We start from the raw sequence: 144179 nt of genomic DNA, 5'->3' as shown, positions 1-144179 counted from the left end.
ATCCTGGCTCCGCCACTCGTCTCCTGTGTGATCTTGGGCAAGTCCCTTCGCTTCTCTGTGCCTCAGTTCCTTCATCTGTAGAATGGGGATTAAGACTGTGAGCACCTTGTGGGACATAGACTGTGCCCAACCTGATTAATATCTGTCTCAACTCTTAGTACAGTGCCTGGCACATAGTAAGCACTTAGCAGAGGCCGTCCATTCTCCACATGATCACGTGGCCAGCAGTCTGCAGCTGCGATTAAACAGCTCCTCTGAGGTCTTTAGCTCTCAATATCTACAACCTTCCCTCGTGAAACCATTCCTCACAGGCTCTGTGGGGTTACGATCGGCGGCCTCCCAGATGCCGATGGCCCCTTGCTATACGCCCTGGTTCGAGCTCTCGTCATCTGTCGTCTAGGTTATGGGATCAGCCTCCTCACTGGGCTCCTTGACTCGCCCTCTCCTCTCCTCCTTCTGTACCGTTTCTGCTGCCCAAGTTATCTTCCGAAAAGGTGTTTGACACTTGTTACTCACACCACAAAAACTTCCAAAGGCTACCTATGTGCCCCCCACCTCCAATCCTTTACACGGGCTTTTCCTTTCTGTCTGGAACTCTTTCCCTGCCCATTCAAATCTACCAGACCACAGTCTTCCCCATCTATAAAGAGTGTGTATGTATGCGTGTGTGAGAGAGAGAGACCCCCTTCGTACTTGAGTGCTTCAGCCACCTTTGATATCTCCATATATATTCTTATGCACCCCTCTTGTTTATTCACTTATTCATTTTTCACTCTCGTTATTACTAGGTCTATACTATTCCCTCTTGCCCCACTATCTGTTATCAATTTATGCCCGCCTATCACCCCCTCTTGACTGTAGTAATGACTAGTAGTAACCATCATTATCAGTAGTAGTAATAATAGTAATGTAGTAATTTCTTTATGTGCCAACCGCTATGTTTGATGTAAAATAATCATTCATTCAATAGTATCTATTGAGTGCTAGCTATGCAGAGCACTGTACTAGGCTCTGGGGAGAGTACAATTCAACAATAAACAGACGCATTCGTTGCCCACAGTGAGCTTACAGTCTAGAGGAGCAAATTGGGTTGGACACAGTCCCTGTCCCACATCGGGTTCCCAGCCTCAATCCCCATTTTACAGTTGGGTAGCTGAGGCCCAGAGAAGTGAAGTGACTTGCCCAATGTCACACAGCAGACAAGTGGCAGTGCAGGATTAAAACTCATGTCCTTCTGACTCCCAGGCCCAGGCTGTATCCACTGGACCAAGATCAGATATGATCGCTACGCCACACAAGATTCATGGTCTTGGAAGGAGAACAAGTATTTTGTCCCTACTTTACAGATGAGAAAACTGAGACCTAGAGAGGTTAATTGACTTACCCAAGGTCACACAACAGGTCAGTGGTGGAGCTGGGACTAGAACTTGGGTGTCGACTCCCAGGCCCAGGCTTTTTCCACTAGACCACGATGCCTCCTTCAGCTCCTTGAAGTCCAGGAGCATGTCTGTTACCTTTGTTGTGCTCTTCTGAGCAGCTAGCACGGTGTTCTGAACCCAGATGTTCAGTAAATGCTATTGATTGATTGGGCAAGTCATTTAACCTCTTTGAGCCTTGGTTTCCTAATTTGTAAAATTGAGATTAAAGTTACCTCTCCCTAAAATATGATCAACGAAGGGAAAGAGCTTTGGAAAGTACAAACTCAAGATGTTTTTATCATTATTGTTATTATAATCATTATTATCATTATTACTCCTCACTGTTGTGAGTGCTTAGTAGCAAGCTGCTTTTTCACAAGCCTCTGAAAGCAAATAATTAAAAAAACAAGTAATTTAGCCACACTGAATAAATGGAAACCCAAGATCACTCACTGATCAGATATTATAGCTCCATCCTTTTCTTCATAAACACTAACGAGCTTTTGATCTCACATTATTATTTAGTACCCAAGAGACTTTCAATTTATAGGAATTTGAAGCGGTGGCTGCCATGTATGACGTGAGGCGTAAAATAACCCTCGAAAGGACCACCTGTATTGGAAGGTAATGTAATTCCAAGACCAACTCTTCTGAACATGGATTTTTAGAAATGATTTCTGAAACCCGTATTCAGTGTTCACTTGTCAATAATAGCAGTCTTTTATAGGATGGCCCGTGGTCTTCCTAGGGAGTCTTGTGGCAGTAAATTAGAGAGCAGGTCGGGGGGGTATAATTACTTCGAATCATCTCAGCGGTGTATGCTTCTAATATACAGCCTTGGAAGTCAATAGTCATGTTCTCTGCTATTAAAAAAAGGGTTAATGGGCATGTGGTTCTTTAGATGAATGGAAAGAAATGATTGCTAAACAGAAGTCTCAATCCGGCTGTGCTTCAGATATCAGCGAGGATCTAGTTACTAGTCATGCGACAGTCCCCACTCCCCCAGCCATCGCGCATGCCTTACCAATGGTTTTAAAGCACTCAGTCAGGTTACCCCCTCCTACCTTACCTCGCTGTTTTCTTACTACAGCCCAGCCCGCACACTTTGCTCCTCTAATGCCAGCCTACTCACCGCATCTTCATCTCGACGCTGACCTCTCACCCACATACCGCCTCTGGCCTGGAATGCCCTCCTTCTCCATATCCGCCAGTCACTCTCCCTCCTTTCAAAACCTTTTTAAAAGCACATCTTCCAAGAGGCCTTCCCTGACTAATCCTTCATTTCCTCTTCTCCCACTCCCTTCTGCATCCTCCTTGCACTTGGATTTTCACCCTTTATTCACCCCTCCCTCACCCCCACGGCCCTTTTTACGTATCCATAATTTATTTATATCAATGTCTGTCTCCCCCTCTAGACTGTAAACTCATTAACTGTGGTATTAACTAAGCGCTTACTCTGTGCCGAGCACCGTTCTCAGCACCGAGATAAATGCAAGGTAGTCAGGTTGGACACAGTCCCTCCTACATGAGGCATACAGACTTAATCCCCATTTTACAGATGAGGTAACTGAGGCACAGAGAAGATAAGTGATTTGCCCAAGGTCACACGGTAGACATGCGACAGAGCCGGGATTAGAACCCACATCCTCCGACTCCCCGGGCCGGGCTCTTTCCAATAGGCGGTGCTGCTCCTCGTTGTGGGCAGGGAACATGTCTACCGATGCTGTCACACTATACTCTTCCAGGCACTCAGTAATATGTTCTACACACAGTGAGCAATCAATAAATATAATAATAGTAATAATGATGATGATGATGCCATCTGTTAAGCATTTGATGGATTGGATCTAAGGCAGAGAACCAATTGATGCAGATATATCCTTCAAACATTTTACATATTTGAATTCACTCCATGCAGTCCACCTCTTCTTTAGAAAATATTGCCATGATTGTTCTCATTTTAAGAGGAACTCTTCTGTTAATTAAAGAAATGAAAGTTGGTGCTAGAGGTGAAATTCCCAATTCACTTCTGGTATGTCTTGTTGCTGCTCACTGACTTTTACATTGTCTCCTTAGGTCATCTTTGTTCTCTTTCCTCCTGTAGTGATGGGATTTGATAAGCACTGTTTTAAGCGCTACCCTGTTCTAGTTGGGTGAGGCTGAGTCCTACTAGGATATCTCTCCTCCCCTCCAACAACTCAGAGCTCTGAAAATAGGGACTTGAGAATAATAATAATGGCATTTGTTAAGCACTTACTATGTGCCAAGCACTGTTCTAAGCACTGGGGGAGATACAAGGCAATCAGGTTGTCCCACGTCGGGTTCACAGACTTAACCCCCATTTTGCGGATGAGGTAACTGAGGCACAGAGAAGCTAAGTGACTTGCCCAAAGTCACACAGCTGACAAGTGGCAGAGCCGGCATTAGAACCCACAACCTCTGACTGCCAAGCCCGGGCTCTTTCCACTAAGCCACGCTGCTTCTCCGACTTTATCTCCGAGGCCTTTAGCTCTCAGTCTGCATAGTGTTTGCATTCCTATTAATGAAAAGGGATGATTAGAACTCAAGAGCCTTCAGAGGAGAATCCGGAAACTTAAAAAAAAAATCTTACTCTAAGAAGGGGATGTGAGAGGGTGAAACGACTGAATATCAATCAAGAAGGGGCTTTGAGAGGTCTTGCAGTTCACTGTTTTTCAGAGCTTCCAGGCATTGGTCTCTTTTCTGTCCCATCCAACGCAGAGGGACCGCTTCTAGACCCAGAATGAAGAACTAAAATAACATTTACAGACACATACCAAATAGGAACAGTAAATTGCCCCTTTAAATTGGTGCAACTCAACCCTCATCTACAGCAAATCAGTACAGTGCGTTCGCCTGTAATGTGTGTTTCTGCTACGTTTTGGCTAAAAAATTGTAAAGGAATTAGGGAACGTGCTTCTGACAACACAGGGCGTCGGTCAGAAGCCACGGTGGTGTGCGTGCCTGAGGCGGTATTCGAAGCAAGAGTGCATCCACACAAATTCTTCACATTGTAGAACTAACTTACATCAATTTCTCTCAACGTACCTTAATGAAGAAAGCCCTGTGACGGTTTATCCTAAGAGGTGTGGGTTGAGAACCATCTGGTGTGCTATGATGTACCACTAAAACGAGAAGCAGCTGAGCCTAGTGGATAGCGCACAGTCCTGGAAGTCAGAGGGACCTGGAGTCTAATTACGGCTCCACCACTTAAGGAACTGTCTCTGTTACCGATTTGTACACTCCAAGCGCTTAGTACAGTGCTCTGCACATAGTAAGCGCTCAATAAATACTATTGAATGAATGAATGAATGCTGTGTGACCTTGGGCAATTAATTCACTCACCTTCTTTTTGCCTCGGTTACCTCAACTGTAAAATGGGAATTAAAACTGTGAGACCCATGTGGGACGTGGACTGGGTCCAACCTGATTAACTTGTGGCTACCCCAGTGCTTAGTACAGTGCTTGGCACCTAATAAGTGCTGAACAAGTACCATAAAAAAATAAGCACAGGTTGGAGGGGCTCCGATTTCATTCTTCCCATTTCCTTCTGGGAGGATGGCTCTCAAACCACCCCAAAAAGGCAGCAGACTATGCGGGGAACCTTCTCAATGGCTTTCAGAAATGCGTCCTATTTCTGTCGGAAAAGCCGCCTTAAAGTGATTCACAGTAATCCAGGGTCAACCTCTGCATTGTGCTGCCAGCTTTGGCGGCTTCTGCATGTTCGAATCAGTCATGGCTCTATTAGGAAAGACTGGAATAAAGATCGATGTCTAAGGTTAACATCTGGACGACCATAAGCTTAAAGGAAGTGCAAGATCAAGGCAGAAAAAACAAAAATCAAAGTTGCCTTCTTGCAAAGGAAGAAGCTTAAATAGTCTAATCTTCAAAAAAAAGTCTAACTGGCCTCACAAAAGCAAGATGAAGACTTCCTGCTCTATTTCCTTATTCGATTTTTCAAGTGAATTTTTGCCTGGTACTGAAAATATACTACAGACCTATGGTGCATTACACTCCTTAGATAAGGCTTAAAATTGGCCAAAAAGATGATTTCTCCCTTTAAAATTGCATATTCAAGGTAGAGAGAGAAAATAGCAGAAGCAACCTTTGTGATTCTTCCCTTGGTGCTCTCAGCTCTTCCTCTATCGCTTCCAAAGAGGGACTAGAAATTAACACTTCTTTTGGTGAAGAAATCTGGCAGCAGAAAGGAGTGCTTCTTTAACTTGAAAGATTTCACTTTCTCGATCTCCTTCATGCTTAGCTCCAATTGTCTCAACCCTTGGACGGGAAGATTTGAACTCTAGGGTGAGTGTTTTTCATTTGTGGAAATTGGGGATTGCCAGACAGATTCATATTCAATCGTATTTATTGAGTGTTCACTGTTTGCAAAACACCGTATTAATCGCTTGAGCGATTACAATAGAACCATAAAAAGATACATTCCCTGCCCACAACGAGCTCATAGTCCAGATGGGAGAGAGACGTTTATGTACATAAATTAGAAATATAAAAAATATATCACAGATATAATAAATTACAGATATTAAATATCTGAGTACAGACTATGCCTTTATTTGGTGGTGCTACTGTACCAAAATCAGTGGTGGAAGTGTTGAGGAAAATTAAAAAAAAGAATTCCTGAGATTCCCTGTTAAAAGGGTAGAGCCGCCTATCCTCTTCAGGGATGCTGTGTGGTAATTTTCAAGCATCTCACTGGGTCTCACTGTCATCTCTCTCATCGCTAACCTCTTCCTCACGGATGGTACTAAAAATGGATTGGGATGGATTTTTTTTTTCCTGTGATGTCAGAGTCATAACAGTAAGCTACGTCTTTGGTACTGAGCTTCCGCTGCGTGGGTGCGATCAGATAGAGGCAGCTATTGTTTCAAGGATGAATTTTGCTCAACCATCTTCTGGCCTCTGTTAATGGTAACAATAAGAGACTTGATCCTGAGGGACAGGAGTTTAAAAAGTGTGTGTGTGTATGCATGTGTATATTTTTATACACACACCCTTACACACACACACACACACACACACACACAAATAGAGCTATAAAATGGAGATTAAAACTGTGAACCACGTGGACTGCGTCCAACCTGATGATCTTGTATCTACCCCAGCATTTAGCACAGTGCCTGACTCAGTTAACAAATGCCTTAGTACAATCATTCATCCTATCCCGCCTAGATTACTGCATCAGCCTCCTTTCTAACCTCCCAACCTCCTGCCTCTCCCCACTTCAGTCCATACTTCACTCCGCTGCCCGGATTATCTTTCTACAGAAACGGTCAGGGCACGTCATCCCCCTCCTCAAAAATCTCCAGTAGTTGCCTATCCACCTCCATAGCCAACAAAAACTCTTCACTCTTGGCTTTAAAGGTCTCCACCACCTTGCCCCCTCCTACCTCACCTAACTTCTCTCCTTCTACATCCCAGCCCGCACACTCCGATTTTCTGGTGCTAACCTCCTCACTGTGCCTCGATTCGTCCTTTCCTGTCCACGTCCTTCCACTGGCCTGGAACGCTCTCCCTCCTCAAATCCACCAGTCAATCACTGTCCCCTGCTTCAAAGCCCTACTGAAGGGGCACCTCCTCCAGGAGGCCTTCCCAGACTAAGCCCCCCTTTTCCTCAGCTCCCCCCACTTCCGGGTCACCGTGACTCGCTCCCTTTGCTCTTCCCCCCGGTTCCTGCCCTACAGCACTTACGTATATATGTATATATCCACAATTCTATTTGTATTGATACCTGTTTACTTGTATTGATGTCTGTCTCCTCCCTCTAGACCGTGAGCCCATTGTGGTAGGGATTCTCTCTCTCTATTTTCTGTATTATACTTTCCAAGCACTTAGTATAATGCTCTGCACACAGTAAGTGCTCAATAAATACGATTGAATGAATGAAATACCATAAGAAAAAACAAACAGGTTGGAGGAACTCTGATTAGAGAAGCAGCGTGGCTCAGCGGAAAGAGCCCGGATTTTGGAGTCAGAGGTCATGGGTTTGAATCCTGGCTCCGCCACTTGTCAGCTGTGTGACCGTGGGCAAGTCACTTAACTTCTCTGTGCCTCAATTACCTCATCTGTAAAATGGGGATGAAGACTGTGAGTCCCACGTGGGACAACCTGATTCCCCTGTGTCTACCCCAGTGCTTAGAACAGCGCTCTGCACATAGTAAGCGCTTATCAAATGCCAACATTATTATTATTATTTAATTCATCCCATTTGCCTCTGGGAGGCAAATATATTACATATATTAATATATTATATACATTATATATATATATATATCATTCAGCGCTTAGAACATTGCTTGTCACATAGTAAGCGCTTAACAAATACCATAGCTATTTTTATTATTATATGTATTTATAAACTCAAAGTTGGCTTCAAAGTTGCAGAGAGAGATTGTTCCAATTTGCCAGGCCCTGGCAATCCGAATTGGCCTAAGTCAGTGATTATACATATATCTGTTGGATTTCCTAACCTAACCCTGAAAGTCTTTAGAAATGATTCAGAGATAATGATATAATGACAAAGGCCATGGCCTCTTGCTTATAACCTTTTGATATGAAAGACAGTCTGCTCATTTTCTTTTCCTTAATTGAGTTATCTAGGATCTCTTTGAGCATGTGCTGCCTCTGTGTGATTTTAGATCACAGGGGATAGTGGAAGTCCTTCAGGGACAGGAGGGATGCATGGAGACAGTTAATCCGTCTCAATCAATCGATCAGTGGTATTTATTGAACGCTTACTATGTGCAGAGCACTGTACTAAGTTCTTGGTAGAGTACAATACAACAGAATTACCGGACATGTTACCTTCTCATAATAAGTTTACAGTCTAGAGGGAAGTGAAGCCTAACACCCTGAGCTACAAGGGTATTTTCTGTCAACTTGTCGGAAGACTTCAGGCAATTATTTCACATCCCACCTATTGAGAGTAAACAACCAGTGTTGAGACTTTTCCAAGAAGGTGGGTCAGGTCTTCCACTGTGGGTTTCCGATCTCTAATGAAATCAAGCAGAGTAAGATAATGGGCCATGGAGACTAAAGAGAAGGCGGACTCTGGTGAATGGAGTCATTTCCACCGAGGCTTTTGGGTAGTGGAGAGACAAGAGCCAAATGTTTGGTGTTTTTTTAAAATTAAATGATCCAGGCGTCAGAGTGAAAAAAATGGAATACACAGGAAGTATAGAGGACAACGAGGAGGTTAGTGCAATAGTCAAGGCTGGAATAAAATGCTTGAATAAATAGAGTAGCAGCTTGGATAGGCATATTCTAGAAATGTTGTGAGGACCTGTCTTCTAGAGGATCTGGGAGCCAAACCTTCTTGGGACCCAACAGCAGGGAAATGTCATGCTGGATTGAGGCTGGGGCAGAAGAATCTAGAATATTTTGTGAGGAAAAAATGTAGAAGGAACCAAGAATTCTAGTAAGGCATTTAAGGCAGAAGAGATTATAATGAGAGCCTTGGGAAAGGAAGATGGTCTTAGTAGCCAGGTTAAGTGTAAAGCTCTGAGGAGGTAGGGCACTATTTCGCAGAGAACAAAATGTGGTGGCCTAACCCGGTGGCCTGGGAAGGCGTTAAAATGGGTATAGTAGAATCCTGAAATAGGAACCAACGGACTTGTTCCATGTGAAACTTTTTCTCTGATTTCAGGCTGTCCTTCGTCAAAACGAGTCATAAGTCAAATATCAAGGTGATTTCTAAACTAGCATTTAGAGAAATGAGGTCAGTGTCTCCACGCTGAAAGTTACTGAGAAAGGAAATGGATAGTTCACCTTGATGCTATCTATAACTGCCAGTTGCCTGAAGTGGGAAAGAGTAAAAATCTCACCATAATTACCGTGACTAACATTTATAAAGCTTTTCTTATGTGCAGAGTCCTGATCTAAGCACTAAAAGGAAACAAAAGAAAATAAATTAATCCACGGTCGTGGCCTTCACGGGCCATTGTAAGTAGGGGAGGGCAGATGTGAGGGAAAAGAAGAATTCCGTGCAAACATAGACAAGTTAGAGACAGTTATAGCTGTAATTTATTTGTATTGATGTCCGCCTTCCGCGGTCTAGACCGTAAACTCACTGTGGACAGTGAATGTGTCTGTTGTATTCTCCCAAAGTAAATGCTTGGCACGTAGTAAGCGGTTGACGAATACCGTCATTATTATTAAATATGATTGAATTAACAAATGAACAAAGTGCAGCAAAAGAAAATGTTTGTAATAAAAATAAGAGTACTAGTGACGGGGCTTGGAAGGGGCAGTCCACAGTCTCTCCAATTTAAGAGTCCTTGCTCATAAAGCGGTGGAGCCTTCTCAGTGTTTGAAAATTGGGGGATGCCGTTTTTTTTCCAACTCCCTCTGACTCGGCAGGAGTGGGGCTTGACTCTCTTGGTTGTTGAGGGGAAAGGAGAGTTACAGTGGCAGCATGAGAAATTTGTCTCCCAGGCAAAGCCAGATTGTTGTGCTATCCCATGCTGGGCTTCTATCCTTCCCGACTCTTCCCCATCCCACCTGATGTCACTTGGGTTAACGTGGTCTGGTGTCTCTATGGCAGAGAAACAGCCGTGGCCTAGTAGTCAGACGCACGGCCCTGGAAGTCAGGAGGACCTGGTTTCTCGAGCTGGCTCCACCACTTGTCTGCTGTGTGACCCTGGGCAAGTCACTTGACTTCTCTTTGCCTCATCTGTGAAATGGGGATTTTGACTATAAGCTCCATGTGGAACGCGGACTATGTCCATTCCACCTCCTCACCGTCCCTCGGTCTCGCCTATCCCGCCGTCGACCCCCGGGTCACGTCCTCCCGCGGTCCCGGAACGCCCTCCCTCCTCACCTCCGCCAAACTGATTCTCTTTCCCTCTTCAAAACCTTACTTAAAAATCACCTCCTCCAAGAGGCCTTCCCAGACTGAGCTCCTCTTCCCCCTCTACCCCCTCTGTCATCCCCCCTTCACCTCTCCGCAGCTAGAGCCTCATTTTCCCCTTTTCCCTCTGCTCCTCCACCTCTCCCTTCCCATCCCCACAGCACCGTACTCGTCCGCTCGACTGTATATATTTTCGTTACCCTATTTATTTTGTTAATGATTGTACATCGCCTCGATTCTATTTAGTCGCCATCGGTTTTTACGAGGTGTTCTTCCCCTCGACGCTGTTTAGTGCCATCGTTCTCGTCTGTCCGTCTCCCCCGATCAGACCGTAAGCCCGTCAAACGGCAGGGACTGTCTCTATCTGTTGCCGACTTGTTCATCCCAAGCGCTTAGTACAGTGCTCTGCACATAGTAAGCGCTCAATAAATACTATTGAATGAATGAAAGTGATTACCTTGTATCTACCCCAGCGCTTAGAACAGTGCCTGGCACATAGTGAGAGCTTAACCAATACCTTAAAAAATTACGTCCCTGATGTTCCCATCAGTAACCACTCCCGGGGGCCCCTGAGCCCACGACTCCTGTCTCTTTGGCATCTCTCTTCTTCCTCCATGACAGTCACGTGCTTCTAACTGAACCCACCCCTTGTTTCACAACCCCCCCACCCCGGCTTATGGCTCACATCTTCTGCGATTGCCAAAGCTCTGAGAATGGAGGGAATGGGGTTGGTGTGTTGGGCTGGGCGGGGGAGAGCGGCAGTGGCCTCTCTCAAGCCTCCTCCCCGTCCGTCCCTTCTGATCCCTGCAGCTTTAGTGATAATAATAATGATAATAATAATGTTGGTATCTGTTAAGCGCTTACTATGTGCAGAGCACTGTTCTAAGCTCTAGGGGAGATACAGGGTCATCAGGTTGTCCCACATGAGGCTCACAGTTAATCCCCATTTTACAGATGGGGTAACTGAGGCCCAGAGAAGTGAAGTGACTTGCCCACAGTCACACAGCTGACAAGTGGCAGAGCGGGGATTCGAACCCATGACCTCGGACTCCCAAGCCCAGGCTCTTTCCACTGAGTCCCGCTGCTTTCCCGACAGGCTGCTAGTTGTGAACTGAGAAGGGGACAGGAGACGGCAGCGAAAAAGTTTAAAAAAAACTCTACTCTGGGTAGTGCCGATATGGGCACGGAGGGGCCCTGGAATGGAGGTAGGGGGAGTATGTGGCAAAAATAAGTTGCAGAAGGTGGAATCAGCTGGGGTAGGGAGTCGATTAGACTGTAAGCCCGTCACAGGGCAGGGACCGTCTCTATCTGTTACCGATTTGTCCATTCCAAGCGCTTAGTACAGTGCTCTGCACATAGTAAGCGCTCAATAAATACTATTGAATGAATGGACAAGAGTGTGGGATGCCACAGGAACCTGGCTTTTCCCAGAAAGCACTATTGTCACCCTGCTGCATCCCCCACTGAGACAGAGGGTAGGTCCCAAAGGCCCAGTGTCCTGAGGACCCCCTGAGACGAAGATCCAGGCTTCCACCCCCTCTCCGCTCCAGTACCGTGGACCGTCCACGTCACGTCTCTCTTTCCTGAACTCTTTCGGCGAGAGGGAAAAAGCTTCTCTGTCTCCACAGACTCCATTCTTGGGCTTCCGCTCCAGGTGACAAATCCAGCTGGCACCTGTCCCTGGCTGGGGACAGCTTTACAAGTCTGACTGGGAGCACGAAGAGCATGAGGAACTGGAACATGAGACTCCCGGGGTTATTTCCAGGAAACCCCCAGCCCGAGACTCAGAAATGGTTTTCAGCAGTCCAGAAAGAGCAATTGTGTATTGGCTCTCAGCCAGGCGAGGATGAAGTTTGTAGTAACTGCCTTCAAAACCCACTCCTCTGCCTAGAACCCACTGGGATTCTGATGAAATAAGTGAAGACAGATGGAGTTCATTTACTGTTAGCCCGAGAGAGAGCAAGAAGAGGAAAAATCAAGCCGGGGTTTCCCGGTCACTAAACAAGCAGAGACAACGAACTGTTTCTGGGATGAGATCTGGCTTCCTCGCTTGATAGCCCACGGTTTGGCTCTGGCCTCCCACGGAACCACCTCAGGCTCTATCAATCAATCAGTGGTATTGATTGAGCACTTACTGTGTGCAGAATACTGTATTAAGCGATTTGGAGAATGCAATATGACCGATTCGGTGGACACATTCCCTGCACTTAATGAGCTTACAGTCTAGTGGCTCCATCCAGAATTCTCCATTTTCTCCTCATTTCTCTAATTTTTAGTTGTTCCTTAACCATCCCAGAAGGTCCTCTACCTCTGGAGAGTGTGGACATTATGGAGCCCAGTGGTAAGATCATAAGCCTGCGAATCGGGATTCCTGGATTCCGATCCTGGCTCTGCTGTGTCACTTTGGGCAAGTCCTTAGGAGTAAGATACCTATTCTTCCTCCTTTGTAGAATGGGAGAACAAGAACTTTGGGGGCAAGGACTGTATCTAATCGACTTAACAGTAATAATTGTGGTATTGAACACTTGCTATGTGCCAAGGACTGTTTTAAACACTGGGGTAGATACAAGGTAATCAGGTGGGACACAGCTCCGGTCCCACAAGGGATTCACAGCTATAATCGCCATTTTACTGATGAGGTAACTGAGGCACAGAGAAGTTAAGTGACTTGCCCGCAGTCACACAGTTGAGAAGTGGGAGAGCTGGGATTAGAACCCAAGTTCTCTGACTTCTAGGCCCGTTCTCTTTCCGCTAGGGCGATGCCGCTTCTCTACTTGTCTTGTATCTACCCCAGGACTGAGTAATAATAATTTTGGTATATGAGCTCTATTTGCAATCACTATATGAAGTGCTGAGGTAGATACCGGACCATCGGGTAGGACATAGTTCTTTTCCTGTACAGGGCTCACAGTCTAATTAAGAGGGAGAACAGGTATTGAATCTCCATTTTACAGAGGAGGAAACTGAGATGCAGAGAAATGAAGTGACTTGGCCAGGGTCACACAGTAGGCCAGTGTCAGAGACTAGAACTATGTCTATCTCACCGTCTGCCACTCACTCGCATCTTACCTCTACCTGGATCGCCCTCCCTCCTCATATCAGGCAGATAATTGCTCTCCCCGCACTTCAAAGTCTTACTGAAGGCACACCTCCTCCAAGAAGCCTTCCCTGACTAAGCCCTCCTCTCCTCTTTTCCCACTCCCTTCTGCGTCACCCTGACTTGCTCCCTCCATTCGTCCTCCCTCTCATCCCCAAAGCCCATATGCATATATCTTCAATTTATTTTGTACTAATGTACATTATTATCTGTCTCCCCCTCTAGACTGCGAGCTCATGATGGGCAGGGAATACGCCTGTCTGTTGCTGTATTGTACTCTCCCAAGCGTTTGGTAGAGTGCTTTGCACGCAGCAAGTGCTCAATAAATATGATAGAACGAATGAATGAAGCCAGGATTAGAACCCACATCCTCTGGCTCACAATCAACCAATCAATCAGTGGTATTGATTGAATGCTGACTGTGTGCAGAGCGCTTATACTAAGCTTTTGGGAGAGTACGGTATTACAGAGTCGGTAAACATGTTCCTTGACCACAACAAGCTCACAGGCCTGTGCTCTTTCTACTAGGCTAAAGTGCTCGTCTAGCAGTAAATGAAACAAATACCGCAATTGTTTATTATTATTTTTCCATTCTTCTATCTGCCTGCCTGCCAGAATGAATCTCGCCACCTGGTTATAAGGAGCTTGGAGGCATGCTTTTCATTGCCCAAGAAAATGTTGTCCCTTAGAACACACAGACATCTAACCGCAGTCACGGGGAAAAAAAAAATCCAGAATACCTGATAACACAGGAAAGCATTTGACTATTAAGGAACGTGGTCTGAAGGTTGGACTCATCCTTCAGAGGAAAAATTCTCAGAAAATAAACACTGGCAGCACTAGCCACGTCTCTGGGAAACTAACGGCGTGACAACTCCAGATTTTGTACGTGGGCCAGGCCGGGATAGCCACGTGGAAAGAGGAATAGAGAAGGGTATTGATTGAGGAGCTTAGGTGAAGCGAGGATGAAAAGGGTGTGCTGTGTCCCCGGCGGAGAGCTGAAGCGGGAATTGGCAAACTGTGTGTTTGGTCTGCTTTGGGCTTCTTGGCCCCGTCTACTTGGTAGGGGGATTAGGGGCTAGTTCAGATACTTTGAAATTGGCCTTATTAAGCAACCAGAAGCACAGCGCCGGTCTTTACCCTACTGAAAGTCTGGCCTTCACCCAAAAGGGAGAAATTAATGTCTGTGAGAGATGATGTGGCTGAAAGTGTGAGAACTTTGCCAGTGAAAATTCAGGACCACAGGAGTGGGGGGAAAAGGGGCTACGGAAAGAACAGTTGTTCCCTTTATACCTGGGATAGCTCCTTTGGAGACCTGTGGGAAAGAGGTGGGGAATAGCCCCAGCCTCTGGGAGCACTGGGGGTGGGAATGGAGTTAGACTGGAAGCTCTCTGGGGGTAAGGACTGTTTCTTTTCCTTTAATAGTACTGTGTTCTCCTCAGTACTTATCCAGTCCAGGGTGCTGCGCACAGTAGGTGCTCAATCCATACTACCGAATAAATGAGTGCAGGGGAAGATAATAATGATGGTATTAAGCGCTTACTCTGTGTCGAGCACCGTTCTAAATCTGCGTACAAGGTAATCAGGTGTCCCACATGGGGTTCACAGTCTTAATCCCCATTTTACAGATAAAGGAACTGAGCCACAGAGAAGTTAAGTGGTTTGCCCAAGGTCACACAGCAGACAAGTGGCTGAGCTGGGATTAAAACCCGTGACCTCTGACTCCCAAAGCCGGACTCTTTCCACTGAGCCACACTGCTTCCACGCTGCCTTCAGAGAGGATGCCTCCGCACGACGACCATTCATTCATTCATTCGATGGTATTTATTGAGCGCTTACTATGTGCAGAGCACTGTACTAAGCGCTTGGAATGGACAAATCGGTAAGGATGGTAAGCAACAAGGGGACCTAGAAAGGGGAAAGGAGCTCTGTTTAAAGGAGCCATCCTGTTTTATGAAGAATTCACTGAGAAGCAGAATGGCCTAGAAGAAAGAGCCCAGGCCTGGGAGTCAGAGGACTTGGGTTCTAATTGTGACTCTGCCTCTCGTTTGCTGTGTGACTTTAGGCTAGTCACTTCAGTTCTCTGTGCTTCAGTTTCCTCATCTGTAAAATGGGGTTAAGACTGTGAACTCAGTGTGGGACATGGACTGTGTCCCACCTGATTAATAATGGTGGTATTTGTTAAGCGCTTACTATGTGCAAAGCACTGTTCTAAGCGCTGGGGGGATACGGGGTGATCAGATTGTCCCACGTGGGGCTCACAGTTTTAATCCCCATTTTACAGATGAGGTAACTGAGGCCCAGAGAAGTTAAGTGAATTGCCCACAGTCGCACAGCTGACAAGTGGCAGAGCCGGGAGTCGAACCCATGACCTCTGACTCCGAAGCCCAGGCTCTTTCCACTGAGCCACGCTGATTATCTTGTATCTACCCCAGCGCGTAGTACAGAGTGTGGCACATCGTAAGTACTTAACAGATACCATTAAAATAAATCCTTTCTTGGTCCCTGATTCTGGTTTTGCAGGGCACAGAGGGTTGCTTCTACTTACTCACTGATAATTCACAGGCATAAAGAAATTCTCACCTCCTCTACCTGGGCAGAGAAACTAGGAAAGCTCATTTCATTTCTTCTCAGTCATATAGAATAAGTACTGCTTTGAAAATAAGGGCTTTGATTTGAGGCTTTTGATTTGAGAGTATCACGCATAAATCCACACACAGAAGGTTTCTCTCCTTTCCAATCTCAGGGACCGAGGAAGCTGGATTTCAGCTTTTACTCCCTTCTAATGCACGGGTTCCAAGAATTCGTAGTTTCCGATGCTGGCCTGTTTTTCGGTCATTCTTAGCAGGCTCTTGTTTTCCAAGAAGGGAGCAGGGAGTTTCTCACTGATGACTTTTGATTTCCTGGGGGCAGGAGGGTAAAAAGTCTTCGGACTATATCGTACTCACATATGAAAGGGCTTTTACTTTTGGCAGGAATCGAGGGGAGGAATTGAGTTTCTCGAATAAGGCATGTCCAAATGGTGCCCAGGTGGCATGAAAAAAAACCTTGGTTTGCCTGGGAAGTATTATACTTTTATTATGAGGGAGAGAGGGATTGCTCTTCTCTACAACTTGGCAGTCCACTCCAGTTTCTAGTTTTTATTCTGGTTTGATCATTTGTGATTTAGCACCCCCAAATTTAAAGTGGATTTCAAGGAAACCTGGAATCCAGCTTATAAATTTCCTGAAATCCCAAATCCTATCATTCTTTGGCTTCCCGTTGGATCCTCTAGTCTGTAAACTCATCTTCTAGACTGTAAGAAATGCCTATGAACTGTTATACTGTATTGTCCCAAGGGCTTTGTACAGTTCTCTGCACACAGTAAGTGCTCAATAAATACCATTGATTGATTGAGTAATCTCCCTCTCGAATATAGTGGGTGGGAAGGAGAGATTCCAAAGAGTCAGTACCTAAGGACTGGCTTCGAGGCTCCCGAAGTAGCCATTTGCGGCTTTGTTTTTTTTACGCCCCTCCTTCTCAGGAGTTTTCAGACGGTGAGAAGCCCGAGACAGTGGTCAAACCAGGTGGGCAGGCGATCCTATTGTGTTTTTTGGCTAACTCACAGGTGAGCACATTGCTCCAGAAACAACCATGGCTTCATGACTCCTCACAGCCTTTCCTGAATGACATCAAGAGCATCTTATTAGTGCCTCCATGACTTAGAAGAGGCTGCCATCTTGGCTCCTGGCTGAAACTGTCATGTTGTTAAACCACCTCTACCTGCAAGTAAAAATAAGAGGTAGAAGGAGGAGAGAGCAGCGTGGCCTAGTGGCTAGAGCACAGGCTTGGGAGTCAGAAGGACCTGGGTTTGAATCCTGACTCTGCCACGTCTTCTTGTGACCTTGGGTCAGTCACCTAACTCCCAAATGCCTCACTTACCTCATCTTTAAAATGGGGGATTAAGCCCCTGAGCCCCATGTGAGACTTGGACTATGTTCAGTCTGATGAGCCTGTATTCATTCATTCAGTCAGTCGTATTTATTGAGCCCTCCTCTGTGCAGAGCACTATACTAAGCGCTTGGGAAATACAATTCAGCAACAAATAGAGACAATCCCTGACCACAACTGGCTCACAGCACTTAGTTTGGTGGCTAGCACATAACAAGTGCTTAACAAATACCATGAAAAAGGAGAGAAGCCCACATCTGATACTAGACTGAAAAGGATCACGCAGAAAAGTGTTTTAGTCATAGAATCAAGATTCAAATAATAACTGTAGTTTCTGTTAAGCGCTTTCTGTGTGGCAAGCACTGTACTAAGCGCTGGGGTAGATACGAGATAATCAGGTCCCACATGGGGCTCCCAGCCTAAGAAGGAGAGAGAACGGGTATTGAATCCCCATTTTGCTGATAAGAGAATTTAGGCAAAGAGAACTTAAGTGACTTGCCCAAAGGTTACACAGCAGGCATGTGGCAGAGCTAAGATTAGAACCCAGGTCCTCTGACCTCCGAGTCTGTGCACTTTCCACTAGGCCAGGCTGCTTCAAAGACAGATGATAATTTAACTCTTGGTTGCCTGTGTCTTTTCAGTTATAGGTGACAAAATTGGGACTGTCTCTATCTGTTACCGATTTGTCCATTCCAAGCACTTAGTACAGTGCTCTGCACATAGTAAGCGCTCAATAAATACTATTGAATGAAAATAGAACATGGAATTTGGGGAGTTTTTTTAAGATTGATTTTTAGGAGGGATGACATTTCATCAGAGGCAGCTTAATATCTTTCTGTTCTTCCTAGGAAAGAGAAGAAAAAATATAGTCTCATGGTGACTCTGACTATTGGTCCATGGATCTGTCCAAATTGACCTCGAAGGGGCTGGACATCAAACAAACCACTTCTCACCTTTGACTCTAGGAAAGAATGACTGTCAGAACAGTCAGAAAATCAATTCTGTGGCAGAGGTACAGTGGCATAAAGTGGCCAATTCATAGCTATATTTCAGTCCCGACAGGAGAACTATATGGAAGAAATAGCCAAGATCAGTTAACTGTTGTACAGTGGGATGCTGAAAATGTCAGAAGTGATGGAGCAGAGGAATCCATTTGGGTATTAACTCCCAGCACAAAAATAGTGTTGAAGCACTGTGAGGGTTCCCAGTGCTCCACAAAAACTATCAAATGAAAAAGAGGTAATGGACACCACCTGAATCTTGACTATATCATTTCTTTGAACAGCCCTGTAATTTCTGATTACAAATAATAATGGGAAGTAAGACTGCCTTGGGAAAAAACCTCAGCGAACTCAGCAGACTCGGCGGGGACAAGGAGCGTGTTTTGAAGCCGAGTGGAAAATGAAGTTCAAAACCTGAAGGAGTGTACCGAGGAAAAAAATCAGGCACGTACATTAGTACATATCCAGAACTTAGGGGAAACCGAGCTATTGTTATTATTATTGCCCTGTTGATTGGGTTTTCATGGGAATCTGGGCTGGTAAGAGGACTTGGGAAGAGTGAGCAAAAGGCAGAGGGATGTGGATGTAGTGAGAGCAAAGCAAATTTTACAGTCTGATGAAAATTTCGCCGAGGGTTTAAATCGATCCGTAGGCCTGGATAAAATGACAAATATGAGCTCAGACAGTAATTACAAATCAGCCAGAGATTTACCCAGAAGAGGTACTTCTTGTGATTACACTGTGGGGAAGAAACTCTCTTGCTGGATGTCCCTTTGCCAACTACTGCAGTTATGAAATTTCGTATTTCACTCCACTGCGATTCATTTCGGTCACTTGCTAACTTGTGAAAATCTTACCCTTCAACAGTGAAATTTTCCCTAAATAACCCTGCCTGCCCATCTCTTACTGCAGCCCCGTTCTTACTCATCTTGGTATCCGTTTCGCGTCTCAGGAGGAAGGGCCGATTGGATTGATTTACTTGCTTTCCATTAGGGATTTCCAGTTCCCCATGTGTTTAAGGGAGCGAGAGAGCGTCTCCTGCTAACGATAGGCCCACTGAGGAGGCCCTTAACCTTGGGTCTGAGACTCCCTACAGTCACTGTCAAACTCCCCCTACCATGACCAATTTTCCAGACCAATGAGAAGAGTTTTCTTCCAGGGCAGGGCTGGCTTAGGGAGGGGTCAGAGTGACTGCCTCTCCCCATTCCTTTTTAGAAAAGGGCAATCGTGTGTCCCAAAGTCCTCTGAGGTACTCTGACCCTACCTCCAATGGCATTTGCTCTACTAGGGAATTGGGGCCTGGGTCTTCCCACCTGAAGAACTTGTCACGCTCCATTTTCATCATCATGTAATGGTATTTGCACTCAGCGCTCAGTAAATATGAATGAATTGAATGAAAAGTATTTATTGAGCGCTTACTACATGCAGAGCCCTGTATTAAGCACTTGGGAGAGTACATTACCACAGAGTTGGCAAACATGTTCCCTGCCCACAACATGTTTACAGTCTAGAGAATAATTTAATAGAAACGGCGCTTCAGCTGTGCTGTTGAGAGCTATACTTGGCCATTTATAACCAGCAACTCTAGAGGAGGCATCTATGTGGAGACTTACCATGGTCCGAAACTTCAACTGTGTGTAATTACAGGGCAGGGAAACCACGTCTGGTTTAATCCGGTCCACCAAATGGATGAATGTATTCGTTCAGTCTCTAAACTGTAGACTGTAAGCTCATTGTTGGCAGGGAATGTGTCTGTTGGTTGTTATATCGTACTCTCCTAAGTGCTTAGTACAGTACTCTGAAAACAGTAAGCCTTAAATAAATGCGATTGAATAAATGAAGGGATAGATAGGAGTTCCGATCTGGCTCTCAGTCATCCCTGGTCTGGATTCTGTCTGCCGATTCTGAAAACAGTAAGCCTTAAATAAATGCGATTGAATAAATGAATGGATGGATAGGAGTTCCGATCTGGCTCTCAGTCATCCCCGGTCTGGATTCTGTCTGCCGATTCTGTTGTACTTTGCCCAGCACTAGGACGGAGAAGGTCACCAATTACTGATTGTTTTTCTTAATGGTATTTGTTCAGAGCTTACTTTGTGCTAGACACTGTACTAAGCGCTGGAGTGGATAGAAGCTAATCAGGTTGGACCCAGTTCATGTCGGACACGGGGCTCACGGTCGTAATCCCCCTTTTGTAGTTGAGGTAACAGACACAGAGAAGTTGTGACTTTGCCAAGGTCACACAGCAGACATGCGATGGAATCAGGATTAGAACTCAGGTCCTTCTGACTCCCGGGCCCTTGCTCTATTCACTGGGCCATGCTGCTTCTCAGTGGGGTTGGTTGATCTGGAAGACCTTGTTCTTGGAAGCTCCACTATGTCCAGTCTCAGTAATTTTTGCAGGCCGCCTCCGGGCGAGAAGTTTTCCTCACATGATTTAGTTATTTGGATATACAACCCTTGTCAATTATACATTTTTGATTCTTTTTCGGCTTATTACTTAGAGGTAGAAAATCCCAGTAAAATCAGTTAAACCAGCACAGGGGGCAAAAGTGATGACTGGGACCCACCGTCCAACTTCACCCCTGCGGCAAAGAGGAGACGGTGCAAGCAAACCTTTGCCCCTTCCCCCTGGCTTAAAACTGGATGAAGCATTTGAAGAATCTGGAACCGGCCCAGACTGAAGGGAATCTTCAGCATAGCCAGAACGGCTGCATTTTCAATCTTTGAACTCTTGGGACATTTCTTAATGATGTTTTTACCCCACCGATCTAATCTTATTTACTGTTGACAGGCACTGTATTTTTGTATTTGCATCATCTCCCTACTTTAGACGGTTAGTTCCTTGAGGGTAGGGACCTCGCTCCCCACCACTTCATTGTATATCGCCCCCGTACCTAAGGCAGAACTCTAAACACTGTAAGCACTTGGTGATTGATGAAATATTTTATCATTGCAGAATCTTAGGACAGGAAGAGAGCCCAAGAGGTCACCTGATCCAAACCCGGGCCTCCAGGCAAGTCAATTGCTGAACTAGGTCAAGCAGATTGTTGAATGTTGACTTTTTTAAGTATCGTTATGGGAAGAAATTCCACAATCCCTTTCGCTCACCTAGACTGGTGTTTAATCATCCTCAGTGTTAAGAATTTCTTCCTTTCTCTCCATGCTCTCATAATTAATCCTATATCCGCTTGTTCAGTCCTCTGAGTGAAGATTGAGAGGACTTTTCCCGTGGAGAATTCCCTTCGTGACATGAATTTGCAAAGGACAACTCTAACTTCAGAGGCCGGTTAAACCTGTGGGGAATGAACCTTGCAGGAGGGATTACATTTGGGGAGTTTCAGACCACTGGTCCTGCCTCAGAACCTGTTCCTGGAGCCCCTGACTTTTTTTCAAAAATATTTTTTTAATGGTATTTGTTAAGCACTAGAGCACGAGCCTGGGAGTCAGAAGGACCTGGGTTCTAATCCCAGCTCTGCCACTTCTCCTCTGTGTGACCTTGGGCAAAATACTTAACTTCTCTGTGCCTCAGTTACCTCATCTGTAAAACGGGGATTAAGACTGTGAGCCCCAAGTGGGTCATGGACTGTGTCCAACCTGATTACCTTGTATCTACCCCAGCGTTTACAACAGTATCTGGCACATAGAGTGGCCAGTGAAGGCAAAGGCAGCCCACGCACTCGACTCTTTGTTGGCATCCCTATTCTCCTACTTACCAGTTGCAATCTGTTCCCCATCAAGAAAAGACTGACAGAGTTGAGAAAGTGCAAGCGGAACTGCATTCATTCATTCAATCGTGTTTATTGAACACTTACTGGGTGCAGAGCACTGTACTAAGCGCTTGGAATGTACAATTCGGCAATAGATAGAGACAATCCCTGCCCAACAGCGGGCTCACAGTTTAAAACTACACAAGCCACCGGCACTATAACTAATTCTTCCGGGCAGCACAGAGTCATTGTCAGTCAATCGTATTTATTAAGCACTTACTGTGTGCAGGGCACTGTTCTAAGCGCTTGGGGAGGAACTACAGCACAATACAAGGGACACATTCCTGTACAATTCGGCAACAGAGACAATCCCTGCCCAACAAGCGGGCTCACAGTCTAAAACTCCACAAGCCACTGGCACTGTAACTAATTCTTCCGGGCAGCACAGAGTCAATCAGTCAGCCAATCGTATTTATTAAGCACTTACTGTGTTCAGGGCACTGTTCTAAGCGCTTGGAGGAGAACCACAACACAATACAAGGGACACATTCCCTGTCCACACAACTTTACAATCTAGAGGAGGAGACAGGCAGTAATATAAATTACCAATATTTCCATGTACAGAGACTCAGTTGGGATTCCTTACCGCGCTCCAGGGTATGTTTTGAGCACTTACCATGTGCAGAGCACTGTATTAAGTGCCTGAGAAAATGCAGTACAGCCGAATTAGCGGACACATTTGCTGCCCATAACAAGCTTACAGTCGATCATAAGCCGAAACAAACAGTTTCTGGGAATGCAAAGAGAACGAGATAAAATTTTCGGTGTTCCAGTTCCCTTAGAGCCTGAGCGCAAAGGAAGTCAGATCTGGTAGAACCTTTCAGAAGCAAATGGCTTGGACATTTTTTGGGTAGTGATCGTTGGCTACATCCAGTGCAGATCTGGCCAGTCGGTCCCCCTTAGTCAATGTTACGTAACAACCAAGTCAGTTGGAGTAGTTGTTTGGGTACATCTAAGTGATCCGAGATCTCACAACAAAATAACTTTTTCTCTTCCAGGATAAACAATCACTAATCCTTTAACGTTTTCATTTAGGACTTATTTTGATCCTTTAATCTCCATCTTCTCTTCGGTCTCCTCCGGACTTCTCCGGTTTGTCCGTGGCCCTTTTTCAGAATGTACCGACGGAACCTGGACCCCGGAGTTCTGCCTACTGCCAAGTGTACGTGGAGGTAGGAAAATTATATTCCTGATAATACAACACAGTACATCATGTCATCCAAGTAGATATTTAGAAATTCCTCTGCAGTGTAACAGTTAGCGGTACAGATGCGCCCTTCCCGTCAAGATCACTCCATGCTGGGTGAATCCAAATTCTTTTCACCTGAAAGAAGGAAAAATTCTGCAAGATCTTGGGAAATCAAAGGCTTGAGAAGGGCAGTATGATGCAATAGGATAAGTGCAGGTAATCCAGTCTGAAGACAGAGATCACTCTGAGTGATAGGGAAAAAAGCATGTACTAAATGAGCATGGTATTTCCAAAATGTCAACAAAATTGACTGTCATTTCTCAATCAGGTATATGGAAAATTCCATTTTTTTTTGTTTTCATATTAAGTCACTGGGGTAACTTGATCGTCACCGAGAATATCCTTACTTTATCCTTACTTGAATGCTGGATTTTACTCTGAAACTCTGCCAAGGAGATAGTTTGGATCAGTCAAAACCTGGAGTGAAAGAGAAGGTCAGCGGAAGACCAGGAATCCCGGTTTGGGTGGGATGGTCACTGTTCTTGGGGTTATGTCCCAGAGGACTTGAGAAGCAGTGTGGTTTAGTGGATAGAGGGAAGGCCTGGAAGTCAGAAGTCCCTGGCTTCTAACCCAGACTCCACCACTTGTCTCCTATGTGACCTTGGGCAAATTAACTTTTCTGTGCCTCACTAGCCTTGTCTGTAAAATGGGGATTAAGGCTGTGAGGCCCACATGGGACATGGACTGTGTCCAACCTGATTATCACTTACCTACCCCAGCATTTATTATAGTACCTGGCACATACTCAGAGTTTAACAGATACCGTAAAAAAAAGAAAAATGAGGCAATCTACCCTAGCACTTAGTAAAATGCTTGGCACATAGAACTTAACAAATATCACAGTGACTATTATTATTCCGTTGAGGTTCTGCTTTTAGGCCCAAGTGGAGGGACAGAATGCTCAAGGCAACGCAATAAAGGCTGCTGGGACTGCTGTGGCCGCCACTGGAGAAGAGACAGAGAAGGTGAAGTCCCTTGTGTGGGCAAGTCACTTAACTTCTCTCTGCCTCAGTTCCCTCATCTGTAAAAATGGGGATTAAGACTGTGAGCTTCACGTGGGACAACCTAATTACCCTGTATCTACCCCAGTGCTTAGAACAGTGCTCTGCACGTAGTGAGCACTTAAATACCAGCATTATTACTATTATTATTATTATTGTGTTGACCCTGTCTTTTCCACCGTGGCTGGATTCTTAATCCATGCCATCTCTGGCTAACCAACTGGCCAGATCAGCCAGGGTTGGAAAGAAATAACTTAATGGCAGGGATCCTATCTACTAACTCGACTGTACTCTCCCAGGCATGGGCTCAGTGCTCAGGACAGAGTAGGTGTGCCATGAACACAATTCATTGATTGATGGAGATACTAGATTGCCACGCCATCCATTTTGCTCGAGCTCTCGTTTCAGACCCAGCGTGGCATACTGGAAAGAGCATGGGCTTAGGGGTCAGAGGACATGGGTTTTGATCCTGGCTCCACCACTTGTCTGCCTTGTGACCTTGGGCAAACTACTTAACTTCACTCTGCCTCAGTGACCTCATCTCAAAATGGAGATTAAGACTGTGAGCCCCACATGGGACAAGCTGATTACCTTGTATCTACCCCAGCGCTTAGAACGGTGCTTGACACATAATAATCCCGTAATTATCATTACTATAGTTATTCAGTGGGGCCACTGACTGCTCACAGCTCCCTTTCTGCCAATGCCCCTCAGTGCCCCTTGCTGTCATGTGCCCCCCAACCACACACACACACACACACACACACACACACACACACACTCTCTCTCGCTCTCTCTCTCCACCGCTATCACTCACAGATAATAATGTTCTGTTCTAAGCACTGGGGTAGATACAGGGTCATCAGGTTGTCCCACTTGAGGCTCACAGTCTTCATCCCATTTTACAGATGGGGTAACTGAGGCACAGAGAAATGAAGTGACTTGCCCACAGTCACCCAGCTGACAAGTGGCAGAGCTGGGATTCGAACCCATGACCTCTGACTCCCGAGCCCGCGCTCTTTCCACTGAGCCACGCTGCTTCCCATATGCCCACGGCCACCTGGCGTGATTGGTCTAGTATGGGCAGGCGGCAGAGCTGGCCAGCCCTCTGATCCAGTGGAGATCAGCTGTCCAGATTTCTGTTCACTTTACACCAGCACTCTATCCCGGTGACCTTTAATCCCTCCAACAGCTCTCCTGCTCCTACTTGACCTCCCTTATCTCAAGCACGGGCTTGGGAGTCAGAGGTCAAGGGTCCTAATCCCGGCTCTGCTACTCGTCTGCTCTGTGGTCTCGGGTGAGTCATTTAACTTCTCTGTGCCTCAGTTACCTCGTCTGTAAAAATAGGGATTAAAAAACGTGAGCCCCACGTGGGACAGTCTGATTAGCTTGTATCTACCCCAGTGCTTAAAAAAGTGCCCAGCACGTAGTAAGCGCTTAACAAATACCATAATAATTATTATTACTCCAACCCAGCCTGCACACTTTGCTCCTCCAACCCCAGCCTACTCACCATACCTCCATCTCATCTAGCCCACCGCCGACCCCTTGCCCACATCCTCCCTCTAGCCTGAAACTTCCTTCCCCTTCGTATGCGACAGCCACCACTCTTCCCGTCTTCAAAGACGTCTTAAAAATCGCACCTCCTCCAAGAGGCCCTCCCTGACAGGCCCTTAATTTCTCCACCTTATTCACTTTCCTTCTGCATCACCTATGCACTTAAGTGGTTACCCCTTAATCATTTTGATTCTCATCCCGTCACCAGCTCCACAGCATGTACATACGTACCCTTGTACTCGGTTGCTTTCCCTACCTGTAATTTATTTTAAGGCCTCTTTCCCCATAAGCTCTATGATGGTAGGGATTGTGCCTGTCCACTCTCTTGTCTTATTCTCTTCCAATCGCTTAACCCAATGTTCAGCACACAGTAACCACTCAGTGAACACTATCGATTGATTGGAAGTGCCCTTTAGCTTAGCCTGATAACAAAGAAATTTGAAGGGCTTCCTCACGTTTATGATGAAAGACAATCAGTCTGTGCATCCGTACATGTAATGGTTATTTCATGAATGACCTGTATGTGAAAAGAACTTAACTAGGAGCTGGGCCCAGTGTTCTGGGCAAACTAATAATCAATCAGTGGTCTTTATTGAGCTCTTATTATATGCAGAGCACTGTATGAAGCACTTGGGAGAGTACAGTACAACAGAATTAGTAGACATGTTCCCTGCCCAAAATGAGTTTACAGTATAGAGGGAGTTTATAATCTAATACTACTGAGAAAGTTTGGGATTTATCAAGTTTAAGTTGACAAAAATTTCCTTTTTTTTAACATTTGCCTAAATTGTAATCATTCTGAACTGTAAGTCAAATGTAGTTTACCTTTCCTTTTATTTTATTTTATTTTTTGAAAACTCAGTAGGGAATTTACTCTGGTGACTAATCTGTTGGAAAGAAAAGGCTAATTGCGCAGAGGGAGAGATCTGAGAACTGTTTCCTTATTTATCATGCCTAAATTGGCAAATTGAAAAAGATGCTAAGGAATCTGTGCAGATATGGCTTAGCTTTGCAACCGTGACAGAGCTTAGCTTTGCAACCATGACAGATCCAGCTGTGTTGTAAATTCAGTGACAGGGATCTTAATAATTAATCTTCTGTTGCATTTCAAGGTTTGCCTTCCACCAGATTGTAAGCACCTTGAAGGTAGGGATCGTGTCTAACAATATTATCGTACTGTACTCTCCCAAGCGTTTAGTACAGTGCTCTACACGCAGTAGACACTCAAAAAATATGATTGATTGATCGAGGGGCTAGGTTGGCTCCTGGAGGCCAGACAGTAAATCTTTGGGGTGGCTTTCTTTGTGATTATCCTAGCAGGAGGGAAAATTGGACATTAATGTCCAAGCATCCTACTGGGCCTACAAGAGCTCACCTTTGCAGCGGCTTGACTGGTCTAAACTGGAGATAGGAGAGAGGGTCAGGACACGTGGTGACTAAGCTTAAACTGGATTCTGCCAATCAGGTTGGTAGGTATGTTGAGGACGAGATCTTCGAGGCAGCTCAGAGGCAAGACTAATGGCCCGTGCCTGTTACCAATCAATCAAAATGGTATTTACCGAGGGCCTACCGTGTGCAAAGCACTGCGGTAAGTACGTGGGAGAGTACAATACAGCAGAGTCGGTCGCTTATTACATCTATATCACCCACCCAGTGCTAGCATTAGGTGCTGAGCACCCCCTATACCCTGAGTATTGTGGCTAAAGCTGAACGTCCTACTGAGAAATTATCTATTTGCCTAGAGCAAACCTGGTACCCATGCATCATTCCATTGGTGGTAAGTTTTGTAAAACCTACATGGGAGACAAAGGATCAACTTAAATTGGGGGGAGTTTGGAGGGTGAAAACGCATTCTTCTCCCCTCATCCAGCATAAGAACATATTTGAGGTCCCTGCAAGAGGAGTGCAATTGAGACCTCTAGTTCTGGGTATGGGTACAATCTCTCTCTCTCTCGCCCTCCCTCCCTTAACACTCCCTCCCCCCAGACTGTAAACTCATTTTGGGCAGGGAATGTGTCTACCAACTCTGTTAGATTGTTATATTGTACTCTCTCAAGCGCTAGAACATTGCCCTTCACACAATAAATAAGACGGATAGATTCATGCTCTGAGAAGGTGTGGCTGATGGTGATGTTCACCTAAGAATGTGTTGGGAGTGAAAACAACAATGTGGGGCCCACTGTGCACACACAAACACTGAGCACTGCCGTGCTGTTATGTTTGTTGTCTACAGCACTTGGTTCTGATTTCTTTCTTGCCTCCTTTTCTCACAATTGTAGTTTCAAATTTCTGACAATTTCTCACAAGTACCAATCAATCAGTGGTACTTATTGAGTGCTTATATGCAGAGCACTGTACTAAGTGCTTGGCAAAAGCTCCTCACTCTTGGCTTCAAAGCTGTCCATCACTTTGCCGCCTCCTACCTCACCTCCCTTCTCTCCTTCTCCAGCCCAGCCCACACAATCTGCTCCTCTGCCGCTAACCTTCTCACTGTGCCTCATTTTTGCCTGTCCCACCGTCGACCCCTGGCCCACGTCCTACCTCTGGCCCAGAATGTCCTCCCTCCTCACATCTGCCAAACTAGCTCTCTTCCCCTCTTCAAAGCCCTACTGAGAGCTCACCTCCTCCAGGAGGCCTTCCCAGACTGAGCCTCCCTTTTCCTCTGCTCCTCCTCCCCACTTCATAGCCCCCACTCCCTCCCTCTTCTCTACCCCCCTCCCCGCCCCATAGAACTTGTGTATATATGTACATATTTATTTTTCTATTTTATTAATGATGTGTATCTATCTATAATTCTATCTGTTTATATCAATGCTATTGATGCCTGTCTACTTGTTTTGTTTTGTTGTCTGTCTCCCGCCTTCTTTACTGTGAGCCCGTTTTTGGGTAGGGTTTGTCTCTATTTGTTGCCAAATTGTACTTTCCAAGCACTTAGTACAGTGCTCTGCACACAATAAGCACTCAATAAATACAATTGATTGAATGAATAAGACTACAGTACAACGGAGTTGGAGGCATGATCCTTTCCCACAACAAATTTACTGTCTAAAGCAGGACAGACATTAATGTAAGTAAATGGTTTATAATATTAAAATTAAATTTTAAGCAGTCACACAAATACCCATAGGTAATTTTCACTGTCAGTGGCATCGTTTGAATGCCAGAGTTAGCCAGAATATATGAGAGAGAGAGGAAAAAAAGAGAGAAAAAGAGAGAAAATATGACAAAGATACAAAGGCCCACGGAGAAAATTAGGAAATACAAAGAGAGAAAGGCACGCAGAGAGAGAATCATGGACTACAGAGAGAGAATCACAGAATGGCACATGAGACAGATGTGGAAAATCGATTCTTTCTTCTTTCTCTTTCAGCCTCACTCCCGCTCACCCAGCCTTCTCCCTGGGGTCTACGTAAAAAGGGTGATGGTGAGCCGGACCCTTCTGGAGGGAGAGGGAGGAGTCAAGTCAGAGCTATTGCGGGAGAGGGACCGAAATGGGTCAGTACCAGGGAGACGACTGGGATCCGAATCTGAGTCAACATGCCAGAGCTCTCCTTGGCCCCTGGTATTTCCCCTTGCCTTCTTGTAGGGAGAGGCAGGGCAATAGCCTCCAAGGCAGCCAAGGTCCTGCTGTGCTGAGCGCCTTCTTACTGTTGGAGAAATGTAATTGCTGCTGCTTCTCATGGTCTGAGGCACTGGACTGACCTGCCTCCAGGGCCAGGGAAAGGCTAGTGGCCCAAGTTTGGGCAATCCTTTACTGGCTTGTGACTCTTTGGAAGGTAGGCTCATTGGCCTCTGGAATCTACTAATGGGGTGAGCGGGGCACACATATCCAAGAAGGATCTCGGAGAATACTAAAATGCCTGCCTCAGAAACGTGTAAACCATTTAAAGAGGAGGAACCCTGACTCTTTCTGGTTATAAAAAAAGATCAGTATCTGAAATGCGATTGCTGCCAGCAGAGGGTCAGTTGGCTCCATGTTGATTTCTCTTGCCTTGTCTCTGGCCTTCACCTTCATTTCGCAGACAGAAGAAAAAAAGCAGTGGGCCCAAGATGCAAGAGCGAAGCGGTGTTCACAAGGAGCTCTTCATATTCCCCGCGTGTGAGAGAACTGTTTTTCGGGATCATTTTTCACATCGTTAAACCCCAAATATCTTTGTTTAGGAATCAAGAAGTGCTTCTCTCTCCCGAAATGCTTTTCCTCTTTGTTTCCATATGAAGAGACCAACCCAAATTGTCAGTGTTAAACTAACTTGCCGAAGTCTCAAAGGTGCTAGTGTTCTGATGGACACCATTTGTTTTCTTCCTTAACTGGATCTGACTTGAGTATACTGGGAATTCTTGCAAATGATTTCCTGGATTCTAGTGTCCTTCTCCCAGCTGTGGTTTTTCTCAGAGTTGTAGACTGTGGTGAAGTCCAATTTCCCATGATGGTAGTATTTACTTTTTTCCAGCTCAGATTTTAATGTTTAGAAACCTTTTCCCTAATTACAGACTCCTTGTATTTCTTTAAAGCAACAAGGCAGTGAATCATTTGGAATAATTTGATTTATGAAACCTTTTTTTAAATGCCAACAGTCATCTCCGTTTCATTATTTCTCAGTAGAAAAAACATTAATTTCTCCAACCACCACAATGATTTTGTCATCCGCGGAGAGTGTTTTAGAGTTTATTTCTCTGGGTGTTCAGTGACCAATTTTATTTTTTTAGCTTCTATTCCTTTTGTTTTTCTCCATCGGAAGGAACAGACTCGGAATTCTGGGATTTTATGAATGAGTTTTGATGTGCCCACGCATCATTTAGGGGACTGGAAATTTTACCGATTTCAAGGTGTAACTTGCACTAATCTGTTCTGGGTCTGTTGTAAAAAATGCCAATAAGACTGGTCAAGATGGCCAAACTGTGGAATCCATGCTGCCTTGACAGAAAGACTCTCATCAGAAATTACATCTACAGAACAATGCTGGGCTTAAAATTGGGTGGAAAAATCAAAGCCAGATGTTAATTCTAACTGCGATTCAGAATTTCCATAATGTCATCTGCTTTACAACTGTTTGTTGTCCCCTTTGTGAGTTGGTAAGCAGCGAGGCTCTTTTTACAGAAGGGAAAACATAGAGGAAAAAATAGTGAAGCGACTTGTCCACAGACACCCAAGTCAGTGACAGCCCTGGAAGCAGCGTGGTCTAGCGGGTAGATCACGGGCCTGGGAATCAGAAAGACCAGAGCCTTCAACCAGGCTCTGCCACTTGCCTGCTGGGTGAATTTGGGCAAGTCACTTCACTTCTCTGTGCCTCAGTTATGTCATTTATAAAATTCAATCGTATTTATTGAGCACTTATAATGTGCAAAGCACTTGTGTGAGGATTAAAATGTGGATTAAGACTGTGAACTTCATGTAGGATAGGGACCCTGTCCAACCCGATTACCCCAGAGCTCAGTAGAGTGTGTGGCACAGAATAAGTGCTTAACGAAAGCCTTAAAAAAAAAAGGAAAAGGGTCTTTCATGCCCCATTGTTTCCAAGAGTCCAAGTGCACCAGTAACACCGGCGATGTTGTTTTACAGAAGCTCCTTGAGGCATCAGTACAAATATTTTGGGCTTAACTTGTCACCAGGCTTATGGTCCAGTTTTTTTTTTTAAAGAAATACATTTTTAGCCCTAGACTGAATCCAAATATCCATCCACCTTTGTGTGCTTCCTGTTCCAAGTGGATCTGGAAACATTATTGCAGAGCATTGTTTGATATATAACTAGCTCTATTTTTCTTTTTGGTTCCAGAAGAATATTAAATGACCTTCTGGAAACTTTCATTAATGGGTTCGACTGCTCCACTTTGAGCAGGACAATTACAAATGTGGGAATCCAGAAGGGCCATGATGAGACCTATTAGGATTTCATTTTCGGCTCGTGTCCTTTCCCCGCATAGTAATAGTGGGGCTACATATAGCACAAGGAAACATGCAGGAGAAGTTGTTTAACTTCCTCGTCCTCAATTGCTTTCAGTTAGTCAGTCAGTGGTATTTATTGAGGGCTTACTCTGAGTCGAGCACGGTACTGAGATCTTGGGAGAGTACAATATAACAGTACAACAGACACATTCATTCAGTAGTATTTACTGAGCGCTTACTATGTGCAGAGCACTGTACTAAGTGCTTGGAAGGTACAATTCGGCAACAGATAGAGACAATCCCTGCCCATTGACGGGCTTACGGTCTAATCATTCCCTGCCCATAAAGAGTTTACAGTGTAGAGGGGGAGACAGACACTAATATAAATACATCATAGATGTACATGCGTGCTGTAAGGTTGGGGGGGGGGGCGATGAATAAAGGCAGCGGGTCAGGGTGAGGCAGAAGGGAGAGGGAGAAGAGGAAAGGAAGGCTTAGTCAGGGAAGGCCTCTTGGAGGAGATGTGCTTTGAAGAAAGCTTTGAACAAGGGAAGAGTAATTGTCAGATATGAGGAGGGAGGGTGTTCCAGCACAGGGGCAGGACGTGAGCGAGAGGTCAGCGGTGAGAGAGACGAGATCGAGGTACAGCGAGAAGGTGAGAAGCATTAGAGGAGTGAAGTGTTGAAGCAGCCGTCCCCCTGACCACGTTATCTCCAATACCAGGATGCCCTGGCCCACCTTGGTTTGTTTCTGAGAGTTTCCAATCCTGTGGGAAACTGGAATAAACAGGCCTAGGTTAAGCTGATTTAGCCTGGTGGTGGCCAGGCCGGCTTGGGACGAATGAAGGATCTCTGTTCTTGCCGAGGAGAGCTCACACTGTAGTACCAGAAGCAGCATGGCTTAGTGTATAGAGCACGGTCCTGGGAGTCGAAAGGACCTGGGTTCTAATCCCGGGTCCGCTACTTGTCTGCTGTGTGACCTTGGGCAAGTCACTTCACTTCTGTGTGCCTCAGTTGCCTCATCTGTCAAATGGGGATTAAGACTGTGAGTCCCATATGGGGCACGGACAGTGTCCGACCCAATTATCTCATATCTACTCCAGCGCTTAGTACAGTGCCTGACAGTAGGTGTTTAACAAATACCATAAAAATAATAAATCGGAGAAAGAGAGCAGCTATGAAAGGTGGGATGAGCCGGTAGAGGGCCTTAAAGCCGACTGGGAGGAGTTTTCGCTTGGTGCAGAGGGACATGGGCAGTCATTGGAGGGTTTTTAGGAGTGGAGGGATTGTACCAAGCAACATCTCAAGAGAGTTACTACATCCCTCTCTCTCCTCCCCGGGATTCTGGTCTCCAATTGGGATTAGTTCTGGCTAGATTTGAGAATCCTAGGGCACTTGGACAGTGGTCCCAGTCTCAACCGAGACTGCTGCAAGGACAGGGTTTCACAACCGCTTCGAAGTTGCTAAGGGGATTCTCGTCAGGGGAATCACTGTAGGGTGCTGTGCTGGCTCCTGTTTGCTCTATCCCCATCCCTTCCCTGGACCCTGCCCCCCCTCCAAGAGTACCTAAGGTGCAGAAAAGCAGAGCGTGTATGCGTGCTTTAGGCGGAGCGGGGACAGGATTCTTTCCTTACAGCAGCTTACTCTCCCAGAGACAGAGAGAGAATAGGGACCATTATTTTGTCTTCGAGGAGGTTTGTTGCCTTTGGAAAGTAATTGGAGGGGAAAAATGATTGACCCGATCTGCGCTTTTTGCTGGTTTCCCATGGTGGGAATTTTGACCGCACTGAAAAATACCAACTGGGTTTATACGTTACTTGTAAATCTTCTCAAAAAACCTCAGTCAGTTATCAGTGGGAGATGTGCAGAGTGCAAACTCTGCAGGGGCAGGGATTTTTACTTCTGTTGCATGTTCCCAAGCCCCCGCTAAAGTGGGCACAGTGCTGATGGTAGAAATGATGGCAGTAATTTTGCCTACATTTGCGGTCAAACAAAAAGCGAGACTGCTTCCTATCCCCTTGATGCAGAAGGCAAATCAGGTTTCCTAAAAGGATGTATTAAGGAGGTAAAATCTCGTCATAAATGGTTTAGTATTTCAAGTTGGCCGTGGGCAGAATGATATCCAGTGACTTGAGCAAGGAGAGATTTGACGTGATCATGGAAGGTTTCAGGAAATGGGGATTTGAAAGCCAAGAAATTACAAGTGAATTTTTTCCCCCTGTCAGATAAAACTCTGGCACAGTTGAATTCTGGCTCTACGCCTGACTGTGAGCGAAAAGTCAGAGAATGGGTGTTGGTGGGAGGAAAAGATAGTTCTGGAGATCGGAAGTGGGAGATTATGAACAATTTCATGGTGGTGGGTGGGGAAGACGGTTCTTTTAGAAACCTTCATCTTCTTAGCTTTTCCTAGCCTGTTTCTCTCCTGTGTCCATCCCTTTGAGGCTGTTTCTGAGCCCTGACTATATGGCTATCACTTCACCAAATAAGAGGTACCAGAATGCTGTTCCCATTCTTCTGAGAGTACCATGTGTAAGGGAAATAATGGAATAGTCAGATACTGGAGCTCAGTTTAATGGTCCCATCAAGGAGGCAATAAAGACTCGGAATGCGTTGCCTCTTAGTGTTGGTTTTTCGTCTTCTTTAAGAAAGGATTTATTAGTGCCGTTGAAACAGAGATTCACTGGCACCTTTAACTTAGGTAGGTGGGTTACCGATGAGATTTGCTAAGTGGGCGGCAATAGATTTGACTGCATGATTCCTGCTTGAAACCGGGTCATCGGGAAGGGGTATTGGGAGAGGAGGGTCGATTCAGGGTAGCTCATCTGGATTAACTCAGGGGCTCCTGGAGGCTTGATGTCTGGGGACCCCAAACATCCCTACAGTGTGGCCCCCACTTGTATAAGCTGCTGCTGTGACTGGGAGCCCTACCCCTATCAAAGAGGCTTCCCTCGAATATGGATGGAGGAGCTCGCTTCCCTCCAATATCAGCCCCCTTCCCTAAGTGGAAGTCCCTCCCACCCCCCACTGCAGCTCTGGCCCGTTGCCAGGGACAGCATTCTGGAGACCAGAACCCCACTCTGCAGGAGCTGCAGTCACAAAAAAACTGGGCTCAGAAGACCCCTGCTTCAGCTTTGGTAAGTCTAGAAAGGGAGAGACTTCCCAGTCCAGGGAGAAGAGAAGCTGCGGTGGAGACTCACCTCCTTCAAGTTCCCACTTCTCCCCTTCTGCTGTCCCTAAATCCTTAACTGCCAGGGAGCTGGTGTGGACAGGGTCACATAATCGATCGTATTTATTAAGCGCTTACTGTGTGCAGAACACGTTACTAAGCACTTGGGAGAGTACAAAGTAACAGTTGGTAGACACGTTCCATGCCCAAGAGGAGCACGGTAGACACGTTGGTAGACACGTTCCATGCCCAAGAGGAGCTTACAGTCTAATGTCTCCAGTCTCAAGGCCCCACAGCTGTGGTCCCAAGAAAGCCCAGGCTCTGGTGGCCACTGAGCAGAACTGCTCTATCCATTAGCTAATTAATAGGCTCATCTATTAGCATTAATTAAGGCCAATAACGGAAGGATCAGCAGGGGCTAATATCTGGAGGATTAGGGAATAATCATAATGGCAGAATGGGAATGTGGAGGTTTCTCAAAGGGAAGTAAAACCAGGAAAATGACTCTGTCTTACACAACTTGGTGAAATGACATTACCTGTCAAACAAGGGCCCCATAAAATCTTTTAGTCTGGGGTCCCAGGGGGAGTTGTGGGGTGAGATGGCCATAATAGAAAGAAAAGATACCTTAGGAGTCGACTCAAGGAGTGTAGATCCTAATCAGACAAGGCAGATGCACATAAACTCGTGCCTTTTTCGGGGTATTTTTTATCCCGCTTGCTCTTTTTTTGCTTTTTAAGATATCAACAGAAGCAGTGAGGTTTGAGTCTGGCTTTGAGAGAGAGTGGTAACCTCCACCTGGCATTAGTTTTACTGGGTTGTCACCTGAGGCAACTCAGGAGCAGCTGATTCCAGTTGGACTTGGGATCACTGAAAAAACTGTTTACTCAGGAAAGTCATCCTGGAGCCAGTGGGTCCTAAAACAAGCTTTGAATCAAAGGAGCGAGCTTAATAAACGTGAGGAGGGAAATCAGTAGGTTAAAAATATCAAAAAATAATAAAATAAATCTTTTGAAGAGATTCTTGAGAGAACAAAAAAAGAAAAAGGAAGAGCTCAGAGGATTTTAAATTGAATCCTATTCTGTCACAAATTTGTTCCACATGAAATCACAAAACATTTCCTTTCATGTATCATTTTCCTAAGAATTGCTTTTGTGTGAGTTTTCCTAACCTGTCAAATATTGTAGTAATCCTAAAATAATGTTCATCCACTGACCACTGAATGAAATCAAGATGGTTAAATGAAATCCTTAATTTTATCCCAAGCTAGAAATCAATCATAAGTAATGGGTTTGGGGTTTTTTTTTAGGTTTCTTTCTCACACTATATTAGAAAATGTACAGAAGGAGAGTTTCTTCTCAAAATTGAGAAAGTTTGACTTGTAAAAGCAGACAAAGAGGGCTCAATTAATCAACTGCCCATCCCAAATCACCCCGTTCCTCTTCATCTATAATATTCTGTGAATATCAACATTGTACTTTCATCTTCAAAGGGGTATTTTTTCAGTGTAATAAGTTTCCACCTCTTAGTACTTCTATTTCCTGATCACAGCTTCCAGGTAAATTCCTCACTGCTTCTTTGCATCCCTTTTTCAATCTGAATATGGTAAGAATGCTGGGAAAGGAGTTGAGGGAGAGGAGTGGCTCATGGTTGTAATAATAATAATGTTGGTATTTGATAAGTGCTTACTATGTGCAGAGCACTGTTCTAAGCGCTGGGGTAGGTACAGGGTAATCAGGTTGTCCCACATGAAGCTCCCAGTCTTAATCCCCATTTTTACAGATGAGGGAATTGAGGCACAGAGAAGTTAAGTGACTTGCCCACAGTCACACAGCTGACAAGTGGCAGAGCCGGTTATCTCGCTCTGGAGTAAGGGTGTCTGCAACCCTAATCCTCCAAGATCCAAAAGGTATCCTGTGGACTCAGTTACATTGCATCCTAATGTAATCAGGATTACATTAATGGACAGTGTAATCCTGCCCATTACAAGGTGTAACTTCTGGCCCCTTGCCTTTCTACCTCTCCTTGCTTTTCCACTCCATATGAGAGTGAAACCCTATCATCCCTGTCCTCTCCCCGACTTCCCTGTCACTGCGGACGGCACGACCATCCTTCCCGTCTCACAGGCCCGTATCCTTGACTCAGCTCTCTCATTCATCCCACACATCCGATCCGTCACCAACGCCTGCCGGGCTCACCTTTACAATATCGCCAAGATCCGCCCTTTCCTCTCCATCCAAACGGCTACTGTGCTGGTACAAGCTCTCATAATATCCCGACTGGATTATTGTGTCAGCCTCCTCTCGGATCTCCCTTCCTCCTGTCTTTCCCCACTCCAGTCTTTTCTTCATTCCGCTGCCCGGATCGTCTTCCTGCAGAAACGCTCTGGGCATGTCGCTCCTCTCCACAAAAACCTCCAGCGGTGGCCTATCAACCTTCGCACGGAACAAAAACTCCTCACTCTTGGCTTCAAAGCTCTCCGTCACCTTGCCCCCTCCTACCTCACCTCCCTTCTCTCTTTCTACTGCCCACCTCCTCACCGTCCCCCGTTCGCGCCTATCCCGCCGTCGACCCCTGGCCCACGTCCTCCCGCTGTCCTGGAACGCCCTCCCTCCTCACCTCCGCCAAACTAACTCTCTTCCCCTCTTCCAAGCCCTACTGAGAGCTCACCTCCCAGAGGCCTTCCCAGACTGAGCCCCCCTTTCCCTCTGCCCCCTCTCCCCTCCCCCTACCCTCTGCTCCTCCCCCTTTCCCTTCCCCTCCCCTCAGCACTGTGCTCATTTGTATCTATTACTTATTACCCTATTCATTTTGTTAATGAGGTGTACATCCTCTTGATTCTATTTATCTTGATGATGTTGTCTTATTTTGTTTTGCTCAGTTTTGCTTTGCTGTCTGTCTCCCCTGGTTAGACTATGAGCCCGACATTGGGTAGGGATTGTCTCTATCTGTTGCTGAATTGTACATTCTAAGCACTTAGTACAGTGCTCTGCACATAGTAAGCACTCAATGAATACTATTGAATGAATGAATTTAACTCTCTGTAGGCTTCTGACTTTTTTATGGTTTTTGATAAGCGCTTACTATGTGTCAGGCACTGGGGTAAATAGAAGCTAACCAGGTTGGACACAGTCCCTGACCCATATAGGGCTCATAGTCTTAATCCCCATTCTACGGATGAGGTAACTGAGGCCTAGAGATGTAAAGTGACTCTCCCAGGGTCACCCAGCAGACGTGGCAAAACTGGGATTCGAACCTCCTCTGACTCCCAGGTCCGTGCTCTTTCCAACTAGACAAGGCTGCTTCTTTCAAGCGTTTCTTTGGAGACATTAAAAGTCCTCTAAAGTCGACCTAAAGCATATCTATAAGGAAGAGTAGTTTATCACCAATTTACACCGTGAAAACTCGAGTCCTCCAGAGGAAAAGTACTATCAAGAGGCAAAACCAGGACCAGAATGTAGGCTCCAATCTCATGTTTAATGATTTACTCATTGAACTGCATAAATGATGCCTTTATTTTTGAAGCAGTTTCTGATCCTTCATTACCATTCAGCAAACACTGGAGCGAGGATGATATCATTAGACCTATCTTGTAGTTGAAAATATTGAAACAATCTTTTTCAAGACCTCTCCGTGAGTCAGTGAATTGACAGGCATTCCTGGTCAGGTAGGCGGTTTTTCTTGAAAGTAACAGAAAATGACTAGCATGCAGGAAAAATATGAATTGCATTGGCCTCTGTGAGCTCAACATAAAGGTTCCAATTGGTCCACGTCCTGGATTATCCCATTGCTCCTGGAGAAGGTAAAGTTTCACCTCAAACTGGAGGTGGAAAGTGTTTGTGAAGGAATAGGCGGGAAAGAGTGCACTTGTGTGGAGAGACCGGAGGTCTGGATCCAAGAGTCTGAAAAAGAAGAGCGATCAGGAAGAGAGGAAGGAGGAGGGAAACAGGATCAAGATGGAGTCATTAACAGAGACTAGAGGTTATCTGGATGAACTCAATCAATCAATCAATGGTATTTATCAAGTGCTTACTTTGCAAGCACGGTACTAAGCGGTTAGCACTTTACTAAACCCGGTACTGAAGCATATGATGATACCCAGCCCAGTATAAAATACCCAGTAATTTATATGAATGTCTGTCTCTCCCCTCTAGACAGTAAACTCATTGCAGGCAGGGATTGCCTCGGTTTATTGTTGTATTTTAATAGTAATAATGTTGGTATTTGTTAAGCGCTTACTATGTGCAGAGCACTGTTCTAAGCGTTGGGGTAGATACAGGGTAATCAGGTCGTCCCATATGAGGCTCACAGTTAATCCCCATTTTACAGATGAGGTAACTGAGGCACAGAGAAGCGAAGTGACTCGCCCACAGTCACACAGCTGACAAGTGGCAGAGCCGGGAGTCGAACCCATGACCTCTGACTCCGAAGCCCAGGCTCTTTCCAATGAGCCACGCTGCTTCCCCAATGTCTGCCTCCCCCCTCTAGACTGTAAACTCATTGCAGGGGGGGATTGCCTCGGTTGACTGTTGTGTTTTACTCTCCCAAGCACTTAGTACAGTACTCTGCACACAGTAAGTGTTCAATAAATGCAACGGAATGAGTGAATGAATGAATGAAGGAGAAGATAGACAGATGTCTTTTCAGTGAGGTCAGTTGTAACAGAAACCACAACCAATATGGAACACCCTATTCTAGGAATAGTAAAAGGAAATTTGAGATCTCTAGCCCCAGATAAGTAAAAGGTTGTTTATCTTCCCACGTGAATTTGGGTTTGCTCCTAAGGACCAATTTTCAGTCTTTGAACCATTGGAGGCTGCTTGAGAAGTTTCCATGGAGAAACACATTCAACATCCAGCAACCCTTCTGGAGCTGATTCCGGATATGAAGGGTGGTGCCTGTGGGGAGCACTTGAGACTAAGGAAGACTTGTTTATGTTCTTACGGTGCTTGTTGTTGTACTGATCTCATCGGGTCATTGTCTCAGCCATTGCTCTGGCCGGTCGTGCCAGGGAAGCTAATTCATTTTAGTTTGCGCAGTGAGAGCCCTCGAGTGCAGCCAGGAAAAGATGTGTAACCATTTTATCCCAGAAATAAGCCCTGCTTCTCCAAAATGGTTTCACCAAAGAGAAGGAAGCAGAAAATATATACATGTGTGTGCGCGTTTTTGTGTATATGTACATATATGCGAGAGAAGCAGCGTTGCCTAGCGGAGGGAGCACAGGCCTGGGAGTCAGAGGACATGGGTTCCAATCCCGACTCTGCCACGTGTCTGCCGTGTGACCTTGGGCAAGTCACTTAACTTCTCTGTGCCTCATTTACCTCATCTGTAAAATGGGGATGAAGACTATGAGCCCCATGAGGGCCAGGGACTGTGTCCAACCTGATTACCTTATATCTCCCCTAGTGCTTAGAACAGCGCTTGACACATAGTAAGTGCTTAACAAATACAATTATTATCATTATCATTATTATATATGTGTGAATATGTCTACATATGCCTGGCACATAGGAAGCACTTAAATACATACATTATGTGTGCGTGTTTATGTATGTATATATATATATATATATATATATAGCTATTAAGCATTTATGGGCCAAACCCCCCTCTAAGGGTGGCACCTGGAGAGTGTCCAGTCCTCTATCAGTCTCAACTACGGGAGGGAGAGTCAAGCAGAGGCCTGTCCATTCCATTCCTAGCTTGGGCGGTGGCTAGCGAGTGGAAGGCAAACTGCTACAAGGCAAAACCCTCCTGTGCTGGACAGCAGCGGCATTGGAGAGAGTCAAGGGTGGATACTCAACTGTACTGCACAAAAGGAGACCTTGGTAAACCACTTCTACCAAGAAAACTCTATGGATCCACTATCAGAACGATTATAGATGGAGTTGGGGCGTCTGGGAGAGATGTGCGCATGGCATCGCTGTGGGTCGGAGGCGACTCGACGGCATAAGACAATGGGCCAAATACTGTACTAAGGGCTGGGGCGGACGCAAGCAGATCGGATTGGACACAGTCTATTTCCCACATAGGGCTCACAGTCTTAATCTACATTGTACATATTTGGTAATTGAGGCACAGAAAAGTGAAGTGACTTACCCAAGGTCTCCCAACAGACAAGTGGAGCCACCAGGATTAAAACCCGGGTTCTTCTGATTCACAGGCCCGCGTTCTAACCGAAAGGTCACACTCCACCCTGGTATGTCTTACCTTCTCTTTCTCCAAGTCTGTAGTACAGAAAGTGCTCAGTAAATACAATCGATTGATTTGCCTGATATCTATCAGTGTCTTTCAAGTCCATTTATCAACAAATGAACACCAAATTTCCCAATAGACTCTAAACTCCTCGAGGACAGGGATTGTGCCTTCCAACTCTGTTATACTCTTCAAGGTCTTAGTAAAGTGCTCTGCCGCGAGTAAGTACTCAATAAATAGTATTGACTGACTGAAGTAGGTATTCCAGGGAACACTAAGTGGTTATCTATTACTTATGGTTGATGAAGGCAGTCTGGTTCAGTGGTCATGGCTTTTGATCTTTAAGGGCATCTAATGGACTTCCAATTATGATCTGTAAATTTGCAAGCGATTTCCTTTAATGCCCCCTTTCTCTCTAGTTTCTACTACAGTGGTTATGATCATTTTGGGAATACATGGTAATGGCTTCAAGTTGTTGAGACTAATTATGTTTTCAAAGGAGGGATATGTGTCTCTCAAACTAATTCCGTCTTAATAGCCTCCAGGTTGGGTTCAGAAACATCTGCCTAATTTGAAAAAAAAAATAAGCTCTAGCTTTAGGCACTTTATGAAGTTGTAGAAATCTAACACGATCAATCAACAAGTAGCCACTCATCCCATACTGTCTTCCATTAGTTTGCACATTTTTCTCCCCATTGAAGTTTTCAAAAAGTAGTGTAAGGCACCTAGGGGATGATAGGTTCTTTCAAAACTGGAGTCATAATGGAAGATCTAATGGCGAGAGTGAAAATCAGATGAGCTGAATTGAAATCCTAAGTTTCCTACCATCTTGGTTTTCGACTCTAACTGATTTTCTGATTGGTTTCCTTACCACTTTCTCTAACATAAAAGGTAGTGGAAACTCAATAAAGACCATTGCTTCACTAACTAAATACTTCACCTTTCCGCCTGTTCCACCAATCACTCAACCTATCAATCATATTTCTTGAGTACTTACCGTGCGCAGAACACTGTACTAAACTCTTGGGAACGTACAACACATTGAAGTTTGTAGGCACAAGCTGGCCCACAAGGGTCTTGCAGTCTAGTAGAGGAGCTTCAGTCTGGATTTCCCAGCCGTAAAGATAGGAATACTTTGCCCTCAGGTCTACGGAGCTCCACTGGGAAGACAGATCAGTCATTCTATGGTATTTCTTCATTCAGTCATTTCCAACCTTTCCTCTTTTTATTCCCCTTTACTACCATCTCAGCACTTCTTCTCCACTGAGGCATTTGAGCACTCACAATCCCCTGGATATCTTTATACTCTATTACTGCCTCCTATCTGGAATTGATTTTAGTATCTGTTTTCCCCCCTAGATTGTAGACTCCTCGAGAACGAGGATTAGAGAAGGAGCATGACCTAGTGGATAGAGCACAGGCCTGGGAGTTCTAATCCCTGCTCTGCCACTTGACTATTCTGTGACCTTCCCAGTGCCTCAGTTACCTCATCGTAAAATGGTGATTAATGCTGTGGGCCCCATGAGGGACTGGACTGTGTCCAACCTCATTAGCTTGTATCTTCCCCCGGGCTTAACAAATATCATAAAAAAGGAAGATTATGCCTACTAATTCTATTGCACTGTCAAGTACTTAGGGTGAGACTTTCCACACAGTAGGTGCTGGGTAAATACTTTGGATTGATTGAGCGCTTACAAATCAATCAGAACCCTATGCTAAACAGTTGAGGTCGTTGGCCAGAAGCCAAATGCAAACTCCCTGTTAAAGTGCTTACAATCTAACGGAGCAGGTCGAGTCCAGTTGTTGATGGAATAAACGAGTCTCTGCCCTCTGTCAATAAACTGTCCAGGATCACTGAGGGCAATCCCAGGCATGGAGGTCTCACTGTTTGTCTCCTGCCTCTATACCCTGCCAACCTGCTGATTATCTTTGCTGTGGTACTTTACTAGCCCCCTCTTCGCCTTGCAAGGGACAGTTGTACTGCAGGAGTAGCCCCTGCCTTTTTATCATGCCGCTGGCCAGCTGAGAGGCTGCGTCAGAGAAGGAGAGGAGTAATTTATTTAGAAGCTCTTCAGGACCTTCTCCCCACCCCCCACCCCCCAATTCCCAGGAGGGTGGTGGCCCTTAAATCGATTAATCAATCAGTGGTATTTATCGAGTGCTTACTGTGCTTACTGGGGATGAAGAGTGTGAGCCCCACGTGGGACAACCTGATTCCCCTATGTCTACCCCAGCGCTTAGAACAGTGCTCGGCACATAGTAAGCGCTTAACAAATACCAACATTATTATTATTACTGTGTGCAGAGCACTGTATAAGGCAACGGAATTAGTAGGCGTGTTCCCTGTCCACGAGAAGCTTCACTTCCCTGTCCCACATGGGAATTACAATCTGAGGAAGGGAGAGAGAATCTTATCCCCATTTTACAAATGAGGGTAACTGAGGCATAGAGAGTTTTAAGTTTAATATCTGTAATTTATATTAATGTCTATCTCCCCCTCTAGACTGTAAGCTTGTGTGGGCAGGGAACATGTCTACCATCTCTTTTGGACTCTCCCAAACATTTAGTGCAGTGCAATGCCCATAGTAATCAATCAGTGCAAGCACTTAATAAATACCATTGATTGATTGAATGACTTTCATACATCAGGATAATGGTAGACTAGAGTCTGACTTCCAACTTAGGTTCTTTCCTCTGGGCCACGCTGCCTTGATTCTTAGCTAACTCTCTCGCTTTAACCGGAAGGCTATGATAATCCTTACAAAGTTAGCCTGTTGGACATGTTAAAGGGGGAGGTTAGAATCCAGACCAGATATTTAGTAGAAATCAGACACCAAATGAAGACTCTGCATGGTAACCCGGGCAATTGTTCTAGACAAAAAGTTGAAAGAGCTCTCAATTCTTTTCCTCTTGAGAAGGAACTGGAATAACAGTGTTGGCGAAGTTAATAATTATAGAGGTATCAATCAATCAGTGGTATTTCTTGAGCGCATATTGTGTGCAGAGCACTCTACTAAGAGCTGGAGAAGAGAGTACAAGACAATGGAGTTGATTGAAACTTTTGCTGTCCACAATGCCCTTTTTTTTCTGAGGATGGGCTTTGAGGAAAGGCATACTCCATGTAAAGTAAATCTAGTTTTATCCAGTAAGCAATTTCCTAGAAATCATAAAGTGCCAAGTTGACTCTAAAAAGGGTCCTCATTTTATCAATCAATCAACTGTATTAAACTCTTGAGAGCGTACGGTATAACAGAGTTGAATGACGTGGTCTCTGCCCACAACAAGCTTAAAGTCTAGAGGACAAGTTTACTGTATAGAGGATCTTACAATCAAAGGAGGGATTTTTACCCAAAGGATTACAATTTATTACCCCCAAGTTGCTAAGGAAATAGCCTAAGGAAATAGAAACCTTGGGCTATAGGCCTTAGCAGCAAACTGGTGGACTGGGGTTGGCTCGGTGACCAGTTCCCCCTTTAGACTGTAAGCTCACTGTGGAAAGGAAATGTGTCTGTTGTTGTAATTGGACGCTTCCAAGTGCTTAGTACAGTGCTCTGCACCCAGTAAGCGCTCAATAAATACGATTGACTGACTGACCGACTCAAGTGGTACTTTAGGACAAAGATGGTTGAGATGGATGTGGGCTGACTAGAAGATGACAGGTTTCTAAACCCAGCAGAGTTTCTCGATGTAGCTTCTGTTTCTGGGTAAGCCAGTCAGTCCATATTTTTTTTAGACTGTACCTTGCTCCGCTCTCCACTCATTGAGTTCTTGGCTCTCCTATCAGCTCACAAACTCCCCAGCGTATCTTCTACAACTTCCCGTCCCCGCTCCTTTCTTGGGCTGCCTTTGCCCACCCCCTTCTCCCCCAGCTCCCTCAGGGCTCTTAGCATACTTCCTGTTTCCTTTGAAATATCTTGTTCCATCTCCAATGGCTCCCTTATTACAGGGGTTTAAGTGATTTAAGAAAAATAAACTTTCTAAAATATTATTTATTTTCATTCTTTGGAGGATCCACCCACTCCAAAGGGTGTTTTTTTGTGCTTCTTTTTTTTTTTTATTAAACAAAGTCCAGGCTGAAGACACTGTGGCGTCCCAAGGCACTGCTCTCGACATTGGAATTTTCCTGTAGCCCCGCCAGACACCCCCTCAGCTTCCTGTTGGCCCTTGCCTGAAAGCCTCCCCAGCTGGACTCTTAACCCCTTCCTTCTGGGCAGGGGTGCTGGAGTTTTAAATCCAGGCTTTTCTCTTCTGCGTATCTCCAACCCCAACCTCATCACCCCTCTCACCCCTGGAATGAGGTTCCATCCTCATTCATTTTCCTGTACCCTCCAAGTGTCAACACTGAATAATTCATGAGAGGTGCAGTAGATGCTTCTGGAGAGAAATGTTTTGAAGGACCCAGAAAGAGAGAAATCACCAGAACCAGATGAGGCGAGGGTCCTCCCTGCATTTCCTCCTGGCCTATCTTCTGGAGATTTTTCACTCTAGGTGAGGGAATATGCTAATTCCCAGTATGGGTACCCTGACCAGTATTAGTGATCAACAGGCTTCTCACACCTCAACTGGTTTGGTGGCTGCCATTGTTCTTGACACAGGTAAAATTTTTATTGACTTTACAAAGTGACATAGAGTGATAAGGAAGAACCCAGTTCTAGCTCAATCCCTACTTTTCAGCAATCCAGAGCTCACAGTTCTTAACACTGAGAAGCAGGCCTGTTTTAGGCCCTTAAATATGCTAGTTTTCAGTCTAAACACAAACACCCTCTTTTCTTATGCTAAACCAACTGGTTGTGACAGACCATTCTTTCTTTACTCCCTCAGTTCAAACTTCCTGAATATTTTTAGGACAAGTCCCTTTTTTCAGTTTAATCAAAAAGTTTTATGTTCTCTATTAAATTGACATCTGCTTGGTATGTCTAACTGGCCAGGCCAGATTTGGAAAGCTTTTCTTGAAGTCATTTCCTTCAGTCTCTTGTTGCAAACTTGGGTAGCCTAGCAGATCGGTCCTTAGGTCTGATTAATTTTCTTCTGTAATACAGGACCTAGAAGTCAACCTTGGAGCAATTCTATTGACAGTGGAAAACTTATTTTTGAAAGTTGGGTGATGAAAAGTAAAAGCTTAACAAAAAAATCAAAAGCAGGTAGAGATATCTAAGAAATCCTAAGAGCTATGGCTCTGGATAGTAGCAGAGGTAAATATAACTGTCTCGTGTAACGTGGGAGAGTCATGGATTTAGAGATCCACCCCCATCCCCCAAAAGCTTCCAGAGACATTGCTAAAAGTCCTTTCAACTGAGGTGGCTGGGGGAGTTATACAACAACCTCAGAGATGTAGCTGAAAAATGGACGAATGTTTCCCGGGCTCCTAATCCTCCTCCTCTTCTCTGTCTTCAGCCGTTGTTGCTGCAAGCCACTTTTCGAGCTTTTTCCAGAGGTTTCCATTATGACCGTTCTGATCACCCTGGAAGCAGCATGGCCTAGTGGATAGAGCAAAGGGCTGGCAGTCGGAAGGACCTGGATTCTAATCCTGGCTCCACCACTTATTTGCTCTGTGACCTTGGGCAAATCACTTTACCTCCATGTGCCTCAGTTCCCTCATCTATAAAATGGGGATTACGACTGTGAGGCCAGTGTGGGACGGTGTCCAACCTGATTTGCTTGTATCTATCCCAGCACTTAGAACGGTGCTTGACACGTAGTAAGCACTTAACAAATACCACTGATATCATTATTATTTCCTGAAACCTCCAGAACACTGTGCATGGTGGTGGCTTCTGTGGTGCAATGAGCAATGGTATAAGAAAATAGGAGCAACAGTTCTGGGTGAGAAGGAGATAAGGTCAGCGAGGGAGGGAGTGTGTGGGGTTGTGTGTATATCTGTGATATCTTCCCCCGTCCGCCTCTCTCTGTCTCTCCCTCTCTTTCTACCTGCCTCTCTTGCTCTCCTTTCACTGCCTGTCATCTTCTCCTTTCCCTTCATGTCTTTCCTTCCCACTTCTGTGTTCCATTTCTCACTCTCTATCCGTCTGTCTTCCTTTTATGCTTTGTAGGTCCAGCTCCTGAAGTCTCTGCTCCTGATCTCATTCAAGCTTCCTAAATACACTCACCTTGATCAAAGGGGGTTAGTAATTAGTCCCCAAAATGAGCAGCCAAGCATCCTTGCTTGTTCATTTCTCTCACACTGACTCCTAAAGCCACTCTGGGCCTTTCTTGTCCATATGCCAGAATGGGAACAGTGATACTGGGACCCAGATCCCGCTGAGATTCTTAGTCCTATTACTCCCTGGTTGGTGAGCAGGTTCTCGGATCTTTTTGTATCTGTATCAAACCTGCATCTCCCAGCTGCTTCTCCCCCTGTCCGCCAAAGCACGAATCCCCTGTGGCGCAGATTATGTACAATCTGATTATTTTGCATCTACACCATTGCTTGTCTCAATGCTTGCTGCATAAGTGCTTGATGAGTATCATAATAAAAATTTAAAGTAAGCAATAATGATCAAGTTCAGGGCATACCTAGATGTTAATATCAAGGTAAGATATGATATTTATCAGTGGTATTTATTGAGAGCTGACAAAACAGTCAAACAACATATTTATTGAGTGCCCACAGGGTGCAGAGCACTGTACTAAGCTCTTGGGAGAGAACAGTATAATAGAGTTGGTAAACATGTTCTTTGCCACAAGGAGCTTATAATTTAGAGGGGGAAACAGACATTAAAATAAATTACAGATGTGTACTATGTGCTTAAGAGAGCACAATACAACAGAGTTGGTAGACAAATTCCCTGCTCTTGAGGAGCTTACAGTCTAGAGGGGAAGACATACATTCAAATTAATTATGGATATATTATAGATCTATACATAAGTTCTAGGGAGTAAAGGATGGGGTCAATATCAGGTGTTTAAAGGGTACAGAAACAAATGCAAAAAAGACTCAAAAGAGAGAGGGAGTAGGGGAAATGAGGGTTTAGACAGGGAAGGCCTCTGAGAGGAGATGGGATTTTAATAAAGCTTTGAAGGTAGGGAGAGTGCGGGTCTGTTGTTTATGGAGGGGGAAGGAGTTCCAGACCAGAAGGAGGATGTGGGAAAAGGCTTGGCAGTGAGAGAGATGAGATCAAGGCACAGCGAGCAAGCTGATGCTAGAGAAGAGGAGCGTGTAGGCTGGGCTGTATTAGGAAATCGGTCAGGTGAGATAGGGGATGAGCTGAGGGAGGAGGGGTTTTTAATCCTCATTTTGCAGATGGGGAAACCGAGAACCAGAGAAGTTAAGCCATTTGCCCAAGGTCACCCAGCAGGCAGGTGGCAGATCTGGGATTAGAACCACGGAATGTCAATTCCCTGTCAGACCAAGCCAACCCAGGATTTTGTCCCTAAGAGGAGCCGCATGAGGAGGAGATGTGCTTTAAATAATGCTTTCATTACCCTATTTATTTTGTTAATGAGATGTACGTCACCTTGATTCTATTTATTTGCTATTGTTTTAATGAGATGTTCATCCCCTTGATTCTATTTATTGCTATCACTCTCGTCTGTCCGTCTCCCCCGATTAGACCGTAAGCCCGTCAAAGGGCAGGGACTGTCTCTATCTGTGACCGATTTGTACATTCCAAGCGCTTAGTACAGTGCTCTGCACATAGTAAGCGCTCAATAAGTATTATTGATTGAAGGAATGAATGAATAAGGCTCGTTCTAGAATGTACTGGAGCAATGTTCCAGCGCCTTACCGTGCTGGTGCAGTCGTGGAGAGGAGAACCTTTTGACTTTCTTCTCTGTACTTGGGCACACGGGAAATACGGACCCTGTCTAGTTCTCGCTGTCGGACCGTCCTCAGAGACCCCAGAACCCTTGGACTTTATACTTCTTGCCTCTTCTTTCTTTCTCTGTAGCCTGTCCTGTCTGCTCCTTCCTTTACCGTTCCCCCAGAAACCCATTCCCCAGGAGGGAGGGTGAGTGGAATACTCCAGAGGAGTTAAAGAAGCTTTTTAATCAGAGGGAACAAAAGGAGCAGCCCATTTAAAACAAGTTTTCAATGAATATTGATTCCGCTGGAGTCTTGGAAATGATGAGATAATATCTTGGTTTGAAAGCCGCCTGTGATTTCCTGCCTAAGGATTGTTAGGCACTGAAACCGAGGGCTAAAAGAGATGGAAGAGTTTTTTAATCTCAAATGTTTAAGAAAAAATGGATATCTCTCTGCTTAGGATGGTTTGAGAAATAGTCCTCCCCGGAGACGGATGGATGGGAAATTTCCTGTGAGAACCCTTATGATCCGATGGTGAATTGAACCTCCAAAACAGAGGTTGGGGATATGAGATTTGTTTAGGTTTGTATTATTACCCAATTAGGATGAGGTGATCGGACAGGAATGGGGCAAACTCCAAGGGAATTCTGGGGCTAGAAAAAGGGGGAAAAGGGAGAAAAGGGAGGGGGAAGGGGAAGAGGAGGAAGAAGGGGGGAAAGGAACCTGACAATGAGAAAAAAATGGGATGAGCTGAGAGGCGCAAAAGGGTAAAAAAGGCTGAGACCCACCACATCCTCTGCCACCTCCTCCTCGTGTTACTTTATTCCTGGAAGGAGTCAGTTCATCCAGAGTGAGCACCACTGCTTCTGCCCAGTTACAATGTTGGTAGTGTTGCCGCTGGGCGAATTGAGAAGCAGCATGGCATAGTGGATAGAGCACGGGGCTGGAAATCAGAAAGACATGGGTTCTGATCCCGGCTCTGCCACTTTTCTGCTGTGTGTCCTTGAGCAAGTCCCTTCACTTCTCTGTGCCTCAGTTACATCATCTGTAAAATGGGGATTGAGACCGTGAGCCCCATGTGGGACAGGGATGGGGTCCAATCCAATTTGCTCGTGTTCCCCCTCCGCAGTGCCTGTCACAGAGTAAACGCTTAACGAATACCACAGTTATTATTACTGCCGAGCACTGAACTAAATACTTGGATGAATACAACAATAAACAGACACATTCCCTGCCCACAGCAAGCTTATAGTCCAGAGGGAGAGACAGGCATTACTATAAATAAATAAATAATTTACAGAGAGAGGATGATTGGTCTGCGGGAACACAGACTCCTCGTCACCTCACACCCTTTTCACTTCTCACCAAGATCTTCGCATGCTCCCACCACGGTCTTCTGTTGCCCTTCTCCCCGTCTACGGTGCCTCCTCTCCTTTGCCTACAATTACCCTCTCTTCCCGGTCAGTCTTGGCTCCAGCACTGAGCTGAACTTTCAGTGTTACCTGGATTCCATCCCCGATTCTGGCCTCGGCACGCGACCCGCCAGTCCCAGACCTGAGCGCTTATGGAGGAAACTGTATGTTTCCCCTCATCACCAATGGTCAATCCGTGACATTTATTGAACACTTACTGTGTGCAGAGCACTATACTAAACACTTGGGAGAGTACAGTGTAACCGACTTGGTAGGCTTGTTCCCTGTTCACAAGGAGCTCACGGTGTAGAGTTTAGAGAAGCAGCGTGGCTCAGTGGAGGGAGCAAGGATTTGGGAGCCAGAGGTCATGGGTTCGTATCCCGGCTCCGCCACTTGTCAGCTGTGTGACTCTGGGCAAGTCACTTCACTTCTCTGTGCCTCAGTTCCCTCATCTGTAAAATGGGGATTAAGACTGTGAGCCTCACGTGGGACCTCCTGATTACCCTGTATCTACCCCAGCGCTTAGAACAGTGCTTTGCCCATAGTAAGCGCTTAACAAATACCAACAGTATTACTTATGTTGTTTTAACGTGACGTCCATAAGGCAACTAAAAAATCGTCCGTCGGTATTTAAAATGTCCAGCACCAACCTGAAAAGCCAACAAACGCTTCCTCCACCAAGACCTCTATCGTAACTGAGATGTTCACGTGGTATTTCGCAGGGAAGAGGGTCGTTGGAAGCAAGGAATCCTCTCTCCTCCACCTCATCATAATCTTCTTCCTCCATTGATACCCTTCTCATTTTCAGCTATCATAGAGCGTAAGATGTTTTCCTTTTCCTGAATGCCAACTCCTCCACTTATATCCCTATTACATCCTATAACTCTCAGTTAAACAGATTTGTATCCCCACACTGACACTCCACTGCTTCCATTCTACCTAAGTCCTTAACTCACCACTCCCAAAGCCCTTAGATGTGTAACTTATTTACATCTTTTACTTCCTCCTACCTGTCTCCCTCAGTAGATTGTAAACTTCTCGAGGCCAGGGATCACGTCTCCTAATTCTATTGTATTCTTGCAGGTATTTATATTCAGTGAGCACTTACTGTGTGCAGAGCACTAGAGTAAGAGCTCGGGAGAGTACGATATAACAGTAAGTAGTCACATCCCCTGTCCATGACGAACTTACAGTCCAGAGCCATCTCTGGGTCTGCCCCAGCTGAGGCAGTTGGGAAAGAGGAGCCAAGGATAACGCCAAGGTTACGGGCTTGTGAGAGGGGAAGGATGGTGGTGCCGTCTACACGAATGGGAAGGCCAAGGGGAGGACAGGGTTTTTGTAGGAAGATAAGGAACTCTGTTTTGGACATTTACCCCAGTGCTTAGAACAGAACATAGTAAGCATTTTGCCAATACCATTAAAAACAAAAAGGTGTTTTTCTCACTTTGGCCAAAGGCAGCAGAGAATCGAGGACTTTTACCCCGCTTACCACACCTCCCTTCCTCCAGCCCTGAAGACAATGACTCCAGGAGCATACTGCTCTTTCTCCTGTCCTTTTTACAGCTTTGTGCGTGCATAACCAGCCGGGCTACGTAGAAGCACGCTCCTGGATCCGAATGACCCTAATACATAACATCTGGATGTACGTCATGTCCAAGTTGCTGACCTAGCCCAAGATCTGAAAACCCCACGTGACACTGTACCCAATCGCTTCTGGGAAAACAGTTCCCTCCCGCCCTTGTCCGCCCTCTCCCCACCTCTGCCGTGCCTTTCGAATCAGTAACTTAGAGAAGGGCTGGTTCTCCACTTTAGGAGGGGCTCCGGCGATGGGGCGGGAATGGAAGGGGAGGAGATCTGCCTCCCACCCATCCTGATTCCGTGCTGCCTTTGGCCGAAGTGACATTTTTTTTCTTTTTAATGGTATTGGCCGAGTGCTTACTGAGTGTCAGACACTGTTCTAAGCGCTGGGATAGATGCAAGTTAATCAGGTCAAATGCAGTCGCTCTCCCAATCAACGTGATGTACATCACCTCGATTCTATTTATTGCTATTGTTTTAATGAGATGTACATCCCCTTGATTCTATTTGTTGCTATTGTTTTTGTCTGTCTGTCTTCCCGATTAGACTGTGAGCCCGTCAATGGGCAGGGACCCTATCTGTTGCCGATTAGTACATTCCAAGCGCTTAGTACAGTGCTCTGCACATAGTAAGCGCTCAATAAATACTATTGAATGAATGAATAAATCATATTTATTGAGCGCTACTGTGTGCAGAGCACTGTACTAAGCACTTGGGAGAGTACAATATTACAATTTAATGGACACAATCCCCGTCCACAGTGAGCTTACACCTGGGGCTCATGGTCTAAGTAGGTGGGAGAAGAGGTATTGAATCCCCATTTTGCAGCTGAGAAGATTGAGGCACAGAGAAGTGAAGTGACTTGATGATGGTATTTGTTAAGTGCTTACTGTGTGCCGGGGACTGTACTAAGTGCTGGGGTAGATTCATTCAAACGTATTAATTGAGCGCTTACTGTCCGCAGAGCGCTGTACTAAGTGTTTGGAATGTACAATCTGAGACAATCCCTGCCCAACGACGGGCTGACAGGGTAGATACGCTAATCAGGTTCGCCACAATCCCTGTCCCAGGTGGGGCTCCCAGTCTTAATCCCCATTGGACAGACGAGGTAATAATAATAATGTGGGTATTTGTTAAGCGCTTACTATGTGCAGAGCACTGTTCTAAGCGCTGGGGTAAACACAGGGGAATCAGGTTGTCCCACGTGGGGCTCACAGTCTTAATCCCCGTTTTACAGATGAGGGAACCGAGGCACAGAGAAGTGAAGTGACTTGCCCACAGTCACACAGCTGACAGGTGGCAGAGCTGGGATTCGAACTCATGAGCCCTGACTCCAAAGCCCGTGCTCTTTCCACTGCGCCACGCTGCTTCTCAACTGAGGTAACTGAGGGACAGAGAAGTGAAGCGTCTTGCTCAGGGTCACACAGCAAGCAGTGGTAGAGCAGGGATCGGAACCAGGTCCTCTGGCTCCCAGACCCGTACTTTATCCACTAGGCCATGCTGCTTCCCCTTCAGCCCTTCTCCACCCTTTAGGCAACTCCCCCGGTCAGCACCCGCAGCGTGGCTGGGAAGGGAATTCCTGCTGTCTCGTCATAGTTGGAAGCGCCCCTGGACTGAATCGACTAAAGGGCATGTGATCCGGGCAAACCAAAGGAGAGGATTCAGGTGAGACCTCCCCCGCATCTCCTTTTCTGCTAGAAATGGCAGGAGCAGCCCGTCACTTGAGTGAGAGGAGCGCGGGTGCCTGTTAATCCGTGGTATTTATTGAGCATTTGCTGTGGGCAGAGCCCTGCACTAAGCACAGCACAACAGAGTGAGCCCGTTGTTGGCCATCTGTTGCCGAATCGTACTCTCCAAGCGCTCAGTACTGTGCTCCGCACACGGTAAGCGCTCAATAAATACAAACGAATGAACCACATTCCCTGCCCAGTGAGCTTACAGTGTGGAGGGGGAGAAAGGCCTGAAGATAAATAAATAATTTACAATTCATAGACATGGAAATAACTATAAATCTATTTTTGTATAAAGACCGTAAGCTCGTCCTCTGGGCTGTAAACTCAACGTGGGAGGGAATGTGTCTGTTTACTGTTGAATTGTACTTTCCCAAGTGCTTAGTACTGTGCCCCGCACACAGTAAGCGCTCAATAAATACAAACGAATGAACCACATTCCCTGCCCAGTGAGCTTACAGTGTGGAGGGGGAGAAAGGCCTGAAGATAAATAAATAATTTACAATTCATAGACATGGGAATAAGCATAAAGCTATTTTTGTATAAAGACCGTAAGCTCGTCCTCTGAGCTGTAAACTCAACGTGGGAGGGAATGTGTCTGTTTATTGTTGAATTGTACTTTCCCAAGTGCTTAGAACAGTACTCTGCACACAACAAGGAGTGCTCTATGTGCTAATTTTCAATGATCTGAAAGGGATAGGTCACCACGCAGGGTTGGCTCTGGAACAGGAGACTAACAAATAACATTTAAGTCTGGGAAAATGCATCCCATAATGCGTGGTTCACAATGCACCCACATTTTCGAGGAACATATGAAAGTCCTGGCACTATGTCTATATTTCTGTAAAGTAGCACGGCCTAGTAAGTAGATCATGAGCCGGGGAGTCAGAAGGACTTGGGTTCTAATCCAGGCTCTGCCTCTTCATTCGTTTAGTCGTATTTATTGAGCACTTACTGGGTGCAGAACACTGCACTAAATACTTAGAAAGTACAATTCAGCCACCTGTCTGCTGTGTGATCCTGGGCAAGTCACTTCACTTCTCAGTCCTCAGTTACCTAATCGGTAAAATGGGAACTTTAAACTGTGAGCCCCACCTAGGACAGGGACTGTGTCCAACCCGATATTAAATATTCATCTGAATATTTTTCAATATTTTACTATTGTCAAATAATCCCTGCTAGGTCCCCGCAAATCACCCCATCAGGGGACTGAGAGATCCTTCCCCCGATATTTCCTGGTGCCTCCAGGAAATAACATTAAACCATTCCAGTCTCATGGGGCTCCATTCCAGTTCGGTGGGTCTGTAAGGTAGGAGATTACACAATCTGCCCAAGAAATATCTCTGTATATTTTTGAAATCTGTTCACTTCGTAATCGGCCTTCTCCAAGCTAAATAATCACAATTATTTTAACCTTTCCGTAAGGATCCTGTTTTCTTTAAATTGTTTCCATTGCTGTCTTCCTGACCCTGACCAGGTTTTATCCACCTTAGGTTGTGGCGGCCCAGTAAGAGCCTGGGCTTCGGAGTCAGAGGTCATGGGTTCGACGCCCGGCTCCGCCACTTGTCAGCTGTGTGACTGTGGGCGAGTCACTTCACTTCTCTGTGCCTCAGTTACCTCATCTGTAAAATGGGGATCAACTGTGAGTCTCACATGGGACAACCTGATCGCCCTGTATCTACCCCAGCACTTAGAACAGTGCTCTGCACATAGTAAGCGCTTAACAAATGCCAACATTATCATTATATAGAATTACTACTGTTTCTAGTCTAGATGCGGCTCAGTGTCCAGTGCCTCCTTCCCTCTGGAACACCTTAGAATCCAGAAATTTCCCCAACATCTCTTCAGCAATATTGGCCTGGTGGCCTACGCTCTCTTTCAGGCACATCCAAGACAGACAGGAGTCATACTGGGAAGAATGCGGTCTGGTATTATCCTGAAAGCTTACTCTTAATTACTGGGTTGTTAGATTCCAACCTTGGACGCTAGAATAGAACCATTAGTTAAGTTCAAGCTACTTCTGACACCAGCAACAATTCCAAAACTACAGCTGGGGAAAAAGTAAATAAATCCCTAGAACGAATCACGCTTCCTCTTGTCCCAGTTTTGGAGAACTTTGGATACGCAGTGAAATATTCGGGTACAAAGAGTGAGGTAGTAAGTCGCGGTGCTATTGTTATCTGCTGCCCAGCACTATCCTAAGCTCTGGCGAAAAAAAAATATGCAAGGGTGAAAATTAGACGCGATTTCTGTCCCTCAGCAAGGCCGAGTAGATCTCTTGGATTCAGAGATCTTGGGTTCTAATCCAGGCTCTTCCATAATAATAATAATGTTGGTATTTGTTAAGCGCTTACTATGTGCAGAGCACTGTTCTAAGCACTGGAGTAGACACAGGGGAATCAGATTGTCCCACGTGGGGCTCACAGTCTTAATCCCCATTTTACAGATGAGGTAACTGAGGCACAGAGAAGTGAAGTGACTCGCCCACAGTCATACAGCTGACAAGTGGCAGAGCCGGGATTTGAACCCGTGACCTCTGACTCCCAAGCCCGGGCTCTTTCCACTGAGCCACGTTGCTTCTGCCCGCTGTTTGCTCTCGAGGAAGTGACTTCACATCTCTGTTCCCCAGTTTCCTTATCTATAAAATGGGGATTAAATACTTTTATCCTTCCCCCTCAGAAAGTGAGTCACACGTAAGACAGGGATTGTGTCGGGCCTGAATGTATTGTATCGACCCCAATACTTAGTACGGTGCTTGGCACATAGTAAGCTTTTAAATAATAATAATGCTAATAAATAAGGGAGGGGAGAGGGGCAGGTGGCAGACGCATAGAGAGGATGAAACACAAAAGCCTCATAGAAGACAATGATAACAATACATACAAGAAGAGAGAGGACACTGTGGCGAGAGAGGCAGAGTTTTGACCTTTCTGGGCTCCAATTCTGAAAGACCAAAGTGCTTACACAGTTAAGCGACAGACGGGTGGTGATGAATTGCACTTCTTCGCAAAGGCCAGCAAGCAACTGAAGCATTGATGCCCAGAGGTCTGAAGTAGATTAGTGTCGAAAGCACTCCGTGGTGGGTGGAGGGGGAGGGAATGTATGGGAATTGAGTTCTGGGAATTCCCAGCCTGCCAATTTGCCAATGATTTAACAGTAGGAAAATGATTTTTCAGCAATTCAATAAGGATTTCCAGGCTAAGTAAGATTTTCCATTTCCATGACCGTCTGTAGCAGTTTGCTGCCCGTAGTAGTTCAAATCTTTAAGAAGTTTGACTTTAGCATACGGACAATAACGATCATTAGAGATTGCTAGCCTGCCAGTGTTCAGTAGAACTGGAGTTCTAGCCCTTGGAGTTTTTCACTGTTCAGTCATCTAACTGTATTTATCTATACTTTACGCTCAATTCCCCTGCCCCTTTTCCTCATTCACGCGGGGAACGACCTCCCCAGAATCTACCAAACCACTTATCTGCCCATCTTCAGAGCCTAAAGACTTACCTGCTTCAGAAAGCCTTCCCTGATTAATTCACAACAGCTCGTTTTTTTATTTTTTGGTATGGTATTTATTAAGCGCTTACTATGTGCCAGGCACTGTTCTAAAAACTGGGGTAATAATAATGTTATTTGTTAAGTGCTTACTATGTGCAGAGCACAGTTCTAAGCGCTGGGGTAGATACAGGGTCATCAGGTGGTCCCACGTGAGGCACACAGTTCATCCCCATTTTACAGATGAGGGAACTGAGGCACAGAGAAGTGAAGTGACTTGCCCACAGTCACACAGCTGACAAGTGGCAGATGCAGTGTAAACAGGTTGGACACGGTCCATGTCCCACCTGGGACACCCAATCTTAATCCCCACTTTACAGATGAGGTAATTGAGGCACAGAGAAGTTAAGCGACTCTCCCAAGGTCACCCAGCTGACAGGTGGCAGAACTGGGATTAGAACCCAGGCCCTACTGACTCCCAGGCCCTTGCTCTATCTACTAGGCCATGCTGCTTCTCTAGGCCAACACCCATCCTTACTTAGCAGCGTGGCTCAGTGGCAAGAGCCCAAGCTTGGGAGTCAGAGATCACGGGTTCGAATCCCGGCTCTGGCTCTTGTCAGCTGTGTGACTGTGGGCAAGTCACTTCACTTCTCTGTGCTTCAGTTCCCTCATCTGTAAAATGGAGATTAAAACTGTGAGCCTCATGTGGGACCACCTGATTACCCTGTATCTACCCCAGCGCTTAGAACAGTGCTCTGCACATAGTAAGCGCTTAACAAATACCAACATTATATTCATTATTATCTGTTGCCTTTGGAAGTCACTTAACTTCTCTGTGCCTCAGTTCCCTCATCTGTAAAATGGGGATTAAGACTGTGAGCCCTGCGAGGGACAATTTTATAACCTTGGATCTATCCCAGCACTTAGAACAGTGCTCGGCACATAGTAAGGGATTAACAAATACCCTTATTATTATTATTCTTTATAGAGTGCTTACTATGTGCACAGCACTGTACTAAGCACTTGGGAGAGTATAATACAACAGAATTAGGAGATATCTTCCCTACCCATACAGTCTAGGCGGGGAGACAGACATTAATACGAAGATTAAGACTGTAATTCCCATGAGAGACAGGGAACTGTGTCCAACTTTATTTGTTTGTATCTCACCTCAGCACTTTATACAGTGCCTGGCACAAACTAAGCACTTAAACGCCACAATTATTATTATTATTGTTATTATTAAGCACTTACCACATGCCAAGCACTGTTCTAAGTGCTGCTGTAGATAGAAAACAATCAGGTTGGACACAGTCCTCATCCCATACTGGGCTCACAGTCTAAGTTGGAGGGAGAACAACTTGTGGGCATGATCATGTCTACCAACAATACTGTCAGTCAGTCAATAGTATTTATTGAGCGCTTACTGTGTGCAGAGAACTGTACTAAGCACTTGGAAGAGTACAGTATAACCCTAAACAGACACATTCCCTACCCACAGTGTGCTGACAGTCTAGAGAACTGTAGTCTCCAAGTATTTAGTACTATGCTGTGCACTTAGCAAGCTATCAATAAATATTATGAATCGATTAATTACTTCATGAATTGATAGGCGCAGTAAGGTCTGGATTGGAACCAGCAAGATCGTACTGGGGTAGAGAGAGCTATGCAAGTTAAAAAAAAAAAAAAAGCAGACGGGAGAATTGGGGGAATCAGGAGTGAAACATCGGTGGATGGATCGGGGTAGAGTAGGTTTTCCCCTAAATTGTGGAGAAAGAGCAAAATTAAAGGACGGTGGGATGGGTGACGAAAGAAGGGAACTGAGGAAGTGTGGGATGAAAAGGGAAAAAAATTGGTTTATTTGGGCAATAGCTCGCAGCAGCAGTGAGATTTCTGGTGGCTTTCCCAGCAACCGCTAGCGAGTTCATCCCTCTGATGCATCATTCCTGGGAATTATTTGAGTTACTTTAGTCACCGGAAGAATTGGACTCAGTGATTCCAGCCATATTAAATTATCACAGTTACCAGTATTTATGCTACTTAAACAATTAAATAGTGAATTCACATTTCCTGGGCATATCCTGTTTAAAAATGAGGACGTTGGCTATTAAAAAGATTAACCCAATACCATAGTTTTATGGCGAAAGAACTTTTGGATTATTTCACAATTCGACCGGAAGCCACCGGCAAAGATTCAAGTCAGAGATGGTGACTCGGTCCCGGAACGGGATAAAAATGGAAACGTATTTTTTTTCGGCTACAGTTGCTGGATTCGCTTACACCGCAACAGACGCAGAAGTGAAGCTTCCCTCTGTTCGGAGTGTTTATGAAATGATATCAGCACTTCGAAGAGAGCAATGAACCCAGTTTGGCAGTCATCTCGGTTTCACTTATCCATCTCGGTCACGCCCTTCCGCTCGGTCCTGTGCTCTGACTTTCTTTGGTTTTGAGTTAAGTATGGAATTGAAAGACAAATAGTAACTGCCTTCCTTTGTCATCATGACCAAGTCTCACAGAGCCATTTCACAACATTATGACAGCTCTGTACATCATGAAAAGAACAAGTTAATCTTACAGGAAACACCGATTTCTCTCCCAGCGTTTTAGGATATTTGAACAGGAGACTGAGCTATTTTATTCTCTGCCTTGTTTTTGACTATTTCAGACGGATGCTGGAGCTTAATTGAATTCATGCTGAACATTGCTCTGTAAAGAGTAACTTCTGAAAAGCTGTGTTGAAAAGTTAGAATCCTGTGAACATATTTTTTCAATTAAACATGAGTTTAGGCCTGACCAAGAAATTGTCTCTGGAAAAACATAGCTGCCAAAAATTTCTTATGATCTAAAAATGAGGTGTGTAAAGCGTTTAAAATCTTTAACTCTTGACTTGAGAATCCTGAAACTGAGATGCAGGGGAGAATGATCAGGAAGGTGTGGATCTGTTTCAGGTTAAGCTCAGAACAGTAACTGCGTCCTGACTTGAGAATGGTAAAGGTGTTCTGACCTGTAATCGCTTAGGGCAAGCAATCGGTGGTATTTATAGAGCACTTACTGTGTGCAGAGCACTGTACTAAGTGCTTGGGAGAGTACATTGCAAAGGAGAAGCTAAAACACCAACTAAATTGATCCAACACTTAGTTCTTGTTTGTCTGTCTCCCCCGATTAGACTGTAAGCCCGTCAAAGGGCGGGGACTGTCTCTGTTACCGATTTGTACATTCCAAGCGCTTAGTACAGTGCTCTGCATATAGTAAGCGCTCGATAAATACTATTGAATGAATGAACCTCCACAATCGATCAGTGCTATTTATTTAGCACTTACTGTGTGCAGAGCACATTACTGTTTGGGAAGAAAAATACAACACAGTTGGTAGACATGTTTCCTGCCCACAAGGAGATCACAGTCTAGAGGAGGAGCTTATTCTGCACACTGAGCTGTAAATTCTCACAGATCCACCTCTTCCTCTCCATTTCAACAGTTACTAACTACGATAGTTTAGTCCCTAACCATCTCTGCACTTCGATTTCTCCCAAGTCTTCTTTCTGGTCTTCACTTGCGTCCTCTCCCCACTCCCATCTATGTTAGTTACAAGCCCAAGACTCCTATCCTTCAGGATTGTTAGTTGCCACTATCCGTTATCACTAAAATTGAATCGAAAGTCTGTGCCTTCCCAATTAGCTTCTCATCCCCTCATCAGCTCCCTCGTTTTTGCTCTCCACCCCAACTGAACAAGCCTGCCCGCTACTCCCCACAGTCAACTTTTCCACCTTTCTTCCATCGCCCAGGCCGTTCCTCCTTGGTGGAAGGGTCTCAATCAATCGTTCATATTTATTGAGCGCTTACTATGTTCAGAGCACTGTATTAAGCACTTGGGAGCATATCCACTGACCTCTGCACGTAACGGAAGTGTCTTTCGAAGAGCCAGTAAAGTCCACTTCCTCCATGGGACCTTATTTGCAGGGGAGCGAGAAAATTGGAGGGAGTAAAAAATATAAATAAATAAAATGACAGTATTTGTTAAGCGCTTTCTATGTGCCCGGCACTGTACTAAGTGCTGGGTTGGACACAAGCAAATCAAGTTGGACCCTGTCCCTGTCCCTATGGTCTCACAGTCTCAGTCCCATTTTACAGATGAAGTAACCGAGGCCCAGAGAAATGAACTGAATTGCCCAGGGTCACACAGCAGACAAGTGGCAGAGCTGGGATTAGAACCCATGACCTTCTGACTCCTAGGTCCTTGCTCCATCCTCTAGGCCAGGCTCCTTCCTCCTTGTCCCCACCGCTCCCATCACGAAAGCGGGAACCGGATTGTGGGTTGGTCCAGATGTAGTTCGAGGGAGTGAAGCACAAGCCATTCCTCTCCTCAGCACACCCTCTCCCCCGAGCATGGCTGATACTGTTTTAGAAGCCACAAGGACGGAGAGGGCTAGCGAAGGGAGGCTACCCTTTGGCACATAGTAAGCGCTTAACAAATGCCATAATTATTATTATTATCCTTTGAGCATAACTGATGTCACCCTGACTTACTCCCTTTATTCATCCAGCCCCACAGCACCTATGTTCATATCTGCACTATATTTATTTATATTGATGTCTCTCCGCCTGGACTGTATGCTCGTTGTGGACAGGTAACGTGCCTATCAACTCTTGTTGTATCGCAGTCTCCCGTGTGCTTAAACAGTGTTCTTTTTAACAATTAGCAGTAATTAACAATTACCATTCTTCAATTTACAGAGCGCTAACTCTAGAACATCTAATTCTAGGATTCAGGAGAAGCAGACTTTTCCTCCCCCTCTATCGCTTCTCTCTGGATCTAAATGAAAGAATCTTGGAGTGTGCTCTGGACTCTGTTACAGTGAAATATGGGAATGATAAATATTCCTCTCTCTTTTATAGCCAAGACCTCAATCAGGGTGCCTAGATATCATAGGAAGGAATTCCTAGAGAGAGAGTCAGGGTAAGTAGAAAGTCACAGGATGTGGCTTTTCTTTCACATTCCTTGTCACCAACCCCTGCTCCCTTCTGGGGACACTGGAATTGGAAGACTAAGCCTGGAGTCCAGTTGTAATGCTCCAGTTTTTTGGATTTTTTTTTTCCCTCAAGGGCAAAGCAATCACAACCATCTCTGCCTCCCCCGACTAGTGAGACCTGAAACTCTCAAAATTTCCATCTCAACTGTGGGATGATGGGCTAGGACACAGACTGGGATGGGGCCCTTATTTTACTGCTACTTCTTAAAGACTTTATCACTGCAGCCTACAAAAAAAAGACTTCATTCATGCCCGTCCCCTGCCTCCAAAGCTCCACGCGGTTGCCGCTCAACACAATTGAGGTGGGTATGTACCTAGCAAGAGTAGTGTGGCTGTTGCCTCTGGCCACACAGCCTGGTCTAGTGGATAGAACACCGACCTGGAAGGACTTGGATTCTAATGCCGGATCTGTCACTTGTCTGCTGGTTGACCTTGGACAAGTCACTTCGCTTCTCCGTGCCTCAGTTACCTCATCTGAAAAAGGGGATTGAGTCGGTGAGCCCTATGTGGAACAGGGATTGTGTCCAACCCGATTAGTTTGTATCTACTCCAGCCTGACACATAGTACGTGCTTAACAAATAGCCCAGTTATTATTATTGTAATTATCAGAGACTTACTGTAGAGCGGGCAAGATACTGATGTGTGATCTACAATCCCAGAAGACCACAGACAGCCCTGAAGGCAGTCAGTAGCTGGCTAATGTAGGTAACCATCACCCACGCGCTTCACAATGTGATACAACCCTGCCTGCTCATTGCTGTTGTTGTTCAAGATATTTATAAAGCACTTACTATGTGTCAGGGTCCGTTCTTAGCATTAGGGTAGATACAGGATTCATTCATTCGTATTTATTGAGCGCTCTCTGTGTGCTGAGCACTGTACTAAGCACTTGGAAAGTACGATACAGCAATAAAGAGAGACAATCCCTGCCCACGGCGGGCTTATCAGGTTGGACACAGTCCATGCCCCATATGGGGCTCGCAGTCTTAATCCCCATTTGACAGATGAGGGAACTGAGGCCCAGAGAAGTGCAGGGACTTGCCCAAGGTCACATAGCAGACAAGTGACAGAACTGGGATTGGAACCCGGACCCTTCTGACTTTCAGGCCTGTGCTTTATCTACTAGGCCATGCTGCTTCTCACGAGGGCTCATTGCACTCTGTGCCCCAGCGGAAACAGGACTGATAAGAATGAGAGTGTGAATGGCCCTGAACCAGCCACCACTGCTCAATCAGTTACTCTGCACAGGTTCTCAGTCCCAAGTTACATATTATAAATTATTTACATTTATGTCTGTCTCCTCCTCTGGACTATAAGCTCACTGTGGGAACGTGTCTATAAACTCTGTTGAATTGTAGTCTCTCTCGTGCTCAAACAGTGCTCTGCATGAAGTAAGTGCTCAACAAATACCGTGGATGATGATGATGGTGATGAAGTCTCAGGATCAAGACTCATCTTCCATTGCTAACAAGAGAGTCATCATCATCCACACATAGCTATGTGCAAACTGGCACTAGATAAATACTGCTGATGAAAATCAAAAGAAGCACAATCAAGCTGCATAGACACATTATGACAAAAGATTAGCTCAGAAAGAGGCCTGGGTGTCAGAGTGGACCCCAAGCAGAAGTCATATTAGCAGTGAAATGTCTTTTTTTTTTTAAAGGCAATAAGTTTTGGAAAGTCCAGCCTTGGATATGGCATGTGAGAGCCGGGAAATAATCCCACTATCATACTCTGCTCTGGTCAGTTTGAGCCACTGCCCTTTAAAAAGTACATGTGGAAAAACTGGAGGGAGTCCAGAGAAGAGTTAAAAACCAATTGCTAAAAGGATGGAAAATAAGTCTTGCAGAGAAAAGTTAATGGAATTAGGTTATTTAGCTTAGAGAAAAGAAGGCTTAGGGTGGCTTAGAAGCTGTCTTCGAGTAGATGAAAGATTTTATGAGAGTGGTTGCTAACCAGTTTTCTGCATGATCATAGAGAAATTATGAGAGGAAATGGGCTGAAATTGCCACAAAAGAAGCTCAATTAGTCATAAGGAAGATCTTTCTGACGGCAGGAGTTATTAAGTATTGGAACAGGTTGTCGAGGAAGGTTGTGAAATCTCCATCCCTGAAGATCTATAAAATTAGATTTGTCAACTCTCTGCCCTTGATGGTTTAGCCACTCATTGTCTGGAGGCAGAAGATTGGACTAGATGACCCCTTGAGTCTGTCTCTTCCATCTCCCAAATTCTATAAGTATCATCATACCGGCCTGGATTCCTTCCAGGTGGAAATTTTTTTCTGCCCTGTGGCTGGCCGCAACAGTTTAACCCGCAGTCTCAAAGTCTTTCTTATTTATAGCCTGAAGCAGAGGGGTTCCCCAGAGAGCTTATGATCAGAGACCCTGTTACCTTTCTCTCTGTGTGTTGATGAGAATTCTTCCATTTGTGACGGAGGAACATTGGTCATTCTGTTCAGTTTGTGCAGTCAGCAGCGTGGATGGATAAATCACTGGTCTCTGCTCTGTCTGAAACACATTTTGAATTCTGTTCATACTTCCACCTGGAAAATAGCCTGTCCCGGGATATTTCTACCCTTCCAGAAATGTGTTCTTAAAGTTGGTTACTTCTATGTGGCTTTAGGTAGTAATTCTCTTCACCTCCAAAATGTTTTGAAGTGGAGAAAACTTTTCCAGAAAATGATACTTCATACCTTGTTAAAATAAAATGCTACATAATAACAATGATGGTAAGCTCCTTGTGGACAGAAGTCACACCTACCAACTCTGTTGTACTATGCTTTCCCAAATGCTCAGTACGGTGCTGTGCACACAGTAAGCATTCAGTCAACGCCACTGACCGAATGACAGAAGAGCTCATCAAGATCCCCTACAAAATAATGAATCTGGAAATCGATCAACAGTCGGAGAGCTCAAAGGGATCTCGAGACATCTTCTGGTCCAGTGCCCTGTCACTGGATCAGTGGTTTCTTCAGAATCTTAGAAGCAGCATGGCCTGGTAGAAAGGTATGGACTGGGGAGAGAGAAGACCTGGATTCTAATCTGCCGTGTGACCTTGGGCAGGTCACTTCACTTCTCTGTGCCTCAGTTACCTCATCTGTAAAATGGTGATTAAGACTGTGAGCCCCACATGGGACATGCCCAACCAGATTATCTTGAATCTACGCCAGCACTTGATACGGTGCCTGGCACACAGTGTGCTCTTAAACCCCGTTTAAAAAAGCAATCTCCAACGCAACGTCTTTCTGAGTAGCCATATCACCCCGAGAGCCAGGAATTTCTTTTATATGACCACCTGAACTCTCCTACCATAGTTTCCCATGTCTTCTCGTTCAGACCTCTGTGAATATGGAAGGACAACTTCCTTATATAAATCCTTAATTTGTCTCTCCCGGGACAAGCTCCGTGTTTTCATCTGTCTCCCCCGATTAGACTGTGAGCCCGTCATTGGGCGGGGATTGTCTCTTTCTGTCGCCGAATTGTACATTCCAAGAGCTTAGTACAGTGCTCTGCACATTAAGCGCTCAATAAATACTATTGAATGAATGAATAAATAATGGTATTTAAGCACTTACTAAATGCTAGCCATTGTACTAAGTGCTGGGGTAGATACAGGCTAATCAGATTGGGCCACATGACTCACAGTCTTAATCCCCATTTTACAGATGAGGTAACTGAGGCATAGAAAAGTGAAGTGACTTGCCCAAGGTCACACTGAAGACAAGTTGCAGAGCAGAGATTAGAACCAAGATTTTTCTGCCTCCCCGGCCCAGACTCTATCCATTAGACCACTACCCCAAATTAACCATCTGAATGTTTAAAACCAGCCTTCAATTAATGTCCATATCCACTGTGGAAAAGCGTAATATTTTTATTGGTTTTGAATATGGATGACTCCTTTGTGGTCATACTAAACCAACCAAGCTGATCTTTCTACATCTAATTCGGAAAACGTTATAAGATGCCAAAGGTGATCGTCATAGTTATCTAACAAGAGACTTTCATGTTTTATTCATCCCTTTTATTTTGTTCTTTTCTCCTTCTTCTTCAGACCTCTGGGGTAGGGCGGGCCGGTAAATGGGGTTAGAAAGAATCCAGAGAAGAAATATCTGAAGAGAATTTGAAAGGGGAGAGGGCATTAGCTTTAATCCTATTGAATCTCCAGAGGGAGCCTGTCACCGGTACAGAAGCCGGTTTGAAAAAGAGTAGAAATCAAGAAGAAGAAGGTTACCATAGGGGAACAGTAAACTCGAGCAGACCAAAGAATGTGAGCTGAAGAGTGAAAGATAAGAAAGTTATAGGACTGGATGGGGCTTTCATTGATCAACTCTGGTGCTCCCAGACACCACAGAATCGTGAACATGATTTCCTGCTCCTAATATTCAATATTCAATAGTATTTATTGAGCGCTTACTATGTGCAGAGCACTGTACTAAGCGCTTGGAATGAACAAGTCGGCAACAGATAGAGACGGTCCCTGCCGTTTGACGGGCTTACGGTCTAATCGGGACACAACATCATGGCAGCCCGGCACCCTGGGAGCTCAGAGGGTCACACAGGCCCATTGCCAGGGGCAGCATCCCTGCCCCTCGCTGTGATGTGGGTGGCTCACGGTGTCACACGGGCCCAGAGCCGTGGTGGCCTAACCTTAAAATGTCGGACATTCATTCATTCATTCACTCGTACTTATTGGGTGCTTACTGTGTGCAGAGCACTGTACTAAACACTAGGGAATGTACAATATAACAATAAGCAGATGCATTCCCTGCCCACAGTGAGTTTACAGCCTAGAGATAAGCTTACTATGCCAGTGCCAGACCAGTTTAAGGACCTGGCAGCCCCCCCCCCCCAGGTGGGTGCTCAATGTGTCAGGGAAGCACATCGTCACAGCAGCCCGCTCTCCGGGGCATCAGACAGACCCATTGTCGGTCATAGGGGCCCTGCCTCTCGGTGCGTTCTGGGGCGGGGGGGTAGCTCTCAGTGTGAGACGGGCACCTAATTGTTCCCCTGGGAAGGTTTCTTGGGATTTTCTCAGAAATCATTTTCAGTGACACTCAAGTCACCACGGTCAAGATGTCCTTCGACACTGTCGATCATCCCCTTCTCCTGGAAACATTATCCAACTTCGGCTTAACTGACACTGTCCTCTCCTGCCATTCTCAGTCTATTTCCTGGGCCCCTCCTCTACCTACTACCTCCTGTCAGTTCTGGGTCCCCTTCTATTCTCCATCCACACGCACTCCCTTGGAGAACTCATTCACTCCCATGCCTGCAACTACTACTTCTATACAGATGATTTCCAAATCTCCATCTCCGTCCCTGATCTCTCTGCCTCTCTGCAGTTTCTCATCTCCTCCTGCCTTCAAGATATTTCCACTTAGAGGTCCTGCCATCACCTCAAACTTAGTATGTCAAAACCAGAACTCATCTTCCTACCCAACCCTGCCCTTCCCCTGACTTTCCCATCACTATAGACAGAACCACCATCTTTCCTGTCTCACAAACCCATAACCTTGGCATTCTCCTTGACTCCTCTCTCTCATTCAACCCACATATTCAACCTATCACTAAATCCTGTTGGTTCAACCTTCATGACATCGTTAAAATCCTCCCTTTCCTCTCCATCCAAACATGTCTTGTCTTATGCCGTCGAGTCTTTCCTGACCCACAGCGACCCCCCGGACACATCTCTCTCAGAACTCCCCGCTCTCCATCTGAAATCGTTCTGGTAGGGTATCCGTAGAGTTTTCTTGGTAAAAATATGGAAGTGGTTTACCATTGCCTCCCTCCGCGCAGTAACCTTGAGTCTCCGTCCTTGACTCTCTCCTGGGCCCCTGCTGCCCAGCACAGCAGAGTTTCGACTTGTAGCAGATTGCCTTCCACTCGCTAGCCACTGCCCAAGCTAGGAATGGAATGGACAGGCCTCTGCTTGACTCTCCTTCCCATAGCTGAGACTTGTAGAGTACTGGAAACTCTCCAGGTGAGACCTGAGAGGGGATCCATCCAAACTGCTAGCACATTAATCCAAGCACTTATCCTATCTCACTTTGATTAGTGTATCGGCCACCTTGCTGACCTCCCCGCCTCCTGCCTCTCCCCACTCTAGTCCAAACTTCACTCTGCTGCCCGGATAATTTTCTACAAAAACATTCGAGTCACGTTTCCCCACTCCTCAAAAGCCTCCGGTGGTTGCCCATCCACCGCCACATCAAATAGAAACTCCTTCCCATCAACTTTAATGCACTCAATCACCTTGCCCCCTCCTACCTCACCTCTCCTACTACAACGACTGCTCTCCTACTACAACCCAGCCCAGACACTTCACTCCTCTAATGCCAACCTACTCACTGCACCTCAGTCTCATCTCTCTCACCTCCGATCTCTCACCCGCACACTGCCTTTGGCCTGGAAAGCCCTCCCTCTACATGTCCAACAGACAATTACCCTCCCTGCCTTCAAAACCTTCTTGAAGGCACATCCCTACAAGAGGCTTCCCTAAGTCCTCTTTTCCTTTTCTTCCATTCCCTTTTGAATTACCTTGACTTACTCCCTTTTTCATCCCTCCTCCCAGCCCCTCAGCACTTCGGTACATATCCATAATTCATCTATATTAATGTCCATCTCCCCCTCTAGACGGTATGCTCATTGAGAAGAGGGAATGTATCTGTTACACTGTTAAACTGTCCTCTCCCAAGCACTTAGTACAGTGCTCTACACACAGTAAGCGCTCAATAAATATGACTGATTGATGTCCATTATGCCTAAACTCTCTTCCCAGTTACAGTTCCAATCCCTTTTATCCTACCCTTAGTGTAGATTGGAAATAGTTGGCCATTATTTGCCATATAATAATGTTGTACTATTCCTCATGTAGAGTACTTCAAGACAGTTAGTTATTAAGCCTCCCTGTGACCTTTTTCTTATTCAGGTAAACTATTCCCAACTATGTTGGATTTTTCGCATAAATCCTATCTCCCACTCTAAAAATAGCATTTCTCAAGACATTGGAGAGTTTGCATATTATTTTCCTCACCATTTGGCCCAAGGATGGAGAGGAAGGGAGGGAGAGAAAGGGGAAGAAAGGATAGCGGGGGGAGAACCGGAGATACCTTTCTCGGGATGGGAGAGAAAGAACCAAAACCTTAGATATTCTTTATGGTCACTGGCACTACCATCCTCATCTATCCTCTATTCTTTTTCAAAATGGGTTCTTTGCATCCCAACCCTCTCTTCTTCTGTGCTCCACAGCCTTTCAGAGGGCTTTCAGTTGTTATTTAAGCTTGTTATGAATAGGAAATGCACCTAGCAACTCTGTCGTAGTGTATCCTCCCAAGCCCTTAGGACGGTATTCATAAATACAATTAATTGATTTAGAGAATTCCTGATTTTCCAGCAACTCTACTCTTTGTTGTGAGGTCTATTTAAATGTTAATTAAATGTTCCTGCTCTTCTCATAATTTTCTCGTGTGTGTGTGTGTGTGTGTGTGCCTTTCTGTCGATGTGACTGTCTGTATCCGCCCATGCATTTGAATATTTATGAATTTTGGCATCAGTCTGTGTGTGTCCTTTTATGATCAGCCAGCACCTTTGTGAACATACTTCAGCAAACCTTTGCTTTGCCCATTGACAGTTCCTTAATTTTCCCAATTTAAGAGTCAGTCCCTTAAGAGTCAGATTGAACAGATGGAGTAAGGAGAGAAGAATTCAGTAGGAAAGTCTAGTGCTATAGCTGGACTCCCTTTGCGGGGGTTCGGGGGAGGGAGAGAAAGAGAGAGGGAGGAGAAAGAAAGGAAGGAAGGAAAAAGAAAAAAGGAAAGAGGAAGGAAGGAAGGAAGGAAGAAAGAAAGATAAAGCTTTGTTAGGCTGGGGTGGGCTAAGTGGAACTGAATGTACTGCTTGCATTTTGGAACTCTGGAGGATGTGAAACTGTAGCCCAGGATAAAGGCCTCTAGAGCTCAAGATAAAGCAGGAGGGGTGGATGTAACATTGAACTATGAAGAGTTTCCAGGGTTTTTTCCCCCGATTAGAGGGAAAGACCCTAGCAACTTCATTAGAATGGGACCAACAGTGTTATTTAGCCCTTCCTTTCTAAGGAAAAACTATTTGATAAGTTTCTGCTGTTGAATGGTAGTTATAACTAATTGACCCTCTTGACCTTGATGGTAGAGCAATGGCGTGTTGCACTAATGGAGGGAAACCCTCAAGGGGGTTGCGGGATGGAAAAGAACCTCTGCTTTAATTGTCTTGGGGCCCTCTGCAATTGGCCCGCATCCTCCTTCAAATGTACATTGTTTCCGCTCTTTTCCTTCACACCTGGGCGGTTGGTTCCACAGCCTAACTACGTGTAGTGTCTTGAGAAACCCGAGTAGGGACTTGTGAAGGGTTAGCAGCTGAAATTCCTCTAAGATTGGGCATCAGCTCTTATTCTTCCAAACCCCAATACCAGCTGGGGTCAGGAAATCATTTTTTCTCTAAGTACAAGCAGCATGGCATGGTGGATAGGGCATAATAATAATAATGTTGGTATTTGTCAAGCACTTACTACGTGCATAGCACTGTTCTAAGGGCTGGGGTAGATACAGGGTAATCAGGTTGCCCCACATGAGGCATGGGTCTGGGAGTCAGAAGGTCATGAGTTCTTATCTCGGCTCTGCCACTTGTCTGCTGGGTGACCTTGGGCAAGTCACTTTACTTCTCTGTGCCTGTTACCTCATCTGTAAAATGGGGATTGAGACCGTGAGCCCCACATGGGTCAGAGACGGTGTCCAATCCGATTTGCTTGTGTCTACCCCAGTGCTTAGTTCGGTGACATAGTAAGTGCTTAACAAATACCATAATTATTATATTATCATTATTTACTACCAAGTAACCTTACATTTTTAGGGGTGGACAAGTGATTCAAAACACTATCTGAAAAATGTGATGGACTGGCTAAATCGAGGATAGCAAAAATCCTAGACTGTGCAGGTCATCCCTCAGAGATAAAGCAGAAAAAATATTCCATCTATAGAATGTTTGAAGAATTCAGATTTTTCAGTGGAAATCCAAACAGGGAAGATGAGGTAGATCAGTTGAACGTACAAATCAGTAGAGAAGGGTTGGCAAGTAAAGGAGGGATGAAAGAAATACTACTGAAAACCAATATTAAAGGAATAGTTTCTTCCAGACAGTTTATAGGTCAGGAGTTCATGCTCTCCTAATTGAATAACTGGCTCTATGTATTCCGTGTTGGAAAAATTATGCCATTGAATCTGCATTTTTTATTCTTGCTTCATTCTCCCCTCCCCAAGACACAAGAGAATGAACCAATCACAGTAATGTAAACTCACTATTAATCAGAGTTTGTATTCCCTGCACTGTTCAACTTGCAGAATGGGTCTTTGTCTTCAACCACTTCCTTTGTGGGATACACATTTAAGGGTCTCTAATGTCCACAGGGAACGAAAGGGAACATTGTGTGTATCAGCTTAGTGTATTAGTTAATAGACCATAGTTACTGATTGCATAACTAAGACCCACTCATTACTACTGAAAATGGTGCTTTTTCATAACTCAAGATAGATGTGTTATTTTACCGTAGTTTTTTTTAAATAGAAGGTGTCTACATTTCTTCAAGAATATTCCTAGTCTAACTTCAACCCCCTAAAATTAAAATTGAAAGATAACATGTCCCGGAAAAAAGTATCCTGATTAAAATAATGGAATCATGACATAGTGGATAGAGCATAGGCCTGGGAGTCAGAAGGTCATGGGTTCTAATTCTGGCTCTGCCACTCGTCTCCTGTGTGACCTCAGGAAAGTCACTTCACTTCTCTGGGCCTCAGTTACCTCATCTGTAAAATGGGGATTGAGACTGAGCCCCTCATGGGACAGGGACTGTGGTCCAACACGATTTGCGTTTAACCACTCCAGCAGTTAGTACGTGTCTGGAACATAGTAAGTGCTTAACAAATACCATAATTATTATCATTATTATAGAATATTTAGACAAATGACCCTTCCTAGAAAGCAAAACAAAACATTTTTTCAACACCAAAACTCTACAGGACATGTTTCAATCACCTAGCTAAGGAAGGGTACCAGCTTTAAGGTTTCTCATCCAAAGTTCTGTAATTATTAATGTATACTTGGCCTCCCTGGGCTTGAAGAACTTGCTAAGTGAGATGAGATTTTATCCGGTTGTATCCCAATCAGCAATAGCAGAAGAATGGAATCCCAGCCATTCCCCCTGGACCCAAGGCCTGCAGCCTCGGAGAGAGGTTGCTCATCCCTCATCCCGTTTTGTTTCGCATCAGCCCCTGCTCCGGGCTCTGAAGGGTGAGAAATCAGCCGCAGAGTGAGGCTCCAGCTGCTCCCTTAACTGATAATTAATTCATTATTAATTATGGAATTTATTAAGTGCTGGGGGGACACACGGTGCTATCCTATAGGATGCGATCTCTGTTCGGTGAGTTCATCATATTTATCGAGCACTTACTGTGTGCAGAGCACTCTACTAAGCGCTTGAGAGAGTACAATATTACAGTAAAAAACACATTCCCTGCCCACAATGAGCTTACAGGCTAGAGGGAGTTTACAGTCTATCTAGGGGCACACGATCTATCATTATTTTATAGATGAGGAAACTGAGGCCCCAAGAGACTCACCTAAGAGGAAACAATAGTCCAATAGCAGAGCTGGCACTAGAACCCAAGTCTCTTGACTTTCAGTCAGTCCATCAGTCCAACGTATTTACTTTTAGACATTTTACACAGAATACTTTCAATAGACAACATCCATCAATCGATCATATTTATTGAGCACTTACTGCGTGCGGAGTACTCTACTGAGCGCTGGGGAGAGTACGACATGACCGATTCTGTAGACACGTTCCCTGCCGACGTTGAGACAGACGTTAATATAAATGAATTGCAGATATGTATGTAAGTGCTAGGGGAGGGGTGAATAAAGGGTGAAAATTCAGTCTCCAGCTCTTTCCAAGAGGCCATGCTGGCTGGTGGCCCACAACCCAGAAGAGAAACTGTCCAATCCCTGCTCCGTGAGGGCTTCCCATCTGCTTCTGAGGTGGCCCGGGAAGAGTGAGAAATCAGCTGGAGCAGAGATAGGTCCAAACCGTTCCCCCACCATTGATCCCGAGGCCTGAAACGTTGGGAGAGAGGCTGTCCAGTCCCCACCCCAACCCGGTTTCCCATCAGTCCCAGTTCCAGCCCGGGAAGGGTGAGAAATCATCCATGGAAAAGTGAAGGCTTCTTAACTTTGAGAATGTTGGAAAGGCCGGGGTTGGGATCGTGATGTTTGTTGGATTGCGAGAAGCCTGAAACTCAACTCCTCTAGACACAGTCCCCTATTGCTCTGATTCTATTTGTCCGTGTCCTCGTCTGCTACGTTGTTTATGTTTTTCCGGTTTCATCTTTCCCTGTGTGGCTGCCATCACTCCCACTCTCCCTTTATTCTGAGATTGTGAGCCCCTTGGGGACCACAGACCATAACTGATTCTCTTCAGTGCATTTTTTCCCTGCCCTCCAGTACAGCTTTTTGGCATATGATAAATATTTAATAATGGACAGACTGTTTTTTGTTGTGTAGAAGTGGTATCTATTGAGCACCCATTGGGTGCAGTGCACTGTACTAAGCCCTTGGGAAAACACAACAGAAGCCTGAATCATATTCCCTCTTCCCAAGGAATGCCCCCTTCGATGGGAGGGACCTTCACAAAAAATATTTACAAATAGAGTAATCAGAATAGCAACTGAATGTACAATTGAACGCACACACACCCATGTGTTAAGAATAGGCTGCTGCTGCAAAAAACAAACAATTTTCGTAACGGAATGGTCATTCTGGAACTTTTTTCTTATACTGGATCCAAGTTCTAGCCTATTCTGGTCCACCTCCAGTCCTATACGTGGCATCAATTGAGAATATTTTCTACCATTTCTTTTGAAACAGTTCTGCCCTCCCCATATCGTAAAGCAGGGTTGTATAAGAAGAAGCAGGGTTGTAAGAAGCAGCGTGGCTCAGTGGAAAGAGCACCGGTTTTGGAGTCAGAGGTCATGAGTTCGAATCCCAGCTCTGCCACTTGTCAGCTGTGTGACTGCGGGCAAGTCACTTAACTTCTCTGTGCCTCAGTGACCTCATCTGTAAAATGGGGATTAAGACTGTGAGCCCCTGTGGGACATGGGACATCCTGATTCCCCTGTGTCTACCCCAGCGCTCAGAACAGTGTTCTGCCCATAGTAAGCGCTTAACAAATAGCAACATTATTATTATAAACACTTTTTGAATGGTATTTGTTAAGCACTTAGTGTGTGCCGGGCACTGTTCTAAGCACCCGGGTAGATGCAAGCTAATCAGGTGAGACATGGAGTTCACAACCGTAACCCCCATTTTACCGACGAGATCACTGAGGCAGAGAGAAGTTAAGTGACTTGTCCAAGGTCACAGCAGGCAAGTGGCAGAGCTGGGCCTAGAACTCGGATCCTTCTGACTCCCAGGCCCATGCTCTAACCACCAGGCCAGGCCGCTGCTTAATGAGCATCGTTCTAGTGCTGGGCCAAGGACTGCAATTCAGAACTTGATTGCCTTGTCATTTATTGCTAAGGGAGCACGTAGCTGGTATTGACGGAACTGCTGAAGAAATAAAATTTACTGCTTGGAAAAGCAGAGGACGCCCAATCATATAGAAGGTTGGCCCCGACTTCCACTCCGTCAGCCATCTGACTGGTCTAAGCTTGATGCCTTTAGAGCGCATGCTACCTAGGTAGTGGCATTCAGTAACAGGATTTAGTTAATAATAATAATCATGGTATTTGTTAAGCGCTTACTATGTGCAGAGCACTGTTCTAAGCGCTGGGGTAGATACAGGATAATCAGATTGTCTCACGTGGGGCTCACATTTTTAACCCCCATTTTTGCAGACGAGGTAACTGAGGCACAGAGAAGTTAAGTGACTTGCCCAGGTCACCCAGCTAAGTGGCAGCGGGGGGATTAGAACCCATGACCTCTGACTCCCAAGCTTGTGCTCTTTCCACTAAGCCATTCTGCTTCTCGTTCTGAATCAATGACAAACTTCTGTGGTTGTGTTACAGATTATCAGATGCAGGCTATTAAGCAATTCTTGGTCTTCTAGTGCATCTCCAGACACAATCAGTGGTGGAAAAGTCCTCCTAGATGATTGATCTGAAGAATCTTTGGTGATATTAACTATGGTTTTTGTTAAGTGTTTATTTACTATGTGCCAGGCACTGCATTGAACACCGGGGTCTTAGGTACAAGGTAATTACAGCCTTTTGGAGTTGAAAGATTTTCCTGGAAAATCAGGATTATAGTCCAACATCAGACTCCAGATCATATGTCTTCAAGGGGATTTACATAGAAAGGTTGAATAGATCGGATCTAGTTCAAAATCTTGCTTCACAATTTCGGTGACGGGAAAAGGGCTCTTTGACATGACCAGCCGTTTCATCCGGGAGTAGCGTTAGCGTCTTAATGGTCTTCTCAAGGCAGACGAGGGTATTCGGGAATTGAATAAATTCGGATGCTATTCAAGGGTTGTTCTGGGTCTGGTCTTCTCTTATTTCCAAAGGCGTTACGAAGGGATGTGGTAACGCAGATGATGGCGTTGCATAAATGTCACTTATCAAGAATCTTAGTTCGGGTTTTTTTTCTGCCTCAGTTCTGCTCCACCCCTTTTCCATTTCCATGGGCTTAATGAGGGATGGTAGTGGCGATATGAGGTTTGGAATACCCCCGCCCAACTAAAAGAGCCAGCCACTTCGGGGTTAGCGGGAGAGTAGAGAGGGGCAGTCCTGTAATTCCTGACCAGTGCCGCTTCCTGTCTTAAGTAATAATAATTCTGGTATTTGTTAAGCGCTTACTGTGTGCCAGGCTCTGTACTGTGTCTCTACCTTGCTCCACAGCAGCAGGAAAAGGGTTCCCTTTTACAGCCTCGAGGCCAGTGCTCATGTTGAAAATTCAAATTTCACAATACACTTAGAATCTACACCCCTTAACCCCGGGGATGTGAAATTAAGTCATGACTTGAGGTGAAATCTAGGTGGCATTTTGAAGATTTGGAAAGACACCGTCTCTCTTCCTTTGGGGGTCAGCCCTTTCGTGGATGAGACCGACTAGGTTAAATGGGGGAAACAGCAGGGTGTAGTGGATAGAGCACAGGCCTGGGAGTCAGATGGTCATGGGTTCTAATCCCAGGTCTGCCACTTGTCTGCTGTGTGGCCTTGGGCAAGTCACTTCACTTCTCTGTGCCTCAGTTACCTCATCTGTAAAATGGGCATTAAGACTGAGCCCTATGCCAGCCAGGGACTGTTTCCAACCTGATTTCCTTGTAATAATAATAATAACTATGGCATTTAAGCACTTACTATGTGCCAAGCACTGTTTTAAGCACCGGGGGGGATACAAGGTATTCAGATCGTCCCACATGGGGCTCGCAGTCTTCATCCCCCATTTTACAGTTGAGGGAACTGAGGCCCAGAGGAGTAAAGTGACTTGCCCAAAGTCACACAGCTGAACCCATAACCTCTGACTCCCAAGCCCGGGCTCTTTCCACTGAGCCATGCTGCTCCTCTAGATCAGAGGAATCATGCTGCTTGTACCCACTTAGTACAATGCCTGGCACATAGTAAGCACTTATATACCACAATTATTATTATTATTTGGGCCAGCTGATCTGTGTATGTGTCTGAACCAGGGCGGCCATGGATTTTCCTAGTCTACCCTGGGCAACTGTAGAAAAATACACAATGTCTGGATTCAGGAATGTCTTAGCTGAACTGTCTTTCCTCCCTTTAATGGACAGAACCTCCGGCTGCTCTCGATCCCTTTAAAAACTTGGATTTTTTCATCTAGGCTGAAGTGGGCTCAGTATATGCTCAGTTCAGGTCATTCGGCATTCCGACACTTGTAATAGACATCCAGAATGTTGCTGGGTGACTTTAACCCCTTCCTTCCCTCCTTTTCCCCATGCTGCCACTTGCAGAGAGAGAAGAAGAAAGTACTTAAGCTCGAGATGAAGTCTGGACGTCCCCGATTTCATCAAAATAACATGATCGGCCCACACTTGAACAGGAAGGGCAGGCTGAACTCTTGACTCTTTCACATGCGAGGCCTCTCTTTCTCTCCCCTCCCCGTCTCCTTTTCCTCCAGCCAAGGAAGCCTGCTCTGGGATGTAGAAACAGCTGGTCTCCGCAGCCCCGGACGTGTCTCTCACTAAGGGAAAACAAAAAGCTGTGGCTTGATCGGCTATGGCCAGCAGTGGAAGTCAGGAGGTAGAAACAGCTACGGGAACCTGTAACAACAATAATAATAATAACTGCGATATTTCTTACGGGCTTACCGCGTGTCAGGAACTGGACTAAGCACTGGGATGGATACACACCAATCGAGTTGGATACATTCCCTGTCCCACGTGGGGCTCACAGCCGCAATCCCCATTTAACAGACGAGGTAACTGATGAACAGAGCAGTGAAGTGACTTGCCCAAGGTCTCACAGCAGACAAGTGGCAGAGCCGGGATTTGAACCAGAGTCATCGTAATCAATCAATAGTATTTATTGAGCACTTACTCCGTGCAGAGCACTGTACTAAGCCCTTGGGAAATTACAATATAAAGCTGCAACAGAAAGACAGTGATGGCCAAGGGAGGAAGACGACGGTGACTCCTGGAGGGTTGGGACCTGGACCGAACCCTCGCATTGTCATAGCTAATAATAATGATGGTATTTGTTAAGCGTTTACTATATGCCAGGCGCTGTTCTAAGCGCCGGGGTAGATACAAGATAATCATGGTGGATTCAGTCCCCGTCCCACACAGGGCTCACAGTCTTAATCCCCGTTTTACAGATGAGGGAACCCAGGCACAGAGAAGTGAATTGATTTGCTCGAGGTCACACAGCAGGTAAGTGGCAGAGCCGGGATTAGAACCCATGACCTTCTGACTCCCAGGCCGAGGCTCTCTCCGCTAGGTCATGCTGCTTCTCTAGCTGGCTGAGCCAGGGGAGAAGCACTAGGCCGTCCTGTCATCACCCAATCCACTTTCTCTCACCGCACTTCCGCACGTATTTTTAAACTCCTGTTCCTTCCTACCTGTAATTTATCGCCTGTCTTCCCAGCTAGACTCTAAACCCTTTGAGGACGAGGATCGTGCCTACCAACTCCATTGGATTGCGCTCTCAAGTGCCTAGTATAGTGCTCCGAACGCAATTAGCATTCAATGAATATCATTAATCGATTCGATCCCACCTACCATAGTTGCGATAATCCTGCACTGGGGCTGGACCGAGGCACCTAATGACGCAGGGGATAGAGATGCAATCCAGATCAATCAATCAATGGTAAATTTAGAGCACTTACTGGGTGCCGAGCACTGTACTAGGTGCTTGGGAGAGAGCGGTACAGTAGAGATGATAGACGTGCTCCCTGCCCCAAAGGAGTTCCCAGTCTAGAGGGGAGGCAGATGTTAAAATCAATTACCGACGGGAGAACAGGAAAGTATAAGGCTTTACTTAAGTGCTGTGGCATTAGAGGTGGGGTGAATATCAAGGGCTGTAGAGGTACAACTCCAATTGAGACTGTGAGCCCGTCATTGGGCGGAGATCGTCTCTATCTGTTGGCGAATCGTACACTCCAAGCGCTTAGTACAGTGCTCTGCACATAGTAAGCGCTCAGAAAATACTACCGAATGAATGAAAATGGATAGACAATGCAGAAGGGAGGGTGAACAGGAGAAACGAGAGCTGCTCGGGGAAGGCCTCTTTGAGGAGACCAAATGTGATTCTATTAAGGCTTTTGAAGGAGGGGAGAGTGGCGGTCTCTCAGATGTTTAAGGGCAAGTTCCTTGGGGCGGGAAACGTGACTGTTATATTGTACTCTTCCAAGCACTTAATACAATGCTTTGCACACAGTAAGTGCTCAATAAAGACCACTGTCTGACTGACTGAGGGGTAGTAACAGGGCAGAGGGAGGGGGCAGGTATGAGGTTGGCAACGAGGTAGATCTGATCACCGTTCAACGAATAGTGGCGTGTGTGGGTTGGGTTGCAGATGGACAAATCACTTCTCTGCGCCTCCGTTCCCTCACCTGTAAAACGGGGATGAAGACTGTGAGCCCCATGTGGGACAGGGATCGTGTGCAACCCCTGTGTCTACCTCAGTGCTCGGGACAGTGCCCGGCACACAGGTGGGGAAGAACCGACCGAGTGCCTTAAATCCAACGGTAAGGAGTTTCCGTTTGATGCCGAGGTGGGTGGGTATCCCCCGGAGGTTCTCGAGGCGCGGAGACGTGTCGACCGAACATCGTTTTCTAAGAAAAATGAACCCGTCAGCAGAGTGAATCAAAGACTGGAGTGCGGAGAGACGAGAGGCAGGGAGGTCAGTGAGGAGGCTGGCGCGGTTGACGAGATGGGGTACTATAAGAGCTTGGATCAGCCTGGTAATCATTTGGATGGAGAGGAAGGGATGGAGCCAAGAGATTTAACGAAGGTAGGATTGACGGGATTCGGCGACAGAACGGACTATGCGGGTTGGCCGACAGGCAGGCCAAGGTCTTGGGCACGTGAGGTGATGTCGACAGATGTCGTCTTCAGGGATGGGAGAGTGGGCCGGGGGACGGGGGTTGGGTGTGTTTTGGGCTGATGGCACCTGGGAGGGATTGGGGGGGGTGGGTCCCCGCTGTCTCTTCTTTTGGGGTGCTCTGGGGCTGAGTTTGGCAAAAGGAGGGAAGGCCCCCGATTCCCCTCTGAAACGGATCAAATCGTCGAAGCCCTCTTCGCCACCCCGGCCAAGCCAAGGGCCAAGCCCGGGCCTGCCCCGGGTGAGAGGGGAGATTTGGGGGTCCTGCCCCGGGTCGGGGTGCTGGGGGGAGGGGTTCCCGGTCAGTACGGGGGTGCTCTGGGGGGGAGGGGGCTCCGGCTCGGGGGAAGGGGAAGGGAGGGGATCCTGCTCAGTTTGAGGGTACTATGGGGGGGGGAGGGGAGGGGTTCCTGCTCAGTATGGGGGTGCTATGGGGGGGGAGGGGGCTCCAGCTGGGGGTGGGGGAAGGGGAGGGGTTCCTGCTCAGTATGGGGGTGCTATGGGGGGGAGGGGGCTCCAGCTGGGGGTGGGGGAAGGGGAGGGGTTCCTGCTTAGTATGGGGGTGCCATGGGGGGGAGGAAGGGGAGGGGTTCCTGCTCAGTATGGGGGTGCTCTGGATGGGGGGGAAGGGGAGGGGTCCCCGCCCGACGTCGGGGTGCTGGGCCGCCGGGGTCCTGGGGAAGGGGTGCGGGGCTGCGGCTCGGTGCCGGGGGCGTTAAGGGGGTGCTGGGGGGGAGGGCGCTCTCACACAAAGGCGGAGGGGGAGGAGGGGGAGGAGGAGGAGGAGGGGTGGGTGCCGGGGGCGGGTCCCCGGGCCTGGGGGCGGAGCCGGGGGTCGGTGGGTCGGAGCGGCCGGCCGCCCAGCCGCGATAAAGCCCGGCTGCGAGGAGGAGCCCGCCGGACCCGGCTCGGACAGGAGCGCACCGCACCGGACCTCACCTCACCTCACCTCTGGGCTGCCGCTGGGTCCTCCTCCTCCTCCTCCTGGTGGTCCTCCTCCTGCTGCTGCTGCTGCTCCTGCCCCCGGCCCCCTGCCCCCGGCCCGGCCCCGGGCATCGGAGCGGAGGCGGCGGTGAGTGCCGGCTCAGCTCCCCCTGCCCCCCGGCCAGGGCACACCCCGCACGCCATCCTCTCCTCTCCTCTCTGCCTCTCCCCTCCCCTCTCCTCTTTTTGCCTTTCCTTTCCTCTCCTCCCCTCTCTTCTCCTCTCCTTTCCTCTTTTTTCTTCTCTCCTCTCCTTTCCTCCCTTCTCATTCCCTCTCTTCCCTTTTCCACTCACCTCCTCTTTCCCTCCTCTCTCCTCTTTCCCTCTCTTCTCTTTTCTCTCCCTCTTTTTTCCTCTCATCTCCTCTCTTTTCCTCTCTCCTCTTTCCCTCTCCTCTCTTCTCTTCTCCTTCCCTCTTTTTTCCTCTCCTCTCTTTTCCTCTCTTTCTCTTTTCCTCGCATCTCCACTCTTTTCCTCTCTGCTCTCTTCCTCTCTTCCCCCCTCCTCTCTATTTCTTTTCCTCTTTTTTCCTCTCTTCCTCTTTTCCTCTTCTCTCTTTTCCTCTTTTCTCTTCTCCTCTCCTCTTTTCCCTCTCTTTTTCTCTTCTCTCCTCTTTTCCTCTCTTCTCCTCTCCTTTCCTCTCCTCCCCTCTCCTCTCTTTTCCTCTCCTCTCCCCCGGAGGATGAAGAAGCCCCTTGGGCGTCTACCAGGAGGCAGATCTCGGGGTCCCCCCCCCCCCGGGTCTGGGGGTGTCTGGGTGGGTGGGGGGCGAGGGGATGCCCGGGTCCTTCCCCCCCCCCCCCCCCGATGACCTTTCTGGAAGTGTGGACGCCCAGGTTGAACTTTGGAGTGCGTGGAGCCCGGGAAGGGGAGAGAGAGGGGGGCAGTGTGCCAGGCGGGGTGCCAGCTGCTGGCATGCAGCTGGGCATCAGGAGGAGGAGGAGGGGGAGATGAGGGGCTCCCCTCCCCTTGCAGAGAACTATTTTACAGGTGCCCCCCTCTAGCCCCCAAGCTCGGCCCTACCCGCATCCCACCCCCCAGAGGGCATCACCCAGACGGGGGGGGGGGAACCAAAAACCAACAATAGAGCTCGGAGCGGGGACCCTTAGATCCATTAGCCTTGCTTCAAGATGTTTGACCCATTGGCCCTCTATTCAGATATTAGGAAGGAAGCAGAGCCAGAATGATCCTCCGGCTAGTGATGCCCTGGCTAGTGATGCCCAGCGCAGGCTCCCCCGGATTGCTCTGGGTACCCTGGGCGAAGTCTCCAGGAGGCAGTCGCATCATCCGCAAAACAGGGATTCGGGTGGCGATTACGCATTAGGAGGCCGGCACCCTCAGGTTCTTAAGAAGTGTGTTTGGCTGATGGTTTTGTCTTAGACCCTGATTATAACCTCCTTTTCTCCCCCTCTGCCTTCCCTTCATTGCAGTAATTGTTTTGAGGACTGTGTATTCCCTTTGCTTACAGCCCTTAGGTTTAGAGTTACCGTCAGATCAACCTAAACTTCAGCTTTTATCTCTCTGATGCTTTGAGCAGATAGGCTTGCTCTTACTCTACGCCATGAACCTCAAAATATAGCTGTGTAATTTCAAACTTCTTATCTGTCCCCGTTCTTCTTTGGATCGATAGCATGTGTGCTGAGGGCTGTAAGATACGTGTCGTTATATTAAGCGTCAAGTAAACTAGAGGTTTTTGAAGGGTGGGATCCGTCCTCCGAATCGATCAATATTTAATGAGCGTTTACCGTGTGCAGAGCGCTGTACTAAGCACTTAGGAGAGTACCCAGTTGGAAGGGCCGTATTGGAGCGACGTGAATAATTGATCTTGACCTGATTTTTTAATTACCGGATAAAAGCACGGTGCGGAATGTGAATTTGGGTTAAGTCCAAACTTCTCCGTTGACATTTCGTATTCCCTGAGATCATTTCTTCTAAAGACTTTTAGACCCATTACAAGATTGGTCTGATGCAAATCTAAATCAATGAACCACTGTGTTTCACTGGCAACAGTCACAGCGACGAGAATTCCCATCTCCGTTTTAATGCTGTCGCTTCTGAAAATATTGCACTATTTTTGAAGGTGATGGCAAGATCTCAGTTAATTTTCGTCCTTTATTTTCATGAGATTTGAGACTACTGAAAACTTTGCAGAAAACCTCATGGCGAGCCCGTTACTGGGCAGGGATTGTCTCTATCTGTTGCCGAACTGTACATTTCAAGCGCTCAGTACAGTGCTCTGCAAATAGTAAGGGCTCGATAAGTACCAATGAATGAATAATACTAATAATAGTGGTATTTTCTAAGCTTTTGCTATGTGCCAAGCACTGGGGAATATAAAAGATAATCAGCCCAGACACAACCCTTGTCGTACATGGCACTCACAGCCATCCATGTAGAAGAGAGAACTACTTTTATGTACCCCTTTTAAGGTTGAGAAAACTGGCCCAGAGAAGTTGAAACTTTTCCAGTCACACGGCAGGCGATTGGCAGAACAGGGATTAGAACCCAGCTCTTCTGACTCCTAGAACCAGGTTCTTTTCTCTAGCCCACCCAAAAGGATGCAACAATTGCTAATTGGGGCAACAATTGCTAATAAAAATGAAGTCGAGTTGGATTTCAGTGTATTACCTCTGAACTTTTACTTAAAGATATAGCTTTGTGTTCATTTGAGTTGGATGGTTTTGGAATAATCATTTTGTAGATGACAGCAGAGCAGCCCGAACATGATAGATTCTATCTATCTTACCAAGTGCTAAATCAAGGGGTTGGTATTACCCAAGAGTTTTGAAAGATTTATAGAGTCTTCTAAGGATGTGAAGCTGTAGGGGAAATGTATACTTGCATTAAGGAAAGTAGCATTTGGGATTTTAGATGATGCAATTTCTTGCATTGTCTGCTTATCGTCCCCCTAATTCAGTCTTCTGTCTCTAATCATGGTACCGAAGGAGAATCCTTTTCTCCTGGTGGATTTAAAGAGATAGGGGAAATGGTGCTCAGTGGCATAAAAGGGAGGCGATCTAGTGTGTTTTTGTCTTCCTATAATAATAATTATAATTGTGGAATTTTGTTCACTGTATTTATTGAGTGCTAACTGTGTGCAGAGCATTGTACTAAGCACCTGGGAGAGTATAATATAGCATACACATTCCCTGTCCACAGCAAGTTTAAAGTCTAGAGAGATTACAATCTACCAAGCAACGCACTAAGGAGTCTTTCCAGGGATTTTTTTAAAATAAAAAAATAATGAGAAAGGATGAACTTCTTAGTTATTAATCTTAGTAAGTAACCCTTTAACTCAGTAAGTATTTTTTAGATTTTAAATTATGTCTGTAAAGATTACTCTTTGCTGTCGTTTTCTTGGGGATGGTGATGTGAAAATGCCAATCAGGGAAATTTTAGTTGACACACCTATCTATCATTCATGATAATGGAAAATACAAAGCTTTGTATGCTCTAAAATTGGAGGGAAAGTTTTTTAAAAAAATTACTTATGTTTACCATGCACAAAACATAGCTCCAAAATGTTTAAAGAACGATTGCCGGTTTAAACTTGATAAATTATGTTTTTATAAATAGGAACCGATACACCCAAATGTAGGCGGTGTTTTAACTCCAGGATGATTTAGCAACAAGGAAGTTTTACTGGGAAAATGTGTACAAAAGCTTTCTTTACCTAGAACCCTGTGTCTGTATATGACGTCTATGGGTTCGAGCGGCCCTCTGAGTCTGAATTGTCACCAAAGGTGCACATTCTGTCTCTTCAGAGGAGTGACTAAACTGACCGTGTTTCTGGGCCTGGCTAAAATCTAAAATCAGAATCATTAGCAATGGCTACTTTTGCCATATCGCTACATGATGATTGTGGCTTAACTCATGTTTCCCTCCATTCATCACCATCTGGAGCGAAGCTGCAGTCTGGTTAGTTCCTCTTTTAATGACGTGGCCTTTGTGAACAGAGCAATGGGACAGAGCAGTGTTACTCCCTTAGAAATAATTTACCTCCTGACACTATCCCAGCACCGTAACCTTAGCATTATCCTTTACCCAACGCTCTCATTCAACCCCAGTAGTCAATCTGTCACCAAATCCTATTCTACCTTGAGGACAACGCTAAAATCTGCCCTTTCATCCTCCATCCAAATGGCTATCAAACTGATCCAAGCCCTTATCCCATTTGCCTTGACTACTGCATCCACCTCTTTGCTGACCTCCCTGCCTCTTGTCTCTCTCCACTCCAGTCCTTACATTATTCTGCTGACCAGATCATTTTTCAAAAAAAAACACAACCCATTCATTCCATGTCTTCCCACTCCTCGAGAACTTCCACTGATTTCCTACAGATGCCAGCCTGCACCCTTTCCTCCTTTAGTAATAATAGTGATGGTATTTGATCAGCACTTATGTGCCAACCACTTTTCTAAGCGCTGAGGTAGATACAAGGTAATCAGGTTGTCCCACGTGGGGCTCGTAGTCTTAATCCCCATTTTACAGATGAGGAAACTGAGGGCAAGAAAAACGAAGTGACTTGCCCAAGGTCACCCAGCTGATAAGTGGCAGAGGCGGGTACTCTTTCCGCTAAGCCACGCTGCTTCTTATTTAACTCCAGCCTCCTCACTGTACCTCGATCTCATCTATCTCACCACCGACCCCTTTCCCGCATCCTCCCTCTATCCTGGAACTCCCTCTCCATTCTTATAGTGTATTCTCCTAAGTACAGTGCTCAGGACACAAATGCTTAATAAAAACCATTAATTGGCTGACTCACTCTCCCCACCTTCAAAGGCTTATTAAAATCACATCACCAGGCGGCTTTCCCCAGCTAAGCTGTCATTTCTCTTACTCCCGCTTCCTTCTGCATCACCTATAGACTTAGATCTATACCTTTAAAACACTTGATATTCACTCCCGCCCCCCCCCCCCCATGATACATATTTACATATCCATAATTTATTTTCACGTCTGTTCAGTCCTCTAGAATATAAGCTCTTTGTAGGCAGGGAGTATGTTTGGCAACTCTTGTATTTTATTCTCCCAAGTGCTTAGAACAGTGTTTTGAGTACAGAGAGCACTCAGTAAATACTGAACGATTGATCTAATGACCAGTTCTCTGATTTACTCATCTCTTCCGAAATAAGAAACTTCCTGTGTACCTGAATCTAACTTCTAGCAATGTTAGAGGGGAATGTCTCTGACAGTGCGTTATGTGACCTTAGAAAGGACTTTAAAAATGGGGAGCTCTGAGGCCTTTCAGATATGGAGTTCCGGGTAGGGGGAGGGATAATTTCGAAGGAAGTGAAGAGTGCTAGCTGAGAGGGATATTCAGAGCCCCCGGTCGGGAGTTTCTGTTTGATGCAGAGAAGAATGGAGATTTCTGGGGAATGGGGAGACGTGTGTCGGACGAAATTTTAGAAAAATGATGACCTGGAGAGGGAAGAGACCGGAGGCAGGGAGATCTGTGAAGAATGATGCAGTAGCCAAACAGGCATTTGCACTCATGAGTCATGCCTTTTTACTCATCCTAAGTGGTCATTCTGTCACTTGAACGGTATTTTTAGGTATATTTTGCATTCCGTGACTTTAGCTTGATACTACTCTGATGTAGTTCCTTCCAGTGGCTCTCACTCGTAAGTGCTTCCCCGCCTACCATCTCAGGTCAGGCTCAAGTAATATCGTGGGGAGAAGACACAAAGAGTTTAATACACGGGAGGTGAGTTGGCATGCCAGCGGCAAAATCCGTATCCCACTTGGCAGCAAGGAAAACAGCTAGGCGGATTTTCCAGCATCTTCGTTTCTAAGAAATTGAGGAGAAACCAGCTGAGAAAAGCCATGGTAGCTCATTGTCATGGTTGCTGTTAAGGACATTTCTTGGAATTTTTCCCAAGTCACCTACTTACGGCAGTAATCATTCACAGTTTTTGCCCATACGACGTGACATTTTACCTAATAACAATAAAAAAATTAGAATGGTATTAAATGCTTACTCTGTATGTGCCAAGCACCGAGGTAGATTCACATAAATCTGAGATGCAACGTGGGCTTCGGAGTCAGAGGTCGTGGGTTCGACTCCCGGCTCTGCCACTTGTCAGCTGTGTGACTGTGGGCAAGTCACTTAACTTCTCTGTGCCTCAGTTACCTCATCTGTAAAATGGGGATTAAGACTGTGAGCCCCATGTGGAACAACCTAATTACCTAGTATCTACCCCAGCACTTAGAACAGTGCTGGGCACATAGTAATCACTTAACAAATACCGACATTATTATAAATGGATCGGACTTAGTCCTGTCAAGCACAGACCTCACGATCTAAGAGGGAGGGAGAACAAGTATTTTCTCCCCATCTTACAGAAGAGCAGCTAAGGCACAGTGAGGTTAAGTGATTTGCCCAAGGTCATGCCAATAGGGCAATAGAACATGGGTCTTCTGATTCCCAGGCCTGAGTTCTTTCAACTAGATCCATCAATTAGGGATGTTTATTGAGCGCTTACTGTGGGCATAACTCTGTACTAAGCTCTTGGAAGAGTACAGTGCAGCAGAGTTGGTAGACACGTTCTCTGCCCCTAATGAGTTTCCTGTCCAGACCATGCTGCCTCCCTGTAGGCTTGTAGTAATTTTGTGTTTTGCACAGATGGAGGGGGAATTGTGGGGTTCCATGGGACTTTGAACCAAACTATTGCCCCCAAAATCTGGCCCACATCACCAAAGCTGGATTTCTGGGGACATGCCTAGTAGTAAGCTGGGATTTATGCATTAGGTTCCGGGTCCCGGGGAGCTGAAGTTGACTTACCATTTCTGGCATCTGGTTGTGTATGTGATGACCTCTTTTAGACTGTGAACCTGTTGTTGGGCAGGGATTGTCTCTATCTGTTGCTGAATTGTACACTCCAAGCACTTAGTACAGTGCTGTGCACACCGTAAGTGCTCAATAGATATGATTGAATGAATGGAGTGATGATGGGAGGGTTTGGAGGAGAGGGAGGGCGTGAAGGGGAAGAGGTCTCATCTACAATACATGCTTTAGAAGCAAAATGCTGGCTTCACTGTAAGGACAGGTTGGAAGAACCAGTAGACTGGAGAAGGGGGAGCGAGGAAATAAGAGGGAAATATTATGTCACAAATTTGGGGAAAAAAAAGCAACGAATGCATCTCTCACAAGTTAGATGACCCAGATTTCACTGTGACCCTGAGAAAGCAACCAATACATCAATCTTTGTAGTGAAAGGGGGGATTTTTTAAATATCCAGAATATTTCTGCTTGAGAACCTAGGAAGTATAGTCGCACTATTTCATCTAATGCAGAAAAACGTATGGTGTTTTACCGATTATTGCTTTAAAATTCAGAAGTAGGGCTCTCATTTGATTGCAATATCAAGAGATTGAGAAGAAGATGGATCCCTTTTGGATTTTTTTTTTCAAATGAGAAAGCAGGCAAAAGAGGACTTTCCATAAATGTCTTGTCTATGGTCATTCCAGATCATCAGTGAGTAACCAAATAGACTTGAAGTTTTCTGACTCCCTCGGCAACCATGTCTCATTTATATCAGCCTTTATACTTTTTCTTATTTCGTTTATACCTTTTCTTAGTTGAAAACCAAGTCCAGAGATTTGGGGGGCATTTTTGCATTTGGAACAATCCATCAATGGTAGTTATTTTGCTGAGCACTGTACTAAGGAGTTAAGGGAGTCAGTAGGTAGTTCGCTGCCCAAAATGCTTTGTGGACACTGGCGCTTTGTTTTTCTTCAAAAAAATTAAACTGTTTCTTAGAATAGGAGAAGGAGTGTGGCCTAGTGGGAAGAGCACGGGCCTTGGAGTCAGAGGACCTGGCTTCCAATCCTGGCTCTTCCAATTGCTTGCTGTGTGACCTTGGGCAAGTCACTAGACTTCTCTGTGCCTCAGTTTCCTCCACTCTAAAATAGAGATTCAATTCCTCTTCCCCTTCCTACTTAGACTGTGCGTCCCTTACGGGACAAGGACCGTCTGACCTAATCGACCTGCCCCAGCGCTTAGAACAGTATTTGGCACATAGTAAGCGCTTAACAGACACCATAAAAAATAGGTGAAATTCACAATGTGGGGAGAGGAATGAGGTCTGGGAGGGTTGGAGGGTGAGAATGGGAGTGAAGGGGGAGAGTACTGATGAGCAGGCTAAAATGGCGGGCAGAGGTCTAATAAACTGATTTATCATCAAACATTGATGTAGGTGACGCTAGGTAATGGCAAGGCAGGTATCACTGCCCTTGAGGAATCAAAAATGTACCTCAAATGAAATGATGCAGAGACTCTCCTGGGTAGTACTAGGGCTCAGGACCACTCATTGGAAATGGCAGTCGGGATATGCTAGGATTCTAAAGATCTACAGGATAGAGACATATGCTCAAGTTCAGATGAAGGATAGAGTTTGGTGCTTTAAATCTTCAGCATTCCCAAACTGCCCAATAAAAAGCCCAGTTGTCCACAGTATACTGTAATGGTCTGGTCTTAAATAGGGTCTTTTCTTCAGCTCTACCCCATCCTTGCCCTTAATAGGAATGAATAGGGCTTTCAACAGCACCTGCATTTATTTCTCTGAAAAAAATCACGGCTTTAGATTCATTAATTTTTGGTGGCCACCACCTTGAAAAGTGCTTGATGTGCTTCATTTAGGTGAACACACTTTTTAACGGAATAATTCTATTAGATACTGATATGGGTAATGCTACATTTTGAGTGACTTGAGGCTTGGGGAGCTTGTATTTGATACTGTGGGTTTGCTCCACATTCAATCAGTGGTATTTATTAAGCAATGGATGCAGAGTACTGTACCAAGTCCAATACAATCGAGTCGGTAGATACTATCCCTGTCCACCAGAAGCTTACAGTTTAAAGAGGGAGACAGAAATTAAAGTTGATTACAGATAGGGGAAATATAAATTGGCATGGTAACTTGTAAGTGTGTGCGAATGTAGAGGTCCATTTGTTTAGAAAGTGTGTACGCTATCTTTTGTAGTGAGAAGCAGTGTGGCTTAGCGGAAAGAGCACGGGCTTGGGATCCAGAGATCATGGGTTCTAATAATAATGTTGGTATTTGTTAAGCGCTTACTATGTGCCGAGCACTGTTCTAAGCACTGGGGTAGACATAGGGGAATCAGCTTGTCCCACGTGGGGCTCACAGTCTTAATCCCCATTTTACAGATGAGGGAACTGAGGCACGGAGAAGTTAAGTGACTTGCCCACAGTCACACAGCCGACAAGTGGCAGAGCTGGGATTCGAACTCATGAGCCCTGACTCCAAAGCCCGTGCTCTTTCCACTGAGCCACGCTGCTTCTCGTGCAGCTGCTTGCTGCTTCTAATCCCTCCTCCACCACTTTTTAGCTGTGTGACTTTGGGCAAGTCACTTCACTTCTCTGTGCCTCAGTTCCCTTATCTGTAAAATGGGGGTTAACACTGTGAGCCCCATGTGGGACAACCTCATTACCTTGTATCTACCCCAGAACTTTTAGAACAGTGCTTGGCACATAGTAAGTGCCTAACAAATACCAGCATCATTATTATTATTATTATTAGTTGAGAGTAATGTGACTGTTGCTGAGATCCCAACAGGGGTTGAGAAGGGCCGGAAAGACCTATGTGCTCCTGCCAGTCCTTTCCAAACTGGACTGCATGTGCAAACTGTCCTTTGCCATGTTGATGAGTTTGCCGCTCATAGTACCTGCTGTTCTCTTTGCATTTTGGATTCCCGATCTTCCTGAAGTCTTTACCGTTTCTGATAGCCGCACACCCAGGCTGGTCTGTCTGTCTGTCTGCTGTGATTTCCCAAAAGTCATTGGCGATACCAGATTGATGGTAGCTGATTGGGTGTACTGCTGCCATCCATTTTTCTCACATGTCCTATCTTGCGAGTCTCCCCACGTTCAGAACCATTTTAAAAATCCCATCTCCTTCAAACCACACCACCCCCCCGATTAATTCCCACACTCCGAGTCCTATAAACTCATCGGCCATCTACAGCACTTAAGAATTTACTGAAGTCCCCCCTAAGCACAAGCTTTATCTATGTTTATTCAACTGTATGTTGAATTATGCATTTTGCCTAATCTATCTGTAAATATTTTAATGTCTGTCTCCCCAGTTAGAGTGCAAGCTAAGCTATTCTTGGTTTGGTATTTCCCGAACGCTTAGTGGAGTGTGTTGCACCCAATGTGTACTCCGTAAATACTAGTATTACTGCTCCTGCTACAAACCTGTTTTGTAGTGAACATCGACTCAATGCTGGTGAACGTACTATATTCCAGGACCTTATTATTTTGATCTGTTTTATCACTTCATGTTCACTAATGAAACTGGAATGCCTCAACAGTAGGCGCCGTGTCTCTCGGGCACTTTTTTAGTTTTGCTGATCTTTCGTTTGGTGTGAAGCCTGCTGCCCCAATGACAATCTTTGACTGACTGAATGTAGGGTTGCCCTGGTACTGGCTGGCCAGTATCTTGGGTCTAAGAAACAGTTGCATAACTGCAGGTGCACATTCTTCCAGAGCACTATCACTAGCAATCAGTGGTATTTATTGAGCACTTCGTGTTTTCAGAGCATTATACTATTCTCTTGGGAGAGTACACTGAAACAGATGCATTCCCTGCCCACAAGGAGCTCACAGTCTAGAAAGTCCCAACATATTTTGTTAGTGCCTGTTGCGTGATGAATTAGAAAGATTTCCTAGTGGGTCTGATGAACATTCTGACTCAAGCTTCCAGGTTCCTTGTGCCACCCTCATGTTTGGCATTTTAGATTTGGTTAAACAGGATGGGGCCTCCGTCTCATTCCTGGGTAACAGTCAAACAAGGCACCTACGACTCTAATTCAAGTGGTCATCCAATTGTGTAAGTAGACTTGGGAGTTTTGTCAACCTCTCAATCAATCAACAGCATTTATAGAGCACTTAGTATGTGTAGAGCACCGTACTAAGTGCTTGGGAGAGTATAGTGCAATAGAACAGGTAGATATGATCTCTGCCCACAAGGAGCTTACAGACTACAGAGGGAGATGGCGATTAAAATAAATTACAGGTGGTTATGTATATAAGTGCTTTGGGAGTAGGATGAAAATCAAAGTGTTTATTCATTCATTCAATAGCATTTATTGAGCGCTTACTATGTTTAGAGCACTGTACTAAGCACTTGGAATGTACAAATCGGTAACAGATAGAGACAGTCCCTGCCCTTTGACGGGTTTACAGTCTAATCGGGGGAGGTGGACAGATAAGAACAATAGCAATAAAAGTGCACTGATGACTTGGAAGTGAGGGCTTCTTCAGAGGAGGGTCTTTGGAAGAAATGTGATTTTAATAGGGTTTTGAAGATGGCAAGAGTGGTGTCTGTGGGATATGAATGGGGAGGGAGTACTAGGCCGAAGGAAAACACAGGTAAGGGGTCGGGGGTGAGATTGAGGTGCAGTAAATAGGTTCGTGTTAGAAGAGTGAAATGTGAGCTCTGGGTTGTTAAAGATCAGTGAGGTAAAGTGGGAGGTGGAGAGATGATTGAGTACCTTTAAGCCCACAGGAAGGAGCCAAGCAGTTCACAGATTTGCTAAGAAGACTAGAGCCAAGTCTTTTTCCTGTCAGAGGTTTATAAAGTTTACAAATGTGAACTTGAGGTCTTGATGTAGCACCCTTTCTTCTGAATCTGCCAGGCTGAAAAGACCTTGATGACTACCTTGAATTCTGATGCGCACCCATGTTGTTGTTGGGTTTGTAATGCCTTTCTTGGGGACGAGAAAGATATGACTCCAAGAGCGCACTTTCAAAGATCCTGCCTTACTCCAGATTGAAATTAGCAGTTGAACCAACAGATGTGATTGAGGGGACGAAAATAGCCAACACTCCCCATTCTAACCTTAAAATGTGGATCAGGAATAGTGAGTGACAGAGGCCATTCTTGAAGACATGGTCTGAAAGTGAAGGTGAAAAAAAGGATAGTGTTTATTTCAGATACAAAATGTGCTGCCATTCCATCTAAATCTTTACACCCTTATTATTATCTAGATGCCCTGATTGTGGGGTTAGGTTAAGTCTCTCAGGTGGATTTTAGTTTTTGTTTAAAAATGCTTCAATTTTTTCCCAAATGGACAATCTTTACGTTTCTTGAAAACTCTAAAATGTGATACACCTGGCAGTGACACTTTTCCATTTTAAAATAGTAATTAGACTTGTCTTGTTTTATGCTGTCGAGTCATATCCGACCCATAGCGACTCCATGGACACATCTCTCTCAGAACACCCCGTTCTCCATCCGCAATCGTTCTTTTAGTGAATCCATAGAGTTTTCTTGGGAAAAATACAGCAGTGGTTTACCTCTGCCTTTTTCCACGCAGTGAGCTTGAGTCTCCACCCTCAATTGTCTCCCATGCCACTGCTGCTCAGTTTCGACTTTTAGCAGTTGCCTTCCACTCGCTAGCCACTGCTCAATCTAAAATGGAATGGGTACGACTCTGCTTGACTCAGAGGAAAGCAGTTAGGCTAAGCATTACTAATTGATGAATTTTACACAGGATTACCCTGGTCATATTTATCCAGAAACCCCTCCCCAGAAACAAAGATTAAATAGTTTCCAGGAGCTGAGTTGAGTCAAACGAAATAAGAGCACAACTGAGAAGAGAAAATGATAGCACTCATCTCCTAAATAAATGTTTCTGAGGTCTGCCTCAACATTTATAATGCAGAAATCTTTTAATTTTATCTCGAGAGTCTATGTAATAAACCTGAAGGATGTACTTGCAGAGTGAATTTGTGTGTTATTAGAAAAGACCAAAATCAACATAATGAAACTACAACCATATTTTTTTGGTATTTCAAATCAGCATTCAAAATGGATAACGAGGTATGATTATTAATTCTGCCATCCGTAAGCAGAAGAGAAGCAAAAATTGAATGCCAGGCTCACCGTCTTTCCCTTCTCCCTCAAGCTAGTGACATCACTAAGTGAATACCCTTCCCTCTGTCTGACGTCATGGGAAATTCTCCCCTCTTGAAAAAAACTTTTCATTATTTTCAATTGTGTTGAACCCCGTCAAATTACTGAACCACTTTCATAGCCTGAAATTGAGCATGCTTCTTATCTTGACCCTGAACTCTGGGAAAGAATCAGGTGTTTAAAGAGAGGAAGGGTCAGGAGTTGGAACGAGTGGGACCGGGAAGATATCGGGTCTTTTCTCCATCAGTCAGTCGATTCGTGCATTCATTCAATTATATTTATTGAGCTCTTACTGTTTATCAGCCAGGAACTCCCTCCCTCCCTGGGAATCTGCCCAAACAGCCTGCCCGTTCCACTTCCAGCTCCTCGGGGGAAGGGAATGTGTCTACCAACTCTGTTGTACTCTCCCAAGAGCTTAGTACGGTTCTCTGCACACAGCAAGCGCTCAATAGATACAATTGATCGATTTATCTCTCTCCTAGTGGGCCAAGAAATTTCTAAAATCTTCAGTGCCCATTCAGAGAGGGAGAAAGACTAGAGGCATCACTAGGAATTCTGGGGGCTGGAGTCAGGGCATTTCTTTGTGGGAAGCTTAGAGGTGAGGAAGCAGTTTGTTTTGGTTTGGGGGAACAACTTTTGACATTCCCAAAAGTCTCTCTCAGGTGGTGGTCCGGCAGCTTTGGCACTTTTTGCCCAAAGGCTAATGCAACCCTGCAATGGAGGTTCTAGCCAGAATAGTGTTTTAAGTAGTCCCAAATCCTGTAAGAATGGAAGAAATCGTTTTTCCCGGATGGAAGAAATCATCACTTGTCTGTAGTAATCGCATATGCAGCTTCCCCTATAGCCAGCTCATAAAACAGTGTATTCAGTGCCTTTAGAGTTCCATTCCGGTTACTAATGCCCGTGATGCTTTACGGTGGGTGAAGTGGGAAAAAATGGGGAGGACAGTTGTGGAGTGTGAGATGGGATGGGAAGTTTAGAGCAAATACCCATAGAATGGTGGCTGCCACACTCTTGGAGATAGATGGACTCTGGTGGCCAGAGAGAAGTTGGATGGCAATAGGAGATATGGCAGAAACAGCGTGGCTTAGTGGGAAAAGCCAAGGCGTGGGAGTGGGAAGGACTTGGGTCTATTCCCGGCTCTGCCACTTGCCTGCTGGGTGACCTTGGGCAAATGGCTTAACTTCTCTGGGCCTCGGGTCTCTCATCTGCAAAATGGGCATTCAATACCCGTGTTCCCTCTTACTTAGTGAGTCCCACGTGGGACCTGATTGCGTTGCCTCTTCCTCAGCTCCGAGTACAGTGCCTGATAGAAAGCGCTTAACAATTATTACTGTTGTTGTTGTTATGCCGAGTGTATGGAGGCAAGTAGGCTCTGCTCCTCTTCATGAGTCCTTCCCGCTTTTCCTTTCTCTCTTTACCTGTCTCTCCCTTATTTCTTCTTTTCCTACCTCCTTTATGAACTGCTACATATAGAGATGAGATGAAAGGAGCCAAGATCTGGTGCCTGGCTTTCAAAGAGATGCTGAAATTCTGGATCCTGGCTACCCCCATCCACCACCTCGTCTCCCTTGAATTTGTTCAAAAATCCTTCTCCTCTGACTTTGTACCTTTCCCCCCATGTTGCATTCCCTTTTGACTCCTCCCCTTCCACTGCCTCACCCTTAGCTTTCCTCCATCACAGCGTTTGTGGGTTTGAGACATTTTCCATAATGGGTAGAGTTTGAATTTGAATTTTTGATTTTGCTGTTTTAGAAGTTTGACGCCCATGAACTAGGTGGGTGAGACTGGGTTGCCATGGGAACCTGGGGTGGGGAGGGGAGAGAGAGAGGAAGTAACAGTGTGAAGAAATTTGAGAACTTAAATTGTAAAAGAAATGATGCCCTCTTCTGGTACTCATCTTTTACTAATGATGTCAGGCTTTTTGGTTCCTAGAAAAGGAGGTTTAAGGTAGGGTGACTTTCCTCATTTTCTCTTACAAAAATAAAAATGATTAAAGCTCACCTGGCACAAAAAAATTCCAAGTGTCTGGAGTTTTAGAGAGAAAATATTGGTTTGAACACAAATCTTCTTAATGCAGCATTCGATTTCAATTTTGCATTCCCTTTTTTAAAACTTACAATTCCTCCAGGGAACTTTCCCTGGGACTTTATAGGAGTAGAAGTTTCAATTGGCTGTAAAAATCAGTGTGATGTCCAATTTGCTAGGATTTTTTTACAACTGGGCGTTGCTCTGAAAATAGGGTTGACTGTTTTGTTTATCTCTGACAGATATTTATCTATGTACATAACTAGATCTTAAAACTACAGTGCTTCAATTCACAGGAGTTGTTTATTTCACATTTTTTAAGAATGCCAAAGAACAGAGGGTACACAGGTACAGCTGTGGCAAGCCACAAAATATTGAAAAATTACATTTTAATGCATCAGTTTTTGGCACTGGAACTTTATCATCATCAATCATTGATGTGTCATCAGTGTTAGAATCCTATTCTAGGAACTGGGGAAGACACAATGTCTGCCTTCAACGATTCTGTAAAGTGAGGGACAGAGAGAAAAAACAGAAAAAATCAACTTTCAAGAACAATAAAAACTGATGACATCCCAAAAGAACTATAACATTTAAATCACAATCCAGGCTTCCTGGCCCAGGGGCTGTAAGACTTGGAAAATTTTCAGAATGCTCCACAAAGCGAGCGAGACTTTGTGGGAAAAGCACCGGCCTTGGAGTCCGAGGTTCTGGGTTCTAGTACCGCCTCTGCAACTTGTCTGTTGGGTGACCTCGGGCAAGTCACTTAACTTCTCTGTGCTTCAATTTCCTCATCTATAAAATGAGCATTAAGTACTTGTTCTATCCCTTAGACTGTGAGCTCCATGTAGGACAGGAACGGTGTCTGACTTGATTATCTTGTATTGACCCTAACACTTAATACAGTACTTGGCGCATAGTAAGTGCTTGACGAGTATCACCATTATTGTTATTATTGTTGTTATTCATTATTATTATTACTATTAATGAGGCAGGTTCAGTGCACCCACTGCTGAAGTGGGATGGCAGGAATCTCAATCTCTGGGTGGAGGTGAGGGTCAAGTGACCCCCTAACGGTACTCGTGAAAACAGGATGTGCCTTTTCCAACCCAGAAGTAACTGACATACACTGCATGTGTAATGTGTCACACCGGGCTTGTCATGTAATCACGTCACACAGAATATTGGCGGAATTCCACCCAATCCTAGATATTTCCCCAAAGGGACCCTCCAAAACCCTCCTCCTCCCCATCCAGTCCTTTGCTCCAAATCTAATGCATTCCCCCTCAGAGCCTGGTAAACAGGAGCTCCTCTTCTGAGTCATAGAGCTCACCAGGTATCAATCAGTCAGGCAGGCAATCATTCTGTAAATCTCTTGGGGCAAGGAACGAAAAGAGACAGCATCTCTCAGCTGGAAAAATGACACCAGTTGATAAGTGGGTATTTTAAAAACTATTCCCAAAGCTCTTTGAGCAGTTGGCAGTTATGGAAATGATCCTGAGCTGAGCTGGGTTCAAGAAGATTGAAGACAGCAGCTTTTTAAAGTCAGTCAGTGGTATTTGGTGAGTGCCGACTGTATGCAGAGTACTGTACTAAGTTTTTGCGAGAATACAAGACCCTAGAGTTGCTAGACACATTCACTGCCCGCAAGGAGTTTACAGTCTAGAAAGGGGAGACGGGCATTAACATAACTGAATCACAAATATGTACGTAAGTGCGGTGGGGCTGAGGTTAGGATGGATATCAAGAACTTAAAGGATAGATTTCAAAAGTTCAGATTCAAGTATATCAAATTTTGAAGAAGTGGTTTAATAATCATATGGATGACAATAGTAGTAATTGTAGTAGTTAAGTGTTTACTCTCTCCCAAGCACTGGATGAAGTTAACTAGATTGGACTCAATCTAACTGGATGAGTCTAACTAGATTGGACTCAATCCCTGTCTTGCACAGGGCTCACAGGCTGAAGGAGGGGGAACAAGTGTTTTATCCCCATTTTACAAATGAGGTAAATGAAGTTCAGAGAAGTAAAGTGACTAGCCCAAGGTCATGCAGGTTGTAAGTAGTGGGGATGGGTTTTGAGCTCATGTTCTCTGATTCCCAGGTCTGTATTCTTTCCAGTAGACTATGCTGCTTCTTCACCGAGACTTGCCTCCCTGAGAACTTTTATCACAAAACTCTGCTTACCGTTTTGACTTGGAGTGTGTGGGGGCAATAAATTTATGGGGACTTTTTTGCTCATTTCTTCGGGTGGGGCAGGGGAAGGTTTGTGGATTTCCTCCCATCATTTCCTTCTGTATTAAGGGTATTCAGACTTAACTCAACTTTTAAAAACCCTCCTGGCCAAGGACCAAAGATAGAAATTGTCAGTCTTGAGCCTTTCCTGAAGATATGCAACTTAAAAACAAGATTATAATGTTAATCAGCTCTTAGCATTCACTCTCATCATTTGCTCTCATGACCACTAGAAGGGCACTTGTCTGGCCTCCAATATCTTTATATAAAACATCCTCAGACTGATCCTGTCCCAGTTAAGTTCCAGGAGGGTGGAAAAACACTTTGCCTTGTTGCATGAGCCTGGCAACCTTGGAAAAAGCACAAAGGCAATAGCTAGATCCTGGCATGGTGGGGACTGTTTGCTGGGTAAACTTCATTTTCCTGCTCTGCCAAGGAGTTTCAATCTGTCTCACCCAGGAGGGGCTTTTTGCTAAGGCTTCTCGGGTTGGCCAATCTCGACTATTCTAACAAAAGGTCTCTAGGGACTGGGAGACCTCTGCTAATCTTTCCCCAAATTATCTTTTACCCAGATGCAAAAAGGCAATCGTTCTATAAATCTCCTGGGGCAAGGAGAGAAAAGAGACAACATCGTCAGCCCTCTTTTAGCTCTCAGCTGGAAAAATGACACCAGTTGATAGGAGGGTGTTTTTAAAATATTCCCAGAGCTCTTGGAGCAGTTGGCAGTTATGAAAATGATCCTAGGTGGAGATGGGTTAAAGAACTTTCCTCAGTTAAAGTGCACTGGGGTGTAGACTTCAACAGTCAGACTTGTTTAATACACCACTTGTCCCAGAATACTGTTAGAGTTGCTAGGGGCCAGAATCCAAGGTCCTGGAAAAAGGAGGCAACTGTGAGGCAGAAGCTGTGGGGCTGTTTTTGTGTCCTTGGGAAAATCCCCTAACCTCTCTATATCTCAATTTCCTCATCCGTAAAATGGGGATGAGAGACCGTGTCCAATTTGATCATCTTTTATCTACTCCCATATATAGTCCACAGGAATTGCTTAATAAATATAAATATTATTTCGTTTCAACTAAACACTGAAAACTGTGAAACAGTTAATTCACTATGACCTACTTTAAAAGCGGCAGTTTGTATGCCCACAGAATTTTGGAGTATGTCGTCTCATTTTTATTAACATAAAAAGATGACCGAAAGAACACCCTGAGAAGCAACATGGCTTCATGGATAGACCTGGTTTCTAATGCCGTCTCCACCACTTGTCTGCTGCACGATCTTGGGCAAGTCACTTAATTTCTCTTTGCCTCAGTTACCTCATCTGTAAAATGGGGATTAGGACCGTGAGCGCCATCTGGGACGTGGACTGCATCCAACCTGATGAACTTATATCTACCCCTGTGTTTAGTACAGTGCCTCGCACATAGTAAGTGTTTTAGTTAACTGGCATACGCTATCAATCTCTGCTTGGATTTTTTGCACCAACTCTCCTAATTTTCCAGTTAGCTGTCTTCTCAGTTGGCAAACAATCCATCAACTGGGCTTATTGAACACTTACTAAGTGCAGAGCACTGTATTAAGTGCTTGAGAGGGTAAACTATAACAGAGCAGCATGGCCTAGTGGAAAGGGCATGGGCTTGGGAGGCAGAGGACCTGCATTCTAATCCAGGCTCCGACCCTCTCGTGCTGTGTCACCATGAGCGAGTCACTCCACTTCTCCTGCGCCTCAGTTTCTTCATCCCTAAAGTGTGGATTAAGACTGTGAGCTCCATGTGGGACAGGGACTGTGTCCAAACTGATTCGTTTGTGTCTATCCCAGTGCTTAGTAGGGTGCCTAGCACGTATAGTAAATGCTTAACTTAACACGAGAAGCAGCGTGGCTCAGTGGAAAGAGCCCCGACTTGGGAGTCAGAGGTCATGGGTTCGAATCCCGGCTCTGCCATTTGTCAGCTGTGTGACTGTGGGCAAGTCACTTCACTTCTCTGTGCCTCAGTTCCCTCATCTGTAAAATGGGGATTAACACTGAGCCTCATGTGGGACAACCTGATGACCCTGGATCTCCCCCAGCGCTTAGAACAGTGCTCTGCACATAGTAAGCGCTTAACAAATACCAACATTATTATTATTATTAACAAAACCATTTAAAAATAAGTAACTTCTGCTGTGGTTTCGAGAACCCAAGTGCTTAGGTGCCCTGGAAGGACTGAAGTGGCAGTTGAATCTACATTCTCACCTAAGAGTCTATCTAGTTACATCCCTTTGGGAAGTGGGAAAGGACAGCAGTGGTTTTCAGAGCATAAAATGTGGGTATAGGAACAGTTATTCTCTTCTTCAGTCCTAAATACCATCCATCACCCCATCCCATAATGACTATTGCTCTCCCTGGGGGGAACCCCAGGTGAATGTGAATGGCTCAGATTAAACCATCCCCAGGAAGCAAAAAGCTTTTCAAATGCATGTCCTGCTGACATGGAGATATCTCCTCCCCTAAACAAAAGTCCTATGCAGGTGGGTACCCCAGGATATTGCGGACTCAGTTGCTGATTTGGTAGCAGTGATGTCTGCTCAACCTAAAGAGTCATGAAGTTACTACCTGGCTTCTAGTCCTGGCTCCGCCACATGTCTGCTGTGTGACCTGGGACAAGTTACTTAACTTCTCTGTGCCTCCATTACCTCTCCTATAATTAAGTATGAGACAAGGACTGTGTCCAACCTAACTTGTATCTACCCCAGTGCTTAGAAAAGTGCTTGGCACATAATCAGCGTTTAACAAGTACCATAATTATTAGTATTATTACGAAAGGAAAATATGGCTCCTCCTTCCATAATTTTTTTAAAAATGGTATTTATTAAGCACAAACTATGTGTCAGGAACTGCACTAAGCACTGGGGTAGGTACAAGGTAATCAGGTTGGTTACAGTCCGTGTCACACATGGGGCTCACGGTCTTAATCCCCATTTTACAGATGAGGTAACTGAGGCACAGAGAAGTTACATGACTTGTCCGAGTAGACAAGTGGTGAAGCCAGTATTAGATCCAGATCCTTCAGACTTCCAAGCTCATGCTCTATTCACTAGACAGTGCTGCTTCTCACCTTGACAGACAAGTATGGATTTTTTTCATTCCTCTCTTCTCATGCCAGTCGAGACTGGAGAGTTAAAGACCCATGAGATCCCTAGTATGATGATCATATACTCTGGTTCCTCCTCCATTAAAAATGCTGTTGGGAACTGAGAATAAGCAGCCTTTATCCACCTCAGATGTGTATCCTTCTATGGATGGACAGCTCTCTCCTTCCAAGGAAGAAACTGAACTAACTCCACAAGCCTCCCTGCAGGAATAACCAGACTTTCCTTATTTGGGGATTTGGGGCTACTTTGACCCAGAATCATTTTCAAAACAAGAGTTTCAAGTACACCTGCTGGGTCTTTGGTGTTCCCTTACTGCTAGAGATGAGAAAGTCAGGTGGGTTTTAGCTTTCAGATTTGTCAGCCTGCAGCTTGACTAGAATTTATGAGGCAACATTGAGAGAATAAATGGTTTGAGAAAAATTTGGGGCTGTAGAAGGCTGATTTTTTTTTTTATGACCATTTTACATTTTCTCTCCCTAAAATTGGCAATTCTGCCCTTCAGTACAGGCAGTGCTATTTAGATTTCTTTCAGGTGAAAGACAAATTGGGGATGGGGTAAGGGAGGGTGTGTGTGTGTGTGTTTGGCGGGGGGTGCCAACAGCGTGTGATTACTGGTCATTTTGGCAACATTCACTCTTCTGTTTCATTAGAAAATTTTGAGCAGTATTAAGGCCTTGCTTCACTGCCCAGTCAAAAGTCTGGTCTTGTTTTTGTTTTATGGTGTTCGTTAAGCATTTGCTATATGCCAAGCCCTGTTCTAAATACTGGAGGGAAACGACTGTTTGGTCCTCTGCTGTGACTAAGGAGTAAGACTAATATTGGGATTAATAATCATGGCATTTAAGTACTTACTAGGTGCCAAGCACTGTACTCAGTGCTTAGGTAGATAGAAGATAAACAGGTCAGACACAGTCCCCGCCCCTCACGGGGCTCAAAGTCTAAGTAGAAGACAGGTATTGAATTTCCATTTTACAGATGAGGAAACCGAGGCATAGACAAGTTAAATGACTTGTCCAAGGTCACCTAGCAGACAAGTAGCAGAGCTGGGATTAGAATCCAGGTCCTACGGCTCCCAAGTCTATGCCCTTTCCACTAGCCAACACTGCTCCTCACAAGGCTGCTTGTTAGTTTTACTAAGTCCCAAGGACTTGCGATTAGAAGCTTAATTTAATCAACACAATCTAGCCTAAGGGTTGTATTTCTGTCTGCAGTAGACAGTTGAACTTGCCACATTAGGTATCTGGACAGACAAGCTGACAGAATTAAATTCCCCATTTTTATAAGATCACCGCTATTTTAAATACTTTTTTCAAATCGTAAGACTCCCCTTGCTATTTTTAAAGCTAAGTGCAAGATTGCCCATTCCCTTTCTCCTGTGTCCACCAAAAAAGGTAACATCTGAAGATGTTGTTTAATTGAAACCCTGAGGGCATGCAATGTAGAAAGTTAATTGAAAGTGCCGGGCGGCTGACCTCTGGACAAGAAACTGACGGCAATTAGGTGTGAGACAGATGACTTCTCCATTAATTATAGGAGATCAGCAGGGACGTTATTAAGATGGAAGCCCGGTGGACCGAGCCCGGGCCAGGGAGTCAAAGGAACGTAGTTCTAATCCCCACTTTATAACTTGTCTGCTGTGTGACCTTGGGCAAGCCACTTCACCTCCCTGGGCCTCAGTGACCTCATCTGTAAAATGGGGAGTTAGACTGTGAGCCCTACTTGGGCCAATCTGATCAACTTGTATCTAACACCGTGCTTACAGCAGTGCTCGGCGCGTAGTAAGCACTTAACAAATAACATCATTCCCCCTTCTAGACTGTGAGCCCGCTGTGGGCTGGGATTGTCTCTCCGCTGGCAGGGCCGGCTGTATTAATAGCGCTTAATACAGTACTCTGCACGCAGTAAGTGCTCAATAAGTATGACTGACAGACCGCTTGACTGAGAGCCTGGCTGGATGGATGCCCAGGACAGTTGCTCTATTCATGGTCCCTTCCTTCTGCGCTATCTCAGTGCTTGTAGAAGAATAGCTCCGGGCTCTTGGGTGCTGCTATTAGTTATCTTAGAATGGTTGTGTAAGTAAGGGTCAAATTGCAAGATATACCATATGCTATTGACGACAGCCAAACTAGATTAAGAATGAGATGGGGAGTACATAGATTTCCATTCCAAAGGCTAATAATAACTGTCGCGTTTGCTACGTGCCAAGCACTTTATTGACCGCCGGGGTAGATGTAAGAAAATCAGATTGAACACAGTCCCCTCCCCTCATGGGGTTCACAGTCTAAGGAGGAGGGAGAACTTGTATTCATCCTCATTTTACAGATGCCGAAACTGAGGCACAGAGAAAATACGGGACTTCAATCATATTTACTGAGCGCTTACCGTGTGCGGAGCCCAAAAAGGCTGAAATAGAAAGCGCCAGAGTCCATTCTGTGTTAGTTTGCAAAGCTGAGTCCATTCTCCCGTTCGAGATATGTATTGGCGGACAGCTGAATAAACTCCGTAAAAGCCAGCTACGCAAATGGTGATAATTGCCATTTCGTTCTTGACTGACTGGCCAAAGAGCCCAAGCAGGGGTTGCATGTTGTTAAAGCCATTCCAGCCCAGTAAAACAATACTGTTCCATGAGCCAGTAGCCTCAATACTTCCTGCTGCTTTTTTTCTCTAAGTCCGTGACCAAATGGCATGTCCGGATGGACTGTTACCGTCCCCTGAGGAGAAATGCTTCTGCTTGCGATCGGCTTCGGCGCTGCTTCCCGAGACCCGAAATGACCTCTTGCACATGCAACGTTAGACACCTCGAGTGATCGTCCCGGGGTGACTGTTTCAAGGAAATGGGGTATTCTAAAATAAAATCATTTTTCAAACGTTTTATCAGGCTGACCTTTAAGTCCTATCTTAGCCCTTGGGTATGTGTACTGTTTAATAATCAAAACATAGAGTCAGCATTTGGTGATGATTGGAATCGACTTGGCCTCGTCACTATATATATTTCACGGTGATAATAGTAATGATCGTGATATTTGTTAAGGGCTTACTATGTGCTAAGCACACTGTACTAAGCCCTGGGGTAGATGCAAGATAATCAGGTCCCATGGGGCTCACGGTCTCAACAGGAGGGAGAACAGTATCGAATCCCCATTTTACAGATGAGGGGACTGAGGCACTAGACTGTAATCTCGTTGTGGGCAGGGAACATGTCCGTTGGTACTCTACCGAGCACTTAGTACAGTGCTCTGCACACAGTAAGTTCTCAATAACTATGATTGATTGACAGAGAAGTTAGAGAAGCAGCGTGCCCTAGTGGAAAAAGCATCGGAGCCGGGAGTCAGAGAACATGGGTTCTAAATCCCGGGTCTGCCACTTGACTGCTGTGTGGCCCTGGGAAAGTCACTTAATTTCTCTGTGCCTCAGTCCCTCATCTGTGAAATGAGGATTCGATGCCCGTTCTCCCTCCCGTTTAGTCTGGGAGCCCCATGTGGGAGAGGGACTGTGTTCAACCTGATTGACCTGGACCTACCCCAGTGCCTAGACCAGTACTTAACATATAGTAATCCCTTAACAAATACCGTTAAAAAGTCACACTCAAGTAAGTGAGGGAGTGGGTTTAGAACTCAGGTCCTTTGACTCCCAGGCCTATGCTCTTTCCATTAGGCCACGTTGCTCTTGCATGATATTAGGATAGCAATTCCCCAGGGGAGAGAGTGATTTAAAAGTAACAGTAGAACTGACCTGGAATCGGCTCATCCACTGCCTCCAATAAAAGCTGAAATTAGATCTAATTGGCTTCAATTATGCCGTTATTTTTCTCATTTGACACAATACTTTTCCAAATGGAATTTACTTTTGAATGACAAAGATGGCAAACAATTTTATGCGGGCCTGGAAAATCCTTCAGAAATATCATTTCTCAAATATGACGGGGCTTAACTTTGCTTGGTGAGGCAGATCGAGTGACAGAAATGGTCGGCAGGTCTGGCCCTTGAACCTGAACTGATTAAAGAACAGAGGTCATTGCAGTTATTCAGGGGTTAAAACTCTGAATTTTTCCTTCTCCTTTTCCCTCGCCTCCCGTTCTTCCACCTCTTTTTTTAATGGTATTTGTTAAGTAGTAACAATCATAATAATAATGATGGTATTTTTTAAGCATTTATTATATGCCAAGCACTATTCTAAGTGTGGGGGAAGGGGATACAAGGTAATCAGGTTGTCCCACGTGGGGCTCACAGTCTTAATCCCCATTTTTCAGATGAGGGAACTGAGGCACTGAGAAGTGAAGTTACTTGCCCAAAGTCACACAGTTGACAAGTGGCGGAGCCGGGATTAGAACCCATAACCTCTGACTCCCAAGCCCTTGCCCTTTCCACTGAACCACGCTGCTTCTCTGAGCCACACTGCTTCTCTGAGCCATGATGCAAGAGATTTCCCTGTGCTAGGCACTGTACTACATGTGGGAGTAAATACAATCTAATCAGGTTGGACACAGTCCCTCTCCCACAGTCTTAATCCCCATTTTACAGATGGGGTCACTGAAGCACAGAGAAGTTAAGTGACTTGCCCAAGGTCACACAGCAGACAAGCAGTGGAGCGGGGATTAGAACCCAGGTCTTTCTGATTCCCAAGCCCGTCCTCTAGTCCGTGTCTTTCTCTTCCTCCTGTCTTTCTCCTCCCTACTTCCCCCTGTCTTTCCCTTTCAGCATGGCTCAGTGGAAAGAGCCTGGGCTTCGGAGTCAGAGGTCATGAGTTCGACTCCCGGCTCTGCCACGTGTCAGCTGTGTGACTGTGGGCGAGTCACTTCACTTCTCTGTGCCTCAGTTACCTCATCTGTAAAATGGGGATGAACTGTGAGCCTCACGTAGGACAAGCTGATGACCCTGGATCTCCCCCAGCGCTTAGAACAGTGCTCTGCCCATAGTAAGCGCTTAACAAATACCAACATTATTATTATTATTATTATTTCATCTTCCCTTGGCCTTTCCATCACCTTTTTCTCTGTACCCTATCCATTTCTCCATCTTATAAAGAAGAGTTGCCAGAGCTGGGCATAACACTCTAAAGAAGACCTGACCAATGCAGAACAGAACCTAGGAGTACTTTCTGGCCCACGGCACCTCCTCATGATGCCCTCACTGATGCACTGACTCTTTATACGACGATACCCCGTCGGCGACTCATACGCAGCTTGTATGTAGTTGGCTCCTACTATCTCCAGGTCTGTCTTTGTTTTCTGGGTGTTATTTAGTCAGCATCCCTCATCATGAATTTGTATTATCTACTTTTTTGGACATGCCTATATTGAATTGCATTCTCTTTTCGGTTTGGATCGTTTCTCCAGTTTATCCAAGTCCTTGAATTTTATCCCTGCCCAACTTGGCAGAGTCTGCTCTCGATTCCTTCATCTAGGTCTTCGATAAGGATCTTGGGTGAAACTAATCTGATTTAACCGAACCCTAAGGGATAGGGAAGATTTCACCCCCCTGCTCCCGATGCACACATCTCATTGACACCAAACCATTGAGAATTATCATTTGAGTGCGTGATCCTAGAATCCATCAACCGATCAGTGATCGTTATTGAGTGCTTACTGTATTCAGGACACTGTACTAAGCGCTTGGGAGAGTACAGTATAACAGAGTTGGTAGACGTGTTCCCTGTCTTCAAGGAACTTACAGTCCAGAGGGGGAGATGGATATTGATATACATTAATTATGGACGTGTGTATAGGTACTGTGGGGATGATTGTGGAGTGAATATCAAGTGCTCAAAGGGTATGGATCCAAATGTGTAGGTGTTGCAGAAAAGAGAAGAAGTCGGGGAGTTTATTTGTATTAATGTCTATCTCCCCAGCTAGACTGTAAGCTCACTGTGGGCAGGGAATGTGCCTGTTAATATAGTTGTTTGTACTCATCCAAGGGCTTAGTAAAGTGCTCAGCACAAAGTAAGCATTCAGTAAAAACAACTGATTGATTGAAAAGAGGGCTTAATTAGGGAAGGCCTCTTGGAGAAGATGTGACCTTAATAATAATAATAATGTTGGTATTTGTTAAGCGCTTACTATGTGCAGAGCACTGTTCTAAGCACGGGGGGAGATGCAGGATCATCAGGTTGTCCACATGAGGCTCACAGTTAACCCCCATTTGACAGATGAGGGAACTGAGGCGCAGAGAAGTGAAGTGACTTGCCCACAGTCACACAGCTGACAAGTGGCAGAGCTGGGATTCGCTTTGAAGGTGAAGAGAGTGGTGGTCTGGAAGGAGAGAGAGTTCCAGGCCAGAGGGAGGATGTGGGAGAGGGGTTGGTAGTGAAATAGATGAGCAAGCTCGGGCGAGAGGAGTCCAGTAATGCAGGCTGGGCTGTAGTAGGAAATTGGTGAGATCGGGTAGAAGGGCGCAAACTGAGTGAGTGCTTTAAAGCAGTTGGTAAGGAGTTTCTGCTTGATGTGAAGGAGAAAGGGCAACCACTGGAGGTTCTTGAGGAGTGGGGAGATGTGAACTGAATGCTTTTATCTTGTTTTTCAGAAAAATGAGATCTGGGCAGCAGAGAGGTGTATGCACTGGAGTGGGGACTGACAGGAGGCAGGGTGTCAGTTTCTCAGTAAACTTGTCATACAGAATGTGTCTAGATAGAATATATCTATTGCATCTTCTTTGTCTACAAGGCCTGCCAGACTATCAGAGAAAGAAATTAATTAGGGAAGCAGTGTGAGTTTGACATGGGAGCCGAGGGCGCTGGGTTCTAATCCCACCACTTCTCTGCTGCGTGACCTTGGGCAAGTCACTTCACTGTGCCTCAATTTCCTCAACAAAAGGGGATTCATATCTGTTCTGCCTCCTTTTTAGACTATGATCCCCATTTGGGGCAGCGACTGTATCATGTTTCCAGCCTGTATTCCCCACCCCCCCCCACTTAGAACAGTGCTTTACACACAGTAAGTGCTTACAGATACCGTAAAAAATTAAATGGACTTGACCGGCTGTCAAAAGAATTATGTTCATACCTTCCTAGTCGTTGATTCTTCTAGCTGTTTGCATGTTCATTGCTTCCTTTAGTATATTTATTGGCAGAGATATTAAACTAGTAGGCCTGTAATTTCCAGGGCCATCTTTAGAAAGGGAACATTTTGCCCTTTTTCAGCCCCCAGGGTTTTCTGTCTTCCATGAGTTTGCCAAGATAAGAGCTAGTGGTTCTGCAGTAACTTAAGAATCTTGGGATACAGAGCATCAAGCCCTATTCACTTTAATACATCTTTTAAAAAAGATGATGTGATTGACAAGAGCAGGTAGATTGGTCTATGCCTAAAGGTAAATCTGAGTAAAAGCTTGAAGGTGAGAGGAAGACAACTGGTTGCAAATGGCTGATACACAGTAATCATGAACTCAAGTATTTTCTCATTTACATTTGACTAATCCTGGCATGAATAAGTGAATTATTCTAAGACAGAAGGATCTTGAAGTTACACCTTAAATGAAATAGGATCATCATTCATAGTCAAGAATGCGTGTTTTTGAGGTTGACTGTATTTATTAGTAGTTGGGTTGGCTCATCTGAAATGTTTAGGGTTTTTTTTTATTTTTATTTCTTTATACCCCTAATAGATATTTGTTTGCCTAGAAGAAACATTTGACCTCCAAAGAAATGAAAACATTATTTTGAGTTAGTAGGTCTCCAAATGTGAGCAGTGTAAAATGTGATTTAAAGTAATCAGAAATAAAAGACATTCTGAGATTTAAAGTGGGGAAAAAAAGACCTAGGGAAGAGAAGAAGAGATAAAGTATGTAGGGTCAACTTTTAAGCCTGGATTTTAGATGGCCGGGGTCATGGGTTCGAGCCCGGCTCTGCCACTTGTCAGCTGTGTGACTGTGGGCAAGTCACTTAACTCCTCTGTGCCTCAGTTACCTCATCTGTAAAATGGGGATTAAGACTGTGAGCCCCACGTGGGACATCCCGATTCCCCTGTGTCTACCCCAGCGCTTAGAACAGTGCTCGGCACATAGTAAGCGCTTAACAAATACCAACGTTATTACAGTTTGTATGCGTAATCATTCATTCATTCAATAGTATTTATTGAGGGCTTGCTCTGTGCGGAGCACTGTACTAAGCGCTTGGAATGTACAAATTGGCAACAGATAGAGACAGTCCCTGCCTATTGACGGGCTTACGGTCTACTACGTCTTCATCTACTGAGCTCCAGATGCCTGGGGAGGCATTTAGAAAAGGACTACTTGGGAGCAGGAATCTTCTACTCTCAGGGGTGGGGGTGGCGGAGAGAGGAACTCTGATATACTTAGAAGTTTAGATCCATTAATAAATTATTACAGGTATTTTAAGAAGCCATCTCCTCCAGAGGCATTCCCTCATTAATTTCCCTCACCCTCCTGCTGTCTGGTCATTCCATCCCTTCACCCAGCTCAACCATGATGTATAGACTCATCTTTCCATTTCTTTGTTGGTTATTACTTTATTTCTTACTTTCTTTACCCAATTGGTAGTTATTATTTTTCCTCCACAGCATTTTCCAGTTTCTCCTAATCGCCCCCCGCATCCCAATAGTCACAATTCTGGTCCTGCTGCTCATTATCCCGGCTCTGCCGCTTGTCAGCTGTGTGACTGTGGGCAAGGCACTTCACTTCTCTGCGCCTCAGTTCCCTCATCTGTAAAATGGGGATGAAGACTGGGAGCCCCACGTGGGACGACCTGATTCCCCTGTGTCTACCTCAGCGCTCAGAACAGTGCTCGGCACATAGTAAGCGCTTAACCAATACCAACATTATTATTATGCTGTAGCTTGACTAATACAATGACCTCCTCACCGGTCTCCCTGCCTCCAACCTCTCCCCTCTCCACTCTGAACTTCATTCTGCTGCTCAGATCATCTTTCTAAAGCACGGCTCTTCGAAGGCCGCCAGTGGTTGCTTTTTCATCTTTGCAGCAAAGACCAACTCCTGACCCAGGCCCCCTTCCTTCTACTTCACTCCTGTTTGCACTTTCCTTCACTACTGGAACCATCAGACCGTAGCTCTCCCATCTTCCGAGTTTTGGGCAGAGAACCTGTTTACCCACTTCTGTTATATTGTACTCTCTGAAACGCTTAGTACAGTGCTCTGCACACGGTGCTCAATAAATACAACTGATTGATTGATTGAAAGTCCTGAAATCCCACTTAGTCGAGGAGACCCTCCTCAATACATTTTTTCTTCTCCACAGGACACATCCTCCCTCCTATCACCTCAGCACTTTTTCTGCTTTTATTTCCACTATCCTGTGCATGTCATTTTGTTTATCATTTTCCCATATGCTACTGTTCTTTGTCCTATTGATAAATTATTTTATGTCTATTATGTCTTCTAGTGTTTTCTTCCCAGGCACCTCGAACTTGGTTCTAATCCTGGTTCCACCACTTGCCTGCTGGATCACCTTTGGCAAGTCATTTAACTTCTCTGTGCCTCAGTTTCCTCATCTGGAAAATGGAAATTCAATTCCTTTTCTCTCACTTCTTAGAGTGCGAGCCCCATGAGATATAGGGACTGTGTTTGACCTGATCATCTTGTATCTACCGTAGTGCTCAGTACAGTGTTTGGCACATAGTAGGTGCTTAAAACATAACACACTTATTGGTAGTAGTAGTTGTAGTAATAGGCATTCAGTACTATTGATTGGTCAGAGGACGTGGGTTCTAATCCTGGCTCCGCCACTTGTCTGCTGTGTGACCTTGGGCAAGCCACTTAACTTCTCTGGGCCTCAGTTGCCTCATCTGTAAAATGGGGATTAAGGCTGTGAGCCCCACCTGGGACAACCTGATTACCTTGTCTCTATCCCAGCGCTTAGAACAGTGCTGAGAACATAGTAAGCGCTTAACAAATACTGTTGTTGTTATTGTTATTATTATTTATATCTACCCTCTCTTCTTTTAACGGTTGTTTCATCGATTGAGGGGTTTTTTTTCCTCCATTAGATTCCAAGCTCATCCTCAAGGGCAGGGTTTAAGTCTAATATTCCTTATGTATGTATCCCCGAGTGTCACTTGCCTGCTGGGTGATCTTGGGCAAGTCACTCAACTTCTCTATGCCTCATCTATAAAATGGGGATTAAATGCCTGTCTCCCTCTCTCCCTCTTAGACTTGGAGTCTCATGTGAACCAGGGACTGTGTCCAATCTGATTGAATTGTCTACCCCAGTGCTTGGCACATTGCTTGGCACGTCGTAAACGTTTAACAAATACCACAATTCTTCTTTTTCCTCCTCTTCCTTCTCCTTTTCATTGTTGGGTCTACTGCGATATCCTGCAAACTCTGCTTGGGATGAATAAAAACAAATGATTTCTGTAGAAAAGCAAGCTGATAAGGATAGTGAGCAAGATGGATGGGTTTCCTAGAACCTATGAATACGTGGACAATTGCTTTGTCTCTTGGACCAGCAAATATTATTTCAGCAGGTGCATGAAATGAACTTTATGGGGCACGATGAGTCTTTGGACATAGACTCGTATATTTTGATTTTTTTTTAATGTTAGAGTATATTTCACTGAAAGCTTCTGATAGGTTGATATCTGCTTCACAGGACCACTGAATTATAATTCAGTACAAATTTCTGCAGTGAAGTAACTAAATTCAAAGGAAAACACCAAGTACAATAAATGTAAATGGGCAAGCTTTCTCTCATAGCTTTCTCTCATCTGTACTATGTATTATCAGTCTTTTGATTAGATACCCAAATCAAACGGAAAGAGCACTCTAAAGCACAGATCAACTATGTCCGGTATAAATTATACTGAATTTTTTATATTTAGGAGTGTGACCTTTAGAAAATTATTTCTTAAGGGAGCCTTGAGAGCACTGCTAAAAATGTGTGGATCGTTTGATGCTTTTTCTGCTTTGTGATTTGACAAATGAATTCTCCACAGTAAAAAAATAGAATTTTTCTTTTCAAGTGAGTGTGTTGGAAGAGGATTCAATCTGCCCTTCCATGTTTTCTCAACCTCTTATCCCTTCTAGACTGTAAGCTCATTGTGGGCAGGGAATGTGTCTGTTTACTGTTATATTGTACTCTCCCAAGTGCTTAGTACAGTGTTCTGCCCACAGTAAGTGCTCAATAAATACTCTTGGATGAATGAATGAATCCCCTTCTCTAGCTTTGCAGTAGTCTTTTCTAGCACCCAGTACAAAACCACCCACCTAGGAGGTGCTCTCTAAATCTTTTTTTTTTTTTTCCAGGTTGTCCCTGAAGGAACCATGAATTGGCATTTTCCATTCCTCTTTTGCACCACAGTTACTCTAACATCAGTGTGCTCCCAGTTTAATCCTTTGTCCCTTGAGGAACTCGGCTCCGATATTGGAATCCAAGTTTTCAATCAGATAGTTAAACCCCGACCTCGGGAGAATATTGTTATTTCTCCCCATGGGATCGCCTCAGTCCTGGGAATGCTCCAGCTGGGGGCCGATGGCAAGACGAAGCAGCAGCTGACGACGGTCATGAGATATGGGGTCAACGGTTAGTTTGTCCTTGCTACTGTATGGCTTTTTGTTCAGTCAATTCTTCTCCTGGGAAAAGGGAGGGTTTTCCAAGCTTTTCAGGGCGCCAGAAAGATTTTTTTCTAAAACCTCGAGTGTGTTTGTACTGGGAAACTGTCCCCGTACCAAGAAACCTAGGCCATTTAACTTGGCAGGCTAAAAGGTGTTTCACTTAATCGTCTCGTTTTAGTCGCTCGCATGAAGTCTCCACTATTTTGGCAGTGATCCTTTGGATCCTCTTTTGAATCTTTTGACAAAGATATTTAGTCCTCACCCCCCACCTCCCTTACAAAGGTGCATTTTCCCCTCTCTTCAAGCCTGCTTTTCTAACCCAAGACCCCTTCCCACCCACTTCCACCATCTTTCCCTCAGTCACACATCCAGGCTGAATCTTTCGTCTTCAACTGGGAGGCAGGAGGAGGATGGGGGGGAGAGAGGAGAAAGAGGAAAGGGACGGGTGTTTACGAGCTCGCCGCTTCCCTCGGTGCCGTTGCTTTGACTGTGCGTTTTCTTCAGGTTAACCACACTTTTAAAAAGCACTGGCCCCACCAAATGCCCAACAGTGCCCTGTTTATGGGACAAGAGACTTTTGGACTAAATTTTCAGTTCGTTCACCATTTGGAAAATGTGAGAGGAGTTGATGCCTGGAACACCCTGTCCCGTCCCTGCTCAACTGCTCAGTTTTAAAGTTATAAATCACCTAGCACCCTCATAACTCCTGAGTGAATCACCTTCAAAATTCAGGGGCTGTAATCCATTTATGGGTGAATACAGAACTAAAGCCACAGGAGCTATAAAAATAGCCACCTGAAAAATGTCAGAACAACACAAACTCATCCTCAGCACTTTTTAATTCTAACAGTCCTGTCCTGTCAGCATATTTCCCCACAGAAAGTAACAATAGTATTGAAGAATGTGACTTCCAAATTGCTTAACAACCTCAACCCGTACAAACGGCAAAACGGGTCAAGTCTAGCCTCAACTTTCAGGGCCGTCTCATGACCCAAATTAAATCCAAACACACCATTTTTTATTTTCATGGGCTAAATATGTTCCACTCCATTTTCACTCAAACCAAAAGGAGATTGGCAAATGTTAAATTTTAGCCACAGGTTTTTATGCTTGAATGTGCCTCTTGATTGGCTGAAAAGGCTGCCTGATTGACAGCTACCTGGAGGAGCTAAGGTTTGCTTTTTTTTTTTACCAGGCTCCTCTCTCTGCTGACAGCCTGCCTGGACTCTGGATTCCTGCAGCTATCTAATAGTAATAATTGTGATATTCGTTAAGCACTTACTATGTGCCAGGCACTGTACTAAAACCTGGGGTAGATACAAGGTAATGGGGTTGGACACAGTCCCTGATCCACACAGGGCTCTGGATCTTAATCCTTATTTTCCAGATGAGGTAACTGAGGCCCAGATATGTGAACTGACTTGCCCAAGGTCACGCACAAGACATGTGATAGAGCTAGGATTAGAACCGAAGTCCTTTGGACTCCCAGGCCTCTGCTCTATCCTCTAAGCCACTCCATTTCTCCAGCAAGGGGTTTATGTCAATCAGGCAGACATAAATTAAAAGCTGGATGAGGAGTGAGTAGGCGCTGAGGTGGGACTAATGATTCATTCATTCAATAGTATTTATTGAGCGCTTACTATGTGCAGAGCACTGTACTAAGCGCTTGGAATGTACAAATCGGTAACAGAGACAGTCCCTGCCCTCTGATGGGCTTACAGTCTAATCGGGGGAGACAGACAGACAAGAACAATGGCGATAAATAGAATCAAGGGGAAGAACATCTCATTAAAACGATAGCAAATAAATAGAATCAAGATATGATTCCACGGGTACTGTTACTTTTGAGGCCCTGAGACATGGCTCTTTCCCCGCAAAGATTCATTTTGGGATTTTTTTATGGTATTTGTTAAGCACTTAGTATCTGTCAAACACTGTGCTAAGCATTGGGGTGGATGCAAGAGAAGCAGTGTGGTCTACTGGATAAAGCCCGGGCCTGGGAGTCAGAAGGAACTGGGTTCTAATCCCGGCTCAGCCACGTGCCTATTATGTGGCCTTGGGCAAGTCGCTTCACCTCTCTGGGTCTCCATTACCTCATCTGTAAAATGGGGATTAAGATCGTGAGCTCCATGGGGGACAGAGACCGTGTCCAACCTGATTGGCTTGTATCCACCCCAGCGTTTAGAATGGTGCCTGGCACATAGTAAGCGCTTAACAATTATTATTATTATTACAACTTAATAATGCTGGATACAGGCCCTTTCCCCACAAGGGGCTCACAGTCTAAGTAGAAGGGAGAACAGGTTTTGAATCCCCAATTTGCAGTTGAGGAAACTGAGGCACAGAGAAATCAACTGACTTGCTCAAGGTCATCCATCAGGCAAGTGGCAGAGCCAGAATTAGAACCCAGGTCTCTAGCTCCCAGACCCATGCTTTATCTACTAGGCCACACTGCTTTGTTTGGCACCAAGGTGCAATTTTCAACTGCAGTGGAAATTTCCCCCAAAGAAATGAATTCCCCAGATACGGCAGAGCCAGCCAAGGTGTGGTGGAATGTTGAGACGAAATTGGAAAATCTGGTCCTTGTTTCACTCCATCTGTCAGGATTTCTTTGGAGGAAATGCTTATTCCTCCTGACCCTACACTGATAGTGATGACTCTAGTGGAAAAGAATTAGGGAGAAGGTGGGAAGAAAGGTTGTTGGGTTATAGGCTTTCTTTGTGGCAAAAATGATATTCCAAGATTAGCCAAATGGAGCAAATAAGCTTTCCAGTTCTTGGGAGATGTTTTAGGTTTCTTCAGAGAGACACTTTACTTTTGTTATCAGAGAGATGAAATAGAAACACTAGACTGGAGGACACCAGAGGAGTTCAACTTTGCCTACCTAATCACATCTCTCCTTCTGGACTAGGAAATTGATATTCCCCCTACTCAATTTGGCCTTCAGTTTCTTCCTGAATTGAGGTGCAAATAGGGGGAAACAGAGGTGGCTTTTTGAGTAAAAAAAAAAAATCTCTGGCATTTGGATATTGTGACTATCTTAGAACATCAGAGCCAAGAGTGAAAACTCTGGGTTTTCTGACCCTGTCTTCTTTGCTCTAAATTATCTTTTCCTTGGGTGACTCGATTTTCAATCCACTTCCAATTGGACTTCTTTGGGGCGAATGTAATACTTTCCATGGGAACCAGCGGGGCAGCAGAATTGAGCATATTTTTAGTGGGTTTTTTGATTCTGTCTCTATCCCTTTTATATATATTTGTTGGCTTCTCCCATCTCTCCAATAGGCGTGGGTAAAGTGTTAAAGAAGATCAACAAGGCCATCGTTTCCAAGAAGAATAAAGACATCGTGACAATTGCTAATGCCGTGTTTACTAGGAATGGCTTTAAAATGGAAGCACCTTTTGTCACCAGAAACAAAGAAGTGTTTCAGTGTGAAGTCCGGAACGTGAACTTTGAAGATGCAGCTTCGGCCAGCGATTCCATCAACCTTTGGGTTAAAAATGAAACTCGGGGTAAGGGTTCACGGTGCCCTGTGCAACGTTTTAAATGATTTAAGGTGACATTTTCCACAACTTTCAAAGCTACTAAAGTTGATGAGGGGGAAGATTTTGGAAGTAAACCAAATCCTCTTTCTTGCTTATTGCTTCACCCACCTACTCTTCTTAGAATCCTTCCATAGGTCCTAATGGAAGGTTTTCTGCATACTGATATCTCTCCTGATTGCTGGAAGTCCTAGCACTCAGGCAATGTATTAAGCTCAATCAAAGCATGAACTGACCACCTACTGTGTGCATAGCACTGTACTTAAAGCTTGGGGCAACACGAAAGCATCATTAGACATAATTCTTGCCCTTCATGAGATCCCAGGCTTTAGGTTGCTGTTTTAGATTGTCTGCTAGGCATCATTGACGCACACTCTGGGTAGCTCCCAAACTGTCACAGTCAGTCCTTCGTACTTACTGAGCGCTTATTTTGTGCAGAACACTGACTAAGTGCTTGGGAGAGTACAATATTACAATAAACAGACACATTCTCCGCCCACGACGAGCTTACAGTCTAGAAGGGGAGCCAGACATTAATATAAATAAATAAATTGCACATAAATGTTGTGGAGCTGCAAGGGAGGATGAATAAAGGGAGAAAGATGCAGAAGGGAGTGGGAGAAGAAAGGAGGGTTTAGTGAGGGAAGGCCTTTTGAAGGAGATGTAACTTCAGAAAGGTTTTGAAGGTGTGGAGAATCACTGTCTGTCATAGCGTATTGCTTGGGTCTAAAGGCGCAATGATTATTATTTATTACAAGTTAATCTTGCTGGATACAGACCCTGTCCACAAGGGACTCACAGACTAAGTAGGAGGGAGAACAGATATCGAATCCCCATTTTGCAATTGAGGAAACTGAGACACGGAGAAATCGAGTGACTTGCCCAAGGTCAACCTGCAGCTTTCCTGCCCCCTGCCCTTTAGATGTGTGGCTCAAGGGTGGGCTCCTCCTCCTGTTCCAGGAACCCCTGAGGGTTGGCTCACTGTTCTTCCACATTCCCTGCCATGGGGCTTGATCCAAAAGCTATTAGTCCAGTGAAAAGCATGACAGAGGCAACGATATTTGGGAAACAACCCCCTTCTTGTTACCCTCTGTCCAGCTTCCAGGTGCTCCAATTAAGACGCCCCACACTATCTCCCCTGGTAAAACATGGCTTTTGGGTTTCCCCCAGCATCCACCAAAACTAATCTGCTACCTGCTGAATACAATGATGTCCCCTATTCAGGGTTTTACACCTTCTGTCACACTTTTCCCCGTGGCTCACTCAACCCAGCTTGGATCCTCATTCCCTGTCTTCACTGACTCCACCAAGCATTCTCCGTCATTTTCAACAACTCTTGAAATCCAGCCTCATCTTTTTCATCTCTACCTTGCTCCACAGGTCAATCAATCAATTAGATTTATTAGGCACTTACTGTGCACAGAGCACCAGTGTACTAAGCACTGGGGAGAGTACAACACAGTAGAGTTGGTAGACACCTTCCCTGCCCACAACGAGCTTGCAATCTAAGGGGTGAGGGACCCACCTCGTCTATGACGTGGGAATGGAGCATTGATGTTCATTCATTCAATGGTATTTATTGAACGCTTACTGGGTGCAGACTAGTAAGTGCTTAGGACAGTACAATATAAAATAAATAGACACATTCCCCGCCCACGATGAGCTTTCAGTAAGACACCAGGGTTGTCTCCTTCCTGATAGCTGAAGCAGTTCCTCTAGCCATTCCATAGGCTTGCTTCTGAGATTGGTGGGGGGTTGTTGGGAGAGCCCAGGGGTTTACTTGGTCCCAAATTGGGGGGGGGGGGGGGTCACAGCAGGAACTGCATCTCAACATGGCTTAAGTGGCATGAACTGGCAGCCCCAGTGCCCCAGGAGAAAGCGCAGAGTGGATTTGTCTGTCTTTCAGTCTAGTTCAGACTATGGGTAGAGCTTTTGCCAAATTACCCAACCAAAAGCATCGTACACAACTCCAGCCCTACTCTAAATAGAGGATCGTTCCCCTCTGTCTATTTCTAGCAGTGATAAATTGCTTCTTCACTGTTTTAAACAGTAAATCATGTATTTATGTTTTTGGATCTGTATAACCACTACAGTATTTACTTGTAGCTAATAATCCCAGGGTTAGATTACTACTCTGCTTCTGTTGTACTTTCCCAATTGCATAACATAGTGTTCTGCACACTGTAAACACTCAATTCATTCCATTGACGAGGATGACAGTGCTTTCAGTTATCCATGATGGTAAGGACAAGGACGGCTAGATCATTCAAATCCGTAGGTTAATCAAAAAACCTCCTATGAGCCAATAGTTCCAAGACCAATCCCTACCTAATCTTTCACCAGAGCAGCAAAATAGTCTATTTCTTTGAATTTCATCTGCCTTTTATTCCCCCTCCTGGTTCTGGTGGAGGTACTCACGAGTAGTAAAATAGCCAAAATTGGACACCGAAAAAGGAAAGGAAGCCGGAGGCCGCAGTTGATGGACAAAATGAAAAATCTGCCCTGAGCAGAGTTTAGCGAATTAAGAAAACTGCATCATGCTTTTTATGTTAGCCCTTAAGCTCCTTAACCAAAGGATGCTCCCCTGTAAGGGCGTAATAAACATGGGATAAACACTATTTGAATACGATCATGGTTTGATAGGGTACAGATGTATAGTTTTGATGTTTTCCTGCAAAACACTGAATGCAATCCAAGAGAATGAGGAATTTTCCAAGAGAACATTGAGTTTGCAAATGAATTGGGAGTTTGGGCGGTTTCCTTTGTAATCTTTACTAAATATCTTAAAAATGAAATTCCTTGTTCCTGCCATATTTCCTTTTCACATTTGTTTGGTGACTTTTAAAGTTGCTCTGAGAAAAATAACTTTGCAAATAATGTTGTCACTGCTCTCCACTCCCACCCTTGTCTGATTACATTGTTACTCCTCCTCTCCCTCTTTTTTATTTTCTAGCTGCGATTAATTGCTTCTTGACTGTTTTACCTGTAAAAGACGCATTTATGTCCTGCTTTGGAATTGTATAACCGCTACAGTATTTACTTTTATGGTTGGGAAATACTAGTTTGGAGGCAGAAATAGAACCAAGATAGTGGGCTCACTTCTTAGATGCCCCCCTCTTGCCAACTTTTATTTTCTTTTTACTACTAATTTTATCTGTGAGCACTGACTAGAAGGAAAACTGATCAATTCTATGTCCTGGGTCAACCTTTAGGCTTGCAGAGTAACTTTAGTATTTAGTATTGATAGGTTTCTAATATTTCGGTCGGGATGAGCCTTCTGAAATACCTTCACCAGGTGGAAACCTCTAAATTGAAAATCCTAAGAAAGAGCAGTAGAGCTCTTCCAGATCACTATCTGTTATGTCCTTAATGATCCACATTGGCTGTCCCAGTGCCCTTATACAGGAGAGAGGTTAGGAGGGCTCAATAAGTGCCCCAGCAAACAGGTCAGCATGACAGAACCCACCATCACAGTAAGAACTTGGAGAAAAAAATAATCCTCCCAATGAGCTGCTTGGAAAGTGATTTATCTACGCCCCTTCAAAGCCTAATTGAAGGCACATCTCCTCCAAGAAGCCTTCCCTGATTAAGGCCTCCTTTCCTCATCTCCCACTCCTCTCTGAGTCACCCTGACTTGCCCCCTTTTTTCATCCCATCCCCCCAGACCCATAGCACTTATGTACTTAGCTGTAATTTATTTATATTAATGTCTTTCTCCCCCTCTAAACTGTAAGCTTCTTCCGGGCAGGGAATGTGTCAGTTTATTGTTATAGTGCACTCTCCCAAGCGCTTAGTACAGCGGTCTGCATACAGTAGGCTCTCAATAAATACAACTGACTGAATAACCTATGTCCCTTCAAGAGAGGCGAGGTAGCCGTGCTCATGGACCAGCTCTCCCCAACTAACTGTAGAATGTTTATGGGCTTAACGTTCTTCTCACTTTTTTTTTTTGACTTTGCAGGTATGATCGACCATCTCATATCCCCAGATCTCATCGATGCTGCACTAACCAAACTGGTGCTTGTCAATGCAGTGTATTTCAAGGGTTTGTGGAAATCACGGTTTCAGCCAGAAAACACAAAGAAGCGCCCGTTTGTGGCTGCTGATGGAAAGTCTTACCAAGTTCCTATGCTGGCTCAGCTGTCTGTATTCCGATGCGGTAAGATCACCCACCATCCCCCCAACTTCTTTGTCATATCTTCGGCGCTACTAGCTGGGCGACCTTCCTCTTGACCAGGGGCCGGTTTGAGGCACGGCTCTGACGGAGCTGTGGAATTGGGGGGCCGGGGGCGGTCCTTAAATGCAGGGGTGCTGCTGGGTGCCGCAGGGTTGCTCCAGAGACCAGGGAGATGCACGATGAGCTCCAGCCCACTTCTTCCTGAGCTCCCACTGGACTCTGGAATCCAAAGGGAGAGAGGAGAGCCACTGCCTCAGCCCCAGAAACCAAAGCTGGGGATAGAGGAGCTTCAGATGCCCCCACGGTTCCTGGCAGAGTCCAAGGAAAGAGGAGCACTCTCAGTTCACCGTGTTGGTCGGTGGGGAAGAAAGAGAGGAGAATAGGAGCTTCCAACTTTATACCCCAATCCTTGCCGGATTCCCTGGCAGGAATTTGAAATTAAATCCAGTTAGTAAAGGGGGCACCTAAGAAGTGAGCTCACCATCTTGGGTCTATTTCTGACCTCCATTCAACTCCAAAAGGCTTGAAGAGCTAACTGTGGTTCCCCACCCTCCCAAAATGCTCTGGAGTCAAAACGAATGACTTTTCCTTGTAATGCCAATTCTGTAGGGAGCATGATAATGATGATGATGATGATGGTATTTATTAAGCGCTTATTATGTGCCAAGCATTATTCTAAGCTCTAGTGTAGATACAAGATAATCAGGTTGTCCCACGTGGGACTCACAGTCTTAATCCCCATTTTACACATGAGGTAACTGAGGCACAGAGAAGTGAAGTGTCATACCCAAGGTCACACAGCAGACAGGTGGTGGGGCCGGGATTAGAACCCACATCCTCTGACTCCCAAGCCCGTGCTATTTCCACTAAGCCACACTGCTTCTTCAAGACCCCTATTCTCCAGTGGAATCGACACACTCAAATCAACTGTATTTATTGAGCACTGATGGTGTGCAGTGTACTCTACTGAGGACTTGGGAGAGTATATTCATTCATTCATTCATTCAGTAGTATTTACTGAGCGCTTACTATGTGCAGAGCACTGTCCTAAGCGCTTGGAATGTACAATTCGGCAACAGATAGAGACAATCCCTACCCAACAACGGGCTCACAGTCTAAACGGGGGAGACAGACAGCAAAGCAAAACAGTACCACAGAGTTGGTAGGCATGATCCCCGCCCACAGGTTTGCCGTCTAGAGGGAGAGACAGACATCGACATAAATAAATTAAGGATATGTATATAAATGCTATGGGGCTGAGGGAGGGGTGAGTAATGCGTTCAAATTCCAAATGCAGAGGTGACACAGAAGGAAGTGGGAGAAGAGGATATGAGGGCTTAGTCTCGGAAGGCCTCTTGGAGGAGTTGTGTTTTATAATAAGGGTTTGAAGGTGGGGAGACTGATCGTCGGGTGGATACGTAGAAGAAGGGCACTCCAGGCCAAAGGCGGGACGTAGGCGTGGGGTCAGCGGTGAGGTGGACGAGATCGGGGTACAGTGAGAAGGTTGGCCTTTGAGGAGTGCAGCGTGTGGGCTGGGATGTAGTAGGAAATCAGGGAGGTAAGGTAGGAGAGGCCAAGGAATTGAATTATTTAAAGTCTATGGTAAGGTGTGAGAAGCAACCCGGCCTAGTGTTTGGAGCTCGGACTTGGGAGTCGGAAGGACATGGGTTCTAATCCCAACTCCACCACTTCTCTCCTTTGTGACCTTGGGCAAGTCGCTTAACTACTCTGTGCCTCGGTTACCTTATCTGTAAAATAATAATGGTATTTGTTAAGCGCTTACTATGTGCCAAGCGCTATACTGAGTGCTGGATTAAGACTGTAAACCCCTTGTGGGACGAGGACCGTGTCCAACTTGATTACTCCAGTGCTTAGTACAGTGCCTGGCACATAGTAAGCGCTTAACAAAAACCTTTTAAAAAATAAGAGTTTCTGTTCGACGTGGAGATGGATGGGCAAAGCACAAGAGGTACTTGAAGAGCGGGGAAACACAAACTGAACAGTTTCTAAGAAAAATTATCTGGGCAGCAGAGTGAAGTATTGGCTGGAGTAGGGAGAGACAGGACGCAGGGAGGCCAGCAAGAAGGCTGAGGCAGAAATAAAGCCGAGATAGGATAAATGCTTGAACATCTTTACGTACTTGTACAAAACATATTTTCAAAGACTATGGCAAACCAAACATCTGCTATTTACTCTATTAGCTCCCTGTTAAAAGGCAAGACTAGCACTGAACGTTGGTTCCTCTATTTACCTTCTAACTTCAGAAAGTGCCAGAAGATGGCTTTTTTGTGGCCAAGAAAAGCTTCTGGGAGAAAGGGACAAGGAGAGGTAACTTTTCTTGGCAAATCTGCAGTGAAATTTGGGGTTTTAGGGACAGGTGGGCAGTGAACACATCTACCCACTGTTATATTGCACTTTCCCAAGTGCTTAGCACAGTGGTCTACACACACTTAATAAATATCACTTATTGATTTTCATGTTCACGTCCTTTCCGGTGCATAAAACGTGCCTAGATTTGTAATTTACTGTTTTTCAGTGAGCAGGATAGAAGTTAACATTGTTTAGCTATTTACTAAAACCAACTCTTTCACCACATGAGCAGTTCAATGCTTTGAAACTAAGACATAAGTCGAGTCGAGTTGGTATATGACCTTCAACTATTCCTATGATTCATTTGTATTTGTTGTGAGGGAGGAGGGAGGGAGAGGACGGTACATAATTGCAAGACAATTCACCTAAGGTTAGATTAAAATTTGCATTAACCTAAAGTATCTTTAGTTCCACTCTTACCCAATCTGTTTCCCAGTAAGCAGCAAGAGTCTTGAAGGGAGCCTCCTGTTAGCCAGGAGGGCTATTATCCTAAATAGCCATTTCTCACAAGCCAAACTGCTAAAAGCCACTAAAGCTTCTAGAGGTCTGTTTTGAACCAAAAGTAAAGAGATTGGTATAACTTTCAAGGTGCAGTTTTCTAATTTAAGATAATTTGGGAGTTAGGATTACTTTAGAAAGCATGGGATTAAATTGTTAGCTTTCTCTCCTTTGGATCTAACCCTAGAAATGGGAGATATTGGAGTGGATTTCTCCGAGGAAGTGTAATCTGGAGTATATAAAGCCACACAGACTCTTTGCACTCTCTAGAGTTTCATACCATACAGATTAAGATTCCTCTAAGGAAGAAGGTTTCCTTTTCTCCCTCCCCCTATCCCTTTAGGCAGCTCCTTTCAAGCCTATGAATAAGACAGACTACTGCACTTTGGATTTAGTCTGGGAACAGTTCTCCTTAGAAAACACTCGGTTTTATTTCCTAGTATTCCTGCTCCTTCCATTAAATATGCAAGTAGCACTTTGCCACACTGATCCAGAAAATATCACTTCTGTTGCTAATTCTTCTGCCCATACGTGCTTCATTGAAGTTTCACCTTTTAACAAAAGTGGCCTTTCTTGACTGATGAGCTCAGAGGTGTGGGTTTGTTTAAAGCAGTGCAGCAACAAAGTGGCATTCCTCAAGCCAAGTTTCCTACACAGCTCACTTGAAAGAAGTGTTTCTATGGAGTCACTGATTCTTTTTCAAAAAACCCAAATAGAGAAGACTGTCTGTGCCTTGAATTCCTTGGCAGATTTGTTTGTAGCAGTCTTTTTTTTTTTTCTTAGCCTGCAAATATATTTAGCTAGTCAGGGAGCAGATAAAAAGAGAAATGTGGAAAAAAAAAATGATTGTTATTGCAGAAGGTTTTCATTTTAGATATAGGCAATTTCGAGAGGGAAGTTTTTTCTTTTTCCAAAGTCAGGGTACATTCGATGGCCTTGAGTGGACCACATGCTAAGAAATATGGGGACCACCTCTACTTTATACACAGATTGTGAGTCTGACCTGATTAATTTGTATTTAACCCAGCCAGCATTTAGAACAGTGCTTGATTCATAGGAAGTGCTTAACGAATACCAGTATTATTATTATTGTGAACTCACAATAAGCACTTAACAAATGCCATTATCATTATTATTGTCTTCATTATGATTAGTATTATCAAGCAGTTCTGGGGGTGGGATCAGAAGATGGCCCGGCTAGCTCAGGCAGCTGCAAGAGAATCCTAAAAAGCAAATTTTCTGGAAGTTGTTAGAAGGAGGCTCAAGCCGTAAAACCTTCTGATTGTGTTCTCCATTTGGCCAAGGGAGTGTTAGAATTACTCTGCTTCCCTGAAAGTGATACCATTTAGACTTTCAAATGGAGAGGATTCCATTTCAAGCACTCATCCCACCACTGGATTATTGTTTTCATGAGATGAGAACAGGGTGTCGGTTTTAGTCTGGGTTTGATGTAGAACAGTTTTCAAATGGCCAAGATTAGCATCAGCATCTCAACTTTTGAGGAGTCTATATTCTACCCACCTGGATGCATCATCTCTGTGTTAACTTTGCTTCCATAGTTTCTTTGTCAGTGGGCTCAGACCTACAGTTAGTCGAAAACAGGATTTACTGTGCCACCACCAGATGAAAAGTCCTGTACTATTCAGCTTCAGTACTTCATTTTAGAATGTAAGAACTCCTCTCCTACCCCAGTGCACCATTTAGTGCACTGAAATAATCATTTACTACTAATAATAACAATAATGGTAATAATTTGGGTATTTATTAAGTGCTTACTAGCTGCCAGGCACTATATTAAGCACTGGGGTGGATACAAGCAAATCCCCATGTGGGACTCATAGTCTCCATCCCCATTTTACAGATGAGGTAACTGAGGCACAGAGAAGTGAAGTGACTTGCCCACGGTCACACAGCAGACAAGTGGTGGAGCCAGGGTTAGGACCCACGACCTTCTGAGTCCCAGGCCCGCGCTCTAGCCGCTATACCGTGCTGCTAAATGACCCCCGAGAGTTACTACATCCCCAAAAGTGATATAAACCCACCAATGCGGTCGACATTATTGCTAAGGAGCAGAAAAGAGTAGATTCAGAATCAGCGCTTGTTGTAGCGAAGTAAACCAAAAGCCAGAGCGCGTAGTCTACTGAGAGTTAACGTGTATCCCCGAGCAGAGGAAAGCATTCTCCTGGCTCCTCAGCAGTCTCTGCTGTCTGAAAGCAGCAATTCAGAGGACAAAATGTACTAAGCATTACACTAATCCTCATTCTTGCCTAAATATTTCCGCCCTGAGGAGAAACGGTCGTGTCATTCTGCAGTGTCATGCATCCAAATAGCTTGCCTTTCAACCATTGCATTGTATGGTCAAAAAATGTTTTTCAAGTGACTAAGGGAAAGAAAATACTTTATTTCAAAGACACACTGGAGTTTCTCATCTCTATTCCGACGGCAAGCGAAAGGCTGCCTCCGAGGAAAAGATCTCAAAATAAATAGGATATTACCACTGAGCAAAATTAATCCATAGGCCGAGCAAGAATACTAGAACTTTGAAAGTAACTCTCTCCATCCCCTGCATCCATGCATTCTCTCGATCCTCACCCCTCACTTGGTCCTTCAGAGAAATAATGTCCCTTTTCCATACTCTCATTTAGAAACTCCTATTGCCGTCCTGTCCCTATTATTTTGATTTGGCCTTCTCAGGCCCAAACCCAATTTAGAATTCCAAGACATGATCAATCCCCACCCATGTATATGATAATGCAGTGGTACCAATCAATCAGTCAGTAGTATTTTATTGAGTAGCTTCCAATGCGCAGAGCACTATTTTAAACGTTTGGGAGAGAGCAATACAACAGAACGAGCAGGCAAATTCCCAGTTCATAACACCAACATCGCCATCATCGCCCTTTCCTCTCCATCCAAACCGCTAACACGTCAGTACAGACACTCATCATATCCTGACTGGGTTACTGAATCAGCCTCCTTTCTGACCTCTCAACTTCCTGTCTCTCCCCATTTCAGTTCATACTTCACTCTGCTGCCCAGATTATCTTCCTATAGAGACATTCTGGGCATGTCACCTCTCTCCTCAAAAATCTCCAGTGGTTGTATCAAGCAAAAGCTCCTCGTCTTCAAAGCTTTCCATCCCCTTGCCCCCTCCTACCTCACCTCCCTTCTCACCTTCTACATCCCAGCCCGCACACTCCGCTCCTCTGGCGTTAACCTTCTCCCTGGGCCTCGTCCTTACCTGTTCCGCCGTCGACCCCTGGTCCACGTCCCTCCTCTGCCCTGGAACCCCCTCCCTTCCTCTAATCCGCCGAACAATCACATTTTCCTCCTTCAGAGCCCTACTGAGGGCTCACCTCCTCCAAGAGGTCTTCCCAGACTAACCTCCTTTTCCTCAGTTCTCCCTCCCCTCCCCATTGCCTTGAATCGCTCCCTCCCCGTCCCCGCCCCTCAGCACTTGTATTTTTATTAATGATGTGTATATATCTATAATTCTATTTACTTATATGGATGCTATTGATGCCTCTTTACTTGTTTTGATGTCTTTCTCCCCCCTTCTAGATGTGAGCTCGTTGCGGGCAGGGATTGTCTCTCTTTGTTGCCGAATTGTACTTTCCAAGCGCTTAGTACAGTGCTCTGCCCACAGTAAGCACGCAGATTGGATGAATGAATGAACACGCTTAGCACCATTACGATACTTGCCACGGGCTTCTCCTCCCTGTCCCTGACCCACCAACCTCCTCAATCCGAGGGCGAACCGATGTGGGCCCAAGGCATAGATCACCCGGCCCAAATTGATAATAAGTTGCCACTGCCCACCATTACTAAATACCCTTCCGGGCGGGATTCCGAGGCTGCCTGCTCAGAGCTGCAGGAATTACAGGGAAATAGAGCCGTACAACTAAAACCAAATACACGGGAAGCATTTAATTTGAACTAATATGATCGAGTCCAAGCAAATCAACAAGAATTGCTCTTGACTCTGTTTAGAGTCGGTAGCATCAAAGGGGAGGTCGGCTAGAGGGATGAATTGTCAAGCAAAGTTTTCAATATCCCATCTCATTCAGTAATCGCTTAGAGGTGTGTCTCTCTTTTCTTATGGTACTTGTTAAGTGCTTACTATGTGGCGGGCATCGTACTAAGCTCTGGAGGAGATACAAGCTTATCAGGTTGAACTCAGTCCCACGTGAGGCTCGCAGACTTCATCCCCATTTTACAGATGAGGTAACTGAGCCCCAGAGTAGTGAAATGACTTTCCCAACATCACACAGCAGACAAGTGGCGGGCCCGGGGCTAGAATCCAGATCCTTCTGACTCCCCGGTCCGTGCTCTGTCCATTAGGCCACCTGCTACTCTTTCATTCATTCATTCAATCGTCTCTACGGAGCGCTTACTGCGTGCGAAGCACTGTACTAAGCGTTTGGGACAGTCTAACAATAAACGGACACATCCCCTGCCCACAACGAGCTCACGGTCTCTTCTTCTAGTGCCACCGCTGACAATCTTTCAACCCTCCAGGCTCAACGAGTACGCCTAATGATTTATGGTACAATGTCATCGAGCTGCCTTACCACGGAGACAGTATCAGCATGTTGATTGCTCTGCCCACTGAGAGCACGACTCCGCTCTCTGCCATCATTCCTCACATCAGCACCAAAACCATCCAGAGCTGGATGACTACAATGGTACCCAAGAGAGTCCAGGTGATTCTGCCAAAGTGAGTAGCAACTTCCTTAATGTACAGACTTCTTCGTCGCTAAGCCTCCGTTTTAGGACACTGTCGTTGTTTTAAATACTATTTAATGATAATAATAACGTTGGTATTTGTTAAGCACTTACTATGTGCAGAGCACTGCTCTAAGCGCTGGGATAGACACGAGGGAATCAGGTTGTCCCACGTGCGGCTCACGGTCTCGATCCCCATTTTACAGATGAGGTAACTGAGGCACAGAGAAGTTAAGTGACTTGCCCACAATCACACAGCTTATTATTATTATTGTTATTGTTGTATTTGTTCAGCACTCTACTAAGTGCCGGACTGCGTCCCTGTCCCACATGGGGCTCACGGTCTCGATCCCCATTTTAAAGATGAGGTAACGGAGGCACAGAGAAGCGAAGTGGCTTTCCCCAGGTCACACAGCAGACAAGTGGCAGAGCGGGATTAGATCCCATGACCTTCTGACTCTCAGACCTGTGCTCTATCCACTATTCCATGTGCTTCTATTATTTAATGGGATAAGCCAACAGTACCTCAATTCACCGTATTTGTTAATGTGAAAGAAAATTTTCCTCTTCTCCCTCTCCCTTCTGTGTCATCCTGGTATTTGGATTTGCACCCTTTGTTCACCCCCCCCTCAGTCCCACACCACTTATGTGCATATCTGTAATTTATTTATATTAACGTCCGTCTCCCCCTCTAGACTGTAAAATCAGTTTTTCATTGTTGCTGTTTTGTTTGTGTATGGTACTTGTTAAGTGCTTACTATGTTCCAGGCACTGTACCAAACACTGGAGTTAGATACAAGCTAATCAGTTTGGACACAGTCCATGTCCAGCACTGGGTTTACAGTTTTAATCCCCATTTTGCAGATGAGGTAACTGAGGCACAGAGAAGTTATGTGACTTGCCCAAGGACACACAGGTTGTCAGCAGGGAACGTGACTAATAATTATAATGATGATGGTATCAGTTAAGTGCTCATTATATGCCCAGTACTGTACTACAAACTCCGTTATATTGTACTCTCCCAAGTGCATAGTAATAATAATAATAATGATGGTATTTGTTAAGCGTTTACTATGTGCCTAGCACTGTTCTAAGCGCTGTGCTCTGCACACAGTAAGCACTCAGTAAGTGCGAATGATTGATTGATAGATTAAAATCAACAAGTCTTTCCTAAAACTAAGTTGGGGATGTTTGGATAATGCTCTGTGAGTGTCTATACCGTGCACGAGTGTGCCCCTTTCTGAGGGAATGGCTCAGTGGAAGGAGCTCGGGCTTGCGAGTCAGAGGTCATGGGTTCTAATCCCCGCTGCACCACTTGTCAGCTGTGTGACTTTGGGCAAGTCACTTCACTTCTCTGGGCCTCAGTTACCTTATCTGTAAAATGGGGACGAAGACTGTGAGCCCCACCTGGTACAACCTGATCACCTTGTATCTACCCCAGCGCTTAGAACAGTGCTTTGCACATAGTAAGCGCTTAACAAATACCAACATTATCATTATTATGATTCAAAGGTAAGGAACGGACTCCGTATCTAATGTCTGCTAGATGCAGAAAGCTCCGAGAGTCTCCTATAGCAGGAGCGGCAGTATCATTTCTGGAAGAATCTAGTTCCATGTGGTACATGGAGGTGACTGGATGTGGAACTTCAGCCCAGTTTTTTTGATCAGTTGAGAAATATCTTGTAGCCTGTGCGGTCTCTTACCGTCAGTACCAAAATGCTTCCATCACTGGATGGTGTGCTGCTCTCTTATTTGCCCTTGAATTGACATAAAGAGAATATGAGCCCATTGTTGGGCAGGGATTGTCTCCATTAGTTGCCAAATTGTACTTTCCAAGCGCTTAGTACAGTGCTCTGCACACAGTAAGTGCTCAATAAATACGATTGTAAGAATGAATGAATGTTGAGCGGTATATAATTCAAAAACCGTCATATAAATTCACATCAAACTCTAAGTTTCTCATAGGGGAGGATTCAAATGACAAGAGCATGTCTAACTCTGTTTTTAATAGCTGATAATATTCATATCCAATTCCACTGATGGCATAGCATCTTCAGAATTAAATTCCATTAGCACTTGCTGGCAAAGTTCTATGCTTTTAACTGAATATGAAATGTATGTTAAGATGTTGGAACCATTTGATGTAGGATTCTTTTGAATCGGAACTGTAAAACTAAACTTGATTCAAACTTTCTCATTGAATTCAGCATCTCTTGTATCAAAGCAAACTCTAAAACTTGTCATTTTTGTCAAATTCTAAGTATATTTTTTATGAATCTTTTACATTTTCTACTTTTTGTACCAGGTTCACAGCAGAAGCAGAAACAGACTTGGAGGAGCCATTGAAAGTTCTTGGCATTACTGAGATGTTTGATGAAGGGAAAGCAAATTTTGCAAAAATAACAAGTATGCTAGACTTCGATTTATTTAAGATCTGTCCTCTTTAGAATTTAAAATCAAGGGTGTCTGATTGTGGGTAAGAGGAAAGAAGCAGAGATTCAAAATTCTTCCTTATAAAACTTGCAAAATAATCACTGCCCAAACTAACTGCAAAATGGTTCACTCGGTCCAATGTATACTGGGGCCAATATGTAAAATAAACATTTGATATACATAAAATGATGAATAAGGAGAATTTTCATTTAAAGATGGCAAATTTCAAGCCCTTTAATTTTTGCATTTTCTCCTGGTATTTTCTCTGTCACTACTAAACTTGTTTGTCAAACAAGCAACTCTAGATAGAACTAAACCCATAGATTTGTCTGTACCTTTTCTAGAATGAGAACAGATTCAAATGAGTCTGCCTCCGAAGAAATGAGTTTTGAACAAGAAGCAGGATGAGTGATCCCTTTTGATTCTGCCTAAGGTAGTTGGGGTATTGGAATCACCTCCTGTCATCTGTCAGTTCAATACTACATTTTTCCAAGGATTTGCTCTGGAATTTTTCCTACGGCTCGCTTTTCAAACTGAGACCCCAAACTTGGAAATTAGAAAAGCACGTAATGATATTTTTCAAATCTTTGCATTTCATTTTGTTTTCTCATGAGGAGAAAGCTTGCTTAATTACTTCAGCTGCCCACTAAAATCTAATCTGTTTTTACTCCTCATGGTTATTTTGCTATTCTGTTCAAAGATGTAAATGACTTGGTGAAATTGGATCTATCTAAATTGGATCTGGTGACCCATTTTAATTGTGGGTTTTGCCTGTCGTGTGTAGTCTTTGGAAAGTCAAAGAGAATGTAGCTTTAGGGTTCTTTGGGAAAGACCAGTCTAGTTGGCTTGTGTAGGTGTGCACACGGTTTCTGTGGATTAGTTAGTCGTCATGATCAGAATCGCTAAACCTGTCTCCCTATATGATAATAATAATAATGGTATTTGTTAAGTGCTTACTAGGTACCAAGCACTGTTCTAAGCACGGGGGTAGATACGAGGTAATCAGGTTGTCCCTCATGGGGCTCACAGTCTAAATCCCCATTTTGCAGATGAGCTAACTGAGGCACAGAGAAGTTAAGTGACTTGCCCAAGGTCACACAGCAGCCAAGTGGCGGAGCCAGGATTAGAACCCACGTCCTCTGACTCCCAAACCCGGGCTCTTTCCACTAAGCCATCACGGAGGCTAGTGCCTCCTATGTTGAACGCGTAATATGGCTGGACATTGTTTCCTTCTGATCAGTCGATCAATCAGTCGTATTTATCGAGTGCTTACTATGTGCAGAGCACTGTACTAAGCGCTCAGAACAGTAGAGTTCAACAGAATTAGCAGTCACGTTCCCTGCCCATAATGAGCTTACAGTCTAGAGGGGAGGTTCATTTGAAAAGGACTTATCTTTGGTTGGGGAATGGGATGGATCAGACTAAACCAAATGTAAGTCAAATTTGCATTGAGCAAAGGGGTGTCCCTAACTCCGAAAACTGTGGGAAATCCTACTGCAGGCTGTGCAGTGTTTGGAGAGAATAAAAGCGAAATGGGAGGCCCTGGAATGTCATACCTCAGAACCACAATAAGGATCAAATTGGTATAACTGAGACCTTGGGGGACAGCACCTGTGACTGGAAGGCTGGTCCTCAAAGATATAAGTTGTGCGAGAAAGATCGGTAGGGAACAAAGGCGCCTTGTTCATCGAAGAGACCTGTGTATTTTCTGATGTCCAAGGAAGAGAAAGAGGCCAGCGGAGAGTCTGGGTTCAAATGAAAGGGGGGAAAGAATAAGGGTAACGTGCCAGTTGAAACTTATAGATTTTCAAATCAGGAGGAGAAGAAGGATGACGTCTTGTTTAGTCATTTTTCCAGAGTAAAAAGAGGCTGAAAGATATAAATTAAATACAGAAATTAATACTAAATAAATCAAATAAATTTAATGAAATCGTAGGTACAGATGTTTTCAAGATGACGCTACTCCAATCGAAAGCTTTTCTGGAGGAGGACAGTAAAGATCTGCCTCGTGTTTAAAGAAGAAGAGAAAGTGATTTAAATTACAATAGGAGAGCGTTTGGCCATAAGAAAGGACATATGTAATGTGTCCATATATGTATATACATATATATGAAGACAGAGAGCGGGAGAGGAATACATATATATTAATTGACAATCTGCCCTGTATCGTTGGTTTAGACAACCTAGAGTCGGCTGATCTATTTGAGTCCCAGGCAGCTCTAAGATTCTGTAATTCTCCCTCAATTTACAATATCAAAACAGCCCCCTCCTTCAGCTGCAAGAATGGTCACTGGCCGTGGCCTCGAAAGAAGTAGCGAACCGCACGATGGCTTCCCCTTTAAGGAATCTTATTTTATTCTCTTGGAACAGGATCGGAAAAGCTTTACGTCTCTCACATTCTACAAAAAGCGAAAATTGAAGTCAGCGAAGATGGGACCAAAGCTTCTGCAGGAACAAGTAAGGCATGCTGTTCGTGACCTAACTGGCAGAGGGTGCAAATAGGAGATGGGGCATGAGACCCACTGGGAAAATGTTTCTTATACTATCTCATTTCAGATTCTGATCTCTCAGGAGGCACAACCTAAATTTGTCAAGGGAGGAATGTGAAACTCTAAATGTCACATCCATAGCTGACATTTCCCACATAATAATACTCGCAGGGGGGCTGTCCAAGTCTGTTAAAGCTCAGTGGACCGCTTTCAAAACTTGGAATGGAAGCAGGGAAGGACCTTCCAGGCTAAGGAAGAGGCAGGCTCATCTGTTATTATTATTTTATTATTATATCATTAGTAATAATGATATAGCGTTTGTTAAGGGCCTACTGTGGGTCAAGTTACTGAGTGAGCCGTGGAGTAGGTATAGGTTAATCAGATCAGTCAGAATCCCTGGCCCACATGGGACTCACAATCAGAGAAGGAAAGAGGACGGGTATTGAAACCCCATTTTCCCCGTGAGGAAACTGAGGCACGGAGCAGTTAAGCGACTTACCCGGGGTCCCACAGCAGGCAAGTAGTAGAGTCAGGATTAGAGCTCGGATCTTCTGACTTCCCGGCCTGTGTGCTCTTTCCACTAGGCCACGCTGCTTCTCTTGGGATGCCACTTTGAAATTGCGCTGCCCTCTCTCAGGAGTGGCCGGAGGGGATCCGTGGGCAATCGCTGGTGGCAGCAATCAATCAATTAATCACTCAGTAAATCAATCACGGCGGCAGCAGCCATCTTTCTGGCAGGAAGACCGAGAAATAATGAGCTAGGCTTCTGTCAGCAGTAGTGTTTTTGTGTGAAATTGACTGAGTCTGTGCGGAAGGCACGTTGTTTTTCTAAACGTTTCCTGTAGAATATCATGCCCGTGACCCAGATCTTTGTGAGCAACGTAAGAAGTTAGCAGGGCCTGTAGTCTGCAGGAAGGGTGGGGATATTTGGGGTGTCTTACCCAACCAGCTCCCCATAGAAATCCCACCTCAACCCTCAGGTTCAGCAGCACTTTTCTAAGGAACACACTTCATCCGGGGTGTTTCCATTCCCATCCCCGTCCTTCTAATTTTCCTCGGGACTGTCCTCGGAGTCCATACAGGCTGGTCACGGGGGAAAGGGTTAGTGCAGGTATAGTTGCAGGTGAGTTTCGTGAACTGTCCTCTAGCTGCCATTATGTTTTCCACTTTTCCAAAAATACCCCGCCCTCGCTTTGAAGACAGGGCCATCGACAGGCTCGGTCGCTTCGTCCAACTGAGGCATCGTAGCGAACGATGAAAGGATGGCTGTTCAAAAGTGCTACAGGCTGCTGATCCATTCACTTTGAGGACAGATTGAAGCCAGGGGTTGTGGGGGAACGAGCAAAACCGAATAAGTGAAATTCTCAAATAACCCTTTGATCCGGTTGCATAGTCCCAGCCTTTTTCTCTCCATGTTGATAACGCCTTCCTCTTCCTATGTTTTCCGCAGCTGCGATTTTAATAGCCAGGTCGTCGCCTCCTTGGTTTATAGCTGACCGACCGTTTCTGTTTTTCATCCGACACAATCCCACAGGTAAGAGATTTATTCATTCAGCGGGAATAGTTGAGTCTCTCGTGGGAAGAAAATCGTCCTAAGCACTGAGGAAAATACAAGCGTAAGAATAAGATGTGGTCTTTGGCCTCCGTGGGTTCACAGTCTTAGAGTAAGGGGCTAGGGAGTGCTAGGATTTGCATCCTTTATTCATCCCTTCCTCAGCCCCATAGCACTTCTGTACATATCTGTACCTGAATTTATTTACATTAATGTCTGTCCCCCTCTTGTAGACCATAAGCTCACTGTGGGCAGGGAACGAGTCTTCCAGTTCTGGTCTGTTGGACTCTCCCAAGCGCTCAGTGCAATGTTCTGCACACAGTCAGCGCTCGGTACCTACCATTCATTGATCGATTAGACCGGAAGCCCGTCAAAGGGCAGGGACCGTCTCTATCTGTTACCGATTTGTACATTCCAAGCGCTTAGTACAGTGCTCTGCACATAGTAAGCCCTCAATAAATACTATTGAACGAATGAATGAATTAGGAGCGCCGGTAGGGGACATATAGAAAGTTTGCAACGTAAGCACTGATTCTTTGTGGCACTGAATGTTCGACTCCAAAGAAATGGGTTGATTTCTTTAATTCAGCAGACCACCCTTGCTGCTGAATGGGGGAAGGAGGTACTACATCAATCACTGGTATTTATTGAGCACTTATTGCGTCTGGTGCACGTGTGAAAGTACAATCACGATAGAGTTGGTAGGCAGGATCCCCGCCTTCCAGAACCTTACAGTCTGATGCCACACTCCATCTAGATTGTAAGCTTGTTTTGGGGAGGGAATGTGTCTGTTATGTTGTGTTGTACTCGTTAAGTGCCCAATAAATACGATCGATTGACTCCTATATGATGGGAATTGATTGCCTTTTACCATCCATATGACCACAGAGCTACCCGCACGTTGAAGTAATTGTCAGTTGGGCTGACTTATCCACCCGTTGTTTCCTATTGCCAAATCCTGAAAAGTTTAATAATAATAATGTTGGTATTTGTTAAGCGCTTACTATGTGCAGAGCACTGTTCTAAGCGCTGGGGGTAATCAGGTTGTCCCACGTGAGGCTCACAGTTAATCCCCATTTTACAGATGAGGGAACTGAGGCACAGAGAAGTGAAGTGACTTGGCCACAGTCACACAGCTGAGAAGTGGCAGAGCGGAGATTCGAACCCATGACCTCTGACTCCCATGCCCGGGCTTTTTCCATGGAGCCACACTGCTTCTCTAAGTTTAGAAATGTGGAGCAACCGTAATGTAGCTGTGATAACCATCTATCCCCAAATCCTTAAATTCAGAAGAGACTACAGAGCAGCCAGCCACAAAGATTCTGCCTCTAATTATGCCACCATGTCATTGCCATTTGATCACAGCGGGGCTCAGTGGAAAAAACACGGGCTTGGGAGTCAGAGGTCATGGGTTCTAATCCCGGCTCCGCCGCTTGTCAGCTGTGTGACTTTGGGCAAATCACTTAATTTCTCTGTGCCTGTTACCTCATCTGGAGAAGGGGGATTAGGACTGTGAGCCCCACGTGGTACAATCTGATACCTGTTCTAAGCGCTTAGCACATAGTAAGCGCTTAACGAATGCCATCATTATTATTATTATTATTATTATTCATTCAAAAGTATTTTACAGAGCACCTACTGTGTACGGAGTACTACTGTGCTAGGCGGTTGGGGTACATTAAAAGAAACAGACATGGTGCCTGCCCTCAAAACTTTTCATTATCATCATCAACACTTGGAGCGCTTACTGGATACAGATCACTGTACTAAGCACTTGGGAAAATGCGACGGATTTGGTAGACACAGTCCCTGCCCACATCAAGCCTACGATCTAATCCCAGCTCCGCCGCTTGTCAGCTGTGTGACTTTGGGCAAGTCACTTAATAATAACAATAATAAGGTTGGTATTTGTTAAGCGCTTACTATGTGCGGAGCACTGTTCTAAGCGCTGGGGTAGATACAGGGTAATGAGGTTGTCCCACATGAGGCTTCCAGTCTTAATCCCCATTTGACAGATGAGGGAACTGAGGCACAGAGAAGCGAAGTGACTCGCCCACGGTCACCCAGCTGACAAATGGCAGAGCCGGGATTTGAACCCATGAACTCTGACTCCCAAGCCCGGGCTCTTTCCACTGAGACACTTAACTTCTCTGTGCCTCAGTTACTTCTTCTGTAAAATGGGGATTAAGACTGGGAGCCCCACGTGGGACAACCTGATCACCTTGCTCCCCAGCACTTAGAATAGTGCTTTGCACATAGTAAGCACTTAACAGATACCATTGTTATTATTATTATTATTACCTCGTGGGGAAAACTCTTGCGATTTAGGACTCAATGTGGAAGGGGTTTTTTGTTTTATGAAAATAATGTTTCTATCCCGAAATTGTCCGGGGAAAAGTGAATATTAGTTGGCAAACCCAAGAGGCAGATATTATGGCATCCAAATAGGACTAATGTACCCCTAGCCGCACCTCCTTTCCTGTCCCGGGGATGATTTCTGCATATCTTCCCTGATTGACATGTTGCAGTTCCAAGCGCTTTGCTCAATAAATGATTGAATGAATGATAATAATAATGTTGGTATTTAAGCGCTTACTATATGCCAAGCACTGTTCTAAGCGCTGGGTTAGATGCAAGGTGATCAGGTTGTCCCGCGTAGGTTGGCTCATAGTCTTCATCCCCATTTTACAGAGGCACAGAGAAGTTAAGCGGTTTGCCCCAGGTCACACAGCTGACTAGCGGCCGAGCCGGGATTAGAACCCATGACCTCTGACTCCCAAGCCCGGGCTCTTTCCCCCGAGCCTCGCTGCTTCTCGAATGCCGAATTCTCTCCCCCGATTAGACCGTGCCCCCGTCAAACGGCAGGGACCGTCTCTATCTGTTGCCGACTTGTTCACTCCAAGCGCTTAGTGCAGTGCTCTGCACATAGTAAGCGCTCAATAAATGCTATCGAATGAATGAATGAATTTCAGACTTTTCCAATGCCCAGCCATGTCTCCCTCCCTCATTACCACCCTGCAAGAAATTCCCAGAGTCAAATCTTGCAGACCTCGGGTCCAGGGGCCTGGTCAGGCCCGGACTACGCCACGCTCATCTGGCTTCAGCCTGACTCCGGGCGGCCACCGCGCTCCACCTGCACCCGGCCCCGTGCGGGCCGTTTGGACCGGAGGCTGGGATGGTTGGTGGCCCGGGCTAGTTGGCACTGGAAGTGGAAGCAACCCACTGAGACAACTACGCAAACACAGGATCACCAGTCCATCTCTAATCCTGGGGCTCCGGGGCTCTGTTCCGGTGAGAGTGGCTCGGGTGGAGTTCGGTCCTGAGATCGAGGATCCCCCAAAAGGAGTCTTGCCCAGTGTCCAGGCACTGGTGGAAGGGTGAGGGGAGCCAGTCACAACAGGTAGGATTCCCAGGAAGCAGCAGCTGATCAGGTGGATGGATTCCGGGATGAATCGCACAACCTACACACCTCATGGAAAGATCCCGGCTCTGCCGCTTGCTAGCCGTGTGACTTTGGGCACGTCGCTTAACTTCTTGCTAGCTGTGTGACTTCGGGCAAGTCACTTAACTTCTCTGTGCCTCAGATACCTCATCTGGAAAATGGGGGTTAAAACTGTGAGCCCCACGTGGGACGATCTGATCACCCTGTTTCCCCCCAGCGCTTAGAACAGCGCTTTGCACATAGTAAGCGCTTAACAAATACCACCATTATTATATCCCATCTGCACCAGCTCCAGCTGGCACGGACGCCTACAGCGCTGAATTACATCGAAACACATTCCACTCTAACCTACCCAGCCCGGGCTGGCTTCGGGGCAGAGCCGTGAAGGAGCGGGCGGGTTCCAGGATTTTATTTTTTCAATCTGCCATTCTGGTTGTCACCCTTTCCTGTGAAAACCAGGAGAGAAGAAAAAAAAATAAGAAGCACAAACACCTCTAGGAATCTGAGCACTGCTCATTTGAAGGGCAAGGGCAAAGGGTACACAACTGTATTTTTGTAGGTAGAGTTTAATACCATATTTATATTTATATATTTATAATATTTAAGTTATGTACTCTGAATTACTTCTTCATATTAATGTCTGTCTCTCCCTTTAGACTGTAAGTTTGTTACGGGCAGGAAACATGTCTGCTGATTCTGTTGTACTCTCCCGAGCACTTAGTAATAATTAATAATCATAGTTATGGTCCTTGTTAAGTGCTATGGGAGCGGCGTGGCTCAGTGGAAAGAGCACGGGCTTTGGAGTCAGAGCTCATGGGTTCGAATCCCGGCTCTGCCACTCGTCAGCTGTGTGACTGTGGGCAAGTCACTTGACTTCTCTGTGCCTCAGTTACCTCATCTGCAAAATGGGGATGAAGACTGTGAGCCCCACGTGGGACAACCCGATTCCCCTGTGTCTACCCCAGCGCTCAGAGCAGTGCTCTGCACATAGTAAGCGCTTAACGAATACCAACATTATTATAAGCACTGTTCTACACAATGGGGTAGATACACGTTAATCAGATCGGACACAGTCCCTGTCCCACGAGGGGCTCACGCACTTAATCCCCATTTTCCAGATGAGGTAACTGGGGCTCAGAGAAGTGAAATGACTTGCCCGAGGTCACACAGCAGACACGTGGCAGAGCCGGGATTAGAACCCAGGTCCTTCTGACTCCCAGGTCCGTGTTCTGTCCGCTAAGCCCCGCTGCTTCTCTAAGTCGTAGAAGTGCAGTGCTCTGCACATAGTAGGGACTCAACAAATACAATCGAGTACCAAGGTTTCTCCCTCTGTGATGTTCATTCTCACGGATGCCATGTCATCTTCGAACCACAGACCCGGCCGGTGTGATTTTGTGAATATTCTCACCTTAAAAAACACAGTTTTCAGCACAGTGACGGATTGTTAGAGATTCACAATTTGTCTTGGTGGTTTTTCTTTTATCCTGCAGGTGCTGTGTTGTTTATGGGACAAGTAAACAAACCTTGAAGCCTATGCAAAAGTACGGACAAAGTTTTCCTTTAAGAAGCAAAGACTCCTTTGCTACATCTTTACTAGACCTTTAAATATTTTTGTACATTACTCTGTTCCAACTTAGATTTTAGGCATCTGACTGGGGTTTGAATGGAATGTCGATTATGGAAGCGTTTCGGTTTTGGGGGAGAAAAGGGTGGGGCGTGCTTGAAGTACTAGAGAAAAGAAGAAACAGAAAGGCTCAAGACTTTTCAAAATCGCTAAAAGATTCTTAAAACTACTGAATGGTTACCAAGCTAACAAACCTCTTGAGGGTTGACTGCCAGTTCCAGGATTATTATTTTTTATGTGTGGCTTTTGAGAAGGAATTTAACCAACATGTGACTAAAAGAACATTTTATAGTAACTTTGACTTTTTTTCTGTGGAAAAAAACGCTCTTTGAAGCTTTCTCAGTTCTTCTTTATCACCTTTCAGAGCTTGACAGTGGTCATTTTGGGGTAGAAATAGCTAAAGGCTCTGTCTTTTAGTTTTCAGGTTTGTTTTATGTAATGCATGTATTCACTGAAATAAAATCTAAAGAACTAATGTCTTGCTGGATAATGTTTGCTGTCTTATTGTAAGGTGTACGTGTCATTGCTGGAATGTACTCTTGGATTTTCATTTTTGTATTTTGTACAAAGGAAAAAATAAAATATGAACAGTAAAAAATGCTACTGCAACAGAAAAAATACTTGCTGTCTTTTCAGTTTGAAAATGAGACACGAGAACAAATGTAGATAAGGACCTATAGAATGAATTATTCTTTGACCTCATAAATGCTTTTTTTTCTCCTAAGCCCAGCTCAAAATGCAAAAACTTTACACCTCCGGTCCTTCATTTCCTTTCTCGAAATTGAATGAGTGTGTCTGATGGAGCCTCCCGTGGAGAATAATGGCCTGTTCAGTGCTGCTCACACGGTCTCAGCAGCTTGGCCTATTGGCTAGAGCACGGGCCTGGGAGTCAGAAGGACCTGGGTTCTAATCCAGGCTCCGCCATTTGTCTGCTGTTTGACCTTGGGCAAGTCATTTCAATTCTCTGGGCCTCAGTTCCCTCACCTGTAAAATGGGAATTAGGATGGAGACCTCCGTGTGGGATAGGGACTGTGTCCAACCTGATTAGCTTGTATCTACCCCAGTGCTTAGAAGAGTGCTCGACACATAGTAAGTGCTTAACAAATACCATCATCATTATTATTGTTATTATTATTATTATCATTCCTGCCAGTCTTGTCCTTCCTATAGCATGAAGGGCAGTGGGCAATAGGCAACCAGGGGCTGCTACTCAGTGCAGAGGGCTCGAAATACCATTTTTTCAGCTCGGGCATGAAGTGACTGAGACGCTGAGCCACAGAGCCATAACCAGCAGGTGGTTGCCTTGGTAGCCTTCATTAGCCAGATATTAATCAATCAATGGTATTTATTGAGTGATGAAGATGATGATGATGGCATCTGTTAAGCGCTTACAATGTGCCAAGCACTGTTCTAAGCCCTGGTGTAGATACAAGGTAATCAGGTTGTCCCACTTGGGGCTTACAGTCTTAATCCCCATTTGACAGATGAGGTAACTGAGACACAGAGAAGGAAGTGACTTGCCCAAAGTTACACGGCTGACAAGTGGCGGAGCTGGGAATAGAACCCACGACCTCTGATTCCCAAGCCCCGGCTCTTTCCACTAAGCCACGCTGGTTCTACAGTGCTCGCTGCGTGCGGAGTGCTGTACTAAATGCTTGGGAGAATAGACTATAATAGGGTCATAGTCATGTTCCCTGCCCACGGGAGCTTCAGGCTTCCCTCTGGACCTGCCCACCCAGCACGGATCTGGGAATCAGGAGTGCCTGGGTCCCAATCCCAGCTCCGCCACTGACCTGCTGTGTGACCTTGGGTGAGTCACTTAACTTCTCCGTGCCTGTTACCGCATCTGTAAAATGGGGATCAAGACTGTGCGCCCCACGAGGGGCAGAGAGTGTGGGCAACCTGATGAACTTGGATCTAACTCCAGCACTCAGAACGGTGCTCGGCACATAGTAAGGATTTAACAAGTACCATAGTTATTATGGAGGACCCCTTCATTCAGTAGTATTTGTTGAGCGCTTACTATGTGCAGAGCACTGTACTAGGCACTTGGAATATACAATTCGGCAACAGATAGAGACAACCCATGTTGTTTCTTTGGTGAAAACCCTTCACCACTGGTGGACGGCCCCAGCAGGTAAAACCAGGACCAGATCTCCCAGTTCCTAACCGAGCTCCTTTATGTGCCCAACACTAGGGCAGTCTCATGCCAGGGGTAATGGCAGAAGGCTTGTTCATAAATTGACCCGTGTCCTAAATCAATCTCCTTTTCTAGCAACATGAGATGGTGGAGCCCAAGCTCCAGAAGAGGTCAGGCTCTGGAAAACAGGTAAGAGAATGGTGAGTGGTCTAGAAAATGTCGCCAGCACGCCTTGTTCCTTCTGGGATAATAATCTGATAAAATAAAACTTCATTCATTCATTTAATAGTATTTATTGAGCACTTACTATGTGCAGAGCACTGTACTAAGCCCTTGCAATATACAATTTGGTAACAGAGACAATCCCTGCCAAGGACGGGCTTACAGTCTTATCAGGGGAGACAGACTGACAAAAACAATAATAATAATAATAATGTTGGTATTTGTTAAGCGCTTACTATGGCAGAGCACTGTTCTAAGTGCTGGGGTAGACACAGGGGAATCAGGTTGTCCCACGTGGGGCTCACAGTCTTAATCCCCATTTTACAGACGAGGTAACTGAGGCACAGAGAAGTCAAGTGACTTGCCCACAGTCACACATCATCACGATAAATAGAATCAAGGGGATGTACACCTCATTAACAATACAAATAGGGTAATAAAAATATATACAAATGAGCACAGTGCTGAGGGGAGGGGAAGGGAGAGGGGAAGGAGCAGAGGGAAAGGGAGGGGGCTTAGCTGAGGGGAGGTAAAGGGGGGAAGGAGGAGGGAGCAGAGGGAAAAGGGAAGCTCAATCTAGGAAGGCCTCTTGGAGGAGGTGGGCCCTCAGTAGGGTTTGGAAGAGGGCGAGAGAGTTCGTTTGGCAGAGGTGAGGAGGGAAGGCATTCTAGGACGGCGGTAGGACGTGGGCCAGAGGTCGACGGCGGGATAGGCGTGAACGGGGCACGGCGAGGAGGTGGGCGGCAGAGGAGCGGAGCGTGCGGGGTGAGCGGTAGAAAGAGAGAAGGGAGGAGAGATAGGAGGGGGCAAGCTGACGGAGACCTTTGAAGCCAACAGTGAGGAGTTTCTGTTCCGTGCGAAGGTTGATAGGCCACCACTGGAGGTTTTTAAGGAGGGGAGTGACGGGCCCAGAGCCTTACTGCAGGAAGATGATCCGGACAGCGGAATGAAGAATGGACTGGAGCGGGGAGAGACAGGAGGAAGGGAGATCAGAGAGGAGGCTGACGGAATAATCCAGCCGGGATATTATGAGAGCCCGTACTAGTAAGATAGCCGTTTGGGTGGAGAGGAAAGGGCGGATCTTGGCGATATTGAAAAGGTGAGACCGGCAGGCGTTGGGGATGGATTGGATGTGTGGGGTGATTGAGAGAGCTGAGTCAAGGATGACACTAAGGTTGCGGGCTCGAGAGATGGGAAGGATGGTCGTACACCCAGAGTGACAGGGAAGTGACAGGGGACAACTTACAGGTGTTAACGTTACCGTTATTTTCTGATTTGTAGCAACTAAACTTGAATATCCCATTTCTAATAACCAGAAGTTAAAAAACACATCTTAACATGGGCTGTAAATCTGATTCTTTGCTGACTTTTTTTTTTCCCTCACTCAAAGCACGCCTGCCGGCCTCACCTTTACAATACTGCCAAGATCCGTCCTTTCCTCTCCATCCAAACGGCTATTTTACTGGTACAGGGTCTCATAATATCCCCACTGGGTTATTATGTCAGCCTTCTCTCTGATCTCCCTTCCTCCTGTCTCTCCCCGCTCCAGTCCATTCTTCATTCCGCTGCATTCTTCATTCACCCTTAGAGCACTGACTGGACTTAGGTGTGTGTTGTATGCCATTCTTCAACGTCATATATTCCGGCAACTTTCATTTGTGTTTGTTTTAATCGCAGTAAATGCAGAAAACTCTGTCTAAAAAAATGACCGCAAAACCCCCCAAATAAGATGAGCTCATTTTATTTTCATTACTTACTCGTTCGAAGTCAAATGTGATTTCGGGTGAACATCCGTGCTTCCTTTAGTTTAACCAAAAATAGGAAAAATGATCCCATAGTCCAATGTTATATTGAAGCTATTTGATTCAGTCTCATCACTTCAAAGAGCACACGTTTTAGCGACTGAGACCATTTTTGTCAAAAAAGTGATAGTGAATATAGGGCATCTGACAGTCGTGGGCCAAAATATTGCAGAGACTTGGTTGGACATTTCTTGAGGACCGAATCTATAGCGTGGAGTTGTCTGGGTGTTTGTAGCCAAGTAAACCCATAAAGCATCAAGTTCACATTTTAGAAACCACAGTGGGTTTGAAAAAATCCCAACTTGCTATTTGCAAGGGTTACGAAGTGATAATCATAAGGACAAAAGAGGATAGTGGCAGACAAACCCTGGACCTCGGCTGAATGTTTTAATTCTACCTCGGCTTGGAAAACATGATTGTAAAGTCTCAGACAGGAGGTGTTGATCAAAAAAAAAAAAAAATGAAAAGTTTAATAGCTTTCTAAAGTCTTTGTCCTAAGAAGGGACATAGTCCTCTTGAGAAATACTTCCAGTAGCAAAAAACTTCCCCCAAAAGAGGAAGGGGAGGGTGTTTCCTTTGGTACCTGGTGTAATTTTCTATCT

General features: G+C 45.2%; 1 protein-coding gene and 2 non-coding genes across 3 annotated transcripts; 2 read left to right on the top strand and 1 right to left on the bottom strand.

Annotated features, from left to right (window-relative positions):
* The first annotated feature begins 40562 nt into the window (after positions 1-40562).
* On the top strand, positions 40563-40700 carry LOC114813486. The gene has a single exon (XR_003761203.1). It is a non-coding gene; the product is annotated as a small nucleolar RNA SNORA7 (small nucleolar RNA).
* A 27294-nt stretch (positions 40701-67994) lies between these two features.
* Positions 67995-68131, bottom strand: LOC114813613. The gene has a single exon (XR_003761330.1). It is a non-coding gene; the product is annotated as a small nucleolar RNA SNORA7 (small nucleolar RNA).
* A 12466-nt stretch (positions 68132-80597) lies between these two features.
* Positions 80598-140031, top strand: SERPINE2 (serpin family E member 2). Its single transcript, XM_029069782.2, has 9 exons — positions 80598-80794; positions 112252-112528; positions 115846-116073; positions 120065-120262; positions 127667-127865; positions 130179-130279; positions 132677-132763; positions 134246-134329; positions 139280-140031. Exons 2-9 carry the CDS (start codon positions 112270-112272, stop codon positions 139315-139317), a joined length of 1194 nt encoding a protein of 397 aa, XP_028925615.1. The 5' UTR covers positions 80598-80794; positions 112252-112269; the 3' UTR covers positions 139318-140031.
* The last annotated feature ends 4148 nt before the right edge of the window (positions 140032-144179 follow it).

The sequence above is a fragment of the Ornithorhynchus anatinus genome, chromosome 7, assembly GCF_004115215.2.
Source record: "Ornithorhynchus anatinus isolate Pmale09 chromosome 7, mOrnAna1.pri.v4, whole genome shotgun sequence".
NCBI lineage: Eukaryota > Metazoa > Chordata > Mammalia > Monotremata > Ornithorhynchidae > Ornithorhynchus > Ornithorhynchus anatinus.
Note: the sequence above shows the minus strand (reverse complement) of the source record. Positions and strands in the feature narration are given on the sequence as shown.

Excerpts from the sequence above, each read along its gene's own strand:
- SERPINE2 (XM_029069782.2), top strand. The coding sequence starts at position 112,270 with ATGAATTGGCATTTTCCATTCCTCTTTTGCACCACAGTTACTCTAACA. Across the intron at positions 112,529-115,845 it reads CATGAGATATGGGGTCAACG|GCGTGGGTAAAGTGTTAAAG; the intron begins GTTAGTTTGTCC and ends TCTCTCCAATAG. Across the intron at positions 127,866-130,178 it reads GTCCAGGTGATTCTGCCAAA|GTTCACAGCAGAAGCAGAAA; the intron begins GTGAGTAGCAAC and ends TTTTTGTACCAG.